The 142,692-nt window shown below is 45.9% G+C and overlaps 1 protein-coding gene, 1 long non-coding RNA gene, 2 other non-coding genes and 1 pseudogene across 6 annotated transcripts; 4 read left to right on the top strand and 1 right to left on the bottom strand.

Moving 5' to 3' along the window:
• Positions 1–36,426: 36,426 nt before the first annotated feature.
• LOC136406194 (uncharacterized) lies at positions 36,427–41,996 on the bottom strand. Its single transcript, XR_010751637.1, has 3 exons — positions 41,550–41,996; positions 40,359–40,493; positions 36,427–36,552 (listed from the first exon to the last, which is right to left on the bottom strand). It is a non-coding gene; the product is annotated as an uncharacterized lncRNA (long non-coding RNA).
• A 6,255-nt stretch (positions 41,997–48,251) lies between these two features.
• TRNAI-GAU (transfer RNA isoleucine (anticodon GAU)) lies at positions 48,252–48,327 on the top strand. Its single transcript has one exon. It is a non-coding gene; the product is annotated as a tRNA-Ile (tRNA).
• Positions 48,328–50,811: 2,484 nt separating this feature from the next.
• TRNAG-GCC (transfer RNA glycine (anticodon GCC)) lies at positions 50,812–50,887 on the top strand. Its single transcript has one exon. It is a non-coding gene; the product is annotated as a tRNA-Gly (tRNA).
• An 8,092-nt stretch (positions 50,888–58,979) lies between these two features.
• On the top strand, positions 58,980–142,393 carry TOP1 (DNA topoisomerase I). 3 transcript variants are annotated; one of them, XM_066387810.1, is made up of 23 exons: positions 58,980–59,012; positions 59,202–59,501; positions 59,796–59,820; positions 67,200–67,265; positions 89,940–90,042; positions 101,206–101,329; positions 102,405–102,460; positions 104,815–104,910; positions 105,888–105,963; positions 109,884–109,990; positions 116,252–116,367; positions 120,567–120,688; positions 121,573–121,695; positions 123,293–123,480; positions 123,726–123,870; positions 132,001–132,144; positions 133,478–133,663; positions 134,651–134,719; positions 135,232–135,346; positions 136,685–136,812; positions 139,827–139,921; positions 140,142–140,291; positions 141,111–142,393. In XM_066387810.1, exons 2-23 carry the CDS (start codon positions 59,469–59,471, stop codon positions 141,211–141,213), a joined length of 2,370 nt encoding a protein of 789 aa, XP_066243907.1. In that variant the 5' UTR covers positions 58,980–59,012; positions 59,202–59,468; the 3' UTR covers positions 141,214–142,393. The 3 variants fall into 3 exon arrangements, with proteins under 3 accessions (XP_066243907.1, XP_066243908.1, XP_066243909.1); XM_066387811.1 differs by lacking the exons at positions 58,980–59,012; positions 67,200–67,265 and having other exon boundaries at positions 59,071–59,501; XM_066387812.1 differs by lacking the exons at positions 58,980–59,012; positions 59,202–59,501; positions 59,796–59,820; positions 67,200–67,265; positions 89,940–90,042 and adding an exon at positions 95,983–96,109.
• Positions 79,676–80,218, top strand: LOC136405664 (large ribosomal subunit protein eL6-like; annotated as a pseudogene).
• Positions 142,394–142,692: the final 299 nt, after the last annotated feature.

Raw genomic sequence — 142,692 nt, 5'->3', positions numbered from 1 at the left:
AACAGCCTCTACCTTGTAGGAGGTCTGCTAACCTCAACTGCAGGAAAGTCTCAGACTCGGCTACAGTTGCTCACTGCCCTCTGTGGTCCCAGTGACTTCTACTCTCGATGGCAAAGAATCGGAGAGAACCTTCTCTTCCTACAGATGATGAGCAGGACCTGCCTCCAATTCCTTCCACCCAAGAAAGAGTCTCACTCCCTCTTTCCCTCTGATCTGTCCCGTGCATCTGTTGGCTTAGCGGTGACCAGAGGAAGGGACTTGGTGCATCAGTCTTTGGGGGAAGGGGGAAGATTAACCTCCAAACTGTATCCAACTTGGAATGGCTTCCCTAATGTGCAGAGGGCGTGGCCCTTTAGCGCTTCGATGGTATCTCTCACTATAGACACGCCTCTGACCTCAGCCTCCAGCCAGAACCCTTCACCCAGACTACACACAGTCCCCTTCCTACTGCCACCAGGTCTCTCTGGACTCACTGTCCTGGTCCTGGCCTTGTCATGCTCCTCAGAGCTAACGTTTTTGCCTTTCTTTCCAACTCCCTCACCAAGCCAGCTTTTTGATGTCTCTAAAGAAATGTCCTACTTGACCCAGCCACCCAGAAACCCTGCTACTCAGAGCAGACCCTCATGGCCAGTATCTCCAGGACATCCACCAAACCTTGCAAGCCAGACCCAGACCTACCGGGGCATCAGGCATCATGAGCCTCTTCCCCCTCCACAGCCTCGACCAGCTCAGCAGCGCCCCCTGCTGCACACTCTCTGCCTGCCTCCGTCCTGGTGCCTTTCCCCCACAGCTGCCAGAGTGCTTTGAAAAAGAACATCATGTCCTTCCTCCACCTAAAGCCCTTAAGTGGAATTTTCCTTCATTCTGTTTTCGTTTTGTTTTTAACAGCTTTATTGAGATATAATTCACATACCATATAATCACCCATTTAATGGCTTCAGGGAGATTCGCAGACTTGTGGAACCATCACCACAATCAATTTTAGAAAATTTTCTTCACCCCGCAAAGAAACCCCTGACCCCCCTCGCTGTCACTCCCCACTCCGCTCCCAGCCCCAGTAACCACCCATCTGCTCTCTGTCTCGATGGACTTGCCTATCTGGACATTTCATACAGATGGCATAGTGATAGACCGACTATATGATCTTCTGTGACTGGCTTCTTTCACTTGGCACGTTTCTGTGTCATGACATGTATCGGTACTTCATTCTTTTTTATTGTTGAAAAATATTTTATGGTATAAATATGCTACATTTTATTTGTTTATCAGCTGATGGGCTTTTGGGCAATTTCCATTTGGGACTATTAGGAATAATGCTGATGCAACTATTTGTATACAAGTTTTTGTAAAGATATGTTTCCATTTCTCTTGGGCATACACCTAGGAACAGAACTGCCGGATCATATGGTAACTCTGTGTTTAACCATTTCAGGCATGCCAGACTTTTTTCCAAAGCGGATGACCATTTTACACGCCCACCAGCCGTGTCTGAGACGCTTCACTCTGTGAGGAAGATGCCCTTCCCCTGACGTCACAGCCCCATGTCTTCTGGCTTCTGCTGCCAACCCAGCAATCCCACCTCCCCTCAGTCTGCTCCTTGCTCTTTCTCCAGCCACAACGGCCACTCTCTTGCTCTCAATTCCCACGTTCCCTCCACCCTTCAGGCCTTTACTAAGGCTGTTGTCCCTACAGCCTGTTCCCTCCCTGATCCCACTACTAGCAAAACCCCTTGACCCTGAGCTTGGTATCACACACCACAGTTTCATTCCAAGACGTAATGATGCTAAAACATGAAGAACTGACAACACTAAGTGTGGGCAAGGACGTGAAGAGCTGGGACCCTCACATGTGACTGGCGAGGATGTAAGTGGACCATACATTCTCCTATAATAATCCTAGTTATTTAACCACAAGAAATGAGTGCCTATATCCATTTAAAAAAAAAAAAAAGATGTTCATAATGGCTTTATTCCAAATAGCCAGACCCTGGAAACAACTCAAACACCATCGTAAGAGAATGGAAGAGCACAGTGTGGTATGTCTATGCAGTGAAACACAACACAGCAATAAAGGAAAGGAAAAATTATTGATACAAACAACAAATGCAGCTGGATCTGAGAAACATAACGCTGAGTGAGGGAAATCGAACACAAGAGAGTAACACCCTGTATGGTTCAAGTTACCTGAAATTCCAGAACAGGGAGAACCAGTCTGTGGGGCTAGAAGTAAGAATGAATCGCTGGGGATGGGGATTGTCTAAAAAGTGGCAGGTGGGACGCCTGACCAGGTGGTGGCACAGTGGATAGAGCGTCGGACTGGGATGCAGAGGACCCAGGTTCGAGACCCCGAGGTAACCAGCTTGAGCACGGGCTCATCTGGTTTGAGCAAAAGCTCACCAGCTGGGACCCAAGGTCACTGGCTTGAGCAAGGGGTTACTCAGTCTGCTGAAGGCCCACGGTCAAGGCACATATGAGAAAGTAATCAATGAACAACTAAGGTATCGCAACGAAAAACTGATGATTGATGCTTCTCATTTCTCTCAGTTCCTGTCTGTCTGTCCCTGTCTATCCCTCTCTCTGACTCTCTCTCTGTCTCTGTAAAAAAAAAAAAATTGGATTATGAAAAGTGGCAGGTGGGAACTTTCTGAGATGATGGAGATTTTCTGTTATGTTTATCAGAGATATCCACACATAAAAATCCATCAAGCTGGATAGACATGGGATAAAGCAAATGGACAAATTGTAATTGCAGAATCTAGGCGCACTTGTCAAATGTTGTCCACTGTACATGTCTCTCTTCCACATTTTAGTGGTGTACTGATTTAACACAATAAAATGTTTATTTTCCACTCTTGTAATAGCCCACTGCCAGTTTCACTGGTCAACGGGCAGGGCTTGTCCTTAGGATGAACTTTGGACTCAAGTTCCTCTGTCTCGTGGCTCCACCATCCTCTAGTACAGCGGTTTTCAAGGGAAGAGACTCGGTTCACCCCACCCAACCCCCAAGAATATTTCCAGTGCCAGAGAGACTCTGGGTTGTCACAACTGGAGAAGATGGTACTATCAGCATCTAGTCGGTAGAGGACTGTGATGCTGCTTAACATCCTACAGTGCACAGGACAACTCCCAACAACAAATATACTGCTCACAGAAATTAGGGGATATTTCAAAATAAATATGAAGCAATAAAAAAAAGAAGCATTTGATTTTTTTTCTAAATTAAATAAGAACATCAGAAAAGCAAATGACAAGTCAAAGAAAGTTGTTTGATTATGCAAATGAGATGCAAACCCAACCTTTATTTCATTGGTGAAAATGCACTGTACAAAAGTCTGAAAGTACTGGAGTATCTGCACATTCCCTGATCCCTAATTTTTGTGAACAGTATATATTCAGTCCAAAATGTCAATACTGGTGCTGCACAGAAACCCTATTCCAGCAGATCTTAACCCAGGGTCCACAAACCCCAAGGAGTCTTTAGAGAGAACCCTATTTCGATATAACTGAAGAAATTCAATTAGAAAAAGTTATCACTGCATTCACTCTCTGTGGCCACCTCTACCTATAGCAGGAAGCCCCCGGACCATGGCTGTGAAAACATATCACCCCTCTTTCTGCAGCTTACATTCGGGGAATGAATGATGTACCCATGTGTGCAGAGACCCGAAGGCAGGTGGGAGTTTGGCTTCATCATCAAAAGCAAGAGCTGGCCTGACCTGTGGTGGCGCAGTGGATAAAGCGTCAACCTGGAAACACTGAGGTTGCCGGTTCAAAACCCTGGCTTGCCTGGTCAAGGCACATATGGGAGTTGATGCTTCCTGCTCCTCCCCCTTCTCTCTCTCTCTCTCTCTCTCTCTCTCTCTCTCTCGCTCTCCTCTCTCTCCCCGTTTCTGTCTCTCTCTCTCTCCCCCTTCCTCTCTAAAATGAATAAATAAATAAAAAATTAAAAAAAAGAAGAGTTTAAAAAAAAAAAAAAAAAAAAGCAAGAGCTGGTCCCCATTTCTGAGTTCTCTGGGCCAACGGTCAATGCAAATATCATCCCATTTTACAGATGGAGAAACTAAGGCTTGACTAAGCTAAGTCAAGAGCATGCAGTTAGGAAGCTGGGAGAGGTGGCTGAGAGGTGGGCTGGGAGTTCTCCAAGCCCTTTGCAGGGGTGTCATGGGCTTCTTACTCAGGAGTATTGGGTCCAGGTCCCACACACCAGCCCTGGGCCCAGAGCCCTGTCCAGCCCGAGCTGGGGAAGTGGGGGTCGTGGTCTGCAACCTGGAAGCAGCTGCACAGGCAGCAGATGGTAACAGCTGCCTCTCAGATGCTTTGTTTTGTTTTTTGTTTTTTCTTATCACATAGTTGTTATTTTTTTCTTTCACATTAAGATTGTTTTTTTTCTAAAATCCCCTAAAACCATGAGTTTTGCAGCAACGAAGGTGGCTGAGTATTCCTAAGAAATCCAGAGCCCAGGCTTTGGCCACTGGTGGGTGAAGAGGGCCATTCTCTGACATGGGAATTATTAAGGGAGATGGTTGGTAGGGAGCCGTGGGCAGGTGGGAGGGAAGGAGGCCAACAGCTCAGTGTTTGACTTGTGACAGTTGATGTCACCATGGAACTGTAGAGACAATGGTTGTAGGTTGGAGTCTGTAATTGAAAGAGAGGTCACAGGTGAAGGGGGAGAGGGCGCGCCACGAGGGGAGAACAGTGAGCCAAGCATGGAGGCTGGGGGCGAGAGGAAGAGAATCCCGGGACAAGAAGCCCTCCCTGCTGGGAGAGTGGGAGAGGAGGGGCTGAGGGGGGGACAGTGGCAGGAAGTGGGGGCCTTGCAGGCAGGTGCCGAAGTGAGCAGACAGGTGGGGTGGGAAAGCGAGGCGGAAGTCTCCTTAGCAGGGACTTCTGCAGGACAGGTAGGCGGGGGAGCTGAGGGAAGCACTCTGGTAGCTTCTCCGGAACCTGCTGGATTCAAAGCCAAGGCAGGGAAGACAACAAATATCTGCAGCCCTGGAAAGGGAACTGATTTGGGGTGTTAGGACAGGAGAGAACGAGGGAGTCGGCTCGGGAGCTGCTGCACCTGTGGAGGCATGGCACAGGAGCTGGCCCTCGGACCTGGGTGACCAAGGAGGGACCCGGCTCAAAAGGGATTTTCAGCTTCCTGGGGATTGAGTGCCTCTGCCCAGAGGGAGACTGTTAGGAAGAGGAGGAGAGAGAGAAGGTCTCGCAGACAACTCCCGGAGAGCAAGCGAGGATGGAGACAGGGTCAGGGTAAGAGAGAAGTGGGGTGAGAACCAGACCCACAAAGTCTCCCTCATGGGAGCATCTCAGCCTAAGGGTCCAGAGCAGGGAGTGTCCAGCGCTGGCCACCATGCCTGCAAATAGCAACATCCTTGGAAGGACAGAGCATGGAAGGGGATGTCCTGCCCCTCCAAGGGCTGGCACAGTCACCTCCACATGGAAAACTCACAACTGCCTCCTGAGATCAGCAGCGTTACCCCACGGGACAAACAAGAAAACCTAGGGTCAGAGGAGTCACATGTCTCCCAAGTTCCCGGAGTGCACTCTAACCCATGCCAGGGGCTCAAACACTCCTTTTGGGCGGAAGGACCAGGTTTGAACGGAACACCTACTCAGGCCCCCGGGGCAGGCGCTCATCTGAGGCAGTTAGCAAGGAGGAGGGAGCGCAGCTAATTGCCTGTTCAAATTAACTCTAATGTGGTCGGCATCGACGTACTTATCTTTCTTTAATTACATTAATCAATTAATGAAGAAGATGGCTTCCTCTTATGATCATTTCCAAGGCCCATATGGTCTCGGGAGTCCAGCTGGAGAGTGAGTTTCCCCTCCGGCCCTGACTTCAGCGCGCACACGCCCGACAGGGCAGGTATTCATAGAAGAAATTGCCCCTAAGCCTTTCTCTACCCTGAAGCTGAGCTCCCATAGGAGAGAGTTGAGAAAAGCAATGATCCCAGAAGAAGGAAGCAGGGGAAGAAGCCCAAACTCCGTACCCCAGAGTTCGATGTTCCCTGTTCCTTGCTCCCTTCACCCAAGTTCCTCAGTAGGGGCTTACAGATGCTCCAAGAGCTACTCTTGAATGCAGCAGCTTCCACACCCACATTACGTGCCACCTCCTCCACCAGGAAGGCCAGCTCCCATTCGTCAGGAGTCCAAGGCAAGCCAGATGGCCCTGGTCACCTCCTCTTCAGCACCCTACTGAAGGCGTGCCTACACTAAGCCTCCTTTATTTATTCATTTTTGATTCAACAAAAAATTATACCCCCTTTGGGATAGAGAGACATGAACGAGATCGACAATTACATAGAACAGTCGTTCTGGGTCCATCAGAGTTCCCCAGGGAAGCTTTACAAGGACAATGCCCAGGTCCCCTCCCAGGCACGTTAAGGCAGAATCTCTAAGGGTGAGGCCTGAGCATCTGTCATTTTTCTTAATTTCCCAGTGATATCAATGTGCACATGGGGCTGAGACCATACCTGCAATGCTACTACCTGGAGCTGCTTTCCTGGGAGGTTTTTGAGGGGATGGTCCTCCCAGGTGCTTTTTGTAATTCTTTGTTTAAATGAGGTGAATTTGTATTAGCTGCCCTGTTTTCTGTGTATAAAGAATATACACATGGTGAAGAGAGAGCTCTGGTCTTTCCATTCCTTTATAAGGGCACTGATCTCATTCAGAAGGGCCCCACCCTCATGACCTAATTACCTTCCAGAGGCCCCCACCTCCAAATACCATCATGTTGGGAATTTAGGCATCAATATGAATTTTGGGTTGGCAGGGAGAGACACAAGCATTCAGTCATAGCAGGAGACAGAAAGTAACTTAGCAGTGACCTTGTCCCCTCCCTCAGATAAACGCAAAAGAGATTTTGCTGGGATGTCTCTGCAGCAGGAATTCTACCCCAGGCCGAGGGACCAACCCTCTCTGAGTGTCGGTTTTCTCATCTACAACATGAGAAGAACAATCATGTCCACTGCAAAGAATTGTGGTAGGCAGTCAATGACACAGGGACACAGTGATGCTCAATAAAAGGTAATCCTTGTCATGACTCTCATTCTCCCGGTCACCCAGGCGCTGGGGAAGGGCTGTCGGGGGGAAGGGGAGGGGAGAACCCCGCATCCTCCCTCAGCCAAGAAGCAGGAGACCCGAGTTCCAAATCCTATCTGTTCCTCTTCAGAACGAGCACTGACTTCTCTGTTAGGCGCGGGAGCACGGTGCCTAAGGCCCACAATCTTTTAGGGATGCCCAGAAAGGTCTCCATTTCTTTTCACCATATCTGATTGTCGTAAGAACACGGAACCAGAGATCAACCCTCCTGCCGGACGTTTATTATACAATACAGGATTGCTGACTACAGGTCCGAGGTAGATCCACAGTAGGATCTCTAGTACTCACCTTACTTAACTGAAACTTTCTTATTGAAATCTATTTGATATACACCGTAGTGTAAACTTAAGGTGTATTGAAACTGAAATCTTGTGCTCAGTAACGCCTCACCTCCCCCTCCCCCAGCCTCTGCCAACGACCATTCCTCTCCTCACTTCCATGAATTTGACTGTTTGAGATCCCTCCTGGGAGTGGAGCCACGCAGTATTGGTCTTCCTGTGTCTGGCTGTGTCACTTGGCCGTGATGTCCACGGGGTGCACCCATCTTGTCACAGGTAGCAGAATTTCCTTCTCTTTCCAGGCTGAAGAGTATTCATAATAAATAGAGTAGACATAATAAATAGGTCTATGCCGTATTTTTTATTTCTTTCAAAAAAAATTTTTTTTTTAATTAACTTTTTAGAATATGGGCCAAATTTTTGAGTTTGTTTCTCTCATCAGAAACAAAATGAGATATTTCGGATTCACCACAGTCCATTATGATGGGAGGTCCCACAAAGGCAGAAGTGTCTCAGGCCTGCGGAAGTCATAAGGCAGTCCTGCTTGTAACTCAGCAGGGCTGGCCCTGTCCTGATTGGCCCATGTCCACCCTCTCAGAGACAGTGGGTGAGCCTCCCAGCAGGACTTCCCGCCTATTATCTCAAACCCTCATACATTCTCCACATGCATGCAGCCAGCACAATCTGTCAAAGACACCCGCCCGTGTCTCCCTGTTGAAAACCTTCAGCGGTTGCCCATGTCCTCAGCACGGGGCCCGCACTTCCCAGCACGGCCCCCGAGGCCTGGGCAGGCCGTCACGGGCACACCTGCTGCCGCTCCCCTCGTGCCCCAGCCTTTTTGTTTCCACACCCCCACGCCTTCGCACTTGCAGCGCCCTCTCCCCAGAACGCCCTTTCTCCTATGAGCTCCTGGACATCCTTCAAAGCCCAGCTCCTCTGAGAGACATTCCACACATCCATTATGTCACAACATTAGTGAAGATGCTGAGATCACTCCTTCTTGGTCACTGCCAGCCCCTGGGCCCTCTCTGGCCAGCCCTACCCCGAACCCCCTGCAGCCCTGTGGTTCCCAGGTGCCGAAGAGGCCCTGCGGTCCTGCCCATCCCTCCCTCCTCCAGCAGGCCGGGAATACAGCCCCTCTGGGTACACAGGTGGCAGAGCAGCCCTAGGCGGATAGAGTGGTGGCCCTCGCCACTGACACACCCCCTCCAGGAGAGGCCACCAGCCAGCCAGGAGTGCAGGGAAGGCTTCCCACCCCAGGAAAATTCCAGGGATCACGTGCAGAGACCTGGCCAGGGACTAAGAGACCTGGCGCAGCCTTTGTCTCTGGGTGCACGACTGTTTACCCTTCTGTGCCTCAGTTTCCCCCATCTGTTAAGAGTGGATTGGGCTAACGCCTCTAAAGAGAGGATTCTTCCAACTCTGGCTGAGAAAGCTTTTTTCGGAGCCTCCCATCAGCTCAGGTCCTGTTCCCAACACAGAGGGAAGACTGCCACCTACTGAGTCCAGGCTCCCTCCGGGCCACCAGACCACCGGACCACCGACGAAATCGGCAAAAAGTGCAACCCGTCCTGTGAGCAAGCATCTGTCTGCACTCTCCCTTTGCAGAGCCACCGCCCCAAACCCTTGCACGGGGCCGAGGATACACCCTTTCCAGCCTGGCCCAGAGGGTCTTGGCTGCACTCCGCCACACGGTCTGCAGTCCCCACACGCCAGGAAAGTGGGGGGGTCCTCGTGCCATCCTGCCGCCGTGTCAGACCCAGCGCCAGGGCTGCCCCCAGCTGCCAGCCCCTCTCACACGGGCCATGGCCCGAGGTGGAGAACAATGATCCCTATTGTGACTAACTCTCCCCCTGAAGATCTCATTCAAGATGTTAGAGCGAGCGATCATAAAAGGAATTAATAGTTGATTCACTGTATAATTTCCTAGTTCAATATACTTTAGTGCAGCGACTAAATGAGCCGTCCCGGCCGTTCGGTGGGGCCGAATAGCGACTTTATCACTGGGATCTCAAGCTGAGGAATAAAAGCAATTCTTCTGAAGTAATTGCGTCTAATTAAAAGAAACATTTAAAAAGTGTAACCAAAAGGAATTCATTTCAAATGGAAAATTAATGCTGAAAAATAGCCCTGAGCTCTCTTGTCGCAGCTAATAGCCAAGCAGCCGCAGAATAATTAAACTGTTTTGGAAATGTCGATACCATCCTCCCCGGGAGATGGGCACGGCCGAGCATGTCATGGGCATCGGTGAAGGGGACAGCTTCCAACATGGTGGCCGGCGCTGGGACTCGGGGTGAGAGCCGGGCCACCTGGGACCCGGCTGGCAGAGGTTGGGACCGTGGCACTTAACGAGAGGAGTACCGCTTATTCGCGCATCTTCGGTGCCTGAGTGTCCCACCGCATCTTCAGAATAACCCTGAATAAATCTAGTCTGATTATTAATTATTACCAATAGTGTCATCATCAGTTCAAAAAGGAATTCCAAAGACAAGATAACCTTGTCTAAAAAATCTTATCCAGCCTGACCGGTGGTGGCTCAGTGGATGGAGCATCGGGCTAGAGGATGCTAAGGTCCCAAGTTCAAAACCCCAAGGTGGTAGGCTTGAGTGTGGGCTCATCCGGCTTGAACACAGGCTCACCAGCTTGAGCGCAGGGTTGCTGGCTTGAGTGTGAGATCATCGACATGACCGACCCCGCGGTCACTATCTTGAGCCCAAAGGTTGCTGGCTTGAGCAAGGGTTCACTGACTCAGCTGGAGCCCTCTGATCCAGGCACATATGAGAAGTAATCAATGAACAATGGAGGTGCCACAACTATGAGTTGATGCTTCTCATCTCTCTCCCTTCCTGTCTCTGTCTCTCTCTCTCTCTCTCTCTCACTAAATAAATAAATAAATAACTTTAAAAATAAATAATAGTTGGCCCTGGCCAGTTGGCTCAGCGGTAGAGCATCGGCCTGGCGTGCGGGGGACCCGGATTCGATTCCCGGCCAGGGCACATAGGAGAAGCGCCCATTTGCTTCTCCACCCCGCCCCCCTCCTTCCTCTCTGTCTCTCTCTTCCCCTCCCGCACGGCAGCCAAGGCTCCATTGGAGCAAAGATGGCCCGGGCGCTGGGGATGGCTCCTTGGCCTCTGCCCCAGGCACTAGAGTGGCTCTGGTCGCAGCAGAGCGACGCCCCAGAGGGGCAGAGCATCGCCCCCTGGTGGGCAGAGCGTCGCCCCTGGTGGGCGTGCCGGGTCGATCCCAGTCAGGCACATGCGGGAGTCTATCTGACTGTCTCTCCCCGTTTCCAGCTTCAGAAAAATACAAATAAATAAATAAATAAATAATAGTCTTGTCCAGTTGCTCATATGTAACAAAGTGAAGACTCAAACCCAGGTCCCCCGGGCTCTGGCGTCCACATCGATCCCACTACCGCGTCTGTTAGGCCAGGACTCTGTCTCAGGGAAAGAGGCCCTGTTCTCGCTCAGGCTGTGGTGCTCCGCTGCCTCCCCACCAGGAAGCTTTGAAAAACTCTCCCCAGGCTCCACCCCCAGGCACGCTGTCTTCACGGGTCTGGAGGCAGCTTGGACATCAGTATTTTTTTTAAAAGCTTCCCAGGTCCCTCTACTGGACATCCAGGGTTGAGAACCTCTGGTCTAACCCCCAGTCATTGGCATATCTTACCCCGTACACATGCCCTGAAATCTTCCTGCCTGTTTCCCCGGGGGTTGGGGAAGGTAACAAAAAAATTGCATGGCAGGTAACCTCCTTTGCAAGGTTGCAGCCAGGATGATATGGGCTAATGGATTAAATTGGGGCTGGGCACGTAATAGATGCTAAATAAATGTTAGTTTCCAAATAGAGGTTATCAAGAAGTGAGGAGGACCCAAGGCGAAAGGTCCAGTGAGCTTTAACTATAGACTCTGACTCCATTAAAATCTGGGAAGGAAACCAAATCTGAACAATGTAGCCGTAAAGACAACCTGGTCAAAAGGTCGGTCTATGTTCCAACTTGAATTCAGAAGCAGAGGCTGTGCCGGCTTCAGAACCAACCCTGCGTTATTCAGTACACACCACAAAACCTACCTTTTTCTTTCCAAGTACTTTCTGGTTGACTCAGACTAAGCTAAGGGTTGCCTGTCATCAGTGATTAGGAGACATGCTTTAATGAAATAGAAGAATAATTTGTAATCCATGAGTTGTTTACATGCTGACAAGCATTTCTGAAAGACCTTGGGAACACTAGTAAAGTAGCTTTATAAATGCATAAATGCATCGAAACTTGACTTACACTGTTAAGATTCTTAGAAAACACCCTCTTTAGACATATGCAAAGATCCCCCAGCCCCGCTTTCTGAATTGCAAATAGATTCTAATTTTCAAAGATCATCAGCAAAGCACCCATCTGCTTTGGCTCTGTTAATGGCTAGACCCCTTAAGAGGTGACCAGGGGTCTCTAAGGGTGATGGAGAACGTCAAATCAAGACAAGGAAAGCACCAGCTCACCTTCTGATGAAATGCAGGGGGCTACTGTGAACCCAGGATCTTTGCAAATGTGAGGGACTTTCACAATGTTTTGCTTTTGCTGCCAACCACCACTTCTTGGCCTAAGGACTTTCTCTGGCCCTTGAGTCTACTTTGTTGACCTACATAGCCAACCAAAAGTGCCAGGCACACCCTCAGAACAGCTCTCAACCAAGGAGCCGTGAGTGCTGGTGGATAGATATCCCAGCTCCCTCACTCCTTGGGGGGAACTCTGTGATGTCCAGTGCAGACTCTCATGGTCTCCTGGCAGAATTAAGCCTCCGTCACCCCAGGAGAACTAGCATGATTGGGCACACCCTTTATTAACTGCCTTCCCCTCCTTATCTCAGGTCCTGGCCCCTCGCACTGTCTTCACCTCCCACCTGAACTACTTGCACTTGCATCCACGTCTACTAAGACAAGGCGTAAGAACTGCATCTTCGGGGCGATCAGGTCAGCAGCTGTAACAGAGACCCACCCCAAACCGGCCCTGCTGCACAGGAAAAAGTGTGGGCTTTTGGAACGAAGCTACCTGGGCTTCAAATCTGGCCCAGATGTTCACCAGCTGTGCGACTCGGGAGGAGTCGGTTAGCTTTGCTGAGCCTCTCTTTCCTTTGCTGTAAAATGGGAATAATAATGCACCGCTGCAGAGCGCTGTTTGGGGATAAGGAAGGATGAACGGGAGAAACACAGAGGACTTTTACCGCAGGGAAACTACTCCCCATGGTGCTAAAATGATGGATACATGTCATTATATGTTTGTCCAAACCCGCAGAATGTACAACACGTGCGTGAACCCTAATGTCAACTCTAGACTTTGGGTGATAGGATGTGTCCACGTTGATTCATGAATCATAACAAATGTACCAGCTCTGCTGAGCTCACGGGAGACGCTCGTAATGCAAGAGGCTCTTTTTGACGGGAAATAAAGAGAACTCTGTTCTTTCTGCTCGATTTTGCCGTGAACCCAAAACTGCCCTTTAAAAGATAAAGTCTGTTTAAGGATAGAACAGCCTTGCCGTGCCTTGGTCCACCGCCAATGCCAATAGCAACAACCAGTTTAGAGGCAGAGACGTCAGATGGGGGGTAGAGGGGACGCAAATGAGAGATGCCTTCCAAGGTTCAATCAAAGAAAAACAAGGACCCAACGGAAAGCCTCCAGCCAGAGTGTGCAGTGAGCCGCACTTTGCCGACATCCACAGCCCGGCCTGCCCTGGGGAGTGTCCGTCCGTCCGTCCGTTTGTAGCCACAGCCAGCCCTGGTCCAGCAGAGTCTAGCCTTTTGAGATGGAACGTTGCTAATCTCTAACCATCCCGGCCCCTGCCCGACACCTTCATTTCTTACTTATTCGCTCTGCCTTTTCTCTCCACCATAATACGCTCAAATCATCCAAAACTTTCCAGTTATCACTGAGCCTCCCTCATTAAGCTAACATTATTAGAAGGTTGAAAGAAAAAAAAAAAAAGAGAGGGAGAGAGAGAGAAGAAAAAGCTTCCCCCATTCCCTTTGCATCTCAGTAGCTCTTTAATATGCGAGGCAAGGAGGGATGAGCCGCTCCTAATTGCCGGTCCCTGGAGTAGCCAGTCAGAAAATGAATTGATGCGGGTTTGTTTTTTTTTCTTTCTGTCCTTATGAACAATGCATGTAGCACAAATTGCGGTGGCCGTCACCAGAGATTTAATTACAAAATATCATTACTTTCACACATCATTTCAGATTTGGCCCGATCAAATCAAAGTGAGGGCAAGAGGGAAGGAAAACTGCAACTCTGAGCAGGGTCATTCATCCGGGGTGGCTGGAAACGGGCACAGTGGAGACGTCCTCAGGGCCCCTGCAGGGCAAAGAGCCACCGAGGAGACACGCATGGCAAGGGAGTTCCCGGGGTTCCGCGCTTCTGCAAAACGGAGGTTGTGGGCTGTGGGAGGGCCCCCGGGACATGAGGGATCAGGTGTCAGAGACTGCAGGACCCTGCCACTCTCTCCATCCGTGGCTTTAAGCAACTGACGTCTCCAGGTCATTCATTCTACAAATATTTGTTGAGCACCTCATCTGTGCCAGACACTGTGCTCTCCCCAAGGTGGCAGAATAGTGAACAAAACCACTGTGGTCCCCGCCTTCAGTGGGTTCACACTGCGGTTGGAGAAACAGATTTGAATCAAAGAGTCCCACAGCAGAGTGAGAGAGGCAGGAGGGGGAGGGGAACCAGACCTCCTGAGTTGGAGTCTCTGCTCCATCCCTTAGTAAGTTGGGTGACCTTGGCCAGGTCACCGACCTCTTCTTCGTGCCTGTGGGCTTCCTCAAATGTAAAACAGGGGTGACACTAATACTTACCTCACAGTTGTGATGAGGATGAGTTGATTTAATATTTACAACACACTTGGAACAGGGCCTGGCATGCAGTAATTTCTAAATACAAATACAAAATTGCAACTGGGCCTGGCCGGTGGTGGTGCAGTAGATAAAGCATTGGCCTGGAATGCTGAGGTCGCCAGTTCAAAACGCCGGGCTTGCCGGATCAAGGAACATTCAATGTGAAGCAACTGCCAGGAGTTGATACATCCCATTCCTCCCCACTCCATTTCTCTCCTCTCTCTAAAATCAATAAATAAAATCTTTAAAAATAATAAGTAATAGGCCCTAGCCGGTTGGTTCAGTGGTAGAGCATCAGCCTGGCGTGCAGGAGTCCCGGGTTCGATTCCCAGCCAGGGTACACAAGAGAAGCGCCCATCTGCTTCTCCACCCCTCCCCCTCTCCTTCCTCTCTGTCTCTCTCTTCCCCTCCCGCAGCCAAGGCTCCACTGGAGCAAAGTTTGCCCAGGTGCTGAGGATGGCTCTGTGGCCTCTGCCTCAGGCGCTAGAATGGCCCTGATTGCGGCAGAGCAACGCCCCAAGATGGGCAGAGCATCGCCCCCTGGTGGGCATGCCGGGTGGATCCCGGTCGGGCACATGCGGGAGTCTGTCTTACTGCCTCCCCATTTCCAGCTTCAGAAAAATACAAAAATAATAATAATAATAATAATAATAATTAATAAATAAATAAAATTGCCGCTGTAATAAGCAGAGTGTGTAGTATTCTGAGAGCCTAGAATAGGAAGATTCAATAGAATCAAGGAAGTCAGAAAGGGCCTGAGCTGAAAAGCAAAGGCAAGGGAGACATCAGTGAAGGGGAACACTAAATCTGAGTGGTTTTAGCAGCGATAGCAGCATGTGCAAAGGCTCTGTGGCAAGAGGAAACATTTTAAGGGCAAGGCATTGAACAAAAGCGATGTGGTTAAGGCATAGTGCAAGCTAAGGATCAGGAAGTTGGCAGACCCAGCTCAAATAGGGCCTTGTAGGTCCTGATCAAGAATTTGGACTATAAAAATTACTCCTGTGCCCAGGAGTCTTAGTAACATTCATCTCTCCAATAGCCTCAGTTGTGATAGATTTATTGCAAATGTGGCCACCATTTTTCTCCTCTCTGTATCCATATTTCTTACAATGTGGCTTTGCAGCTCCTCCCACCAAGAGATAAAGTGTATTTCACCATCCCTTGAATCCAGGCTGGCCTTGTGACTTGTTTTGGCCAACGAAACGTGCTGGAAGTGACATTGTGCCTGTTCTGAGCCCAGGCCTCAAGCAGCCCTGCATGTTTCTTCTTGTTCTCTTGAAACTCTGCTCAGCCACCATTAAAACAAGTTTGGCCTAGCCTGCTGGAGGCTGAGAGACTACAGAGTGCAGAACTGAGTCATCCCAGCCGAGGCCATTCTAGACCTGCCAACAAGCAGCTGGCATGGAGGGAACCCCAGCCAAAAGAACTGTAACTGGTCAGCCAAGCCTAAGCCACCCTCAGCAGAACCCTCAGCCAACCCATGGAATTATGAGTGACATAAATAGTGGTTGCTTTAAGCTACTAAATTTTGGGATAGTGTGTTACACAGCAGTAGCTAACTGATACACAGACTAGGTTGGAAGGAGCATGATGAGAAAGGAGGGAAAAGCACCATGTGATACTGACACATCTAAGATGTGCACAGTGAAAAGAGCAGGTGTGGGCTTCAAGAGGAGAAGGCTGCCTCTCCAAGACCCAACATGATATAAGCCAAGGACAGGACTACCACCATGCACCCAATCCCTTCTCTACACAGTCATCATCAGTGGTTCTCAAAGTGTGGCCTGGGGAACCCTAGGGGGTTCCTGGGATCCTTTTAGGGAGTCGAGTGTCAAAATTATTTTCATAATAATACTAAGAAGTTATTTGCCTTTTAGAGGTGTGCAGTAGGATTTTTCCAGAGGCTCCATGACAGAGCCACCATCAGTCTGGTAGGCCAGACTCCCTACCTACATCTGACCCAAAACAAGTCACCACACTAGATCAACTGCAGAAGCAGCGAGGAAACTCCGGTAGTCTCCCATGAAACCCAGAAATGTAAAAGACTTGGATAAAAGATACCACAATGCCACTCTTCTCATATTTTTCTTGTTTCGGAAAATATAGGTATTTTCTTTGTTAAAAAAAAAAATGCTTTGCATTGACCTGTGATAGGTTTGCTATTGCTATTTTAAGTGAATTAATAAATAATTTTTTTTCTTTTACTTTCTGTTTTAATTCCTCATGCGGTAAATTTTGGTAGCTAGAGCCCATATAAAGAAAAGCTCTTTGGGAAGTCCTCAGTAATTTTTAAGCGTGGAAAGGGGTCCTGAGACTGCTTTATCCGACGATGCTCAGCGCAGCTCTCTAGGGAAGGTACTGCTGTCCATCTGCTGTGAGGAAGGGAGATGCTGAGGCTCAGAGACAGGGCGACAGCTCCCAGGCCCACACAGTGGTGGGCTCAGAGCACAGCCGGGATTCGACGGGGGCGGTCTGCTACCAGGCACCCCCACTGTCTCCCCCTATCGCCTGTGCTGTGAGAAGCCGGGGCGGGGGGGGGGGGGGGGACAGCGAACGATGGAACAGCACCTGGCTTCTGCCACCTCCTCCACGGAAGGAAAAATGACAAGGATTGATTGATCTCAATGATCAGCTACAAACGGTCCCTCCATGTGGCCATGTTAATCAGCTTCTACCGGCCAGGATCTGACCGGTTTGAAAGGTTTATAGCAACAATGTGGTGCTGATTTATTTCTCCTTAATAAAAAAGTGATCAAGTGAAACCCGCATCTATCATTCTATTTATCACTCCGGGTGATTTATTAACTAATTATACTTGCAGCGGCCACTGGCTCCACGTAAGGGGAGGTAGGGCCGATGTGGTCATCGGCGTTACCCTGGACACGCCCCCTGCCCTCCCCTTCCAGCCTTAACCGCTCCCACACAAGGAACCCCAAGCCCTCAGAGAAGGGGAGAGGGGGAGAAGAGGGGAGCTTCCCAGTCATCTACACCTTCCCCCACCTGTCCTGGAGCAAACAGACAGTGCGGGGAGCAGCTCTGGCTGGGAAAGGGGGCCCTAGGCAAGCATGAGGGTATGGATGGTCTGGTGAGCAAAAAGATGAGAAGTACCCACGAAGGAGAGCCGGGCTAGTGGGGACCTGCCAGAGGGCTCCCTTTTCTCCCTTGCTGCCCACGGCACGGTTGCATGAAATAGGAAACACTCAGAGAAGTTTGCATCTCAGATCAATAATGAATACATTTTCAGTGTGACAATGTTCCACATATCGCATGGGTGTCCTATAAAATCTGGCAACCTCAGCCCCAGGACAGTGAGGAATCAGGAAGGATATTCAGCAGAGGGGAACCAACCAGGAGAACCCCCAGGGTCCATAACCACAGCCAACCACCCTCCACCCATCCGTTCTCCACCTGCTGCCCCTCTCTGCGTCCTGTGCCCATCCGGCCAGGGGCTCCAGGAGGACCTGGCTTCCCAGAGCTGGTGGGCAAGCTGCTCAACCTCGCCGAGCCTTCTCTGTAAAATGGGGGCTTCCACCCAACCCTGTCCTTTCCCTCCATGCCACACAGGACCAGAAGGCGTGAACAAGGCTGCCCCTCGCCAGCTATGCAATGGTGGGGGGCGTCCATGACCAAGATAGTGAGGCTGTCATGGCTGGGGCCCCACCCACCTGTGAAGGTCGGCTTCCCTTTAGGGTTCTGGGGAACCAGACACTCATAACTCCAAACTTTTTATTCCAGAAACCTTGGGCTTGTGGTTGGAAGGGCACCATGCAGCATCTACTGCAATTGAGAGTAACTGTACCGGGTGCTTGAAACGCTGCCCCGCCCACAGAAGCGCCGGTAAAGCAATGGACTGCCAACCACCCCTTGCGCACAGTGATCCCCCTCCCAAGGGTCGGGGGAGGGAACCGTGGAACTCACCCACCTGCTGTGGGGAAAGGGCGCTCACTGCAGTGCCATTTCCATCAATGCAAATATTCGGAAGCAACCCGGAATCCGTCAAGAGAGAATTAGGTCACTGGATTGGGATGCAAACAATACTGAAGCAAAAGGAATGAGGGAAATATATTTACTACTCTGCCAAGATTTCCAAGACACATTTAAAAAAAAAAGGCAAGCTGAGGAACATTCTAGATCGGGGTATGTCAACCTCAGCACCACTGACAATTTGGGCCCGATGATTCTCCGTGGTGGGGGGTCCTGGGCCCGGAGGGGTGTTTAGCAGCATCCCCGGCCTCTGCCCACTGGCTGCCAGGTGCAGCCTCCCCATAAGTCATGATGCTCAAATATGTCACCAGAATCGCCAGATGAATCCTGAGGGGAGGTGACCCCCAAGTGAGAACCACTGGTCTGGACCGCGTCGGGGGTGTTTATGTGGACAAAGGCAAGCAGCGAAAGGAGGATTTCTACGGGACCTTGGGTGAGTTTGTGAGCACACAGAGAAACGTCTGGGAGGTGGGACTGGGGAGCTGGGGTTACCCCTGGGGAGGGGGCGAGAGTCCGGGAGACGGGGAAAGGGGGGACCAGGGAGACTGTGGCCTCGAGTGTGTCACCTGCTTGTTGGCAGTGAGAATGTCTGTGTCCGTCCATTACTTGTGTAATGAGAAAGGAAAGAGAGGAAGAGGAAAGAAATGGGAGATGGGAGGGGAAGGGGAAGCGGAAGAGGAGAGATGGGAAGAGTGGGAGGGGAGAGAGGAGAAGGGAGGACGGGAACCCACTACCCAGGTCTGGGCTGAGAGGCTGTGAGACCTTCCCCTCTCTGGTCCTCAGTGTCCTCACAGCGAAAGAAGAGGGCTGCACAAACCGCTCCTGCCCTGTCCTCAGCCCCAAGGTGACCTGGCCCCTCCCTCCGCGGCCCCTCCCACACAGCCCCGCTGTTACACAAAGAGAAGCACCCCCTCTCCCAGCTCCAAGTGATTACCCTTCCTGGGGAGGAGGGAGGCCCGGGCTGGTCAGCTGCCGCCCCGCTCCGTGCGGAGGCTGTGGTCGGGGCTTGATTAAATAATTACACAGCACCTACTGAGTAATCACGCAGTCTCAAGCAGCCAGGAGCACCTTCGGAGGGGGGCCCCATCAGTGATTTGGGGGCGTGTGGCTGAGCGTGTCTGTCTCCTGCCCGTGATAAAACGATCATCCGGCGGCCTCATTAGCAAAGCGCCTGCCTCTGCCCCCACTTCATCCGCTGGGCCCCCAAACCTGGGGGCGGAGACCATAATCCTCATTTGACAGTGGGGGAAACTGAGGCTCAGAGAGGTTTTTTTGGGGGGGGGGCTGGTTCAGCGACCCAGGGGTGGGGTGGCAGCATGTCCTGCTCTGGTGCCACAGGTGACCGTGTGCCAGGAAGTTGACACAAATAAGACTCAAGACGGAAAGACCCTCAGAGAGATTTTCGTTTGGCTTCTGCTTGCTGGGTTTTGTTTTGTTTGTTTCCCCACTAGGATTATTTCTTTCCTTTCTTTTTGGAAAAGAAATCAAACACTGGCCACCTGAGCCTTCCTCACCGGGTGTGGGGTCAGAGGTGGGGCCCGCGCCCTGTCCCACCCTCCCAGGCCCAGGGGCTGAAGACCTGGATGGCTCCCAGCTAAGTGTCTGGTTCAACCTGGAAGAGAAATAAACGCTTAACAAGCTCTCTGTGGCCCGGAGGGAGGGGCCCACTACCTGCTCCTGTCCCCCAGCTAGCTGCCCACCGGAGGACCCCATCGGCTCATTTATGCTGGGAGAGCCCAAATTCATTAACAATGATTAGCCTCTCCTTGAGAAGAGGTGCGCAATCAAAGGGTCGTTAAAATTAAGCGTTAGGGGAGTGGGGGAGGGGCAGGAGGGGGTGCAGGATGGGCAGGCAGAGCTGGGGGAGTAACCCCCAGGGGCTCAGACACTTCCTTGCCTCAGGACCTTAGGTCGGTCACATGTGGTCCTGTTACCTGCCGAGGCTCAGTGTGCCTGTCTCTGAAATGGGCAGGCAGTGGTGACTAGTGTGTCAGCGACAAGGTGTGTGGAAGCACCCAGGCGGGAGGGGTAAGTGTTGGGTGGGTGCTGTACGTGGCTCCCAGCACCATGACCCCGGCGGGGAGTTAGTGAAGGGGGAAGGAGGGGTAATGCCTCCTGCTAGGCCACCTCTCAGTGCTCAGCTGCCCTCCCCTGGGTCCCTGGACGCCACACACTGCCCACCAACCCCCATCTCAGCCGCCCTAGGACAGGGCCACAGCTCTGTCCCCTATTCTGGTCTCTGGGCAGGCGAGGGAGAAGGACACCTTCGAGGGAGCTGCCCAGCCATTCGCAGCCACTCAGCCCTCAGCTGCCACCTGCCATCTGGTGTCTCAGGTGGCCTTGTGTGCAAAGAACAGACCCCAGGACCACCACCCACCAACTGACCCGCCAACTGCCCTAGGAGACCAGAGACCAAGACCTAGCCCCCAGGACATACAGGACGGTGCCCGGTGCTCGGGAAACTGTGAAACGCACCCCCCTCGCTTTCTCAAAGAACAAGATTCACACAGCAACAAAGAGAGGAAGCAGCAGAAAAAGCTAGACCCCCCACAGCCCGTCGGGTCCACGCCTTCCCCAGAGAAGGAGAGATGCCAGATGTGCTGATCTGTGGGTTGTCGTGGCCGGCTGATCCTCCTGAGGACAGGAAATGAAACTCTACAAAGGCCTCATCATGTGCCAGATTCTCAACCTTGTCACTTTGTCCACCAACCACAAGGACACCACAAGGTTGCTATGAGTCATTCCTATTTTCCAGAGGAAAAACTCAGACAGGCCAAGTAGCTGGTCCAAAATCCCATGTCTGGGACAGTCACAGTACCAGGGCCAGAGGTGTCGGACTCTGACTTGCCTCTTCTTCCTCGGTTTCACCCGGTGGCCAGGCAGCTGGCTCCCAGAGGTCACAGGGCAGGGCTGGGTGGGTTGGAAGGAGTTGCTCACGCGCTGGGCTGCAGCTCTCCGCAGGTTAGAGTCCTCCAGCCACCCCGCACCTCGAGGAGCCCAGGGCTACCCAACATACCCAGTTCAGAATGAAGACACTGAGGCGCGGTGAGGTTAAACGACTTGCCCAGCCTGACCAGACGGTGGCCCAGTGGATAGAGCGTTGGACTGGGATGCGGAACACCCAGGTTCGAGACCCCGAGGTCACCAGCTTGAACCCAAGGTCGCTGGCTCCAGCAAGGGGTTACTCGGTCTGCTGAAGGTCTGCGGTCAAGGCACATATGAGAAAGCAATCAATGAACAACTAAGGTGTTGCAACGTGCAATGAAAAACTAACGATTGATGCTTCTCATCTCTCTCCGTTCCTGTCTGTCTGTCCCTGTCTATCCCTCTCTCTGACTCACTCTCTGTCTCTGTAAAAAAAAAAAAAATTTAAAAAATTTAAAAAAAATTAAAAAAAACGATTTGCTCAAGGTCACAGGACAAGGAAATGGCAGAGCCACAACCTCACCGGAGGGACTGTAAACTCCATAAGGACCGGGCACAGTGCCTGGACCAGAGCAACCGGAGTAACTGAATGTTGGACGGAAGGGAGGAATTGGTAGCAGGAGGAAGGACGGGTTAGCACAGCAGCAGCAGAGAATAATGGTCAAAGGTGGTGCCCAGAGCCAGACTGGCAGGGTCCGGGCCCCAGCTTTGCCATGCTTTACGTGCAAGCTTCTTAATGGGTCTCTGTGTCAATTTTCTTATCTGAGAACTGACTGTGATACTAGTTCCTGCCCGCCGGGGTTCCTCGGAGGAGCCAATCAGCTGGTACTGTACAGCCTGGTGCGCGGTGGGCTCTCTGTACGTGAGGAGAGTGGGAGGCAGGCAGCCCCGAAGCTTTGGACAGGCCCACAGCCCCAGTCCAGCCCCAAGGTGTCACTCTGAGACTCCACACTGAGAGGTAACAACACCTCCTTCACTTTTGCATCACTCTGAGCCCTGACTCTCCTCTACCCACTGCTTTCCATCTGGGCTCCCCTGTGGTCCGGCCGCCCCCACCCAGAGGACGGGGGCTCTCAGACTAGCCCTGCAAGGACCTCCGTCCTGGGAAGAGTGAGCTCCCTATCACTAAGAGTTCAAAGTAGAGGCCAAATGGCCACTTGGAGACCTACACACAGGGTAAGTGCCGGGAGGGAGGCTGGAAATCACCTTGCAGGGATTGCAGCAAGCTACTAGGCTAAGCGTCCCCTCCTTGTGAATGGTCACAGCGCCCCCTGGTGACAATGTGGGAGATGGCCCAGTTGGCCCCAGAAGCTAGGGTGCTTCTCACAGAAGTCTTTGTTTGTTTGTTTGTTTGTTTGTTTTTAAGTATACTTGCTATACAATATTAGTTTCAAGTGTACAATATAGTGACTCGGCATTTATATACCTTTAGACTTTCAGTAAATATTCATCGAGGCCCTAATACCAAGCACTTTGCTGGGTTGTTTTCATACTTTACCTCGTTGGATTCCGACAATACTCTAAGGAAGGTATTGTTATCCTTTCTACAGATGAGGACATCGAGGCTCAACATTACATGTCCAAGGCCACACAGCTAGTAAGTGGCAGAGACAGAAGTTGAGCTCTGATGCCACAGCCTTCCTTCCTAACTGCAAAGCCTCGGCAGACTCGGTGGGAAAGAAAATAGACGCTTGCCCTGATCTCGTACAGCCTCGTTGGGGAACAGGAATCACAGTCCTTTATCAGGTGCCTGTTGTGCCTCAGTTGCTAGGCTAGGTGCTAGAGATGTCATGGTGAACAGGGTGGCCAGGGTCCCTGCCCACATGGAGTTTTTTGGGGGGGAAATGAATATTAATCAAATAATCACACAAAAAGCACACAGCTGTGACAAGAGACATGAAAGGTAGTAAGTTCTGAGACAGGATATCAGGGTGTCTACCTGGCCTGGGGGTCAGGGACACCTTCCTTGAAAAGGGGACCCATTGAACTGAGATCTGAAAAATGACCAGGTCTTACCCAGGCAAAGAGGCATATTTTTTGTTTGTTTGTTTGTTTGTTTTTGGGTTTTTTTGTATTTTTCAAAAGTGAGAAGCAGGGGGGCGGCAGACAGACAGACTCCCACATGCGCCCAACCGGGATCCACCCGGCATGCCCACTAGGGGGCGATGCTCTGCCCATCTGGGGCATCACTCTGCCGCAATCAGATCCATTCTAGCGCCTGAGGTGGAGGCCATGGAGCCGTCCTCAGCGCCTGAGGCCAACTTTGCTCCCATGGAGCCTTGGCTGCAGGAGGGGAAGAGAGAGATAGAGAAGAAGGAGAGCGGGAAGGGTGGAAGCAAATGGGCACTTCTCCCGTGTGCCCTGGCCAGGAATCAAACCCGGGACTTCCACATGCCAGGCCAATGCTTTACCACTGAGCCAACCGGCCAGGGCAAAGAGGCACTTGTTAGCAAATGAAAACTGTGTCTGACATCCCAGTGTTTACTTCCTGTTACAGATAGATACATCCGTAAGTAATATACTGGATATATGCTTTTGCAGCTCGCTTTCTAACTTCACATCGTTCCTCAGATTAACATCGAGAACCGTTCGTTTTAATTAGGAGGACCGTCATACTGTTGACATCTCCCATATGCGTTGCGATTTATTTATTTGTGCCCCTGCTGATGGCACTTGAGTTGTTTCCAGATTTTCACTCTTGCAAACAGGGTTCCAGCCCACATCCCCCAAGCAGGTGCATCTCAAAGTGTCCGTCTTTTCCAGTTCCCCTGGGGTGTGTGCCCATAGCCTTTTAAATCTTTTCAGCACCATTTTGGTAAGGGTGGGAAGAAAAGAAGTTTCTGTGTTAAACCGGATACAGAAACAAACCCATTCACTGGTTCGTGTTCCCCGGGCTGAAGGCAAGTTCGGGTTCTGGAATACACTGGCCAGATGGTTTCCCTCGTTTCTCTTCACCTTGTTTCTTCCTCCCTTTTCTTTTATCATGTGCTCCTGACAGGCAACTTCTTCGGACACATACATAAAAGGTTTTAAATGATGGGTTTTGTTTCTTTCTTCTTTTTAAAATCACTTGTTTCATTCAGAAGCAGGGCTACCCTTTTGCAAGCCTGATTTCAGGAGTTCGGCTGAGGGCTCTGTGGCCTTCAGGTGGCAGGTCTCAGCCAGGGGGGCTGTAGATCGCTTTTGCAATGGACAAGACCGCTTCACAAAGGGATCTCATGTCACTCTTCCGCCAACTTACAGTGTAGGTGCTATTGTTACCCTATCACACGCACTGTGTTCATTTCCGATCACTGCAGTAGCAGATCACCACAAACTCAGGGACTAAGTCAATGCAGCTCCCTTCTGTGACAGTTCTGGAGGTCAGAAGTCCAACACAGGCTTTCTGCATTCCTTCCAGAGGTGCTTGAGGAGGAGCCATTTCCTTGCCCTCCCCAGCTTCTACGGGCTGCCCACAGTCCTTGGCTCATGACCCCTTCCAGGCCAGCAATGGCCCAATGCTCTGACTGAAGCCAGGAAGGGTTCTCTGCTTCCAAGGACTTAGTTGATTAGATTAGGCCCGCCGGGATAATCCAGAATAATCTCCCCATCTGGAGGTTTGTAACCTAAATCACATCTTCCAACATATTCACGGGTTACAGGGATCAGGACATGGGCACCCTTGGGGGTGGGGGCACCCATAGCACATTATGGTATTTAGCAAATTCAGCTTCAAAAACAGAGGTGATTTCGCTTGCCCACCCAGCTTGTGACTGGCAAAAGGGGTTCAGCTCAAACCCGTGCCTTCCGGGATGCAGAAACTGAACTCCTTCACCCTTGCTGCCCTTATATATAAAAACCCCAGGGCCTCTGGACCCCTTACAGGGACCAAAAGGGCAGGACATGCCAGCCCAGTCACCTCAGAGAAATTTTTTTTTTAAGTTGTGTTTTATCGTCATTGTGTTAACATAAATACATCTTCAACTAGAGGAGTGGACAGGACTCTCCACCACTAAACTTAATGTGGCTCCCCTCTGCAATTAAGCAAATAGCCAGCAGATGGCGTGGCAGCCTCACAGCCGGCTTCTCAGCCGCCTGGACCACCTCCTTTAGGAGGGGTCTGGGAGTAAGGGGTGGGCGGTTGACAGGTGTCGAAGTCTTTCTCTTCTCTTCTCCAAAATCCACTCTGGGAGGAAATGCCCAGAGGGGGCCAGGTGGAAAAGACAAGGGCATAAAGTCCAGAGGGTCACCCAGCCTCAAGGCAGCCAACTGGGGGACCTATACCACTGCATGCCTCATCAGCGGAGCCAGGCACAAGGACCGGAGGTCAACCTGCATGAGTTGAATGAGAAAGTCAGGCTTGGTTGCCGGGCATCAGAAGAGGATGCTTAAAATGGCCAGGCATTGCCCTGGCCGGCTGGCTCAGTGGTAGAGCATTGGCCTGGCGTGTAGGAGTCCCAGGTTCGATTCCTGGCCAAGGCACACAGGAGAAGCACCCATCTGCTTCTCCGCCCCTCCCCCTCTCCTTCCTCTCTGTCTCTCTCTTCCCCTCCTGCAGCCAAGGCTTCTTTGGAGCAAAGTTGGCCCTGCCACTGAGGATGGCTCCATGGCCTCTGCCTCAGGCACAAGAATGCCTCTGGTTGCAACAGAGCAATGCCACAGATGGGCAGAGCATTGCCCCCTGGTGGGCATGCCGGGTGGATCGCGGTTGGGGGCATGCAGGAGTCTGACTGCCTCCCCGTTTCCAACTTCAGAAAAATACAAAAAAAAAAAATGGCCAGGCACCATACACACATGTACACACATTCAGTATTTCGTCTCATCTTCCCCGTGGTCCAGAATGGGACTTAGCATCAGAAATAGTGAACTGGCTAGGCAGATAGTAGCATGCCATCATTTTTTTAATCTCTCCCACTTCCCACATTAAAATGAACAGATGAAATTAGCAAAAGATCCTGACCAGGTGGTGGCGCAGTGGATAGAGCATTGGACTGGGAGGCCGAGGACCCAGATTCAAGACCCCGAGGTCGCCAGCTTGAGCATGGGCTTATCTGGTTTGAGAGAAAAAAAAGCTCACCAGCTTGGACCCAAGGTCCCTGGCTCAAGCGAGAAGGTCCCTGGCTCAAGCGAGGAGTTACTCGGTCTGCTGAATGCCGAGGCACATATGAGAAAGCAATCAATGAACAACTAAGGTGTCGCGATGCGCAACGAAAAACTAATGATTGATGCTTCTCATCTCTCCATTCCTGTCTGTCTGTCCCTGTCTATCCCTCTCTCTGACTCTCTCTGTCTCTGTAAAAAATATATTAATTAATTAATTAATTAATTAAATTAGCAAAAGACAACATTTGCTTCAAAATTAAGCAACACAGGGGTCCCCCAAATGAGAACACCACCCCCAGTAGTCACCTGCCTGTTATTGGATGCCCTGGAATCCCTCCCATCTGCCAGGAGGCTGGTCTTTGAAACCCCACGCACTGACCAGCAGAGGGAAGCAAGGGCATGTCTGATGGACCTGAGACCAGAACCTCAAAATAGCCAGGAGGTATTCACTGGAGAATGCGGAGGGACACTTTGATAAGAGCTACTGGAATGGGGAGGGGTCTTGCCCAGTCCCATAGCTGCTGAGGTCAAGTGTCCTCAGGAAGGACCGAGGGGCTGGAGCCCTCCAGCCTGACAGACTCTCAATACTGACCCGCCTGGGCTCCCTTCCAGAACAGGGTTCCCTACTGAGGAGGAACTGCTTGTAGCGAGATCAAAATGGAGGAGGGAAAAAAAAAAATGGAGGAGGGTCGGTCAAGACACTCAAGCGGAAGAAGGAAGTTCCAGATCAAAGTGGCAAGAGGAGATTGAGCCAGAAACTACAGAACTCAGGGGACCACATTCACATAAACCACATGAAGACCAGAAGAGAGGGAGCTCGTGCTGTTGGAAATGCCTCCTTGAACATCACCTTCAGGTTCAGCAACACTGACTTCACATAAAGTCAAGCAACGGAGGAGTCTTCAGGTCAAACCCCATAGAGATTCTTTTTTAAGTAAAAGGAGAATTGGGAGCAAAATAGCATCCCTATGAAGAGTAGTATGCCAGCAAGACATTTCTTCAAAACAGATCAAAACCAAAGCCTTCTGTTTCGAAATGACCCCCAAGATGTTTTTTGAATTATGCAAGATGTGAAAGGACAGCCTAAAGCAGAATTAGAAAAACTTATAAGTAAGGTGACAGAACTCAAAAAAGAATTCGAAATACAAAGAAAGAAATGCTTTTTAGAAATGAAGGCTAAAATGGAAAAGATATAAGTAAATTAACTGGACCTGACGGGTTGTGTGATAAAATATATTTCTTTATAACCAAAAAGTAGCACTGGACGTCGCTAGCGCTGAGATGATGGTCAGGAAATACCATTTCCTACAAGAAAGAAAGCAAAAGAAGGAATGAAAGAAAGAAAAGAAAGGGAGGGAGAGAGGGAGGGAGGGAGGGAGGGAGGGGAGAAAGAAGGAGGGAGGGAGGGAAGGAGGGAGGGAAAGAAGGAAGGGAGGAAGGAAGGAAGGGAGGGAGGAAGGAAGGAAGGAAGGAAGGAAGGAAGGAAGGAAGGAAGGAAGGAAGGAAGGAAGGAAGGAAGGAAGGAAGGAAAAAAAGGTTTTCTTGAGGAAAAGTTTGGTTCCAGGTCTAGAGCAGAAAATATGCAAGATGAATCTGCTACATCTGCCTAAAGAGAGAAAGGGAGCCCTGGCTGGGTAGCTCATTTGCTTAGAGCAGGGGTAGTCCACCTTTTTATACCTACCGCCCACTTCTGTATCTCTGTTAGTAGTAAAATTTTCTAACCACCCACCGGTTCCACAGTAATGGTGATTTATAAAGTAGGGAAGTAACTTTACTTTATAAAATTTATAAAGTAGAGTTACAACAAGTTAAAGCATATCATAATAATTACTTACCAAGTACTTTATGTCAGATTTTCGCTAAGTTTAGCAGAATAAATCTTTATAAAACAACTTACTGTAGTTAAATCTATCTTTTATTTATACTTTGGTTGCACCGCTACCGCCCACCATGAAAGCTGGAACGCCCACTAGTGGGCGGTAGGGACCAGGTTGACCACCACTGGCTTAGAGCATTGTCCTGAGACACCAAGGTTGCAGGTTCACTCTCCAGTCAGGGCACATATAAGAATCAACCAATGAATGCAGAAGTGGAACATCAAATCAATGTTTCTCTCTCTCTTAATCAATCATCTCCACCCCTCCCCCTCTCCTTCCTCTCGGTCTCTGTCTTCCCCTCCTGCAGCCAAGGCTCCATTGGAGCAAAAGATGGCCCTTGCGTTGGGGATGGCCCCATGGCCTCTGCCCCAGGTGCTAGAATGGCCCTGGTTGCAACAGAGCAACACCCCAGATGGGCAGAGCATCGCCCCCTGGTGGGCGTGCCGGGTGGATCCTGGTTGGGCGCAGGCGGGAGTCTGTCTGACTGCCTCCCCGTTTCCAGCTTCAGAAAAATACAAAAAAAAATAAAATAAAATACAAAAAAAAATTTTATATAAATTAAGTACAGAGAGCAAAGCAGCTCTCAAAGACCACTAAGGTTATAGCCAAAGGACTCAGCCAACTTGAAGAGGTTCTCATTGGCTTGGCACAATGAAATGTTTGGGCTTCAAACAGGACAATACTTGTAATTGATGGTAGCCCATCACATATATTTATATTTAAGTCTCAGAGCTCATGATAATGTCGAAAAGAAGTTTATCAGTCTCCTTCAGAGGGTGGTAAAGAACCAATTCATTCTCTTGACAACTAGTAAATAGAGCAAAAGACTCAGGCATGTGTCCTGCTTTTGCTATATGAACCGTACCGCTGCGGAACAAAGTCACTGAGAGGAAGCACCTCTTTCTAAAATCTCTTTCCAATCAGTAGAATTGGAAAAAGAAAGGATAAGATTTAGAATGTTTCCACTTGCCACCCCCAAAGAGTTAATTGAATAACTGATAATGACCATCAACTAAGACAGAAGGAGAGACCACTTCACATAAAGTGTCACTCAACACAAGCCCACTGTGGACATAGCCAAAGGGGCTGACCCTCCGTCTGATCAAGCCACTGGATCCAGCCGCCAACTTGCAGGAAGCGCAGAGGACAGAGGAACACACTGAACTGCACCATGAGGATGAAGTCAGCAAAATTCAGACTGTGGGAAACTCTCCAGGCCAAACAGCTGGATCCTTCAACAAATAGCTTGCCAAGAAAGAAAGAGCAGAGGGGGACTTACTGATTCAAAGTGATTTAAAGAGGTATCTTCTTTTTTTTTTAATGGGCAGGTCTAACCCATAGTAGCTAGAGACACACACTTAGGTGATAAAACAAAACATTGTGAGAAAATGATTTCAAAGGCTACGAGTCCATTGTAGGGGAATGAGAAAGTTCAGATTAGAAAGGGGCACTTGGAGGGAGTTGGGGAGATGCGTGCTTGCGAAGTTCTATGGTACTAACTTTGGTAGTGGTTTCGAAGGTGTTTGCCTTAAGATAACCCATTCGAACACCCATTTGTTTTGTGTAGTTTTCTGTATCTGTTTACTTTATGATAAAGGTTTTAAAAAAAATCAAAGACTGGGCCCTGGCTGGTTGGCTCAGTGGTAGAGCAACAGCCCAGCATGTGGAAGTCCCAGGTTCAATTCCCAGTCAGGGCACACAGAAGAAGCACCCATCTGCTTCTCCGCCCCTCCCCCTCTCCTTCCTCTCTGTCTCTCTTTTCCCCTCCTGCAGCCAAGGCTCCATTGGAGCAAAGTTGGCCCGGGTGCTGAGGATGGCTCCATGGCCTCCGCCTCAGGTGCTAGAATGGCTCCAGCTGCAATGGAGCAATGCCCCAGGTGGGCAGAGCATCGCCCCCTGGTGGGTAGGCCGGGTGGATTCCAGTCAGGTGCATGCAGAGTCTGTCTGACTGCCTCCTCGCTTCTCACTTTGGAAAAATACAAAAAAATATAAAAATAAATCAAAGACTGAAATTACTGAATGAATGGACAGCCTCAGTAGGTCCCTCTTGTCCCTTTTGATGGATGATATAGGGAAAACTCAGAAAGAAAAGTGGTTAGCCCGAGGCCACACAGCGGCTGAGCTGCCCAGCTGGGCTCAAAACCCAAGTGACAGTCACAGTCGTGGACACATGCTGAGTTGATCGCAAACAGCTGAGTTAGAACAGCCTGACTTCCCGTCCACCTGACTTGCAGGGCGTGGGGCTGGGAGCACGTGTAAGGGGTATTTCCTGGCCCTGCCTGGTAGCTCAGTTAGTTAGAGCATCATCCCAATACACCAAGGCTGTGGGCTCCATCCCTGGTCAGGGTGCATACAGGAATCAACCAATGACGGCATGAGTAAGTGGAACAAGGAATTGATGGTTCTCTCCCTCACCCCTCTCTAAAAAATAATAATAATTCAAAAAGAAAAAAAAAAAGAGGTATTTCTTGGTGTTGGTACCCAGCTGCGTATACCCACAGCACGCCCGCAGGCCATGGCTCCCGGCCCTTCCCCATCTCTAAGCCAACAATGGTATCCCACGCCTCTGCCTCCTCTCCTCCTACCGCTTTCTCCGACTTTGACTCTGCTTCCGTCTGATCAGGACGTTGGGCCCACATTGATAATCCAGAATACTCTTCCCTCTCAAGATCCTTAACTTAATCACACCTGGAAAGTCCCTTTTGTGTGTCAGGTGACATCTCCACAGTCCCCGGGACTAAGATGCAGACATCTTCGGGTGACCATATTCGGCCTCGCCCAGGGGCCTGGCCTTCTAGACTCTGAGGGTGCTGAGAATGCTTGCTCCCTGTTCGGCCTCACCCAGGGGCCTGGCCTTCTAGACTCTGAGGGTGCTGAGAATGCTTGCTCCCTGTTCGGCCTCGCCCAGGGGTCTGGCCTTCTAGACTCTGAGGGTGCTGAGAATGCTTGCTCCCTGTTCGGCCTCGCCCAGGGGTCTGGCCTTCTAGACTCTGAGGGTGCTGAGAATGCTTGCTCCCTGTTCGGCCTCGCCCAGGGGTCTGGCCTTCTAGACTCTGAGGGTGCTGAGAATGCTTGCTCCCTGTTCCACCGACAGAGGGACTTTCACACCAGGAAGACAGCCCTGCTGCTCAGCCCACGGAGACGTTCACAAACTGCCCCGTGGGAAGATGAAGAACTAAAGCATCCTCTTCACCCCTTCCGGAGTTTGCACAGGACATTCTGCCCACTGTCCTGTGGCCCCGAGGGTGGGAACCAGTGTGAAGCTTTGCCTGCTGGGGAAAACCCAGGCCATGAAAGACTTCACCAGACTTCCTCACTCGCTGATGATTTAAAAGACTGTTTCTTTTATCAACTGAGATGGCCCAAACATGCCATGGCCATTTTATTTATTTATTTATTTATTTTGTATTTTCATTTATTGATTTCAGCAAAAGAGGAAGAGGAAGAGAGAGAAGGAGAGAGAGAGAGAAACATCCATTCATTCCTGTATGTGCCCCGACCCGGGAATTGAACCGGCAACCTCTGCACTGCAGGTGATGCTCTAACCCAGTGGTCCCCAACCTTTTTTGGGCCACAGACCGGTTTAATGTCAGAAAATATTTTCACGGACCGGCCTTTAGGGTGGGACAGATAAATGTATCACGTGACCGAGACAAGCGTCAAGAGTGAGTCTTAGCCTGACCAGGTGGTGGCGCAGTGGATAGAGCATCTGACTGGAATGTGGAGGACCCAAGTTCGAGACCCCGAGGTCACCAGCTTGAGAGCGGGCTCATCTGGCTTGAGCAAAAAAAAAAAAAAGCTCACCAGCTTGGACGCAAGGTCGCTGGCTCGAGCAAGGGGTTACTCAGTCTGCTGAAGGCCTGCGATCAAGGCACATATGAGAAAGCAATCAATGAACAACTAAGGTGTCGCAATGAAAAACTGATGATTGATGCTTCTCATCTCTCTCCATTCCTGTCTGTCTGTCCCTATCTATCCCTCTCTCTGACTCTCTCTGTCCCTGTAGAAAAAAAAAAAGAGTGAGTCTTAGACGGATGTAACAGAGGGAATCTGGTCATTTTTTAAAAATAAAACATCGTTCAGACTTAAATATAAATAAAACGGAAATAATGTAAGTTATTTATTCTTTCTCTGCAGACTGGTACCAAATGGCCCACGGACTGGTACCGATCCACGGCCCGGGGTTTGGGGACCCCTGCTCTAACCCCCCGAGCTATCTGACCAGGGTTGCAATGGCCATTTTAAAAAATTTCCTTCCAGCTCTGCAAAGTATTAAACAGACCCAAATGAAAAAAAACACTGGTGTCCCCAGGGTCCCAGATCTGTGCACACCCCCCCCTGCCCCATCTCCTGCTTTATCTGATTCTCTGGCTCTGCTCTGGACTCCCAGCCACCGAGACAGCGCAGGAAGGACAGGGCAGAGGTGCTCAGGAAACCTTCTAGCTCCTGGTCCATGGAAGTCACCACAGCTGGGAACCACTGAAGTATCCTTCTTGTAACAACAGTTCTTTTAGCTGAAAGTCATAAATCTCCTTCTGTTTCGCTGACAGGTTGATTGTTGCCTTTGCTTGCAGGAGACACATACATCGGGGGCGGTCAACCTTTGCAGTCTGAAGGGGAAAGTCGGTCAAATACCGAGATCAGAACCTGATCTGTTAATCATTGGGCAGGAGTACAGAGAGGAGGCCATGGTGAGGGACGGAGACCCCACTAGGGGCCACACCAACCCAGGTCGTGCCTGGAAACTGTCCTGTCTTCTCCAAGGCAACCCTGTTTCTTATGTTCATGTTCCTGCCTCCTTCAAAAACTGGCAGGTCAAGTGTAAGAGGTTAAAAAAAAAAAAGGAAGGTGAAGAAATAGTGACAAAATTAAAATGAGAAAAGGGATGCTAAGAGCAACCAGGAGTGAGGTTATTGCAGGCAGTTCAGCTTTGCAGAATTCTAGACACATGGAGAGCCTGGGCCACAAGTCCAACTCTGAGTTCCTAGTAACCATTGTGAAAAGGGAAACAGTATCCATCGCATGGTTCATAAGGCCTGTCAGCTAAAAGCAGAACCATCCCCCCCCCCACACACACACACACACACACAGGAAGGAAAATGCCTCTGGTTATTAAGATGGGGAAGACATTTATTCTGGAGATCTCATGGACAGATCACTGTGGACCGAATGAATGAACACTTTTCTCAGCAAGATGCTAAAAGTAAATCAGCAACTGGTTTTCAAGGGCTGTTTCCCACAGTATGGTGCTGAAGCCCAGTTTAGTAAAAACAATTCCTTCCTGGTGAATCCTGCGCAGGTAAGTGCTACAAAATACGCATTCAAGTAAGAGTTCACTAAGAATAAGAAGTTCAGTGATCAAAGTGGTCCTTTGTGAGTTTATGAGTTTGGGAGATGTATAAGTTTCTGCCTCTGTGCTTCCTGCAAGTTGGCAGCTGGACCCAGAGCTTGGTCAGAGTTGAGTTCGATTCCTTTGGCTGAATTCTCGGTGAGCTTATGGAAACACTAGACACCAGTGAGGATGAACTGTCAATAACTACACATGGAAAGACAGATAAAGCTCACCAACACACTGTTGAGCAAAAAGAAACCAGACACCAGAAAGTATACACTGTATGACTGAAAATATTTTATATATAGAAATGGACAAAACAAATATATGCTGCGAGGAGTCAGGATAGCGGTGAACCTAGTGCGGCGGTGGCGGGGGTGGGGGGGTTATAGCTACAAAAAAGTGTGAGAGGGCTTCCGGGATGCTGCAGGTGAGTGGTGAAGATGTGGGTGTGTTCAGTTTGCAAAAATTCTTGTGAAATTGGCACTTCACTTAGTGAACGTTACACCTCAAGAAAAAGTTTTAAAAACTGGTATCGGGTCATTATAATACAAATTTTAAATGAAGGGTGCGGTTTCGGGAGACAAGACCTCAGTGTGTGACCAGAGTTGGAGCTTATTCTTGGGCTGGAGCCTGGGCTCAACTGGGATAAGGGTCGGTGTGGACACAAGGTCAAGACCTATCTATCTGGGGCTGGATCCCGGCTTGCCCTGGCGTAAGGGCTCAGGTGCAGCTTGACCGCTGCCATTTCAGGGTCTGACCACTTGGTGTCTCTACTTGACAAATTGCTAAGCAATGGACTGGCTGTCTAAAGGTGCCTGGATCATTAAATGGCTCTGCGCTGGGAGAGAGTGGAGCTCACAGTTCAGGGGAACACTGGGAAACTCCAGAGAGTAAATCCTCATGGGTCTTATTCATTCATTCATTCATTCATTCATTCATTCATTCATTCATTCATTCTTCACTGTTTAATGAGCTAGGCACTGAGAATTCCAAGGAGAGCAAACAGGCCAGTGTCCCTGTCTCCACGGAGCTCATGTCACATGCACACTTTCTTTCGTCTCTCCAAGCCCGTCTCCTAACCTAGCATCCACAGCACCTTTCAAGCCCAAAAGACCCTCCAACATTAGAATCAGCCCCCCAACTTCAGCCAGGACCCCTCCCCTTTTCTTGCCTGTTATCTATCTGTCTTCCCCTCTTGGATGGATGTCCAAAGGGCCAGGGTCTCATCTGTCTTCTAGACCCTGGTATCCTCAGCGTCTGGCCCAATAACGATCTGTTGAGGTGACGTGGGACAGTAATGACGTAGTCACGTCATCCCTGCAGATCCACGGGAAACAAAGCGGGCGGGCTGCCTCTGGGTGCGGGGCACGAGGCTCCCCGGACCTCGTGATTCTGCGGGAAGCTCTGACAGGCTGTTGCTGAGGTCGGCAGGGGTGCGCACCCGAGCAGGACCGAGAGCTGCAGGTTTCGGGGCTCCGGGGCTGCCGCAGAAGTCACGGACCCTGGCAAAAGATCCACTTCCCCTTTTTCAAAAGTAAACGGTGGAGGGAAGGACAGGGCCAGCTTCCGTCCCACAATGACAGGCCCAGGGACCTGGCTGCAGGAACAGGAAATGCGAGGCAGCCAGCGGAGATGAGGCAGGAGCCAGCGAGGGGTGCGCTGCCTGCCTCCCCCGTTAGGCAGCCTGCCAGCCACCCCCATCCAGACTTGGCAGACAACGAAGGGCAAATGGACCCGCTGGGCTGGGGCATGCTAGGATCCTGGGAAAGAGACCTGCGCATGACTTCAGGGGGAACAGGCTGGAGAGGAGGGGGTGGAGCGTGGGTACCCTCTGAAAGAGGGAGGGTGGAGTAAGAGCCTGAGACACAGACTCCGATGGCCACGTGGACGCGGGCAGGAAAGGGTTACTTATGTTCAGGAAGTTACCAGAGCTGGAGAGGGGATCCTGCTCCTTTACAAACAGGGGGTTCCCCTCTGTGCCCGGATAAACCAGCACAGGAGAGGACTTGCCAGCATGTTTCCTGACGTCAAGTCTGTCAAAGCCGCTTTATGCGTACCCAAGTGTCCTGATAGGAACCTGCCCGCAAGATCTGTTCACTTCGAAGGTGACATCAAGGCTCAATTTACTGGACCTCTAGTGTTTGGGGGCATGAACCTGACGATGCATGAGTTGGCGTGGAAATTGTCTGAGTCTGGGGCAATCCAGCCAGACCTGGAGGAAAACCCTAAGGTACCAGCTGAAGAGACCGTGCCGTCCTCGGTGTGGTGCTCCGTCCCCACGAGAGGGGACGGCCATTCCGAGGGTGACGGGGCTGTGCTGTGGCAACGTGTTGGACTTCCTTGATGTGACAAACCGTATGGATGTGGTTTTTTAAAAATAGGGAAAAGTAGGAATAAATACTTTGGTTTTTAGTCTTTTTTATAATTATGCTTCAAATCTCATAAATCTCAAAAATAATCATTGCTGAGAATCTCATTGAAGCCCTTAGAATGTTTTTTAAATTAATAACATTTTCTTAAAAAAAATAAAAACCAGCTGCTGCTGGTAAAAAATATAAATATATCCGTGTAAACTTAAGACCTCATAAATATTGATATTCCGATCTCTATCTATTGAAAAGGTTTAGAAGCAATCACTGATGCAGCCTAACCTGGTGGTGGTGCAGTGGATAAAGCATTGACCTGGAATGCAAGGTCATCGGTTCAAAACCTTGGATTTTTTCAGTGAAAACACGTGCGAAAAGCAACTACTATGAGTTGATACTTCCTGCTTCTCCCTACCCCCCCTCCTTTCTTTTAAAAAAATAAATCAATAAACAATTACTAATACTAGTAATGCAATAGCTCTGAGCACCCCTAGAGAAAAGATGGTGAAAGAGCTTAATACCATTCCCATGACAGAACCAGTTCTCCTCGGAGAAATGACTGGTTCAAGGTCTGGAGCATGAGAACCTACTCGATGAACCTGGAACATCTCGCCATTCCTGAAAGCAAGGAAGGTAGAGAGTTGTTCTGTCCTCCTTGGAGAAATAGCTGATTCAGGGTCTGGAGCATGAGAACCTACTCGATGAACCTGGAACATCTCGCCATTCCTGAAAGCAAGGAAGGGAGAGAGTTGTTCTGTCCTCCTTGGAGAAATAGCTGATTCAGGGTCTGGAGCATGAGAACCTACTCGATGAACCTGGAACATCTCGCGCCATTCCTGAAAGCAAGGAAGGGAGAGAGTTGGGTCAAAAGGGCTCAGAAACCAATTAGAAGAAACTCTAGCTGACCCAGGATGAGACAATCTGAGCATCAATAAAGCTTCAAATCCATAAGTTTATGATACTAAAAAAAAAAGGAAGAAAGGAAAGGAAGGAAGGAAGGAAGGAAGGAAGGAAGGAAGGAAGGGAGGGAGGGAGGGAGGGAGGGAGGGAGGGAGGGAGGGAGGGAGGGAGGGAAAGGAAGGAAGGAAGGAAGGAAGGAAGGAGGGAGGGAGGGAGGGAGGGAGGGAGGGAGGGAGGGAGGGAGGGAGGGAGGAAAGGAAAGAAGGAAGGAAGGAAGGAAGGAAGGAAGGAAGGAAGAGAGAGAGAAAGAGAGAAAGAAGGAAAGAAAGAAGATCTCACTGGATTTCCTTTGAGCATGTTAGGGAAGTGACTCATCATTCCAAAAATTGCTAAATAAAGGGAAATAATACACCTTTTTTTTTTTTTACTCTTCCTATATAAACTGGATCTTATAACCAGATAATTGCTTAAAGGAAGTTTCACTTGATAGAGGTATCTCTGCTTATAAATAAAAAAAAAATTGAATAATTAAGATTTGGCATTTTGTATATTGAAGCCTTTTAAATAACCATAAATTTAAGCTATGGCCCTGGCCGGTTGGCTCAGCGGTAGAGCGTCGGCCTAGCGTGCGGAGGACCCGGGTTCAATTCCCGGCCAGGGCACACAGGAGAAGCGCCCATTTGCTTCTCCACCCCTCTGCCGTGCCTTCCTCTCTGTCTCTCTCTTCCCCTCCCGCAGCCAAGGCTCCATTGGAGCAAAGATGGCCCGGGCGCTGGGGATGGCTCTGTGGCCTCTGCCCCAGGCGCTAGAGTGGCTCTGGTCGCAACATGGCGACGCCCAGGATGGGTAGAGCATCGCCCCCTGGTGGGCAGAGCTTTGCCCCACGGTGGGCGTGCCGGGTGGATCCCGGTCGGGCGCATGAGGGAGTCTGTCTGACTATCTCTCCCTGTTTCCAGCTTCAGAAAAAATGCAAAATAAATAAATAAATAAATAAAAATTTAAGCTGTGATCATCAATGTCTAGGAATTTCACAGACAGAGAGACAAAGATAACTGGTGTGCCTCCTGGTAGAGAGGCACAAAATCACCTGTGAAATAGTCTTGCCAAAAATAAATGTAGGCCCTGGCCAGTTGCCTCAGTGGTAGAGTGTCAGCCTGGCATGTGGAAGTTCTGGGTTCGATTCCCGGCCAGGGCACATAGGAGAAGCGCCCATCTGCTCTCCACCCTTCCCTCTCTTCTTTCTCTCTATCTCTCTCTTCTCTTCCCACAACCAGGGCTCCATTGGCATAAAGTTGGCCCGGGTGCTGAGGATGGCTCCATGGCCTCCGCCTCAGGCACTAGAATGGCTTCTGTTGCAACAGAGCAATGCCCCAGATGGGCAGAGCATTGCCCCCAAGTGGGCGTGCTGGGTGGATCCCGGTCAGGCGCATGTGGGAGTCTGTCTCTCTACCTCCCTGCTTCTCAGTTCAGAAAAATACTAAATAAATAAATAAATAAATAGATGTAACCTATTAAGATACTAGTCACATGAAAAAAAGGGGTTGGGAAATACACTAAATGACATCACAGGGATACAGTCAGCAAAATCTAGGAGACAAGAAACCCTACAAGATAAATACTTCGTTTCTTCAAGAAATACAGTGGAGACAGAAAGGGAGAATCACTCCAAGTCCTGGCTATTCCACCTCCGATGCTTAGAGAAAGAGAGACAGAAGAAAACCTACAGATGACAAGAGGCTTAAGAGACATGTCAGTCAGTGCACTATATGGACCTTGTTTGGATCTTGACTCAAACAAACACAATACATGGTTTAAAGTTCTGAAAAAATTGGGTCTATTTGAACACTGGATGTTTGATAATTTGTTTTGATTTTTTACACATAATAGGGGTAGTGTGGTTACATATTTAAAGTTCTTATCTTTTAGAGAGGCATAAGGAAATGTTTGCAGATGAAATGATATGATGTCTGATGCATGGTATAATGACACACATCAAAATAACCCAAGAGCCCTGGCCGGTTGGCTCAGTGGTAGAGCGTCGGCCTGGCGTGTGGGGGACCCGGGTTCGATTCCCGGCCAGGGCACATAGGAGAAGCTCCCATTTGCTTCTCCACCCCCCCCCTCCTTCCTCTCTGTCTCTCTCTTCCCCTCCTGCAGCCAAGGCTCCATTGGAGCAAAGATGGCCCGGGCGCTGGGGATGGCTCCTTGGCCTCTGCCCCAGGCGCTAGAGTGGCTCTGGTCGCGGCAGAGTGATGCCCTGGAGGGGCAGAGCATCGCCCCCTGGTGGGCAGAGCGTCGCCCCTGGTGGGCGTGCCAGGTGGATCCCGGTCGGGTGCATGCGGGAGTCTGTCTGACTGTCTCTCCCCGTTTCCAGCTTCAGGAAAAAAATAAAAATAAAAATAACCCAAGAGAACCCTGGCCAGGGAACTCGGTGGGAGCGTTATGCCAACACTCCGGGCTTGTAGGTGTAATCCCCGGTCGGGTCATATGCAAGGTCCAACCAATGAGTATATTGATGGGTTGAATAATAAACTGATTTCTCTCTTTCTCTCTCTCTCTCTCTCTCTCTCTCTCTCTCCCCCCTTCTTTCCTCTCTCTCTAAAAATCAATTTTTAAAAAACCAATAGAGGAAGGAGATAAATGGGCACACAGCTAAGTGATGGGTACAAGCAGGTTTATTATATTATTCTCTCTACTTTTGTATATAGTTAAAATTTTCTATAATAAAAAGTTTTAAGGAAAAAAAGCTAACATTATTTATTCTTTCTACATTTCCGTTGTAAAAAAACCACCTCTGAGGCCAAAGGTACTAGTCTGAACCTAAGAAAGGTGACGAGATAAAAGTCTTTGAACAAAAAAGAAAGGAAGGAAGGAAGGAAGGAAGGAAGGAAGGAAGGAAGGAAGGAAGGAAGGAAGGAAGGAAGGAAGGAAGGAAGGAAGGATAAAGCAATACTTTATACCCTTTTTAATTGAAGTGATATTCACATAATTGAATATGAACCATTTTAAAGTATATAGTTCAGTGGCATTTAGTACATTCACAATTTTGCACAATCCTCACCTTTGTCAAGTTTCAAGACATTTTCATTCCCCCGAAAGGAAACTGCACACCCGTTTATAGTCACTCCTCATTTCCCCTTCTCCCCTGCCCTTGGCAACTACCTATCTGCTGTCTGTCTCTATGCATTTACCTATTCTGGATATTTCCTATAATAAAATCATGCCTTATGTGATCTTTTATTTCAAACGATGTCCAAGCACAGATATGCTGAGTTCTCTGATGTACCAGGCACTAGCTAAATGCTTGAGATAAGATGGTGAAGAAGACAGATGTGGTCACAGCCTTGATGGGGCTTTGGAGACAGCCATTATGGAAATACATATGCACAATTAACTATCTAATTAGAGATGTGCAAATGCTGCAGAGTTGAAGAAAGGGAAGAATGGGGAAGGTGAAACAAGAAGGGCCTCATTTAGTTTGGGGAATGATGGAAAGCTTCTCTAAAGAGGTGGTGTTTAAGCTGAGCCTTAAAGGATGACCCAGGGGTTGCCCTGGCCGAATAGCTCAGTTGGTTGGAGCATCATCACGATACACAAAGGTTGCCAGTTCGATCCCCAGTCGGGGCACATACAGGAACTCTCCTGGGCTGGGCTGGGCTCCAGGCTCTAGGTGGCATGCAGGCTGCCTCCAGGGTCTTCCACTCTGAATCCAGGCTGAAGGAGCCCCACTGTTGGGGACTTGAGATTCTCAAGGCCAAGGACAGTTGCTGAAGACAAAGGAATGGAAAGACTCAGTGTTTTGGAGCTGGCTCCTGTCACTTCCACACATATTCTTGTGGCCAAAGCAAGTCACGTGGTTAAGTTCAATGTCAACAGAGTGGGGAAGTATATTCCTCCCACAATGAGAAGGGCTGGGGGAAGTAAATATTTGCTGAACAATCCACCACAAGATCCAACTCTTTTTTTCCTAGATGGCTACGTTTATTGAGTAATCCTCATACACTCTTAGAAGATACCATGAATGAATGAATGAATGAATGAATGAATGAATGAATGAATGGATGAATGAATGGATGAATGGGAAAATGTGACTTTCAAGGCAGGAAAAGTCTCCTCACTCTTCAAATGAGGAACCTGAGACTCTGAGGAAGGGAAGTGACTTGCCCAAGGTCACAGAAACCACCTGTGACGAGCCCAGCCAGCCCGGTTCCTTCGGCTCAGTTCCCTACACACAGCGATTGAGATAGGAACATGGAGTCTGGGACAGCGGGTCTCTATCACCCATTCTTCCCTCTCTCTGAGGCTTGGTTGGCAAGCGCATAATCAGGGAACAAGAACACAAGAGCAGCTCTTCGCTGAGTCAATCTCAGATCTCCCTCCAAAGCCACACGGGACCTTGACCTCTCATTTCCGGGTCCCAGAGCCCCAAATGTTAAGTTCATGCTGAGCAAATGAGTCATTGGTACAATAGTGACTTCGATTGCTGATTAAGTGTTCCCTGAAATTCCACGTCCCACCCCAATCGTGCCCGCCCATAAGGTACAGTCATTTCTACTTCTGCAGAGGCTCTGCCGGGTCTAATACAGAGTGGGGCACACAGCGGAGCTCGAACACTAGGATCAGTACAGGGAAAGTCTGCAAGGACATGCCTCGGATAGATAACATAACTTCTTTCGAAACCGAAGGCTTACTTAGGACTTTAACTCTCCTTATGACATTTGTACAGTTCACAAGGAGCATAAGTTTCTTCTGTAATCAGAGAGGAAAGAGCAGTCTGGAAATAGTTTAAAGTTCATACTAGCGTGCAAAAAGCAGTCACTCACTGGTTGGTTGGGAAACTCCTGAAAATGGTCTTCCTTCAGAATCCTACTCCCACACGTGGTCAGAAGCCTGTTTTCAGGAACTGAATCAATTCCCAGCCATTCCTTCCTTCGGTCAGCAAGCCGGTAAGCACTTATTACCATGCGTCAAGGGCTGAGTGATCCACCACGGCGCCGAGTGACATGCTGGGAGACAGGTGGTGCTCAGAGTCAGCGAGGTCTGCGGTCATACCCGAGCTGACATGAACAGGGCTGGCCCATGGGCCAGACACTGTGCTAAGTGTTCCACATGGATTAACACGTTTAATCCGCACAGCAAGTCGATGTGGTAGGAGCTATAATTATCCTGTTTTACAGCTGTGGAAACTGAAGTGCACAGAGGCGAAGAACTTGCCCAAGGTCACAGACGCACAGACGGTGGAACTGACGTGTGACCTCAGAGCCTGTGCTCCTGACCACCGCCCCGTGCTGCCTCCCACTAGGATCCTGTCCGAATTCCACAGGCAGGAAGTGGCAGGACCCAAATCCAAACCAAGCCAGGGGGTCTTCAGCCTCCGAAGGATACACTCTTCACGGATAAGACGTCCTTTTCATCTCTGCCCCTCCCTGTTTCCGGATCCAACACCAACACACCGGGTGACTGGGGTCACCTCCCCGAGACTCAGTTTCCACGGCTGAAAATGGGAAGCGCATTATTTATCTCAGGAAGCTGAAGAGGCTTGTGTGAATGGACCATTCCTGCCATGGAACATGGTTCACTTAAGATACATCTGAGTCATTCCTGCTTCCCAGGAGCTTGGCGCCGTTGGCCAAGCGGACACAGGGGCAGGCCCGTCCCGTGAGCAGCAGAACGAGGGGTGCATGAGGTGCCGCAGGGCCAGGGGCTGGGCAAGGGGGACAGTCGAGGGTTACTGTGCAGCCAGAAAACCCAGCTGAGGGAACACTGGAATAAACAACCCCTAGAAGCGGGTGGGGGGGGGATGGGGTTCGTCATCTTTCCTGTTTTCCCAGCCTGGCCCGGTCCCAAAGCCTCTTCTCAATCTTCTCAGGATTTTGGCCCTCCGCCCCAGGAAGGAGCCGCCAGGAGGCCCTCAGTGAGCCAAGTCTTCAAGGAAGTGATGTCTTCTAGGGGTCAAGAGGAGGGAAAAGGCTTTCTGGGAGAGAGGAGAAGGCAGGGACAGAACCAGGGCAGGGCCCAGCTGGCAGGCCCCTCCTTGAGCCTCAGTGGCAAAACTGAGGCTTAGAACAGGCAGGGTTTATTAATTTGCTGGTGGCAGGGGTGGGGCAAGCAGCAGACAGCAGGTCCTCGAATAACATCGTTTCCTTCGATGTCTCTTGTTATAAAGTGGATGAGATGCTGTAGGAACTTATCTCTTGCTTATATCAACCAGCATATGGTAACATTGGTTTCATTATACGTCATTTTGCCGCAGTTCCAAGAACCTATCGAAGATGTTAAGTGAGGACTTACTGTAGCCTGTGGCCTCCCAGACCCGAGCCTCCTCCACTGAGCGGTCTCAAGCGCTCACTCCCTTCCCACCCTAGGGCTGCCCAGGCGGGGGAAACTGCCGTCGTCCCGTTTTCCCGCAAATTTTCCCCGCAACATCTCTCCATCACGGCATGGGGTGCTTAGAAATCACAGGTGTGGGTCCTGCGGGGACCGCAAAGCTGTTGGGTTTGGCCACGTGGGAAATGGGAAGGACAGACCCTCTGAAACAAAGAACCAATAGTTTTCGAGCACCTACAGAGAGCCTCCACTGTGCCAGGCACATTCAGCATGCTGCACCGTCTAATCCTCACACTAACTGTGGAGAGTAGACCACGCCCCCATTCCGCCTGCGAGGAACCCGGGGCTGAAAGGAGATGTTTTCTGCCAACTCTACTTCCACCCCATAACTCTCTTCTGAGCTCCAGACCCGGCTACCTACTTTGTCTTGGACATCCCCACTTGTATAGCCTACGGGCTTCTCAAACTCAACTTGAACAAGCCTAAGCTCTAGCTACAGACCTCTGCTTTCCCCTCACAGCCTCACTACTCAGCAACCAGGGTATCAACCTCAACTCCACCCTCTCCCCTGGTCCCATCTCCAAGTAGCAGCCTGGACCAGTGGTCCCACCTCCGACTCTATTTCCCAGACGCTGGAGTTCCGTCATCGCAGGGCTCGGAGCACAGTCCAGACTTCCACGGTCACTCCAAGAGCATGCCGCAGCTTCTGAATGGGCCATGCTGCCTCCAGGTTAGCCCTATGCCCATCTCTGCCCCACCCAAATGTCAGAGTAATTTTTCTAAAATGCAAATCTTCCTATCCTACCCAACTGAAAATGCCTCAACCCCCCCCCCCCCACCACCACCACCACCACCAAATCTTGGCCCTCGCTGCTCACCCTGGTCTCAGGTTGGGTCACGTCCTACCTCCTCCATTTCCCTCCATCCCCGGTCCACCCACCCCCAGCCTCGATGTCCTGGAATACTCCCAGTTCCCCTTTCCGCTTCAGGGCCTTGGTAACAATATTACCTTCCCTGGCTCACCCCTTCTCATCTTTCAGGTCTCAGCTTAGTCACCACTTCCTGACTGTACCCTCCGTTAAGTTGCATGAGCTGTCACTCCAGTGATTTCCCACAATTCCCTGGCACTTCCTCCCCTGGACTACCCACCCCCTTCCCCTCATATGCCCCCTTATCAGCCAACCAATTCGCCACCAGCGCAGAATGTTGGAGCCACACCCGTCCATGGAAATGCAGTGTGTGCCCCATGGGTACCTACACATTGTCTAGTAGCCACATGTCAAAAGTAAAAAAGAAAAGAAAGAGAAAAAAATAAAAATTAAAATAAATAAAAAGTAAAAAGAAAGAGAGGAAATTAATTTTAACATGTTTTAACCCAATCTTTAAAAAAAAAAAATAGTATTTCTGGCCTGACCAGGTGGTGGCGCAGTGGATAGAGCATCGTACTGGGATGCAGAAGACCCAGGTTCGAGACTCTGAGGTCGCCAGCTTGAGTGCGGGCTCATCTGGTTTGAGCAAAAGCCCACCAGCTTGAACCCAAGGTCGCTGGCTCCAGCAAGGGGTTACTCGGTCTGCTGAAGGCCCACGGTCAGGTCAAGGCACATATGAGAAAGCAATCAATGAACAACTAGGTGTTGCAACGCGCAATGAAAAACTAATGATTGATGCTTCTCATCTCTCTCCATTCCTGTCTGTCTGTCCCTGTCTATCCCTCTCTCTGATTCACTCTCTGTCTCTGTAATAAATAAATAAAAATTTTAAAAAATAATAATATTTCTTTAACAGATGCTCAGTATAAAAATTATTTATATTTTCTTTTCTTCTTGTACTAAGACTTCAAAATCCGGTATAGATCTAACAGTCCCAGCACATCTCCGTTTGGATCAGCCACATTGTAAGAGCTTAGTGTCACCACGTGCTAGTAACTGCAGAGTTGGGCAGTGTAGTTTTAGAGGATGCTTAAAGCTAACTGATCTGCATCCTGTTCTGGGAGACACTAATTCTAAGAAATATTCATAGGCATTCTGTAGAAATAAAAAGGAGGGGAGGATTTGAAGTTAAATAGGTCTTGAAAACACTGACAAAGTGGAACAGGGTTTTTATGATTCAGCCCCTCCCCCCACCCGCCACCCTGAGTCTTACCTTGCCTGATGTACGATGTGACACTACAGAAACTGACCACAGAGCGTGTAGCATTTATACAACTCATCTGCGTTCAGAGCTCCTTTTTCATGAAGCATGGCTAGGGATCAGTGTCCGGTGGAATGTTCCTTGCTAAATGCTGGTTTAGCTACATCCCTCACCCAGTCAATTCTGGGATCCCCACAGAAAGGACTTGGGGGTCAGGGTGCCCACCTCATGCACCTCTGAGCCTGGCACAGAGGAGGCACCCAAAACCTGATTGAACCAACCAGTTCTGGGAAGCTGCAAAGGGGAGAACTGGAGTCAGTAGGCAAAAATTACAACATATTTGAGCTCAAATAAGAAAGATTTTTTTTTCTGGGTTTTATGTGTGTGTGAGTGGTTCTTTTATTTTACTTTTATAATTTTTCCATTGTTTTGAAAGAGATAGAAGAAGGGAAAGAGAGAAAGAGCCTCAACTCATTGTTTCACTTCGCTGTTCCATTTTCGTGTGTACCCATCATTTGCTTCTCCGTGCCTTGAACGGGGGTTGAATCCGCAACCTCTGGCATGCTGGGTGGACGCTTTACCCACTGAGCCACCTGGCCAGGGCCTGTGTGTTTTTAACAGTTTAAAGCGAACTTGCCCGCTCTGTCTGGAAAACGCCTTACAACAGGGGTCCCCAAACTACAGCCCGCGGGCCACATGCGGCCCCCTGAGGCCATTTATCCGGCCCCCGCCGCACTTCTGGAAGGGCACCTCTTTCATTGGTGGTCAGTGAGAGGAGCATAGTTCCCATTGAAATATTGGTCAGTTTGTTGATTTAAATTTATTTGTTCTTTATTTTAAATATTGTATTTGTTCCCGTTTTGTTTTTTTACTTTAAAATAAGATATATGCAGTGTGCATAGGAATTTGTTCATAGTTTTTTTTATAGTCCGGCCCTCCAACGGTCTGAGGGACAGTGAACTTGGCCCCCTGTGTAAAAAGTTTGGGGACCCCTGCCTTACAAGATGATGATTTCTCCATCACTAGGCGTGGTGAAGGCTGGAGTTCTGGGGGAAGGAGTCTCTAATTTCCCTCCTTCAGAATGAAAAGAAAGAAAGGAGGAAAGAAAGAAACAAAGCATCGGTGGCATGAGAACTTGAACTTTAGAGGAAGTGATCAGATATGTACGCAGACACGGTCTGGGCCCTTTATTAAGAACACACTTTGGGATTCTGGAGGCCCAGTAGAGGGTCAGTTTACAGCCAAAGCCCCTTTCAGGCTCCAGGCCCTTGGTTCAGAGTTCAGAAGATTTTTGATCTATTTTATAAGCAGCCAACATCTGGTCAATGACTAATTGAATCCATCAATCACCAACCAATCAAAATTTGTGTATGTCTAGGGGGGGTGAACGAGAGGAGGGTCTATTTCAAAATGGTTTTTGTGGGACAAAAGCAGGCAAGACCAATCTGTGCTGTTACAAGTCATCAGGATAGCGGTTAAGTTGGGGGTAATGACAGGAAGGAAACATGGGGGGGGCTTGGGGGGCTGGCATATTCTGTTTCTTGATTAAGTGCAGGTTACACAGATGTGTTCGGTTGGTGAAAATTCACAATCTGCCAATGTGCGTTCTTTTGATGTGTGCACATTGCTGTGTGTATATTCCAGTTCGGCAAACAGTTCTAGAAGTTGCTTTTGTGATGATGGATGACTTTTCTCACAACAAGAACAGACGTGTGATTGTGATTAACCCAACTCAAACGACCAGGCTAGTCTGAGATTTGAGCTAAGGAGGAAGAGGTTAACCGACAGCCAGGTGTTTCTCGTGCAGGGTCCAAGCAGCAGTTTCGCTGGCTCGGAGGGCTGCTGAAGATTAGCCGCGCTGCGGAGAGGCCCCTAACCATCCACAGACAGGCGGCAGATGAATTTGGATCAACTGTCTTAGAGCCACCAGGTGTCCATCAGTTGGTAACTTGGACGTATCTGAAAACCGAAGCCTTTATATGTCAGGTTCTGTGTCCCCATGCCATGCATGGGACCTGGCACAAAGTAGGTGCTCAGCTAAGTGGCCCCTCTCTTCCTCTTAGCTGGATTTCAGGTATGGCAGTCCCAGAAGTCCCAAGGCCTTCTGTCAGAAAAGGCTGGAGCCTGACCTGTGGTGGCACAGTGGATGAAGCTTTGACCTGGAACACCGAGGTTGCCGGTTTGAAACCCAGGGCTTGCCCGGTCAAGGCACAATAAGTTGATGTTTCCTATGCTTCTCCCTCCACCCCTCCTCTCTCTAAAAATCAATAAATAAAAATCTTCAAAAATCAAGAAAAGAAAAGGCCCCATTTAGAGCCAGCAACGATCTCAGAGATGGGCACAGCTGGGCTGCCAGTGGAAGAGGAAATGAAACTGTGCATGGCTCACATGTGCTCAAGTAACTGCAAAGAAGCCACCTGCGGTCAGTTGAAAACATGGATGGGGGAGAAAGAGGGAGCTTCAGAGAAGTGGGGGAGGTGATGGAGGAGGCGCATTTCAGGAGGGAAGAGTTTTTAAAAAAAAAAAACAGCAGTTAAGAATAACATAGGTTTGGAGGTAGGTTTCAGGTGGGAAACATCAAAGTCAGCAGCGGTTTATGATAGGCCGCACACCGTGGTGCTGAGGAAAGAGACCCCGGACTTAGAGCTGGGCAGGGTTAGCAAAACACCTAACTGAGCAGCTGTTCTCTCTGTAGAAATGGGGTAATAATAGTCCCATCCACTGAGCGCTGTTGAGAGGATGAAATCAGTTGAAGCGTGAGAAAAATGGCACAAATCTCCCAGCTACTTTCACAGCGATGGTATTTGGCGACAACACGGCCAGGAGAGGCTTCTGCTTCTGAAAGAAGACCAGGTGGGCCGACCTGGGAACCGACCACAGCCAGAAATAGAGGGGAGGGGAGAGAGAGAAGAGAGACCACTTAGAGGAGGAGTTCTTAATTCAGGTGCCCGTGAGTTCCAAAGCAGAGTGCTGTATTTACGAGTATACGTATTTTTTGGAGGGAAAAGGGCCCATAGTCCCTATCAGTTCCCCCTACCCTTGCAGTTCTTTAAGAATTACTGATACGGGCCCTGGCCAGTTGGCTCAGTGGTAGAGCGTCAGCCTGATGTGCAGGAGTCCCGGGTTCGATTCCCAGCCAGGGCACACAGGAGAAGCGCCCATCTGCTTCTCCACCCCTCCTCCTCTCCTTCCTCTCTGTCTCTCTCTTCCCCTCCCGCAGCCAAGGCTCCATTGGAGCAAAGTTGGCCCCGGGCACTGAGGATGGCTCTATGGCCTCTGCCTTGGGCGCTAGAATGGCTCTGGTTGCAACAGAGCGACGCCCCAGATGGGCAGAGCATTGCCCCCTGGTGGGCGTGCCAGGTGGATCCCGGTCGGTGCATGTGGGAGTCTGTCTGACTGTCTCTCCCCGTTTCCAGCTTCAGAAAAATACAAAAAACAAAAAACAAACAAACAAAAAAAGAATTACTGATACGTATAGGGAAAGGAAGGACCAAGAGAGGAGAAAGGATGAGACAAGAGACAAGAGTCCTGCAATCAGCCGTGGGTGGAGTGAGCCACCTCCATGGACCTAAGACACGGGTTTGGGGGGTGGAGAAGAGTCTAGAAAGAAGAGGCAAAGCAGAGAATTGGAATGAAGACTCAGAGAACCAAGCCAACTCACAGTGGGGTGGGGGTTCAGCTCAGTGGTCACTGTGGCCCCGAGAAGGCTGGGTGTATGGATGGATGGGCAGGCAGCCCAACCCCAGCAGCTGAAGACTGGGGCACCAGTGGGGTCAACTGCAGATGGGGATGGGTGGGGGGAAGTAAGAGACCCTGACTGGGTGTCTGGGGAACTGTGTCAGAGGTGTCCCATTGAATGGGATATTCCTTCTGTTTGCCTGGTGTGATGGGAAAAAAACGTCAGCCTGTGTGCGACGTTCTCCACCTAAATACTTCCGGCTCTGTGGGTGAGGATGTGCAAGAAGGCACTCGGCCAGGGGGAAGAACTCCTAACTGTTGTCCCTTGGCTGTCCAGGGACACCCCAGGGTGGAGTGGGCAGAGGCAGAGACTCTACTATGGAAGGATAGTGCAGTCGTATCCTGATTTGGCTGTTGTCCCTTGGCTGTCTCAGGGACACCCCAGGGTGGAGTGGGCAGAGGCAGAGACTCTACTATGGAAGGATGGTGCAGTCGTATCCTGATTTGGCCACTTCACTCATTTATTCATGCAGCAAGTATTTCTTAAACACCAGCCATGTGCCCAGCTTTCTATTGGTTGATAGAGACGCCACAGTGAGTGAGAAGAGATGCTCCTTGAGCTCACAAGTCTTGCATCCAGTGAGGAAATGTACAATGATAGTGCGGAATGCTAGGGACTGCGCTGGTTGCTATGGGAACAGAGAGGCAGGGTACTCAAGCTTCTCCAATCTTCAGTCTCATCTGCAAAAATGTACCACTCACTCCAAGGAGTTTCCTGGCCCATTCCAGGCCCCCGCTAACACAAGTTAGGAGGAGCTCACTGCAGCCCATTATTGCATTCAGAAAGTACTCACTGAGCACCCCATGTGCGCGCGGCACTGCTATAAATGCTAGAAATTCAGCATTAGACTAAACAGATTTTTAAAAAATCCCTGCCTTCATGAAGCTTATATTCAAGCAGGAGGGAAGTAAACAATAAACAGGTACACTATTCAGTACTTTGGGACTAAATACGGAAACACGCCTCAGAGACACACAAAGCAGGGTCGAAAGGTAGGAAGTGAGGGAGGGGATTGTGATTTTAAATAGAGCAGTCAGAAAAAGACTCACCGAAAAGGAGGTATTTTAGGAAGGAGCTGAAAGAGGTAAGAAAGTAAGCCATGGAGATGCTGAGGGAGAACGTTCTGGGTGGAAAGGTCCTCAAACACAAAGGTGCTGAGGCTGGAGGGGGAGAGGTACGTGCTGGCTGCACTTGGTGATGGAGGTGGAGAACAGGAGCCAGTGAAGCCCAGGAGCCAGGGGTGGGGGGAGGCCAGTAGGGCCTGGGGGTCATTGTAAGGACTTTAATATTTACCCTGAGTGAGATGGGAAACCACTGAAGAGGTTTGGGCAGAGGACTGACAAGATCTCACATTTGCAAAGGATCACGGCTTTAAGGAATCACTTATTCTGAGGATGTCCCACGGGAAGACCAGCACGGAAACAAGGGATGCTGACTGGGAGGCTCCTGCATTCAACCCGGTGGAGGTGATGGAGGCCTGGGCTAAAGGAGAAGCGGAAGGCGTGGTGAGAAATGTTTAGCGTCTGGATATTTAAAGGTGGTGTCCGCTGTATTTGCTGACAGTTAGACAGAGGGGTAGTCACGTGAGGGAAGAGTCAAGGATGAGTCTGAGGCTTAGGCGGAGCTATGGATTGTGATAAGGAAGACCAAGGGTTAGAGGCGCAATTTGGGATGAAAGACAGAAGCTTGGTGTAGGGTGGTGTGTTTCAGAAGCCCATTGGAAATTCAAACGGTGATGTTGGGTAGGCAGCTGGATAGGCACGTCTGAGGCCTGGGGGCAAGGTCCTGCTTTCCAGCTGTGAATGTAGGACTCCTCAGTATGTAATGGGTATTTGAAGCCACAAGAATGGATGAGATAGTGAATAAAGAGAACAAAGAGAAGAGATTTGGCCCTGGCCGGTTGGCTCAGTGGTAGAGCATCGGCCTGCCGTGCGGAAGTCCCGGGTTCGATTCCCGGCCAGGGCACACAGGAGAGGCGCCCATCTGCTTCTCCACCACTCCCCCTCTCCTTCCTCTCTGTCTCTCTCTTCCCCTCCCGCAACCAAAGCTCCATTGGAGCAAAAGATGGCCCGGGCACTGGGGATGGCTCTATGGTCTCTGCCTCAGGCACTAGAATGGCTCTGGTTACAACAGAGCGACGCTCCGGATGGGCAGAGCATTGCCCCCTGGTAGGCGTGCCGGGTGGATCCCGGTCGGGCGCATGCGGGAGTCTGTCTGACTGCCTCCCTGTTTCCAGCTTCAGAAAAATACAAAAAAAAAAAAAAAGAGAGAGAGAGAGAGAAGAGATTTGAGCACTGAGCCCAGCGGCTCTCTGACGTCCAGCAATGGTGGCCTCACCTGCTTTCAATCTGGGGATCCCAAGGCTAGACTTGCAAGTATTGTCTGCATGCTCTGTCTCCCAGTCCTGAATCCACACGCTCACCAGGAAGGAAAAGAAGTCTGCAGAAGGGGAAAAAAAATTCAATTTGAAATGGATTGTGCTCCTATTTTCCCAAAATAACAGGATGGCCAAGCTCTGCGTCTTGAGGAGAATTGAAAGCCTTCAGCTTTCCGCCATCAAACCCTTAAGGCTGATCTCAGAGGGAAGAGTCTGCCCGGTTTGGCAGGCCGTGTAATTGATGGTTTACTTGTCTACCTCCTCTCCTGGACTGCAGGTTCCTCCAGGTTGAGGCCCCTTCCGTTTCATCACAGAGCTACTTCCAGAGCCTGGCACCAAGCAGACATCAGAAAATGTTAGTGGAACTGAACCACATTGCAGAATCTGAGAAGGGACATCCATCCCCGGGGCTCTGGGTGTCCTCTGGCTCACCACGGGGCTGGCGTCTGTCCTGCTGCCTGCCTGCCTGCCTTGGCACCTGCAGCTGCATCCTGTGAAGGCAGAGACAGATTCTGTAGGGCTGGACTCTGCCCTATGGGAGGAGAACATCCCCCGGGGGCCTGGATAAGCCATCCAGAAAAACAAGTTCTCTGAGTCAATCATCAGCCCGGAGGTGAGGTCTCAAGCAGCCTGTGGCCTCTCAGAGGCAAGGAGGAGTGTCTCCTCCAGAGGGACCTCTCTTCTTATCTAGAATTCCTGACACATCAGCCCATTGTTCTAGCACTTCGTCAGAGGGGTTGGGATGATTCAAAAGGCACTGAGCTAGAAATTAACAAGCCTCTTACTAGCCTGTCTTGTCCATCATAGAACCAACAAATAAACAAGCAAACAAACACCCTCTTAACCGCAGGGTACTCTAATTCCCTTGTTTATAGCTAAACCTTTGAACAACTTGTCTAAACTTGTTATCCTCCACTTACTCACCTTCTATTTACTTTCTAACTTAGGCCCTTGCCTAAAACAAGGCTTCCTGCCCTGGCCAGATAGCTTGGTTTGTTAGAGCATCATACTGAAGTGCAGAAGTTACATGGTTTGATCCCTGATCAGGGCACATGCAGAAACGGATCAATGTTCCTCTCTCTCTCCCCCCCACCCTTCCTCTCTTGCTAAAATTAAAAAATTAAAAAAATAAATAGTTGGCTTGAACAAGGAGTCACTCGGTCTGCTGTAGCCCCCCACCCCCACCCCACCCCCGGTCAAGGCACATATGAGAAAGCAATCAATGAACAACTAAGGAGCCACAATAAAGAATTGATGCTTCTTATCTCTCTCCCTTCCTGTTGGTCTGTCCTGATCTGTCCCTCTCTCTGTCTCTGCCACAAAAATAGATAGATAGATAGATAGATAGATAGATAGATAGATAGATAGATAGGGCTTCTCTTCTAGGCCCTCCGAAATGACCTCATCTAGTCTCACTACTGCAGGTACTACCTGGACGTTGTTGGTGTCCAGGCTTCAGACCCATGTATACAACTGCCAATTAGGTATCTTGACCTGGCCTACCCACAGACACTTCTATCCAAAAACACAGAGCTGAACTCATTATGTTTCCCCAGACGCAGGTCAGGTTGTCCCCAAGTGTTCCCCCTCCCCTTTGTGAATGACATGTCCATCCATATCCTTGATTCCTCCCCTCTCCCTTTCTCTGACATATACAATCAATCACTAATGCAACAACCTGATGTCATGACTATCCCTCACATGCATATACTATACTGTTCTCCATCCTTGTGACTTCTTTGCTGATCAGGGCCACCATCACTATAATTTTTTTGCCTAAATGACATCAACTTTCTTTCTTTCTTTATTTTTTTCTGAAGTTGGAAACGAGGAAGCAGTCAGACAGACTCCCGCATGCACCTGACCGGGATCCACCCGGCATGCCCACCAGGGGGCGATGCTCTGCCCATCTGGGGCGTTGCTCCATTGCAACCAGAGCCATTCTAGCACCTGAGGCAGAGGCCATAGAGCCATCCTCAGCGCTCAGGCCAACTTTGCTCCAATGGAGCCTCGGCTGCGGCTGCGGGAGGGGAAGAGAGAGACAGAGAGGAAGGAGAGGGGGAGGGGTGGAGAAGCAGATGGGTGCTTCTCCTGTGTGCCCTGGCTGGGAATCGAACCCGGAACTCCTGCATGCCAGGCCAACGCTCTACCACTGAGCCAACCGGCCAGGGCACATCAACTTTCTTAATTGCGCTCTACCAAGCCTCCAGTCTTAACCATTTCAGATCCATTTATTACATTGTAGGTAACTGCTACTGAAATGCATATTATTTTCCTCCATTGCTCAAAATTCATCAGTAGCTCCCCATTGGTCTCAGGATAAATTCCAAACTCCTTAACCAAAGGACAGTGAATGAGTTGGGCCTTGCTTACCCTTCCAGCCTCATCTCGCATCAACCCTTCTCACACTCTAACCCGCAGCCATGGAGAATTACTGGTAGTTCCCCAATGAGTCATACTCTATCCAATTTCCAAGTCTTTGATCTCTGTTTTTGTCACTCATCTCATCACTTGCCTTCTCTATCTTCCCTAGCCTTCACCTGGTTAAGTTCTTTTCCCACTCCCAGGCCTCAGTTTAAATGTTATTTCCACTTGGAAGCTTTGTTGGACTCCTCAATTTGGGGACAGCAGCTCCTCTAAAGGGCCCCTATAGCAAACACACTGTACTTTATCCCCAAAGCACTTATCAGAGTAAGTGGCAATTACTTGTTCTTGTGTGTCTGTCCCACCTACTAGGACCTTGAGGTCATACACCTTGTCTGTCAAGTTCATGGTTAAATCCTTAGCACCAGGCATGGCACCTGGCTTACAATTGGTGCAATGAGAACCCTGGGAAGGAAGGAGAGATAATTATAGAAATAAGTCAGAGGTAGTAGCCACAATGGAACATGGAGGATAAGGTCAACTTAAGAGGCTCCTAGGCTTTGAACCTGCATGACTGGGAATAAGTAGAGCTATTCACCAAGCAAGAACCATAGAAGAGGAGGGAAAATGTTCAACTCAGGAGCAGAGGACTCTGGGGCCATCAAGTGGACACGTGCGATAGGCAGATGGGTAGATATTTCTATAGCTCCCAAAAGAATGTCTCTAGCTCAGGGCTAGAGACATCCATTTGAGAAGCTATCTACAGAAGTCAATATATGGCCCTGACTGGTTGGCTGAGTGGTAGAGTGTCAGCCTAGCGTGAAGATGTCCCGGGTTCGATTACCAGTCAGGGTACACAGGAGAAGCGCCCATCTGCTTCTCCATCCTTCCCCTCTCCTTTCTCTTTATTTCTCTCGTCCCCTCCCAATGGAGCCAAGGCTCCATTGGAGCAAAGTTGGCCCGGGCACTAAGGGTGGCTCCATGGCCTCTGCCTCAGGTGCTAGAATGGTTCTGGTTGCAACGGCAATGCCCCAAATGGGCAGAGCACCGCCCCCTAGTGGACATGCCGGGTGTCCCGATCGGGCACATGCAGGAGTCTGTCTCTCTGCCTCCCTGCTTCTCACTTCAAAAAAAATAAAAAACAAACAAAAAAAGAAGTCAATATAGAATCCATAAAGCTTCCATGAAGAAAGGTGTAGAGAAAAAGGTGATGACAGAAACTTTCAGAATAATTACATTCTGCTGGGAGAAGAAGAGAAGGCAGAAAGATGGAATTTGTGGATGTAGGAGGAAAATGAAGAGAATTCAAGGTCATCTGAGCCCAATGGAAAGGACCCACATCCTTGAGTGCTGCAAAAAGGTTGGGGAGAATAAGGCTACTCTATTTGGAAACTGGGAAGTTTCTGATTAGAATGGAAGTCACATCAACAGTGTTTAGGAGATGAGAAATAAGGCAGAAAAGGCAGCCAGTGTGGATAGTCCTTTCCGAATATTTCAAAGAAGGTGAGGGAAGCTGACCCAAGGACGATTGGGAGGCAGTACACGAACTCAGAAACTGGGCTCCATAGTCTGACTACTTAGGTTCAAATCAGAGCCTGACCACTCAATCGTTCTGTGACTTTGGGCAATTTAACTTAATCTTCTGAAGCCTCAGTTTTCTGGTATGTAAAATGGTAGCACACGTAGTACATATATCATATGGTTATTGAGAAATAATGTAGGTGAAGCTCTTAGTATAGGGCGGTGGTCCCCAACCTTTTTTGGGCCACGGACCGGTTTAATGTCAGAAAATATTTTCATGGACCGGCCTTTAGGGTGGGATGGATAAATGCACAAAATAAAATTATGTGACTGGAGTAAAAACTGTGGTATTTTTAAATATAATTGTCGAACTTACGAGACAAGCGTCAAGAGTGAGTCTTAGATGGATGTAACAGAGGGAATCTGGTCATTTTTAAAAAATAAAACATCGTTCAGACTTAAATATAAATAAATGTAAGTTATTTATTCTTTCTCTGCGGACTGGTACCGGTCCGCGGCCTGGGGTTTGGAGACCACTGGTATAGGGCACAGCACATGGTAAGTCATCAATTAATATGGGATGTTATTTTTAGCAAGGTCAAGGGGGAAAATTGGGAGAGGAAGCAAGTGGAGATGTAGCTATACAGGAAGAAGAGAAGACACTAAAATGAGCCAGGCTCTAGGAAGGTGGAGGGGACAGGACAGAGGAGTTGGGGGCTTGTTGAGGGCATGAGCAGGTAGATCTTTTCAAAACCTGATCTTAGCTAAGCTGTCACCTGCTGTTTATTCAGTGAGGCTGCCACTTCTGCTCTATTTTCTTGGAGAGTCATGGTGAGTCAGCCTGGGGATTCCTTCACTCCCACAATTTTCCAGTATTTCCTGGAGCCCCGGTTCCTGCCTGTTCGCTTCCCCTGCCCACTGGTTCTCAAGTTGGAGGCAGCTGGATCTGCACAGCAGCACAACGTCCCAGGAGCATAGCCTAGAAGAGGGAATTCAGAGATAGCTGCTGTCATAACATCTCCTTGGGCGCAGGCCAGTAGCCTCTGTCCCCTTCACAGCCTGCATTCTCACAGTCATTCCATGGTTAATGACACTTCTGAAACTCTTTCAATGGTCTCCAAGGGCCTCCTGGGTAATCCTCCCGTCTCTGCTGTCAGCTCTGCCAAACTGTCCCCAAACCGTAGTTGTTCTCAAGTCTGCTCAAACCCCTGCCCTAACTCACCTTGCAGTAGCTTTGCTGTCCCTGGGGAGGCCTCTCCGCCTTCCCAGACTCCTTATCTAGTATATCTTTTCATTTCCCTCTATTCAATCCTGGCCAATGCCCACGACTCTGCCTTTGCATAGGATGCTCTTCTTCCAGCAATGCCTTTTTTCTCTTCCATGGGCCAGCCCTCCTCATCTTTCAAGAATGGCATCAATCTGAAAGCCTCCCTAGTTCTGCCTCCTGCCACGGCCACTGGTGAGTTGGATGTGCCTCCCCCACCCCAATGTTCCCATAGCAACTTGTGGCCGGCCACCTCTTGCTTGTTATTCTTTGTATCTTATGTTAATGGTTGGGGAATGTCTATCTTGTTATCAGACTAGGAGCTCCTCCAAAATGATGATTAGGTCTTATTAATATCTGTATCCCAAGAGCTCAGCACAGTACCTATCTACAACAGTTCCCACTCCCTCATTCCTCAGGGAATATTGGTTGAATGAATAAATGTTTTCATCAAAGAAAGGGTGTCTTTTGGCAGAAAGCCAATGTGAAAGTGGACTGAATTTTTGCTCTGAGCTATAAGCCAGGCTCCTACATCCATGTTGCCTCTCTTCTCATTCCACGACTCAAAGGTTGCCAGCTTTCCTGTTGGTTCTCTTGTTTTCATGCTGTAAATCTCAGTTTTTGTTGAGCTGTTTAATTACCAGCAGGCAAAGGGTGTTTCTGGGATTGCCAGTCTGAATCTTCTTTCTGGGACATCAAGCAGGTTCTTTTCTGAGGGTGTCCAAATCTTGAAAGAGTGGCAGGTCCTTAAGCAAGGCACCACAGGCCAGGAGAACTGCTGGAAGACGCTGCTGCCTAAGAACTGGCAAAGTCGAGACTGTGCCAGCGTCCAAGATCAAAATGCCAACAGGTGTCCAGGTGCCATCACATGGAGGGGCCCAGGGCTGGGGCCAAAGGGAAAATAGAGACCTTGAGAGTGCCTAAGAATCAAGTGTAGATTAAGATTGCATCAGTTAAAGTTCTTGGTCTTAAGTGACCCATCAGAGCTCCATCAAACAAAAGATGGAAGGTATTTAAAGGTACAGGAATCGGTGTGAAATAAGGCCTCAGGGGACAGTAGATACCAGGGTCCTGAACTCCATCAAGGTCTTCTCTTTTCTTTTTGCATTCACTTGTTGATTACACATCTCTTCTGTAGGCTCTGTTGCTAGGTACTCAGGATGGAGCGCTAAGCATGATAAATGAGGTCCCCACCCTTCATCAGGGGAGATGGAGGTGCCTTAAAGCTTTAATTCACAAGAATTAATCCCAGAGTTTTTACCAGTAGATGTGATCAAGATAGTTTCAATGGTCCATGGATGAACATTTTCTGTATTTATTTGTAAATTATTTCATAGACACTATTATATCATAAATATTATTTAGGATGAAGGTAAATAAAGAAGGGTATCAATTTAAATATTAAGCAATAATAGTGGAAGTGGTAAAAGTCCATGACAAAATTCACAAACATCACAGTTGAATTAAGCAGGTTATGCAGGGCCTTGGCAGCTACTCTAAGAGTTTTGAATTTTATACTAAGAGTGATGGGAAGTACTGTGGGAAAGGGATGATGGTTAGATCTCTGTGTTGAAAAGATCACTTCGGCTCCTGCGGTGAGAAGTTTGTGTGAAGACCAGAATGGAAGCAGGCACCCCTGTTAGGAGTGTATTTTAATAATACAAGCAAGAGATAATGCCTACTTGGATAGGTGTGTGGGCAGGGGAGAGAATCGATGGATTACTGAAATGCAGTCAGCTGAACTAATAAGAAATGACAGCAAGGAAGATGTCCAGGGTGGAGCTCTTCTAGCTGGGTGGAGGAGGAAGACGGTGAGTTCAGCCCTGGTGAAGCTTGCGAGGTATCCAGGTGTAGATGTCAGGTAGGTGATTGTAGGTCACTTATCTCTGACATATATAGTTTAACTTCAGTAAAATAGGCGACTTCACAGAACTAGTGGGTAGATTCAGAGCTGAGTACATACTAGATGTTTCATAAATGGCAGTTTGCTGCTCTCTGCCTCTCATTAGCGTGCTAATGATCCAGCGGTGATCAGAGCCCCGTGTTTACCCTGAGATCTTGTCCCCCCTCCTCTAACCCTTAGTGCCACCCCCTTTGTCGGCACAGTCCTGGCTCACAGTGATACGCAAGGAACGAATGAAACTAGGTCTCTTGTGACCCAGGGCTACATGTATCTGGCTGAGAACTGGAGCTGAACCAGATGTTCGGTTGGTTGTAAAATCAAATTTCAAGAAGTGGGCATGAAATAATACAGAGGTTGGAAAGCCTGGACAAAGGCTGGGGCGGGGGCTTCTCCCACCAAGCAGCCTCGGGGTCTGGTTAGTGAGCGAGGAAGCGCTGGTGGAGATCCGGGGCTCCTGCCACCAATATATCCGCAGTTAAGGGAAGATGCAGAAGCTGTATACCAGCTCCGCCGGGGCCTGGCGCGGTCCCGCCGCCGCCTTTAAAGGCCCACCACGTGGCCACGCTGCTATCCCGGGTCCGGAGGCGGTGTCCGGGCTGCGCCTGCGCACAGCCTAGCAGAGGGGACCAGGGTTCCGAGAAAAGGCGCTGAGAGAGGAAGGGTAGGTTGCTCTGGGTGGGCGGCCGTGGGAGGAGTCGGCTCCTTATGCAAATCAGAGCCTCGCGCGTGGGCTAGGGGCGGGGCTTGCGATGCCAAACCAGGTCCTCCTTTGGAGGCGCGAGGGGGCGGTCCCCGCAACCCTCGGCCTCTTTCCGCGAGTCTCTGACGTCGCCGACGTTCCGTTTAAAAGCGGCCGCGCACGCGCAGTGAGTCGAAATGCGAACTTAGGCTGTTACACAACTGCTGGGGTCTGCTCTCGACGCCTGCCCGGCAGTCTGTAAGCGTCGCCGCCGCTGTCGCCGCCTCCGCGGTTCCGGGAGTGTCAGACCCGCCGCTGCCCGCGCCGCCGCCGACCAGCGCCTCCGGGAGCCTCCGAGAGCCCCCGTCCGCCCTCGCAGGCCGGTGCCGACCGTCTGCGTCTGCTCGGCGCCCCTTGCCACCCGCCGCTCCGGCCGAGATGAGTGGGGACCACCTGCACAACGATTCCCAGGTACAGCCCGACGTCCCGGCCCCGCCTTGGCCCCCGCGACCCCGACCCCGACCTTGCCGCTTTGACAGGCCGGAGCCCCCGGCCAGGGACGGCCGGCCAGAGGAAATCGGGTCGCCAGGCCCCGGGCGAAAAGCCCCGAAGTTATAGTTTGGGGGGATGGCTGCTTCCTCGGGCTGTCCCCGGGGCCTCCATCCCCGGGGGCGCTGGGTGGGCTAGGCCCCCGGCCACACGCGCTCGCCGCCCGCGGGGTGCATGTGCCTGTTGTTTCATATTCTCTCTTTTTTTTCTCCCCAGATCGAAGCGGATTTCCGATTGAATGGTGAGTGTGCCCCCCGCCCCGACCCCGGGCCCCCCGGTCGCCGGCCGCCTTCCCGGCGCCCGGCCGGAGCCGGGCAGAGGACAGACATGGCGTCCCAGAGACTAAGTCCCGGTTCCTCGCTCACCGGCCCCATTGTTCCCATCGGGCCGCCTCTAGACCCCCTTTCCGGGGATCCCAGCCCCCCCAGCTCGCGGCCTTCCCGAGAGGGGGCAACGGAGACCCCGTGTCGCCTGCCGCCGGGTCTCGGGCAGCCTCTCCGGGCCCGGATTTCTCCCGGGAAAGTCGCCTTGTCGACAGTCGGGACTTAGTCTCTGCGCCATTTTCTTTTTCTCCTCTCCTCTCCTTTCTCTGCTTGTGTCTTTCTCTCCCTCCCTCGGCTCCTTCCTTGAGCTGCCCAGAAGGAGCTTTCTGCAGAGCGAAGCCCTATAAATCACAGCCCTCACCGGAGAGGGAAGGGTGGGACACAGAACTGGTCACTATTTTTTCCAAAGGGAACTTTATTTTGGGAGGTTATTCCCTTTCTGCCTCTTGTTTCCCTTTCTGCTTTCAGAATGAAAGCTACCTTTTGGCAACTGTTGATTTAAAAAACAAACAAAAAAAAGTCTTTTTTTCCAATAAGATGTTTAGGATAGGAATTATGGCTCTAAAACTAAAGCCATCCTTTGTGGAGTTGTTTATATTTTTAGATTGTTTTTCCCAAGTTGTTGTTTGCAAAGGTGGTAGTAGTACCTCCCTTCAGAAAGTTTGTGAGTTCTCTGTGGGCCATCCAATGTAAATGTTGGACTTGGGCATATTGATTTTTTTTTTTTAATTAAAGTGTTATTAACAAGAACTTTTCAATGTGGCGGAGGTCCCCAAGGCAGTGCTGTTTTGGAAATGCGGTTTTGTGTACTTGTCAGAGGGAAAGGTGTTGAGCATCTCATCATGGTCCTGCTGTACTGGCTTTTTCTTTTAGACTATGGAGAAGAGCAAAAGGATTTTATTGAAACAAAGAGTAGCCAGCACCCACCCCTGCTTCCTGTTCATTCTTTTTCCAAAGCCACTGTTTTTCAGGAATCAAGAGCTAGTTGCTTTTCCCAGATCTTTATGTGTTTGAGCCGGGTTCAGCCAAATCAAGTCATTTGTTCTTTGAATATTTCCGCTTTGGTTACCCAGTGAGGATCCCCCCTTCCCCCCAATAAAAGGCTCACTCTTTGGGCTTTTCAACAATCCCGGTGAAGGAGAAGGTTCCCTCTGTGGTTGCTGGGAAATCCCACTGATTCTGTTGGTACATAATCCTGCTCAGTTGAGTTTGGGTTCCGGGAACCTCTCCAGTGAGAGAAGCTGATGAGTAGGTTTTCTGATGTTGTAATCAGCAGTCCATCATGTTAGCCTGCTCTACGGAGAGCAGCCTTATGTTCAGATGTTTGAAGTGGGGCATCCAGCAAGAGAGATGGTACTCTGCCAGGAGATAATCTGGTTAAGTTAAAGTGTAGCATTTCTTGAGCACCTAATATGTGCCAGGCACTGTGGTTAGTGCTAGAGCTGACCCTTGGCCACAATGCTGCTCTTGCCCTCAATCCACTCTGTTGGGGGATACATAATTCGTTAATTATAAGGCAGGTGCTGGGGCTTAGGTATACCCAAAATGCTTTAGGGGACTTAACTTTTGTGGGAGGGGGGAGTTTCTCAGGAGGTGACTTTTGAGCAGGGTGCTGTGCAGGAGTAGATAGGTGCTGTGTGTCAGAGGCTGGAGAATTGGCTTTGCTGTGTTCAGCCAACCTGTCAGGGTTTTAAAAGGGTGATGAGGCCCCTGCAGTTTAGAACACTGCAAAGAGTATACATGTATAAATATGTTTTTTGGGGATGTGGGAGCTAAGAAAGGATATGACAGGTGAAGATGTAAGAAGTCCTTTTAACCCCTCTTGAAGGAAGCTAGATCTTAATACAGAAAAAGGGTTCTTTTGAATTTCATACCTGCTGAGTAGGTAATATATTTTGTGATGAAACAGAGTTTAGTCCCATCTCAGAAAGTTAACCTCCATGGTTCTCACTGAAATTATATGAAGGAAATATTGAATATGTGAATGATTGTGGGCTGGGTAGGTTATTGATCTTGAATGCTGTTTTTTGTAGAGGTTGAAGTGAACTGGGGTTATATTGACTTTTCAAATGTGTTTGTTCACATGTAATAACAATGATTGCTAATATTTATTGAGTACATTATGTCTGACAAGAACGAATTGCAGCTCTTTCCATGGAATATCTAATTTAATCCTCAGAAAGACCCTTATGAGTTAGGCAATGTCATCTTCATTTTACAAATGAGGAAATCGAGACTTAGGTTTATTTACTAGCTTGCCCAAGGGCAGAGAGTTGGGGGCACTCCGAAGTTTACAGGCTTAGCTACTGTGCTGTATATGGGATTCTGGTATGATTCTATTAGAAGCTGCACATCTCTTCTACAGAGCTGAAAAAGGCAAGAGAGAAGAATTTAATAGTTTGTTTCCAGAGAAAAAGCACTTTTAACTGCCTCCTCAGCATCCTAAGGGTCTGACACTGGAGTGATTTTATTTGTACACAATGTGTATAAGAAAGATGTCAGTTAGTAACTGTGCTTGCTCTGTTAAGTAACACACTGGTAATTAGTGATTGATTTATGTCACTATAAAAGACAGTTCTTAAAAAAAAAAAAATCAGTGTTTAATTTTGCTCAGACATGTTATTGAACTTTGTATGAAGGGTTTACTTATGCTTGAAGTAGACTTAACCCACCTAACAGATTAACTGTGCAAGTTCATGTATTAAAACAAACAGCACTCATTTTGCCTATCCTCATCCCCTAAGATCTAAAATATATTTGCCCTTTGGAGCTTATTCTTTACAATAGTTAAAACTGTTGGCTGTTCTTAGAGAGTTTAGGATATTCTGGCCCATACTCAACTGCTGGGATAATCTGTTATCTGTGAAGTATATTTATATTTAAAATATTGACCATGAGCTGGGCTTTCAGAAGCAGAAACTGTTATCTCTTACCTCAGTGAAAAGACTTCCTTTCTAAGTGTTTGGTAGTACTAACTGTGATGGGGCTGAGTCATTGTTACAGTACTAAGCAAACTGCCAAGCTATCTGTAGAGTTGATAATGGTAACATCAGGTTGGGGGGTAGTGATCCTTTGCTGTTTCAACTTGAAGTATGTATTTGTCTATTTTGGAGTTGTGGCGTCCCCAGAATGAGCAAAGGCTAATGCTTAACTCTATCAGTGATTATTCTGAGAAATGTTATACGGGCTTGTAGTTTGACATCATCTTTTGTTGACTCTGGTTAGCTTAATGGATTCAAATTGGATTGGAGGGGCGTAAAATATAAATTGTTTCTGATGCTAACAGATAGTTGTACTTTTGTGCTGTTGGGTATGGGTTTGGGGTGGGCAGTGGGAACGCTTTCTGAAAAGTCCCATCACATTTTAAAAACTGCGAACTGAGAGCACCTTTAAATGAAATCTGGGACATCTTCCTGTTCAATCCAAACACTTAAGCATTGGGCTCCAGTGTTGTCTTTCCTAGCACTGTAGCCAGCCAGATTCCTTGGGGCGCCTTTTCAGAATTAGCAAGCTGCTGTAGAATCTTTATATCACACTTAGGTATAAAACAAAATTGCCTGTTAGCATGTGCTTTTTATATTACTAGCATATCAAAACTCACAAATTTTAGCCTGACCAGGCGGTGGCGCAGTGGATGGAGCGTCGGACTGGGATATTGAGGACTCAGGTTCGGGACCCCGAGGTCGCTGGCTTGAGTGGGGGCTCATCTAGCTTGAGCAAAAAGCTCACCAGCTTGGACCCAGGGTCACTGGCTTGAGCAAGGGGTTACTCGGTCTGCTGAAGGCCCGCGGTCAAGGCAAATGTGAGGGCAATCGGTGAGCAACTAGGTGTCGCAACAAAAAACTGATGATTGATGCTTCTCATCTCTCTCTGTTCCTCTCTGTCTGTCCCTATCTATCCCTCTCTCTGACTCTTTCCCTGTCCCTGTAAAAAAACAAAAAACAAAAAGACACAAATTTTAGATTCCGATGTTCCTGCTAAAACAAGAAAATCCAAGAGTAACTAAAGGAATCTGAAACACCTCTTGGTTTGAAAGGTGGGCACTAGATAAACAGTGTCACCAACTCATACTTTTCTTTGGTAAGTAAAATAAATTCTCATTTTAACCAATAATATAGCAAGAAAAGTATTGAGTCTGACTTTTTTTTTTAACGTCAGCATAAAAATGAGGAATTGTTGAGAGTTTGAAAAAAGGGATTTGTTCATTTGTTCTGGGTCTTAGTGAATTAGCATTCATTTATACATTATACCATGCCAGGGATTCTTAACATGTCTTCAAACTTAGATTCCAAAATTAAGCTGTTGGCTTTTATTGTTTGTTTTTGGTATGGGGGAGGGGTATGTGTGTGTGTGCAAAAAATGTCTGCCTTTTGAGTCTGTAAATGTTAGAGAAAGTTTTGTGCTGTTTATTAATTATGCTAATACTTATCCTCTACTGCTAGGGGTGTGGGAAGTGATTCTGTTGTGCTTTCTAGGTGTTATTTCATGTTAGGAGCCTTCAGATTATACTGAAACTGTTATTTCAAGTTAGTTGGCTGTGAAATGGGTGCGTAAGTTACAGGTCTGTAACAACTTCTGCCTGACTTTCAGTGCAAAATAAAACTGGTATTCCTCAACCCACAGTTGTGTTTTGTGAGGAATTTCATCCTTTCCATATGAAACTGCTGAGCACCACTAAAACTTTAGGTTCACTGGGAAAGTGGATGCAGTTGTAATTATTTACATTTGAGTGAGGCTCTGGAAAAGATTGAAATGAGTATTTGCGGGACCCTGAGTTAAAAACCCTCTTCAAAGTTAAATGTAATCAATTCATTGCATTTGGAAGTAGAAGAGAGTGAGTTGAGTAACTTTTCTGTGTCCTGTGGTTTAGATTATCTGACTGCCCCTTAATTATTTTGAAACCATTAACTTTTTATAATAAACGCATTGGGCAGACAGTTCAGTATTCAGCTTCTTAAGGTAAAAAGTTTAGAATGAGAGAAGTTCTAACAGGCCCTTAAGAAGTGAATGAGGTATTGTGTTTAGAGGAAGCTTTTAATTGTGTTTAAACTTTGAGCAGTAATAGTTGGAACAGTCTTTTCTCTCTTATTTCTGTGCCTAGTAAATCTGAAGTTTGAAAAGCCGCTTTCTGTCCCCATGGCTTCAGGCCAGTGGCTGAAATAGGAAATCTAAAATAGAGGCAAATGACATGGAATAATTAGCATTTTGTCAACCCCTGCCCTTCCCCCACAGCCTGCCTGTGTAGGTGTGTGCAGCGTGCCCTGTGTTGATAGCACAGGGCCTGGGAACTGTGGAGGGGGATAAGCTTGGGGATGGAGGGAGTGTCACCCTCAAATATGTTAGAGGGGGAAAGCTTTATAGTTTATAGTGGAATAGCTGTTAGATATTAATGGTATTTTTGGTAGTGTTATATAGGAGATGACTAATAGTTTGCTGAAATCATTTAATAGTAAATAAATATTGTTTAATATGATTTTTATTCTGTATGTTCAGGAAAGAGTCTAAATTGTTTTGAAACTTGGAGAGAAGTGAATTTGCTTATTATCTCTAGTTTATCTCTATGATTTATAGGTTGTAATGTCATCAAGCTAGACTACCCATTATCAAAATCTGTACTGTCTTTTTTTCCCATTGATTTGAGAAAGAAGCATCAATTCACTGTTCTACTTAGTTGTTCCATCTAGTTGTGTATTCACTGATTATTTCTTGTATGTGCCCTGACTGGGGATTGAACCTGTGACCTCGGTGCACCAGGACAACGCTTTATCCATTGAGCCACTGTCCACGGTTGTATTAAGTGACTTTATCTGTCATTTATGTCTCTATGTTTTAGTAGAGAAAGAAACTCCAAAGGAACTAGGCAATTTAAGTTTTAAATTTCTTTTTGGTAGGTATTTATTTTTAATCTGTTGTCTTAAGTTTTTAGATCCGTTCAGTTATGTCCATGCCACCTTTACTTTATGTACTATTTTTTTTTATGTACTATTCTTGAAAAATTTTATGAAAGGTATAACATTTTTATTTACATCTCCCTTCTGCCCTCCTCATTAGATTGGGGTAAGGTGCATCTACCAGGAGGTTCATTTCTCTCTGAGCTTTTGAGATTAACTAACCTTGTGTCTCTAGATTTTAGGAACCAAAGAACTCAGTTCATTAGCATTTCTGAGAAACCTAGATAAGCCCCAACAAAGGGTGTTAAAGCATCAGTGATATTGGGGACTTACCTCTTGTCTTTGTTGTTGAGAACAAGTGTAATAGATTCCTGAATATTCTGACGTTTTCCTGTATGTATTTTAAGGACAAAAACAAAGCATACAATCCTTGGACCCAATATCCCTTGTATTTTTTTTAGCACAGCCTACCAGAGATAGAGGCTTGGGAGATTTTTTTTTTTTTTTTTTGTATTTTTCTGAAGCTGGAAACGTGGAGAGACAGTCAGACAGACTCCCGCATGCTCCCGACCGGGATCCACCTGGCACGCCCACCAGGGGCAACGCTCTGCCCACCAGGGGGCGATGCTCTGCCCCTCCGAGGGCGTTGCTCTGCCGCTACCAGAGCCACTCTAGTGCCTGGGGCAGAAGCCAAGGAGCCATCCCCAGCGCTGGGGCCATGTTTGCTCCAATGGAGCCTTGGCTGCGGGAGGGGAAGAGAGAGACAGAGAGGAAGGAGGGGGAGTGGAGAAGCAAATGGGCGCTTCTCCTATGTGCCCTGGCCGGGAATCGAATCGAACCCGGGTCCCCTACACGCCAGGCCGACACTCTACCGCTGAGCCAACCGGCCAGGGCCAAGGCTTGGGAGATTTCTTGAGGGGGGTGTCCATGGCCATTTGGAGTTTACATACATACATACGTAAATAAATAAATATTTCTTTAAGTTGACGATTAGTCTTCACCCACCAGAATACACTAGAAATGTACCCTTTTGCTGTTTAAAAGAGTCTAAAATTTAATCTTCCTACTATATATGAATGCCCAGGTATATCAAACTTTATAGGCAAAATACTGGTTCAGCAGAAGATTTAGTTTGTAGGTTTCAGGATCTGTGGATTAGGGGATTTTATTGGCTAAGACCCCTTACCTTACCCAATTCCTATAACCCCTTTATTTCTTTGCAGTTAGCTGTCTGAGCTCTTGCACAGGGACAGATGGAGAAGTGAGAGGAAGGGAACTAATTTTAAGAGCTTAGTAAGCACCATGTTTTTGTATTTATTAAAGCTGAATTTAATGCAAATAGTACAGATTGCATAGGTTTGTAGGAGAACCAGAGACCAAGGAAAGATTTCTTGTTTTCTTTTTAGGCCTTCTCGTCTCCTTTTTGGTGGTGTACTGCCTCACAGATTGCAGAATCCCGCTCAGGCTGTACTGTAAGCTTCTGGCAGAGATGTCCCAGCCTGCCCTTCATTACCTGCTGGCAGAGGACACTTAGACCCCCGCACCTGGAGTGTTAGGTCTTCAAAAGATGCTTTGGGGTTAAGGCTGGAACCAATTGATATTGAAGGGTATACGTGATGAAGAGGGAGGTGATGAGGAGATACTATACTCCTGAGCAGCTGTGGTAAAATAGAAAATTGGAGTGGAAATCGGAAAGATCTAGATAAGTCCCTTTTCTTACGATGAAACTTGCCCTAGCCACTGTACCTTGTTTTGTCATGTATGAACAAGTATGATATTTCTGTTTTTCACAAACTTAAAAATTAAATGAGTATATGAACATGCTCCTCTGCTCACATTTTAAAACTTAAACTGTGCTCAGACAGCTTCTACTCTGAAATGATCTTTATTTTGAATGTTAGGTTTAAAGTAGGGGTGTTGGTGGCCCCTTCCTTCACTCATATCCCTGTTAATGTTTTCAGTCATTCTGACATTTACATGGTGAACAGTAGCATATAAAGAGAGTAGGCTGAGTCTTAACCTAACTGAACTCCATAGCCTACCCTGATCTCTTCCGACTATCAAGCAATCACTGCAGAGTAAGGGGTGAGTATATCTAGGTTTGGGCTAAGTAGGAGCCAAATGTGTATCTAGTTCCTACTTTTCTAAGAACAGGTCTAAGGAAGGGTGGTCATTGCTAGAAGAAGTTTGTCCAGCCATAGAGAAGATGAGCTTTGAAATGACAGAAGTATGTTGTTGTGGCTCATTTCTCAGTCTTTGAATAGAAACTGTGGATTTGCTATAAAAGACATCTAGAGCTTTACCTTTTTTATTTAATACATGAAATGCCAAGTTCATTATTGTGATATTTTTTGTTTTAAGCCACAAAACTTGGTATGTCTTGTATCAGCATGTGTTTTCAAAGGCCACTGTATTCTCCCCAAAACATTTTTAAAAATTGATGATTTTAGAGAGACAGAGAGAGGAAGAGAGGGAGGGAGAGGGAGAGAGAAGCATTCCTTTGCTGTTCTACTTAGTTGTGCACTCATTGGTAGCTTTCCATACGTGCTCTGTCAGGGATTGAACCCACAACTTTGGACACACTGACTGAGTTAACCGGCCAGGGCCTCCCCAAAACATTTTTAAACAGAAGACTCAAAGCACTTGAGCTACGTTAATTTTTTATTTATTTAGATGGTTGCTTAAAGTAACCAACTTAATTTCCTGTGAAATACTAATTCTTGGGAAAAAGAACCCCTTAAATACTATAATAAAGCTTAGGTAGGTAATAGAATTTAAGTAGTAAACTCCATGTTAACAGTTGTGCATGAGTGTCAGTATTTGGGAGATTCCATGAAAAAATTTGGTCAGCAGAAATTTCAGTGATGGCTAATGTTGATTATTGAATTGCCTTAAAGTTATTATTTTGGAAGTGCTACTTAAAGTAGACTCAAGTCAGTTAGGGCTATGTTCGCTGATGTCCGTTAGATTAAGACAAGTGGATCATAGCAGAGATCTTAATATCGGTCATCAAAGGGATTATCAGAGAAGCATCGAAATGGGAGCAGACTTCAAAATTAGTACTCAATTAAAGTAGACCAGCGAAATTAAGTTTGTAGGATAGAAACTACAGAATAGGGTTTAATTTTAAAGGCTTCAAAGATGATGCCTTCAAAATACATTAAGATAAACATCTTAATATCACTTTTCTCTAATTCAGAATGTGAATAGTTTTGGGTGGAGTTGGGTGGGATGTCTGTCTCTCCCCCCCGCTGCAAATAGCCAACCACAATATAGTGGAAAGGACAGACTCTGAGTCAAGGGGAAGCTAACCTCCGGACCTTAGTTCTTCGCCCTGCCGTGAACTGGGTCTGATACTTAACTTCACACGATTGCCGTGAACTGGGTCTGATACTTAACCTCACACGATTGAGGATTAAGGAGCATGTGAGGACCATTTTAGGAAAGGTAACGCTTAGAACAAAATTTTTAGTTCCTTTCACATCCTTACTAAAAACCCAGACACCTTGATTGGCGATTGTTTCAGTAGTCTTTTGTACAAAGAGAACTTTAATTTCTTGAAATCTGGGTATTGTGAGATTTTCCTTAAGGGGTAGGGTCACCAGAGAGCCTTGAATATGATACTGTTGCTATGGGTCTGAGACAGGCTGGCTCAGGAGGGTACAGAGTCGCCTTGAGTTTGTTGCCCTGTACAAACAGACCACTTTCTACTCACAAGTTAAATACAGTGTAAGAATCATTGGCAGTGAATAACTTTCCCTCGTTTGCGTTTGGGATGGTGCAATATTTATAGCTTAGGAAGCTAAGACTTTCACTTCATTGCAAACGGAAAATTTAAGTTGCCATGTTCATTAATTCAAACATTCAGAAAGTAAACACCAGCAATGACTAGACATGGATAAACAAGCGGAACCCATCTGGCTCTCAGAACAAACACTGGGAACCTGGTATGTTGTAGGGCTGAACAGTCACCTTCTCCGTTGAGATTTCCGTCTTTTTCATTGGGCCTCAGTACAAAGGCTCCTGTCAGACCAGGGTGACTGGGGATGGAAGGTACTTTCTGGTAGTTAATGCTTCACTGTTAGTGGAAGGGAGTGATGTTCCCATTTATTCCCAGTACTGGGAGGTATTTGATTTTTTTCTTAAAAAAATTGGAAACCAAGGTTCTTACATTTCCAAAGATGTTCTGGGAGGAGGGAGTTGGGGGAAGGGCAAAAGGGGTGTAATGGGGGGTAGGGTGTTATATTGAGTGGGACACTTGAATCCATGTTAACACAGTAAATTAAAAGTAATAAAAATTTAAAAAGGGTGAAAACAAATATTTTTGATAGGATATCTGTAAGCTCATTAAATCTTTTCCTTGTAATAGAAGAATAGTTTAAAATTCTGTAAATGTATTTCTCAGTATCTTTTTTTGTATTAAACACCTATATTGCATGAATTTTGGCATAGTAATTTTCAGGCTACCCTAGACAGATAGGTTTGTCAGAGTGACTAGAAGTGTAATGAAGACTGAAACACTGTACCACCTTTGTAAAGAACTGAAATCTTAGGGATTAGATTTAGTACTTAAACTTCTGGAAAACTAATTTTATGAAACTGTTTGAATATTGACTGCTCCTTCTTAATCTTGCATTGTCTTGATATGGGCACTACCCTACAGATGTTAAACTCAGAGGAAGGGTCATACTGCACAGTGGTAGTATGACAGTGATTTCAATACTAGAAAAGTGATTGAGACTAAATGTTAGATTTCCTGTGCCTTATTCTTACACTCAGTGTGTTTCCCAATGTCAGTAGTTCTTGCTACTTTAACATCAGAAATAAAGAAAGGAGCCTCTCCAGCACTTGATCATAGCTCAGGATGTGTTTCTTAATTTTTCATGGTTCCGGTTAACCTGAAAGGAAACAAAGGGAGAGGATGAGCACTAATTGACTAGTCTTTGTAACTGCTGGCTTGTTTCACTTCCAAACGAAAAGCTCTCCAAGGCCAGAGAATGCCCCGACTCTGAGAAGCCTCCCAGTTAGCTCCGTTCACAGAACACAAGTCCTGGCAGATGGAGTGGGGCTCGGTGGAGGTTCTGCTGGTGATACTGTAGTTTGATGATAGTTATTACCCCCCCCCCCCTTAAAAATCAAATCACCTTCTTCCTCCCCTGAAGGCAGTGTGATATAAAAATAGGCATGTCAGCAGAGTTTTATAATCCTTTGTAGATGTTAGCACCATCCGATTCACAGAATGTTGGGAAACGTTTCTGTTAGCAGATGTATGCTTGTTTTTCTCTGAGGAAACAGGATTCTAGTTGGGCAAACAAGTTAAAATGTTTCTCCTTATTAAAGACCTGACAATGCTATAAAACTCCTTTAGGACTGGGCTAACCTCTAGAATTTAGATGTCTGATGGTGTGTGTTGAACTTACATGTTTAGGGAAATAGTTTTAAAGTTATAATACAGTATGATGAAATTAACCACAATTGACTGAAAACGTAGTAAAAGTGTTTGCATAAGTAAGCATAGAAGAGTATCGAGCAGAATCCATGCTGATGGCGCATATGTGAATGTGCATGCCAGTACGTGCTATTGTACAAAAGTGAAAATATTTTGCTAAGTACTTTTCTTGAAAACGTGATTTTTTAAAAAGGCCTTCCCTAGCAACCCTAGTTCCTGAAAATAAAATGCAGTGTGCCTTCTCCCACATCTGTACGATCCTGTTCTGTTCAAGTATTTTGTTTTACCCTGGAATGCCTCTTGGGTTTAAAGAAGTATACCCAGTGCTTCTCCATTTTACTACCTATTTTTAGGAAGACAGTTAAGTATTGTGAGTTCCTTGGAGGTTAGAAACATCTCAGAGCCTGTTTTAGTATTGAAGGCATATTCATAGATACTGTTTCCTTTCATTGAAGTCTGTCTGCTGTCACCACTTAACCTCAAACCAGAAGTGACCACTTTTCTCTGGCTTTCACTGAGCCTTTGTCCTGTTGCAATTTTTTATTCTAGTCTGGAGAAAGTTACATGTTTGCTTACTTTACTAGGAAGTGGGCAAAAGCACTATCTCGTCTTATATGGTCAGTACAGATGCGTTCAACAGATGTGAAATGAGAACCCCTCTCTTAGCTCACCAGCTGATTGAAGAGCAAGTGAGAAACACTGAGCGCTTTCCACTAAATTTTCATTGTTCTCTGTGTAAGAATTTGGGAGTGTTGGGTAAAAATACATATTCTTAGACCTGTGGCTGCAAGTTGATTCTGTAGTAAAGTGTACTTAGAATTCTGTGTTTTAAATATATCTTTAAGCCTGACCTATGGTGGCGCAGTGGGATAAAGTGTCGACCTGGAAATGCTGAGGTTGCCGGTTCTAAACCCTGGGCTTGCCTGGTCAAGGCACATATGGGAGTTGATGCTTCCAGCTCCTCCTCCCTTCTCTCTCTCTCTCTCCTCTCTCTCTCTCTCTCTCTGTCTCTCCCTCTCCTCTCTAAAAATGGATAAATAAATAAATAAAATTAAATATATCTTTAACAACCCCAAATGATTCTGATTAATACAGGTGACCCATAAATTATCTTTGGAGAAACTGATTTATCTGGACGTTAGTATTGTAAAGGACTAAGATCTGTGTTTTGCCTCATTTGATTAGGGTACTCCATTGGTTGAGCTATTTAAGTTTATAGGATTAAAAAGAAAAGGATCAGGACACTGTTTTTCAAAATGTGTTTATTAAAGCTTGATGCTAATCTCACTCTTAATTTAAATAAATATCTTCTACCTTTCAGTGAGCATTTACCTAAATAGCTGAGAAAGTTAACGGCCTCTGCAGCTGTTTGACTATGGGTCTTGTCAGAACCCTAATCCTTTCTCCTACTTCCACGTTTAACAAGCCAATACTTGATTCTGATGTCATCTCTTAGGATTGGTGACTAACAGGAACACAAAGTGAAAGGTTGTTTTCATGCTAATATCCCCTAGAATGGTTAAGGCAGGGCTTTGGAAAGTTAGAGGAAGGCACCAGCATAGTTTAGTGGAATGCTGAGGATCTAATCTTTGGAGGTTACTAACTTTAGATTATATGAGGAGACTTTAAACTGCTGATGGCAGTGATAGGATCCCACCTGACCTGTGGTGGTGCAGTGGATAAAGCTTCGACCTGGGAATGCTGAGGTCTCCAGTTCAAAACCTGGGACTTGCCTGGTCAAGGCACATATGGGAGTTGATGCTTCCTGCTCCTGCCCCCTCCACTCTCTCTCCTCTCTCTATAAAAATAAATAAATTTTTTAAAAATCTTAAAACACACAAAAGAAACAACAATAAAAGAAACGAGAGGATCCAAATGGAGCAGTGGTTTTTTAAAGTGTGGCTTCCTGATCAGCATGAGCATTGTTTGAGAACTTGCTGGGAATGCAGACTCTAGAACCTCACCCAGATCTACTGGCTCAAACTCTGGGACGAGGGCTTAGCCACCTGGATTTTAACGAGTTAAGCAGGTGATCTGATGCACACTCAAGTTTCAGAACCAACGTAATAGAGTAAGGTTTGACGTTCACTTTCTCCTGTTGAGCCTTACAATTTTAGGAGGAATGAAGGACAGTTGACAAAGTCCACATGCTCCAGTGAAACGGAGACTTTGGAGTTAAACTGGTTCAGCTCTTGTTAGCTGGGTGGCCTTGAGCAGATCATGCTCTGATGCTGGCTTTCTCATCTGTAACAGTAGGGATGATAGCTGCTTCAGAGTGTTATAAAAGAGCACCTTGTACCTGTTAGTGCTGTTTCCCAAAAGTCAAATAATTGACAAGAATAAATAAGGTAAGTTGACTGATCAAAATAAGCTTCTGGTCAAATTCTTATGTCATGACGTTTATATGATGCTTAGAATTAGTTTTATAGCAATTCAACCTTTTCAGTAGTGTTCTTGTTTTTTCACAAGGCCGATAGGCACGCTTCAGTAGTTCAGTACTTGTACGTCCTTATAATTGTGAAGGTGGAGTAATTCATAATGGGAAGCAGGTCTTCTAGAGCATAAAAAGGAGCCCGTTACATGATTAGCAGCAGAAAGGCTAGTAAAGAATATACATGTGTTCAGGCTTACTCTTTCTGTAGTGATACTCTAGACCAGTGGTAGTCAACCTGGTCCCTACTGCCCACTAGGGAGTGTTCCAGCTTTCATGGTGGGCGGTAGCGGAGCAACCAAAGTATAAATAAAAGATAGATTTAACTATTGTAAGTTGTTTTATAAAGATTTATTCTGCCACGCTTAGCGAAATCCAACATAAAGTACTTGGTAAGTAATTATTATTATATGCTTTAACTTGCTGTAACTCTGCTTTATAAATTTTATAAAGTAAAGTTACTTCCCTACTTTATAAATCAGCATTACTGTGGAACTGGTGGGTGGCTAGAAAATTTTACTACTAACAGAGATACAAAAGTGGGTGGTAGGTATAAAAAGTTGACTACCCCTGCTCCTAGACTATGAAGGCCCTGTGGTTGAATTAGTAGTAATAGGATGTATAAAACAACACATTAACACACTTGACACCTTTATGGCCAGGCAAGTTGTAGACCTGGGGCATTGTGAGGACTGGCTCATAGGAAACAAAAAACAGCCCAGGCTGAGCTCTGGAGTGTAGGCAGAGGTTGTACGGCTTCCCAGGCATTAGGGCCTCACTTCATAGAAGCAGAGGAGCGCAAGCCAGCAGGAATGGACTTGTCCTTATTTGAGCTGGCCTGAGAAGGTACGTTCAGGTTAGACAAGTCCTTTTTCCCTGGTAAGTCCTGCCCCCTGGGAACGGAGATGCATTTTTTTTTTTTTTTTTTTTTTTTTTTTTTTTTAATTTTTTTATCAGGAAATTACACATCTTTTTTAATTATTTATTTATTTATTCATTTTTTTTTTTAGAAAGGAGAGAGAGAGAGAGGGAGGAGAGAGACAGAGAGAGAAGGGGGGAGGAGCAGGAAGCATCAACTCCCATATGTGCCTTGACCAGGCAAGCCCAGGGTTTCGAACCGGTGACCTCAGCATTTCCAGGTCGACGCTTTATCCACTGTGCCACCACAGGTCAGGCCGGAGATGCATTTTGAGTGCAGAGATGTCCTTATGAGAACCAACTCACTACAGAAGAGTATGACATTCAAGTGCCCTCTTAGCGATCTTGTCCTGGTGAATTACTTTCGGAGGCAAGAATCAAAAAGTCCATCTTTGCCTTCTATTTAGAGAACAAAGATGGGTTAGTTTAATGTGACTTGTTTGCTGTACCTGTGAAGCTTGAAACAGTTGCTCGAGCTAGGTTTGACCTCTGCCTCAGTGGACTAATACCTTAGTTGAAATGTTCTCTGGGCAGCACTCCCTGATGCGCTGGTTCTCCAGGGGCTCCGTGCAGCCGTGGCCTGCCTTTGCAATGGCTACTTGAGCCAGGCAGAGTGCTGGCTGGCATCGATGAAGTGCGCAGCATGTCGTGCCTTGCCATGTGGGCAAAAGGCCTCTGACCGGGGTTCAGTGGGGGACTTGGTGCTGGAGTGGAGAAGGCTAGGCCAGGGTTCAGGACAAAGGAGGTCTCGATCTATCAGCCGTGGCCAGAGCAAGTCACACGGCATGGTACCTCATTCTCCCTGCCAGTAAAGGAAGGTGTTGACCCGGACCCAGTATGCTTTTCAGCCAACCTTGAGAGAAACAGAACTTTCACTGGCAGTAGAGCTTTCTGTCATGAAGGGAAAGTGCTCTATCCATGGGGTCCCATACATAGACTCCTTGAAATGTGGCTAGTGTGGCCGAAGAGCTTAAGTTTTAAATTTTATTTTACTTAGGATGAAAATAACTACAAGTGGCTAGTAGCTATCATGTTGGACAGCATAACTAGATAGAATTTAGGTAGGAGCTAAGAGATTCAGGTTTAGATTGTGCTTGGAATATGGGTGGCTAGGACTCTTAGAACTTAAAAATCAAAACAGGTGTAAATGTGGTGTGTTATGAGTTAAAATAACAGTCTTCCTCTGTATGCTTACATTGCCTTAGCGTGGGTGACATTCTAAGAGGACTTAAAATGCTCAGGAACTGACTGGTGAGTCAAGTTGTTTACCAAAGCAGGTGGGAGCTCAGCCCGTTTGCTGTTTCACTTGACCCCTTTAGTACTCCACAAAGATGAACATTTAAGGCCCTGTGGATTGAATGAATTCTCATTTTAGCTCAGCATCTCTGAGGCAGGTCATGTCTGTTTTGTAGGTGACAAAACAAATGAACTTACATTTCTATGCACCTTTATCCTTTGAAATGGTTGGTATTGGCCCACAGCTTCATTTGAAATGACAAGTTTTTAGAATGTTGCTATAACAAGAAGTTAAATATGTATTTGTTAAATTGTATTCTGTAATAAGTGATAATCTAAGACCGTAAGGCCAGAGACAGCACTCAGGAGGTTAAGTCACCAAAGGTGCTGCTGACAGTTCATTGGCTCAGAGCTCAGCTCTTACACCCCTTTGAGTCTTCCTCATTTACATGTTCAAAGTAGGCTGCGTCATACTTACAAGCAGTCTGGCCCACAGTTAGCTAGGTGGTAGTCTGAGGACCCTTGAGATAGTGGGCACAGGAGGTCTCAGACGACACCTTGAGTAGACTGCTCAACCACCAGGAACGGATCCGGTGTCCTTCAGCGTTAGCTTCAAATTCCCATCAGTTATCTCGGGGTTGGGGAGAAGAAATGGAATAGGGATGAAATAGCCAATAATTTGAACATTTCCTGTCTCTACCTTACCTTTGAAGAAACTGAGGCTCAGAGGTTTATTAGGTTTAACTTTAAAAAAAAAATTTTGTTTTTATTTTTTTACAGAGACAGAGAGTCAGAGTGAGGGATAGACAGGGACAGACAGACAGGAACAGAGAGATGAGAAGCATCAATCATTAGTTTTTCGTTGCGCATTGCGACACCTTAGTTGCTCATTGATTGCTTTCTCATATGTGCCTTGACCGTGGGCCTTCAGCAGACCGAATAACCCCTTGCTCGAGCCAGCGACCTTGGATCCAAGCTGGCGAGCTTTTTGCTCAAGCCAGATGAGCCTGCGCTCAAACTGGCAATCTCAGGGTCTCGAAACTGAGTCTTCCGCATCCCAGTCTGACGCTCTATCCACTGCGCCACCGCCTGGTCAGGCAGGTTTAACTTTTAAAGACCCTGAGGCTCAAGGATGTGTAGTTTGTCAGTAACCCACAGAGCTGTGAAGGCTAATCTAGGCCTATCTGGTGTCACTACTGGAGTTCTTAAATGTGACAGAAAACAAGGTTAAGTGGAGCCTAGGTGACTCACTTGCCTCCTGGGAATTCTGGGTTGTGGAGCTACTACTCATGTAGTGTCAGACCGGAGGCTCAATTCCTGGAGCACTCGCCTCTGTTTATAGTGGGTCCTTCCCAAGCTGTTCTCAGTGCCTCGGAGGCCCTGCTGCACTTGAACGTGGAACCCTTTCCCTCTTAGGGAACACTTGCCTGCCTGTGCGGCAAAGACCCCTGGGTGATTTCTTTATTAGCAGTTCAGCTTGTGCTTTGGAGCCATTTGTTCCAGAAATCAGTAAACCTCTCTTTATCTGAGTACTCAAGAAAAAAAATCTTTTTGTTAACCAAGAATTAACTAGAGCCAATTCCTCCACCCCACATTTTAAAAGGATCTCTGAAGTTTGCATATTTACTAAGGAATTTCTTGGGAGGTGGTTAACAGTATGTGAACAAATATGACGTTGTTTCCACTTCAGGGGGGATAAAAAACAAAGTTAACTATCTTGCTGCTAAGAAGCAGAATTAGCAGTGGCTCAGCCTTGGCCTTTAAAAACCTTCTGAATCCTCATTCATGTGACTTCCTCCAGTTTTGCAGAGCAGAAGTAGATTTTTCACCGCTTTCAAGTCAAATTGGTGGATGGCCGTTCACGAACTGTTTGAAGGAAGAAGAGGGTTGGGAGAGGCTTGTCCTGGGTATTGGTTAGGAGGCAGATGGGTTCAGAAAGGCCTTGTAGACAAAGCAGAAAGGATGCTTCCCACTCCCGCTGAGCCGAGAAAGGCACCTCACTGCGGGGTCACAGGGGAGAGTTTCCAGGCACTATTAATCAGTGCAGCCTTCTGCAAACCATGCCTTGTTTTGTATAGCCCATGAACTAGTAGTGGCTTTTATATTTTTTACTGATTGGGGGAAATTTTTTTAAAAGAATGCTATTAAATATACCTAAACGAATACAATGTTATATATCAATTTACCTCAGTTTTTTTTTTTAACTTTTTTTTTTAAGATTTTATTTATTGATTTTACAGAGAGAGGAGAGAGAGGGATGGAAGGTGAGAAGTATCAACTCATGGTTGCTTCATTTCAGTTGTTCATTGATTGTCGTATGTGCCTTGACCAGGTAGCCCGGGGTTTTGAACCTGTGGCCTCAGCAATTCCATGTCGAAGCTCTATCCACTGTGCCACCGCAGGCCAGCCTACCTTAGTTTTTAAAAAGAATATTCTTTCATGATACAGGAATATTATGTGAAATTCAAATTTCAGTGTCAGTAAAGTCTGTGGGATGCCGCCTTGCTTGTTCATGTCCACACTGGCAGGGTTCAGTACCTGCGGCAGAGGTCAGGTGGGCCGCAAGGCCTAGACTCGGCTGCCTGTCCCCGTACAGAAGAATTTACTGACCCTTGGATTGGTGAGCAGTGCTGGTTGCTCTCTTGGCTGAGTGGTGCCTATGTGTGTCACAGGACGTTCACAGGACCCTTATTACCTAGTAACCTCTGGCTTTCGAAGGAAACTGTAAGCCCCGTGTCAGAAGGTAACTGTGAGCTTGCAGCTTCCTTAAACCTCATTTCATCTTTCTTCTGGTCTTTTCCCAGCCGAGGTCCACTAGCTGGACTGCAGTTCCGTGTTTCTCTCTAAGCAGGGCTCTGCCCTCTGACGCTCAACCAACAACAGGTTCTGTTCTAAAGAGCCTGACTACCCTGCTCCTGTCTAAGTTGGGATAGCTGTGTCCCCTTATGTAGCTCTTGCTTCTCCTACATAGGGGCTGGGAGAGTAGCAGATGAGAACAGCCTCTTTCTTCCTCAATTGTAGAGACTCAGTATTCTCAGCTGTAAATTAAAAATAAAATGCTCAGGAACTGACTGACTCAGCACCTTGTGCCTGCCGTCTTAAAGAACAGAGAGACACTGCTTACAGACCGGAAACCTGGACCTTAGTTCTTGTTCCCATCTTGCAAGATGGCAGGGGAAAACAGATCCTGGATACTAAGGAGAAGAAACCTGAAGCCAGGAAGGCCGTTGCTGGTGGCAAGGTTAAGAAGGGTAACCTCAAGGCCCAGACGCCCGAGAGGGGAAGCCTGCCGCAGCTGAAACCCTGTGCTGGTTAGGGGAGTCGGCAGGTATTTCTAGTCAGCTCTGGATTCCCGAAAGGCCATGTACGAGAGGAAGCATTCAACAGCTAAATCCAGGATTGAGCCTGACCAGGCGGTGGCGCTGTGGATAGAGCATCGGACTGGGATGCGAGGACCCAGGTTCGAGACCCCGAGGTCGCCAGCTTGAGCGCGGGCTCATCTGGCTTGAACAAAAGCTCACCAGCTTGGACCCAAGGTCACTGGCTCAAGCAAGGGGTTACTCCGTCTGCTGAAGGCCCGCGGTCAAGGCACGTATGAGAAAGCAATCAATGAACAACTAAGGTGTCGCAGTGCGCAACGAAAAACTAATGATTGATGCTTCTCATCTCTCTGTTCCTGTCTGTCTGTCCCTGTCTATCCCTCTCTCTGACTCTCTTTCTGTCTCTGTAAAAAAACAAACAAAACAAAAAAATCCAGGATTGAAAAGAAAAAGGAGAAAATTCTTAGCTACTGTCACAAACCAGGTAGTGGCAACAAGAATGGTACACAAGGGGTTAAACATAGCAAAATGCCTAGCTACTCTCCTACTGAGGATGTGCCTTCACAGATGTCAGGCCAGGACTGGGAACCCTTCTGTCAGTGTGCCTGCGAGAAAACTGCAGCCAGCATCACTCCCGGGACCGTTCTGAGCATCCTCAACGGCTGCCACAGAGGCCCCAGGGTGGTTTTCCTGATGCAGCTGAGCAGTGGCCTGCTACTTTGTGTTTGGACCTCTGTCCCTGAGTTCCCATGCAGAGAACACACCAGAAATTTGTATTGACACCTCCATCGAAATTGGTATCATGGTGTGAAAATCCCATCACCTCGCTGACACTTAATTCCAGAACTGAGCAAGCCCAGACACCAGAGGGTGAGCCCTTCCACAGAGGAGGAGAAATACGAGATTACAGAGCTGTGCAAGGCTGATCAGAAAACGGGGGGTTTGCAAATTCTGCCAAAAATCAAAGCTGTTCCTCAGCCCCAGGGCTGCCTCCACACTTTGTTTGCTCTCGCAAATGGGATTTAGCCTCACAAACTGGCGGTCTGCACTTCTTATGAAGAACCTAATTAAAAACTAATGTGTTAAAAAAATAATAATAAAAGAACAGACATAAGTGAAATAGAAGCATGAAAATCAGTAGCATGTTTATTATTGCAGGTGGCTAGTATAGTTCATATTACTTATTGCTCAGAGGACCAAGAAATAACAAGGCAAGGTTTTTCAAAATATGATTCTGGACAGTGTAGATTATAGTCACCTGGGGAGCTTGTGGTAAAATACACCTTTCTGTTAAGTCCCAGATCTCATACACAGGAAAGAACTGCTTAATACTCTTAAGAATTTAGAATTTTTCTTTTTACCTTAATCCATTTGAATTAAAACAATTGAAATTTTTTTATGGATTTGATTGATTTTTAGAGAACTAAAACAATTTTTAAAGGCCATAGACTTCTTGTGACTGTAAGTGTAAGGGGCCAGTAGAGGTCATGTTTCAGATTAGAAAGAGGATCCGAGCAGAGAAATGATTAGGCTAGGTCCACACCAGGACATGTTTACATAAAAGACCTGGAGTTGCTCTAAGGATGTCTTCTTACTGTTAGAAAGTGGAATTGACACTTAAAATAATGTCATTTAGTTCTTGGCAAAATTATATAACAGTGAGAAGCTTGTTCTGGCCCCTAATTTGGTCTAGAAACTTCAGCTCAGAAAACCTTATAGTTAATTAGGTAACACATTTTTTGAAGACAGTTTGGTAGTACCGTCACTTAAATCTGAATTTTTAAAAAATATAATTTACTGGCCCCTGGGAATGAGAACCAGAGGAAGAAAAGAAAATGAACTTGAATTTTAGGAGAATAATGGGAGGAGTGGGTTGGGAGAGAAGGCTATAAATTAAAGTAGGGTGCATAGCCCAGAGCGGCTGAAAGACCAAGGTAATTGTAGTGTTGTAAAAGCACTAAAAGTAGCCCTGGCCGGTTGGCTCAGTGGTAGAGCGTCGGCCTGGCGTGTAGAAGTCCCGGGTTCGATTCCCAGCCAGGGCACACAGGATAAGCGCCCATCTGCTTCTCCACCCCTCCCCCTCTCCTTCCTCTCGGTCTCTCTCTTCCCCTCCTGCAGCCAAGGCTTCATTGGAGCAAAGATGGCCCGGGCGCTGGGGATGGCTCTGTGGCCTCTGCCTCAGGCGCTAGAATGGCTCTGGTCGAGACAGAGCGATGCCCCTGATGGGCAGAGCGTCGCCCCCTGGTGGGCGTGCCAGGTGGATCCCGGTTGGGTGCATGCGGGAGTCTGTCTGACTGTCTCTCCCCGTTTCCAGCTTCAGAAAAATGCAAAAATAATAATAATAATAATAATAATAATAATAAATAAAAGCACTAAAAGAGCCAAAGAAATTTAAATGTGGAAGTGGCCTGGGAGAGCAAAGGTCTTCTGACCATTTAACCCTTTCTTTGAGAGGTATTGAGGCCGAAAGCAATCCTTTTGCAAGACTGGGCCCTTAGTAGGACAACATCTGGCCACAGCTCATAGAGTTGCTGATGTTTAAGAAACAGGATAGGTTCTCAAGTCTTTTTAAGTCAGTTTGTGGCATTTCTACTGAATATGTAGACACTTTGGAAAATGTGACAGGTTTTAGAAATGTGAAGTTGTGCTGCAGAGCTGATAGAAACAAAATTGAAAATGCTGGGCATCTATCTTTGAGCAACTAGGAGTCTTTTTATGCAGGTACTTGAAGTTTCTGATGTTGATGTTCTACCTTGCATTGAATATTGAGGAGAAAGACTTAAGTAAACGGCAACTTTTATGTGATTAAATGTGACCCTTTCTTTGTCTTAGCCTCCATAAGTCCTTATGAAGGTCGTTATGACTGTGACATTGAAGTCTGATTGTGGAACTTCACAGAGCCACCTCTGTCCAAGGAAACTTGGGCAGTTCTGGGAGATCTCCTTCAGCCTCTTTTCCAAGTTCCTCCCTGAACAACAGTGGCTGTTGGGTCGGCATTAATGCTCGGGGCGCCATGAGGCAGAGGCTGGCCCAGGTTTCTGCTGTGTGCCTACCCTTACAGCAATGTCTGCTCCTTCAGCCTCTTTTCCGAGTTCCTCCCTGAACAACAGTGGCTGTTGAGTCGGCATTAATGCTCGGGGCGCTATGAGGCAGAGGCTGGCCCAGGTTTCTGCTGTGTGCCTACCCTTACAGCAATGTCTGCTCCTTCGGCCTCTTTTCCGAGTTCCTCCCTGAACAACAGTGGCTGTTGGGTCGGCATTAATGCTCGGGGCGCCATGAGGCAGAGGCTGGCCCAGGTTTCTGCTGTGTGCCTACCCTTACAGCAATGTCTGGCGCACAGTTGGCACCCAACAGATATTTGCATGACAGTGGTGAACCCCATCTTCCTTAAAGGGAGAAAAATAAATATTTCTAGTTCCAGATGCCATCTTCTCAGCAGGAGGTTTTTGTTTGTTTTGTTTTTCTTAGCTTGAGAGTACTAGGTCCCTAGTGAGTGAACCCCGTTAGTTTCAATAATGAACAAATCTGTCCGTGACAAAAGGTCTTGTTTATTATATACAATGCACATTTGGGAAGAACACATGGTAATCTGGACTTTAAAAATTGGAAATGTTACTAGTTCCTTCTCTCATTTTTGAGTTTTAAGGGTATATTTTTGTTTGTTTGCTTGCTTGTTTGTTTTTAAAGATGAATCCTCCCAGCAATTTTCTTTTAAATTCTGGAGTTTCCTGATCTTTTAGCCACAACAACCTCTGTCCAGTTTACCTTGAAAGACTGTCAACCATGCCCTGGAATTTTGGAAATGAATTTCTGTAAAATATTGTATTGATAAGGACTCTTCTATGGACTACAAATGAAGTCAGTCACTATGAAGATGGACCACAGACTGGGTGTCCTGGATTGAAAGTAGACCAGCATTGATAGAGTCTGAATTCGAACAGCTGTGTAGGGGAGAGGGAAGCAGGAAGAGTAGAATTGTTTCACCCCTCAACCCTCCCCCCTTCCAGTTAAGGGCTTTCAGTTTTCTTGACTGCTTTTAGTTTGGCATTAAGTTCCTGGGGAGATTTGCTCATCCCTGATACTGACCACACTCCCGGATGCCAATCTTTATCACAGAGACCAGCTTGCTATCTGTCTTCGACAAAAACAGTCTTCTTTTAAAGTGTAGAGTGTTAAGTAGAAATGTTGATTTTGTTTAAACTCCAGCTTGGATGTGACATCCATGGGGTTGAATGAAGGTCAGGGAGGGAGGAGAAGAGGCAAGCATTCATCCCAGTAGAAGTGATTTAGTAATGGGCAGGTGATACCTTCTTTAGAAAATTCATTTCTTCACCCAAATGGTTCCAGTGTTGTATTTGTGTGCCAGAGATTAGCAAGAGTTATCATTGACAAAGTTGTGTTAAGAGTACCTCTTTGGGAAAGACAGCTTCCCAAAGTGTGTGGGCTCCTCCTCCACACGACTTGATGAGCCTGTCATGTTACACAGCTGCTTTAAGTCTCAGACCTGTTGTCAAAAGTCAGTGTAAGAGGTCTGGCTCAAAACATGGCAAAGAGCCCCTCTTTTATACAGAAAAGTCTCTGTTTATAAGAAAGCAAAGTACTCTTTGCTTTTGCTTACTCCGTTCTGATTATCCTAACCATTTAAAAGAATGGTAGAGTGGCAGGATGCCTATCATAGAAAAGTTGATAAAATGATCAGTAATCTTTGTCATTCTTAGCCTTTCCCACTTAAAAAGTAAATGTTTACTACGCATGCATTGAATTGTGATTGCATTAGAGACCCTGGGTGGAATAGGTCTGGCAACATTGTTAGCTCCCTGATTGCAGCTACACTAATGCAAGTGTTTTTATACCTGGGGGGCATAAACTGGTTGGTTATCAGTGTGACCCTTAAAACCTGAAGGTTTTTTAGGCTTCTGGGTATGGGATTATTAGAGCAGGCCAAAGTTTTACTTCTTTCCTCACTAGTGCTTTTCTTTTCTGGGTCCATGTGCAGAAAAGAAAACCAGGAAGCCTTTTCTCTGTCACTGGCTGGCCGGACAAGGTGAATGGGCATGGTTGCTGTCTTAAGTACATGGATAGTGCCTGACCTCTGAGTTATTTGGAATGATTGAGTAGGCTCAGTTCAGTTCTATGAAGAGGATTCAGTAATTGTATTTTATTGACAGTTGTCAACATTTTTGTCATTTTATGGAGATTAGCCAGGAATTGTACAACCATATACATAATTTGAAATAAAATTCTTTAAGGTCACTTAAATATTCTGAGCTCATTTTTTCATCTACTGTAGAGGGCACAGTTATCAAATCAGTGGTGAATAGCGATTTGAAGATTTATATTATTATTATCATTGATATTAGAGAGACAGAGAAAGGAAGGGGGGAAGAGAAGGAAGCAAGCATTCATTTGTTGTTCCACTTAGTTATGCATTCATTGGTTTCTTTCTATATGTGCCCAGACTCAGTAATTGATCCTACAACCTTGTTACCTTGGTGTTTCAGGATAATGCTCTAATCAACTGACCTATACTGCCTACTTATAGACCCAGTAGTTAAGTGACTTTTACCTAAGGTCATATAGTAGGTGTTAGAACAAGGATTTGAATCAGATCTTTTCACTCATTTGAACCAGTTGGCTTTCTTTAGAGGTCCCTTCTGCCATCCGCTGCTGCTCTCTGCTATCTCTAATCAACGCAATGGGTTAGCCATGGTCTTTTGTGCTAACCCCATCACTCTTGAACATATTTAACAAAGTGTTTTATGGACTTGACTTTCTTTACTTTTGTGTATGTATCTGATTCCCCTGTGGCGGTGAACTCTTCATCTTATACTGATTTGACACTGATTTGGTGGCTACCTGGGGCTGACTCCTTACCTGTTTTCCAAACCTGCAGTTTCATTGTCATACGGGGCTTATGCCAGCTTTCAGGGACTTTATAACAGTTGGATCAAGTTTTGCTGGACTTATTTGATACTGAAGTTTCTTATTCCTAGGTATTATATTTCTCTTATATCTAGAGGATTAGGACTCCAAAGCTACAAGAAGCATTAGTTTATCTGTATTTTTTTTTTTTCTTCCAGAAATTGCTTTTGGGAAATATGCCTTTAGATAGCCAAATAGAATATAACTCTGGAATTCCCTTTTTTAATATGCCCCCGACAAAAATCAGCTCTGCTATCTCCTCACTGGCAGGAAGCAGATCTCACTTCATTTTGCTCAATCATGACAAGATCAGTATTTCAGCAACAACAATAATAATAGATAGTTGCTTTTTGTGGCTTATGTGCCAATAATGCCTTTCTTCTTGCTCTACTTCACTGACTTCCTCTTAGCCTCTGGTAGGATTTAGCTCAAATACTGCCTCTTCCGGGGAGCCTGTGCTGACTACACACTGCCTTTTTTTACTTTTGAGACTTTTCAAATTGCCTCACTACCCTTATTGAAAAATAGCAGGTCAGGAGTAGAAAATTCTGCCATCATGTAAGAGATGGAGGCAATGCCACCCACATGTTTCATGTGTAGACATTTGGGAAAAGGTCTGTAACCTCCATAAGAAGTTTTTCATAGTTTCTAAATATAGGAGCATCATGATGCAATAAAAACATGTTACTTTAATGTCAATCACTTGACATTTGAGAATTCGGGAGGAGGAAAGGAATTTTAATCCATTCCAGCAAGAATATAATTAAAAAGTTTCCTTTGCTGACTTAATTTTCTCTGCCTTCATGTATACGTAAACCAGCTTAAATCTTCTGCCTTGGAAGTGTATCTACAAGTTAAATTGCTGGATCAAAAGAAAGTGTATAAATTAGTTTTAGATATTGTTAAATTCCCCTTCCATGGGGATTATACGAACTACATGCACCTTTTCAGAGATGTTAAGAGGCAAAAAGTGTCAGGTTTGATGAATTGTTACCACTCAAGAGTTGTGAAAACTGGAAGTGCTGTGGAAAGCAGAGGGAAAGGGTGCCTTTCGCAGAGTACACACTGGGAAAGGGCTTGCTATTACTGTTACCTTCTACGAAATGAGGATGGTGTTTCCTTGTTGTGCAAGTGCGAAGAAAATTGAATGGGACAGTGATTGTTAAGCACTCTGGTATGGTTTTGGCAATTATATTTGTGCCCTTTTCCTTGAGTGCCTTGGGCCCTAGCTGTTGGATCCATATCTTAATTATGACCTTGGGTTGTAAATTCCTTGAGGGCAGAGTCCAGGTCTGATAAATCTTCAACAGGATGTTTTGGATTTAGGAATACATTTTATTTTTTTTCTTTGTGCCCCTCCCCCTCCCCCTCCCCCCCCCCCCCCCCCCAACCACCACACTCTTATCAATGTCTCTTAGTTTCACTTTTATGTCCCACCTACGTATGGAATAATGCAGTTCCTGGTTTTTTCTGATTTACTTATTTCACTCCGTATAATGTTATCAAGATCCCACCATTTTGCTGTAAATGATCTGATGTCATCATTTCTTATGGCTGAGTAGTATTCCATAGTGTATATGTGCCACATCTTCTTTATCCAGTCATGTATTGACGGGCTTTTTGGTTGTTTCCATGTCCTGGCCACTGTGAACAATGCTGCAATGAAAATGGGGCTGCATGTGTCTTTACGTATCAATGTTTCTGAGTTTTGGGGGTATATACCCAGTAGAGGGATTGCTGGGTCATAAGGTAGTTCTAGTTTCAGTTTTTTGAGGAACCACCATACTTTCTTCCATAATGGTTGTACTACTTTACATTAGGAATATATTTTAAATGGTTGTAGACTGCATTAGACCTTAGAATGTAATTCTGAATCCAGTAGTAAAAGGTTTCCTTTTCTTTTGTTATCTTAAAATCTTTGTTAGCCTCAAAAAACACTTAAAATAACAATAACAAAAGATGTTGATTCCTGTTCTCTCTATTCATTTACTTACCTATCCTTATGGAGTTAACTCCAGCTAAGTTAAAGTGAAAGGAATTAGTTGTTAAAGTCCCCTGTCTTCTCAAGGCTGCCTAATTTCAGGAGTCTTCTTCCCAGGTCTTCATCTCGAATGTTTGAATCCTAGGATTTGGAACAGTTGTTATCGGGTAGTTATTAGGTGACCTGAATTCACAGTGAATGAGGTATTCTGGTGATTTAATATGCAGTGGTTTGCATCTTTCATTTCTAAATCTGTCCGCCAAGTTCAACACAGTTCCTTCTGCATTTAACCCATAACTTGAAGTGGCAAGATCCTTTCTCCAAAGCATTTTAACAGTATCTGTTCTTAGATGAATTCCAGTTAAGGGGAAAGGGTAGGTACTAAAATTAATCTTCAAGGCCATTAGTCAGGTATCTGCAAGCATTGTCACCATGAGGGACACAGATCAGTGTGCTCTTTGGCTTCACTTGTTCCCTTACTGGCTTCTCTTCTGACCATTTAGTCAGATGTCCCACTGCTACCTTAAATACAGTGTGACTCAGTGAGTTTCATTCTTTTTCCAGTCTTTTCCCTTCTCCCCCTTTTCTGCACAACTTTCTGTCTTCAAAGCCAGCTTGTCTCCTAGTCACAGGGACACCAGTCTTTGACCCTTCTCCTGCATTCATTTCTTACACATAGCCCGTGAGTCTCTGGACTGCATTCTAATTCCACTTTTAGATTTCCTCCTTCCTGCACAGCCCTGCTATCTCTTTTTTTCTGGACTGCCTAAAAAAGCACTCGTAGTTGCTCTGCTTTTACCTTCTTACCCACACTGTCCGTCAATTAATCTTCCTTAAGGATGGCTTTTATAATATTTTGTTCCTTTTCTGCTTGAAGTGGCTTCTTGTTATCCTAAGGATAGGACACCCTGACTCTTGGGTTAATTTTTATCTATTACTTTATCTCTTACTGTTCCTTTGACACAAATCCTCTCTTGGACTAGGCTAGTCTTCTCCTTAATGCTCCCTTATATACTAAGAAAAAATAACAGATTAGAAGGAAAGAAGCTTAAACTTCTATTGTGAATAGTTTCAAGCATATATAGCAGTAGAGAGAGTAGTATACTGAATTATGTGTCACATCCGTCCATCTCAGTAACTCTCAACGTTTTGCCATTCTTGTTTATCCATCTCCAGATCTCTCCCCCTCTCTTTTTTTCACTTGAGGGTATTTTAAAAGAAATTCCAGCGATCATTTATGCTGAAACGCTTCCATATTCCATATGCCGCTTTGGCGGGTATTTGTCCATCAGTTTACTAGTGCAGATCATCTCTGCAGTGTCCCTGTCAGTTGGTAATTTCATTGTTTACATGGTTTGGGCGTTCAGGAGGGATCCCTTTAAAGTCTTGGGACCAGGCTTTAAAATCAATTTTGAAGGTTTGTGCATTTAAGAAGATAGTGTTGTTGGCAGACTGATTATCTGAAACCTACCTGGAATTACGTTTAATTTATCTTTTATTTTAGTTAACTCATTCTTTAAATTTAGTGCATTTTACTTTTTTAAAAGTTTTTTAAAATTTACTCATTTTAAAGAGGGGAGAGAGGGAGAGAGAGAGAGAGAGAGAGAGAGAGAGAGAGAAGGAGGGATGGGCAGGAAGCATCAACTCCCATATGTGCCTTGACCAGGCAAGCCCAAGGTTTTGAACCAGCAGCCTCAGCATTACAGGTTGACACTTTATCCACTGCGCCACCACAGGTCAGGCAAATTTAGTGCATTTTAATGAATTAAACTGTGTTTTCCTTATGGACACTAGTACTTGTCAAAGTAAATTATTAAAGTCTTGGTAATTAAAAAAAAAAAACTTCATGTTTTATTATAAGAATGATTCTCATGGGGAAAGATTGTAAAAGACAAAGTATCTATACCAAAAAATCAAGTTCATAAATTTACCACCCAAAGATAACTACGGTAGCATTTTCTACTATACTAAAAAGAGTCTGTTCTTCCTAGTCTTTTTCATACATATTTGCTTTTGTGTTATCTCCCTGTTATACCCTTGGGCCATAATAGCAGATCGTAATGTTCTGTTTCTTGTTTGTTAAATCTAGCCTATAAACAAAAGCAAACAGCACAGACTTCATTCTGGCTAGTGCTGCTGGTGGCATGTTTTGTCATTATTATGAGTTTAACCAATAGTGCTTAGTTTGGAGTAAAAGCCATTGGGGGCTTTTATTGCTCTCACATAATCAAGGACCACCAACTTTGTATATTGGATTGACTCAGCATTTTAAAGTTAGATTTGAGACTTGTAGAAGTTGTAGCCTTCTGTGTATGGAAGATTGAGTTTCAGCCCTACTGCTGATACCTTATATACATATTATTATGTTTTTCCTATCTCTGTGAGATGAGAAATTCATATAGCTAGGGGTGTGGTCATGTAATATTGAAACTTGTATATTTTACTGCTTAGAAATTATACTTCAATAAAGTTGATTTAAAAATACATCTCTTGAGGTTTGGTTTTTCCAACACATTATATAGATAACTGATCTTGAAAGTCAGCGTTCAAGATTTATTCGTTTGTTTCATTTATAGCTTAGTCTTCATAGTACCAGATGTAGGAGAAGAACGACAAATTGTTGATTCCTTTCATAGTAGAATTGTTTCCTCTTCCCACCTGCACATTCGTAACACACCTTGGTTTTAAGGTCAAGGTAATGGGCTGCCTTGTGTTCGAACTCTTTCCTTCCAGTGGACCCTTCCAAGATTACCCTGCCTCTAAAACCAAGACGTGGGTTACAAATGCCATTTGAATCCTGTCATTGTGCTTTTTGACCAGCTTGTCAAGGTAGGCAGGCAGGAGGTAGCTCATGACTCCTTTTAATTGACTCATCTCTTATGGTTGCAGATTCTCATAAACACAAAGATAAACACAAAGATCGGGAACACCGGCACAAAGAGCACAAGAAGGACAAGGAGAAGGACCGAGAAAAGTCCAAGCATAGCAACAGGTAAGGGTTGAACCAGCAAGTCGTTCATTCAGCGGTGGGTTGGCCGTGGCTGGGCTCACCTAGACTAGGCCTTAACTTGAGCCACGGGTAAACAGCCTGGGTATTCAAGTAAGCCGAGACTGTATTTGATTTGAGTTGCTAAGAGGAGGGCCTTGATAATTCGGGCCTCACGATGATGCCATTGTTCAGATCAGGTGGTAAATTTTCTTTCAGTATATACCTCATTAAAAGTATAAATTTTAAGTCAGTGAGCTATGAATTTATTCTAATATAATGGCATTTAATCAAGTGCCCAGAGAGCTTGCCTTGATAAAAGGTGACTGGATTGGAGACATGATACATCTTTTTTTCCTGTAGTTTAAAGGACATAATTAAAAATTCTTACCTTGCGCTTCCATGGTCTGTGAGCTGCTGAAATCCTGTGCAAAAGATTGGGCAATTGAAAGTCAGTAGTGGACCCTCTGGGGCCCAAGCCTCAGAAAGATGTCTTCTTGTTCATTTTCCTCATTTTTGGTGTAGGAGGCACGTGGTTAGGTCCAAGATGTGTAGGATGTATTTGGGTATAGTTCTACTTGTTGAAAATGAGGACTTGGGCTTCTATTTTGAGTTAAAGGCAGTGGGTGAGAAAGCTGTATGGTATTCCCATAAGTTCTGTGCGAAGGGAATGTGAAGATCATTTATTTATTAGAACAAGTGCCTTCAGCCTTGAGTTTCTAAGGACTACCGTTGACTCTCAAACAACATGGCTTTGAACTGCGTTGGTCCCATTATAGGCAATAAATACTGTAAATGTATTTTCTTTATAACATTTTCTTTTCTCTGGCTTACTTTAGTTTAAGAATGCAGTATGTAATAACATATAACACATAGAATACCTGTTAATTGTTTATGTCAGTAGGCTTCTAGGAGCAGCAGGATATTAGTAGTTAAGTTTCTGTGGAGTCAAAAGTTATACATGGGATCCTGGGGGGTTGTTTAGTGGCTAGAGCATTGTCCCGGTGTGCCGAGGTCACAGGTTTGATCCTGGGTCAGGTCACATATCAGAAGTGAGCAGTGTGCGCCCAACTAAATGGAACAACTAAGTGGAACAAGTTGACGCTCCCCCCCCCCCCCCCCCCGTCTCTGAGACTAATGGGGATAAAAAGTTACACATGGATTTTTGACTGTGTGGAGTGGGGGGGGTTTCATCCTAAACCCCCTCCTTGTTCAAGGGTCAATTATACTTCATTAGCTGCTTTATTGTATGTAGAAAAGTTAAGTAAGAATTGCTTTCTAAATCTGTTCTTTTTATGAATCATTAAAACTTTTAAAATATTTGTAAATGAATTATTTTATATATTCACAGTATTCTATAAGTTGGTGCTCCTGGCCATCTTATTTTTCAAACAAGATTTTTGTGTATTTGTGGTGAAATATACATGACATAAATTGCCATTTGAGTGGCATTAAGTACATTCATAACATTATACAACCATCACCAGTATCTATCTTCAGAACTTTTTCAGCATCTCAAATAATCTCAGACCCCATTAAACAATACCACCACCCCCACCCCCCCGTTCTCTCACCCTCATCCATGGCAACTTCTATTCTGTTTTATGAATTTGCCTATTCTAGTACCTCATATACGTGGAATTACAAATTTTTATTTATATTTTTTTGCATCTGGCTTATTTCACTTAGCATAATGCTTTCAGGGTTCACCCATGCTGTTGCATATCGGAATTCTATCTCTTTTTATGGCTGAATAATATTCCATTGTATCTCTATACCTCATTAAAAGAAAATTCGTTCATTGGGAGCATGTGAGACCTTGCTTCCCAGCAACTGTATTCAGTTTGTTTCAGATAAACTCACATTCTTATAAAATTTTTTTAAAAAATCCATTCATCCGTTAATGAACCAGTTGGTTTGTTTTTAACCTTTGACTACTGTGATTAGCGCTGTTACGAATGTGTGTGTGCAAGTATCTGAGCCCCTGCTTCCGGTTCTTCTGAGTGTGTACTTAGGAGAATTGCTGGGTCGTGGCAAACAAGTACCGTGATCTTCATGCCATGTTTTTGCTTTGCTAGTTGATGTGGAGTGCCAAGAAAATGAGATAATCTTGACCATGAAGAACTTTGTCATTTGAGTAAAATGCTTATAGATCAGATGAAGAAATGCTAATTTTCATGTTACCAGACATTTGTCCAAAAAGACTAAAAAGATAGAGATTCATATTATAAATGTAAGCTTTTAAAAAGTGATTTCTTTTTCTCTGGTACATGTACTTGACCAACCTGATTTACAGGGTTGGTGGGAGAAATGATGGGGAATGAGTGGCATCAAAGGCTGTGGGGGCATAAGTTTGGTCCTGCCCCATTTTACCAGAATCTCCTTTTTAAAAATAAAAGATGCGATTTTGGTGTTAACATTTCTTGAATTATTCACAGTAGCCCAATGGCCTCTATTTAGGAGAAGTCCCTTGGTGTCCTGGTCCCTCTGCCTTGGTCTTATGTAATCTTGGCTAGGCTAAATCATCTTTTTAAATTCAGTTTTCTCATCTGCCGGTTTCCTCATATTAAATATATGCTTCAGAAGGGACACATGGGAGTCAATAAGCGTAAAATTAAGTGTGAACTGCTCTACAAATGTGGGAAATACTTTGTATACCCATTGAAGCATACTTTTCCAAGATTATAGCATAGGCAAATTCAGGAATTTGTTCTTTGCAATTTTGTGCCTTTTAATATTCGTTTCTAATCAAAATGCTTAAGAAAATAATAGCCTGTTTGCCAGGAGGGCACTGGAAAAACCTGGCCCGAGTTTCTGTTTGCACATGACTAAATCTAGCCCTAATCTCTAATTCACATGTGAATAACTTTAGAACAGTTTAAGCAGATGATGTGTTGTAAGCAGACTATTAAATACTTCCTGTTTGACCTCTACTGACATACTACTTCTTTGCAACAAAGGAAGTGTCTTGGTTATAGCCCATTAAAATCCTGTACACTGTATTCCTTTTTTAAGTGACTTCTAATCTTTCAAGTAGTTTTTGGTGTCTTCCTTTTTTCTTTTGTAGCAGATTAAGGAAACCTTGAGGCTTGTTTAGTCACATCTTAAGCCCAGAATAATTAATATTTAGCATGTTCTGTTTGAAAAGGCGTCACTTTATTCCAACACTTTGCTTACAGTAATATGTTTCTATGTTCCTTCCTTCTCTGCAAGATATGGACTAAGGACCCAAATCCAGGAAGCATCTTTCTTCTGCTTGGTAACATGTTCTGCATACTTAGAGTGTCAGAGAATTGGAAATTAGGCTTTCTGCTCAGAGAATAGGATGTGGACCCTCCCTCTGGGATCCCATCTTTCTCCTGCGATTTCTCCTTTATTCTCACTCAAGGTGCAGAGTAAGTGAGAGGGTGGTAAAGATTATAGGCATCTGAGGTGACATGCTCCAAGTCCCAGGGCAGTGGGGTAGCAGAGTAAGGGTGAGATCAGAGCTCTAAGACCTCTTGTATTTTTCTTCCACTGCGTTATTCCTTCTAGTTAAAAAAACAAAACACCAACCAACCAAGCAACAACAAAAAACTGCCTGAGGAAGGTGAATTGTGTAGCTAAACCATCTGTATTTAAACACAAGCACCTCTTTCTCGTATGCGTACCACAGGCAGCTCAGGGTATAAAATGCCGGAACATTCGAGGCACTGCCTCTTTCACTTGGCACTAATTGTGTTAATCTCATTAAATTCTGACCCTATGCAAACCCTATCTCTAACTATCTTCTTCTTTTAGGTCCATAACATCATAGGAAGAGTTTATACCAAAGTCAAATAAAAAGAATTCCTTCTCTTTATCTCTGACACTGCTTTTTTCTGTTAGCATTAACATGAAGCACTTTAGGTTCTTATAAAAAATATATGTATATCCTCTGGAAACAGAAGGAACACTCTTAGTAGCTGCTAAGGAATCACTGGGCTTGTAGGAGCTCACCAGATATTTCTCTTGAAAGTTTGCATTCTTAGCCACGTTATCCTTACTGCTAGACCTCTTCTGCAAACAACATGACAAGCAGCTGGGTGGGGGTGAGTCCCTTTAGAAAATCAAGATTCCCCATTAGTGTTTGGCTGTGTGCATCTCTTGCCAGTTGTAAAGCCTGTCCCTTGGGCCGGAGTGACAAGTTTGTGGACAGTGGGGAGGGCGGCGAGCGCTGCTGTGAGGCAGTGGACAGTGCTTTAACTGGTGCGCTGGCAGCACTTGTCCGTGCGGGCAGTGTGGGAGCAGACGAGGACAGGGTGCTGGGGTTCCACTCTCCCTTCCGCTCCAGAGCCTGCCTGGATCAGAATTGGGAGACTGCAGGATCTTAGGGAAATGGACTGGAATTGAACAGTTGGGTCTCGGATTAGGAAACATTTTTATGAAAGTAATCAAGGTTAAAAGCTGTGTTTACTCCCTTCTTGTGAGCTGTCTGCTGCAGCCCTTTATTTCTCTGCACATCCCTGTGTGGACCTGTCTGGGGAAAGGGACAGTTAACCGAGGCGGAGAAGAAGACTGCACAGTTGACAAACAAGGAAGCTGAGCAGCACCGCCATTCCCGTGGGAGCCTCTGTGAGGTCGAGAAGAGCACTCTGAAACAGTGCGAGTGGCCACTCTGTCCTGTGCTGACCTGTGGGCCCTACGGATATTAGTCATGGGTCCTGATCTAAGCCATATGACTTCTGGGCTTCGTTTTCCATTTTGGTCAAGTATTGAGAGCAGACTGGCCTGGTCAAGTTTTCAAGTTTGTTGGGGGAGAATTCAACTGGAAATTATAACATATTAAACAATTGAGTATGATGATGGTGGTGGTGATGATTATGGTGGTGGTAATAATGTTGTTGATGGTGGTGGCGGCGGTGATGATGATGATGATGGTTACCACAAAGCCTGGTTAATATCATTCAGGTAAATTGAAGCTGTTGATCTTGGTAGTTGGGCCTAATTTAATATTGATAATATCCCCATTTGAAGCCTTACATTTCAATTCTATCTAGCCCTATTATAATGAACTGGAACTGAACCATTTTTTTAAGAGATTTCGTGGAGGAAACGGCACTTGAGCTAGCCGTTGGAAGACGGTTCAAATCATGACAGGAAGGTGATGGCTAGAAATGGGCATTTCGGATGAGGAGAGCAGCGTAAACAGAACCTGGCAGCATGGGGAAAGTGCTGTGCTCTGGGGGGGCTCCGGCGGGGTGGGTGCCTGGACTCACAGGAGGGGTAGTAGAAAAGGAGGTCGAAAAGTAACTTGGGGCAAATGATTAAAAGCTATTTCAAGAAGTTGGGATGGAAAAGGAAAAGTTGGGACTTCATTCTGAAGGGAGCAAGAGGGCTAGGGCTACTGAACACAGAAAGGGAGATACGGAATTTAGCCACAAATGGCATGATGGCATGAGGGGTCTAAGAAGAAGGGCTCCTAGTTTAGATAAGTGGGTGGCTGCTTACCCTATTAATAGAGATAAGGGTCGTAGAGATAGGGGAGGAATGGGAGTTCAGAATATGCATTGGCTTTGGGCACATCCTTTTTCCTCTCTGGCCTGCAAACAAAGGACTAAATAATTTCTGAGATTCCATTCAACTCAGAGGAATAATTCTTGTAATTTTGAGCATTAAGTGATAAGCATTAAGAAATCTTTATTTCTTAGTTTTTCAGAAACTGCTGCTGTGTTCTTTTCCCAAAGGCACCTTTTGAGTTTACCTAGACTTTTTATTTAGCAAACATTTAAGCTTTACTTGTCTGCTTTCCTTGAGGGGCTGTGGGTTTCCTCCTTCCACTGCTTAGAAGCTGTCTAGGCTCTCCCATAGGAATCCCCTGGAACCTGCGGGGCGGGTCTGCTACCTTGAGGAGTGGCCAGGTTGCTGGGATGCATTCCTGCCCTTAGCCATTAGTGACTCAGTCCTGTTCTCAGAAGGTAAAGAGGCTCCTCCTGCCCCCAGCAGTTCTCCTTTTTTGCTTTGTTTGGGAAGTATGGTACCAAAGGGACCCACTCTGGAGCCCAACTGCCCTAGTCTAAGTCCTACTTATCTCTCATCAGATGTGTCTCCTGGGGTGAGTTACTTAACCTTACCTACCATGTCTTGATTTCCACAGCTGTAAAATGGAGATGCTAGAACTTATCTCATTTTTGTTATGGGGATTAAATTGCTTAGAAGAGTGCCAGGCACTTAGTGGTATTCAGGTATCCGTTAAATACTTTTATTGGTAATAGAGGACAGATTGTTTTTTTGTTTGTTTCTTTAACAGATTTAAGTGGTTTCCCATAGCCAATATCCTAGCTTCCCAGAATATCAGACACGGACTTTGTTTTGTTTTCTAAAGAGGCAGCAAATGCCATCCTGGAACGGAAGGGAAATGTTTTTCCCTCCTGGCGTCTTCCTTCGTCCACCTTTCTGCCCGAGTGCCTTAGAGGAACCCTGGTCAAACTTGTCTGTTTAGCTCCAGAAAGGGTCACAGACCACCGGTTTCACCATCATCACTTTAAAAATAGTGTAGTTTACTTTTGTACTTTTTTCCTTAGTGGAATTTAGCTAATTGAAGCATAAAACAGTCATGAACACTCTGGAGAGGTGGCTCTGACTCTTTCCATTTGTTCTCTTCGGCACTGACTTCTGCTTGTCCAGACTCTGCTGGGATGGTGGGTCTTACCCCCAGACAGATGTGAGCCCTGAGTCCAAGGAATCAGCATGTGTGCATAGCCACTAACTGGGTGTTTTCTCTCTCAGAGTGGCTGATGGTGAAATCCCTATTTCATCCCAAAGTGTGACCATTACGGAGGTTATGGAATGCTAGCTGCTGTCTGTGTTCTGGCCTTCTGTGTGTCCCAGACTAAACTCATTCTTAAAATGCATTTGTTCTTCAGATCTTTTTGTTTCATACTGGGATCAGTTTTAAGCCTTTCTTCCAGTTTATTTTTCTTACTTAACCCCACTGAAGTTTCTTCAGTATCTCAATCATCTGTTCTGTAGCCTCTGAACTGGCCAGTATTTGTAGTCTTCAGTGGTATTTAAAGACCTTTTTGTGACTTTGACATTGTGTATGAAAAAAGTATCAGTATAAAGAGAAGGGCAGCATGCAGTCAACACATGAATTCCTCTTCTGCACTGGTCAGAATCCATCATCTTATCAGTGGTAAAGGTGCTACTTTTTAAGCCACTATAAAAGCCAAACGAGTTTTTAAACATTTTGGAGAAAGAAGTAAACTATAGGAAATCCTGAATGATGGTGAGTCAGCCTAACTGATCCCAGGTTGCTCCATGTTCTACCACTGGCTGAATCCTGCTTCTGACTTCCATGGCCCAGCCTTCTGTAGGCTTCTGGGTCACTGGACTCGGGCACCAGAGCTTGCCCTTTGCCGGCACTCCTGCCCGTGTAGGGGTTATGGATAAGGGGTGGGACTCAAGGCCTCTCTGTTCTCCATTTCTGGAGGCAGGGACAGAACAGCACCTTACAAGTAGCTGTAACGTTAGCATTGTGTTCAGAGGCCTAACAGGGTTCCACAAACTCGAATTTCTTTTTTTTTTTTTTTTTTTTCTGAAGCTGGAAACAGGGAGAGACAGTCAGACAGACTCCCGCATGCGCCCGACCGGGATCCACCCGGCACGCCCACCAGGGGCGACGCTCTGCCCACCAGGGGGCGATGCTCTGCCCCTCCGGGGCGTCGCCATGTCGCGACCAGAGCCACTCTAGCGCCTGGGGCAGAGGCCACAGAGCCATCCCCAGCGCCCGGGCCATCCTTGCTCCAATGGAGCCTTGGCTGCGGGAGGGGAAGAGAGAGACAGAGAGGAAAGCGCGGCGGAGGGGTGGAGAAGCAAATGGGCGCTTCTCCTGTGTGCCCTGGCCGGGAATCGAACCCGGGTCCTCCGCACGCTAGGCCGACGCTCTACCGCTGAGCCAACCGGCCAGGGCCCAAACTCGAATTTCTAACAGTCTTCAGTGGAATGCCTGTGTGCCACAAAGATGTCCTTAACCCTGAATCATCTGAGCTCACTTAATATAAAAATCCAAACCTGCTCTTCTACATTGAAAAGTTGGGAGAGTGAGTTGCCTCTGGAAAGTCAAGTTGATAGTTTCATCTCATTCTGGTGAAACACAGGGGTTACTTCTCTAGCAGGAACTTTGGATGTCCTGAATAGCGTTCCCTTTGGTTAGCAGGCGGAGGAAGTATCTCTGACTTTTTTCCTACTTGCCTGGAGTGGCCTAGGTACTGTCTCATTGCCTTGTTATTTGTTGACTCCTTTTTCCTTATCTCTGTTCAGTGTGATAGTGAACAGCAAAGCTGAAAACTGGAGGGCGGTGTGTGCGCTCACAGATTGCTGGTGCCATGACTGCCAGAGGCCAGAGAGCCAGTTTTGTGTGAAGTAGACTAATGTTCTAAGAATTGCTTTCATTGAGAAAGAGATTGGGGGGGGGGGGGGTCAACCATGAAGGAGGGTAGTGTTTCGAAACTTAGATTCCTGAACCAGCCATTTACAGTTTTGTGGGAAGACAAAACAAGAAGCAGCTATCCCAAAGGTTTAATCGTTTCAGTTATCCAAGATCTCTATTCTACAAAGTTTCTACTTGATGGTAAAATAAAGTTTTGATCTTAAGATCAAATCTCAGATTGGTCCATGCATTCAACTCTAACTTTAGTCTACCTTAAGTGGTAGGTAATCAATTTCATGGAAATGTAATGGTACTGATTTAGTGGGAAATGCTCTGAACTTGGAGACAGAAATGCAGTCTCTTACCTTTGCTTCTCTGTGACACATAACTTTGAATAAGACTGGTTCCTCTGTTTCTAAATCAGTCTAAAGCAGGGGTCTCAAACTCGCGGCCCGCTGAACAATTTTGTGCGGCCCGCAGACTAATCCCCTAGGCTTACTTAATTTTATCCAAAATATTTTGAACTTCGTGGATTAGTCTGCAGGCCGCACAAAATTGTTCGGCGGGCCGCGAATTTGAGACCCCTGGTCTAAGGGGATATAACATGACCTCCCTGGAGTGTTGTAAGGATCGAGTAAAACAATATATGTGAAAACACCTAGCACACTGCTTGCTTAGAATTTTCAGAATTACTTTGGAGGGGGAGGTACATTTATCCATCAACATTATGGATATAATAGTTCCATATTTTTTGCTTTTAGGCAAAAACTTGTATAGATGACCAGTAATATTTTTTAAAAATTTTATTTACTGATGAAAGAAAGGGAGAGAATGAAAAAGAAATGTCAATTTGTTGTTATACTTACTTATGCATTCAGTTCATTGGTTGAGTCTTCTATGTGTCCTGACTGGGGATTGAACCTGTAAACGTGGCCTATAGGGATGCCACTCTTAACCAAGTGAGCTACCCAGCCAGGACAACCATTAATATTTCTTATATTTAATGTTAAAGGAAACAACTAGAACAACAAAGCTTGTATAATGGAATAGTGATATTACCCTACATTTTGCTGGTAATATCAAAACCATGTGTAAACTCCTGAAGGATCAGTTGCAATCTTGGAAACTTGGTTGTTTCATCCATAATTCTAAAGCTGCAGTGCTATGTAATTGAGTTATTTTTGTAAGGTAAAGAATTAATTTTTTGATTCAAACATTGCATTTTGGCAAAAAACTATTAGGAGAAAACATCGCATGGAGAATGACATCATAATGATGCTGAGAATAAGAAGTGTGGTGGGAAAACTTGGTCATTCTGTGCCTGCTAGCACGTGGGGCTATTCTTTGTCCTCAGGAATTCAAAAGAAAAGTGTGCTCATGTAGAGACTTGTTATTTCAGTGTGTGTGTGGTTCCTCTAAATACCCTAATGAGAGTGGAGAATGTAAACAAGGGAAGCAGACCTTGTTTTTTCCAGACAGTTCCTGGATCTTCCCTAACCTGCTTATTCCCCAAACCTCGGTACCACTGGGGCTCCTTTTGAGTACGGAGAGGTATGTGTCAGCAGTGCTGTCTTCATCCAAGTTCTGTGGCTCTCACCTAATCGGTTGCTCATATTTATCTGTTTGGGCCTTCGTTGTAGCCAAGTATGCTGGCCAAATCTCCTTAGAACACACTTCATGGGATGGACAAAGCCTAATGTGCTCATTGCTGGTAAAATCTTTTTTTTTTTTCCTGGGCTGAAGGTGTTAAATGTGACAGATGAGACATGCAGTGCATGGTGGGAAAGGTAAGAGCCGATGCTGCCCATAGGCCTGACTGTCCCTGTCACTGGAGCTCCTGTCAGCTGTTTTTGCATCTGGGATGGACTTTCCCCCAATTCATAACACTTGATATATCACGGTTTCTTCCTTTCCTTACTCACTAAGGTCATCTCTAGTTTTTGGTGGTTGGTTTGTTTTTGTTTGATTCTTGTTATGGGAACCTTTAAATTAAACATCTTTGTGTGTTGTTATTTCCCAAAGAGAAATTTCCAGGAGCCAGATCTCAGGTGTGAGCATTGTAAATTCTCTTGCTTTATAATGTCATACTTTGTTTCCAAAAGAGAAATGCCTTTCTACAGTGCTACCAGTGTGTCCACAAACCCTTTTAAAAGCTAAGCTTTAAAAATTTTAAACGTTTAGCATGGAACATGCCTTTGCTTTTTAGATAGGTCTTTTCTTGTTGTGAGGAAAGGACCAGGCAGGCTTTACAAACCCTGCCTTAGTTGTAGCTAACCCTTCTTAGTCAGGACTAGCAGGAAACAGGACTGTGTTGGGTTGCTCACTGCACAAAGCCCTGGCTTGGCTATGGGTAAGATGCTTCTCAGGTCCGGCCCAGAACTACCAAGTGTGTTTTCGGTGAATTGTTTTCACCCTGCACATCAGATGTGAACAGTAAGTTGAAGCTTCATTTTAGTTTTTTGCCAGTAGAATGTTGTAGAGGGACAATAGAGCTTGCTGTGTATTCTTATCCACTTAAAAAAAAAATTCCTGGTTTGTTAGGAATGACTGTGTTCTCTTTTTGGTTCCTTTACTCCCTTGAAAAAAATTAAAACATTAAACAAGGTGAAGTGTGGTGTAGACAGAAGCCTCTACTTGAACCTTCTGTCAGGATTGTTTATTTAAAGCATTGTAACTTTCCATGGTTCATGTGATCTTAGGTAATCTTATGAGTTGATCTTGTGAAATGAACCCTTGTGGTCCCTATTCTGGCCTAACCCTTTGTGTCTTACTTTTCACAGTGAACATAAAGATTCTGAAAAGAAACACAAAGAGAAAGAAAAAAACAAACACAAAGATGGAAGTTCAGAAAAACATAAAGATAAACATAAAGACAGAGACAAGGAAAAGCGCAAGGAGGAAAAGGTACCGAACTCTCCACAGGGAGGGGAGAGGCATGGGCCGCACCTTTCATTCTACTGACCTTTTAGCACAGGTGCCGGAAGGGTTGTCATTGCACAGGAGGACCTGTGTGGCCTTCGGGTGAAAAGGTCTGTCAGGACACTCGAGAGCCAACCGGAGTCTTAAACTGTGAAAAACAGAGCCCTTTGCCACCGCGTTTACAGTATCATATCTGTTCCTGTCATTAATTTATATGGCAAATGAGTAAACTGAAGATGTAGGCTATCTGGAAATGTCTGTTTCGTGGGGGAAATCAATCCTGTTTCGGGGGCTTCATGCTGTGTTGGTCCTCGGTTGGGTGAAGGTTCTTGAGTGGCGATTTGGTGATGCTGGTGCCTCTCCTGGTGTCCTTCCAGCATAACCAGTATGGCCTCCTCACAGTGGCTGGGTTCTTCTAGCTGCAAATGAAGTGCTGTGCACAGAGTTTTAAAAAGTCGTTTTAATCTAGGTTTTGAAAAAGTAACATTTGAACTTGGTGAATTCAGACAATATGGAATAGGGAGTACGGGAAAAATACATCTCCCTTTTGTCCGTGGCTCCCTGGCCTCCATCTTTCCCGTTCCGGAGGCCAGCCACTGCCACTGCGTCTTTTGTATTCTTCCAGAGACGCTCTGTGTACAGCGGGAGGGAGGGAGGGAGGGAGAGAGAGCATGTGTGTAGATGGTTGAAATACCTAGAGTGTCTGGGAAGTCCAGGGAGGGGAATGTGGCCGCACTTCCCAAATCAGAAAAGGCAGGAAAGAGGTGCTTTTGTTTTGTTTTGTTTTTATTTCTCCTCTGCACTGCCAAGGGCAGATCCTTGGGAGGTGGAGGATACTTCCTGAGGGAGGGGACCTGCCTTAATTTAATGGCAAAAGCTGCCGTTTGGAAGGGAAACTTTTCTCAGTGACTTGGACAGTTCATCCTAAAGTATGGGGAAAAGGCGGCAGGAAGAGTTGGCCTGTGACCCAGAGCCCAGGAGCTGGGGCTCAGATAAGAGAGGCTTCCTCAGGGGTAGTCCGTTCAAGGTGCTCATCAGTCGCTGCCGTTTGACCTTTCAGGTTAGAGCCTCTGGGGACGCAAAGATAAAGAAGGAGAAGGAAAATGGCTTCTCAAGGTAAGGTCCTCTGCTTCTCTCTGTGGTGCCAGCGGGCAGCTGCACCTGTGACCCAGCTGCCCCCCTTTGCCGGGAAGCTGGCCCGGGAAGGCTTGGTCTAGCAACCTGAGCATTTCTAGAGTGCCTCGTAGTGGGACGGACAGCACGTTTAACAGAGGTTAACTGAGTGGAGAAGGTCGACAGGAAAAAATTTTAAACATTGAGATATAATTTACACCATAAAATTCACCCCGTTAAAGTGTACAGTTGGGTTTCATGTAGTCACAAGGTGTGCATCCTCCCCACTGCTGCACTGTGTGATTCAGGACATTGTCACCACCCCAGAAAGAAACTCCGTCCTCAGTCAGCAGTAAGTGTTAGTAATATTCTTAGGCTCATATGAAGACTCCTGCTTGACCTACATTTTAGGGATGGGTGTAGATTGGAGTAGAAACATGTATCTGTTTTCTGAAAGGAAAAGACACACAGTCTAGCGGTCACTTCCCTGTGCTATTTTTGCTGTTAGAATTGTTTTCCTCATCAGCCTCAACTTTTAAACTCAGCCTGAGGGAGCCCTCTGGTTTCAAAAAACTAGAGGTTTATGGTCACATGTTCTCACTTGCCTCCACAGAGTGACAGAATGGATTTCCGAGTTGTTGTTGTATGTGTTGGCATTATTGACAAGGCAAAGTGTTTTGAGAGTTTTGCTGCCTTGAAACTTTGAACTTTCAGTTTCATTTGGGAACAGTTTTGAAACCTGTGCCATGTCCTCCAGGTCCCTAAGACCAGGAGAAGCAGGAGCCCTCTACTGGCACGTTTTGTAACTGTTGTAGGAATGCCGAATAATAAAACTCCCTGTAAGCTACCCTAGACGTTCTGATTTCGTAGATAAAGTGACTGAACACAGGGAGGCTCTTTTCTGCCAAGAGACCAACTGCCTGGGATTTTTATTAAACTAATAAATACTTTGAAATTGAGAGACTCTTTGGACTGGTGTAGTCCTGGGCTCGGTGTCAGACTGCTGGGTTAGAAGATCTGCAGCCCACCCTTTGAGGCAGTGGTCTCCATTCACTCGGCGGGACTGCTTGGTAGCTTACAAGTATGTCTCTGCAGAGAACCCAGATCTTTCACTGGATGGAACTCAATTTTCTGATCAATTGCTTTAGAACTTCTTCAGGCCTACTAAGTTTCCCCTGTGTTTTTAACTTCACCTGGGGCAATACTAGGACCCAGCATGCACTGGCTGGGTGGATGGCAGCATTTCTTCCTGGTGCAGAGCTTGGGAGATTTGGGGCCCTCGGGTCTAGGTGAGTCATTTTCATGGTGAGGGAAACAGCTTTAGACGCTGGCATTTGGGGAGTGTGTAGAAATAAGGAAGGAAAGCTAATGTCTTTAAAACATTCAAATTCTGTTGCAAGCAAGGGGATCCAGCATGCTTGAGAGGGTGGGGCGGGGGTGGCGTGTCCACTCATAAAACCCTGTGAATGTCCTGACTTCCTTTGCAGCTGAGACTGAGCTTCCTTACCCCTTGGGTCTCTTAGAGACGGAAGCTTCTCACCCGGCCCGTTCCCCGTGCTGAGTTAGCTCTGTCTGTGCTCTGGCTATAAGCAGTGAGGCTCTGATGAGGTGTGCCAGGCCAGGGACCCTCCCAAGGCTGCGTAATTCTGGTCCCATGGTTTTCTCACTTCTTCCTTCCCCTTTTGGTTCAAGGTGGTTGACTAACACAATTATCTTTCTATATGCAGAAGAGAATGTCTCAATAAAGATTACTGTGTAGCAAGTAAATGGGCCTACGGAGGACATTGAACAATGACCAGATTTGAAGGAATTGCATTTGTCCTGGGCTCTCATTTAGCACGGGCCTTTCTGTTGCAATGTCAGCGTAGTTAGTTTCCTGTGTAACTAAGGTTGTATCCTTAGACCTAAGGCACCAAGTTTGGGAAATAAATTTTCACTCTTTTCCTTGTAAAAACTGTATTTTCACTTTTGGAGCACTGGAATAATCAGTTTGGATCATTTCTGGAGTCAGATACATACAGTATATCCCTCACTGGAAGTAAGGAAACAGTTCAGTTGAAGTTTGTTCCTGTTGGGGTTTGGGTCAGGCTGGCAAAGGCAGCTAAGATCTAGTGGGAAAGAAGACTTAGAATAAGGACCCCAGACCTTGATTTCCCTGTTCCTCTGTAGAATGGATACAGTACTGTCTACCTCACAGGGTCGAAGTATGAATTAAGTGAGAGAAGGTGCTCATGGGAAACATTCATAATATGTGCAAATGAATGTCCTCGTCCTTAGCTGCCTCTCAGATCATTTATCCCAACTTTGGATTACTTAATGTAGATGTTCCAACTCATTAACAACGTTTTTCTGTTTAGTCCACCACGAATTAAAGATGAACCTGAAGATGATGGCTATTTCGCTCCTCCTAAAGAGGATATAAAGCCATTAAAGAGGCCTCGTGATGAGGATGAGTGAGTATTTCTTATTAGTACTTTGGTTTTTGGAAAGAGGAGTTGTTTAGAGAAACGTGATGCATGTTTCTGCATACTAGAAAACTGCATTAATTGACTTTTACTCGTCTGGATTTTGGGATTAATGGACAGGGTGACTGATTTCTCTTTGAATCGTGAGAAGTGGGGTTTGCTAAACAAATAAAGCAGTGTGCCTGAGGCTTAAACAGAGACTCTATATTTCCACTTATTGAAAAGGCAGTGCACAGTGTAGGAATTTCAAACGAAACAGAATTCATGACGAGTATTTGTTATTTAAGTTACTTTAAGTTGATCGTCCTTCATCACAGATCAGTTTTTACTGTTAAAGCAGTCTCTCATAGGATCTGTTCCTGTCAGTACATTCTGAGTGAAGTTTCAGTGTATAGAAGAAGTAATAAAATTGCTCTTAATTAAAACAGTTATTTGAGGCTTATATGCACCTCTTTCTCTTATTCAATCAGCAAGGTTAAATTCTGTTCATTATTTTCAATCCTGAATAGCTAACTATGTTCTAGGAATCTACCGAGGATTTATGGTAGAAAGTGGTGGGTGGGGAGGGAGGAGGAAATGGTCAGTGAACTCATTTGTGTCCACTCAGAATTCATGCAGAATCTCTTCCCACCCCTTGCGAGCCAGTCCTTACTTTGTGGCAGCCATTGTCTCCAGATTTTCATCTTCTAGGGGTGTCACTCATGTATAAAGCCCTCCGTTCCACTTCCCTCCCAGACCGGCGTCTAGTACAAAGTGGTTTGTTTTGTTCTATTTAGGGCTATAACATGGAGCTTGGTCTGGCCTTCTTTCTCTGTTCCCATTCTTGACTAGCGTGCTCAGCCTAGAATAATAGCAACCACGCCTACCTGGGAAAGCTCCAGGAGGAGTTAGGTGGTCCTGAGCCTATTGGTGGGAACTACGGAGTCACAGTTGTGTTAACGGCATCTTCATGTTCCCCTTTCTAGTGCTGATTATAAACCTAAGAAAATTAAAACAGAAGATATCAAGAAAGAGAAGAAACGAAAACTAGAGGAAGAAGAGGTTAGTAAAGAGACTTAGGCCCTTTGGGGCTTGAGTTTGGAGTAGGGAGTTGTCCATAAAACAACTTTTGAAGGCATATGGCTTTTAGGTATTTAATCGGTCTGCTGTCGAGGAAAAAGTGCTTCACATGTGCAGTACGGTGGCACTGTTAGTGTGAAGATCTCTCCTAGCCTTCTTGGGCGTCACCCTTAGCTGTGCTGCCAGCTGGTGCTCTTCAAAAACCTCCGCCCTCTTCATACATATCGAGGAGGTGTAAACAAGAAACCATATTGCCCTTGCAGTGTGGAAGGGTTTTCCCTAAGACTGTTTTTAGTGCCCTCTCGTATCTCACGAAGCTTGCTCATCCTCCCTTTGGGTCACTATTCTTGTTTTACGTCCTTTAATGGGTGCCACTTGGACACAGGATGAACTCCAAGCTCTTGACCACAGCGCCGCCCAGGCAGGCCCCTGCGTCTTGTCCTCTCTTCATCTTGTGCCTCTTCCCTATTTTGCTTTGTTCCAGCCACACTGACCTGTGGTTCTTTTGTGCACACTGTTCTGTTCCCTGTGCCAGGGACACATGTGCCCTTCCTCCCTCCTTCTCCTGGCCTATAGCCCTTCCTTAAAAATCTCAGCTCAGTACTTTCCTACGGTGCTGTTTGGTGTTTGTGGTATATTTAACATACAATAATATGGTTCCTCCTTTTGACATTTATTTCTTATACTAAAGGGCTGTTAGCAAGTGATTCAAGTAAAACATGGCAGAAATTCACAAGTGTCTTAGTCCTGCACTCTTCTATGAGAAGAAGGAGTTGAGTCAGTTTTAACTTTTATGCTGCATTTGAGTTTAGCCACTGTGGGAAAAATGGGTTCACATGCAGAAAGACAATAGCTTGAAATATTACCAGGACAGATAATGAGGGACAGTGCAGACTGGTGGTGGCGCAGTGGATAATGCATTGGCCTGGGACACCGAGGACCCAGGTTTGAAACCCCGAGGTTGCCCGCTTAAGTGTGGACTCATCCAGTTTACTCCGAGGTCGCTGGCTTGAGCAAGGGGTCACTGGCTCAGCTGGAGCCCTCTGGTCAAGGCACATATGAAAACAATCAATGAACAACTTAGGAGCCACACTATGAATTGATGCTTCTCATCTCCCTTTCATTCTCTCCCTCTCTTTAAAAAAAGATAGGGGCAGTGAGGTTTTGTTTTTTTTATTTATTTATTTATTTATTTATTTATTTTTATTTTTTTTTACAGAGACAGAGAGAGAGTCAGAAGGATAGACAGGGACAGACAGACAGGAATGGAGACAGATGAGAAGCATCAATCATTAGTTTTTCGTTGCGTGTTGCAACTTCTTAGTTGTTCATTAAGTGCTTTCTCATATGTGCCTTGACTGCGGGCCTTCAGCAGACCGAGTGACCCCTTGCTGGAGCCAGCGACCCTGGGCCCAAGCTGGTGAGCTTTTTTTTGCTCAAGCCAGATGAGCCCGCGCTCAAGCTGGCGACCTCAGGGTCTCGAACCTGGGCCCTTCCACATCCCAGTCCAACGCTCTATCCACTGCGCCACCGCCTGGTCAGGCGTTTTAAGAGTATAATCTATCATAGCAATAAGAATAATAGCAATAATTAAAATTAAATGTAACAGATGCTTACCATGTGCCAGGCACTATTCTTAACACTATCTCATTTCATTTACTCCTTAGAACAACCCTTAGAGACAGATGCTGCTACGGTCAACTCCACTTTTACAGATGCAGAAATAGCGTGCTGCAGAGTGATTGCTTGAGGTCAAACAGCTGTAAAGCCAGGGTTTGAGCCCACCATTGTGATTCCACAGCCAGCCCAGTAGTTGCATGTAGCCTCCCTTCTGGGGGGCTTGGCTGATCCTTCAACCCCGCAAGGAGGGAGAAGCATTAGTGATGCAATCATCTTAGACTATTAATGAGTAGGTGAGACACAGAGAAATGATTGGTTCCTAGTTTAGGGCATTGTAATTTTTCTATTAGTCTGTTCTTGGCAGAGTTCAAGTATATGAGAGCCAGCCAACTCAAGAAATGGAGAATGAAGTGTTGAGTAGTGATGGTAATCAGTTACTCTGTTTTTGTTGTTGTTGTTGTTGTTGTTAATTTAATGATTGAGAGAAGAGAGAAACATCGGTTTGTTGTTCCATTTAGTTGTGCAGTCATTGGTTGATTCTGCTGTGTACCCTGACTGGGGACCAAACCCACAACCTTGGTGTATCCAGATGATGCTATAACCAACTGAGCTACCTGGCCAGGGCAGTCACTCTTACTTTCATTAGACTAGTCAATATAGAAATGTAAAACATAGCTCTTCGTCCTTTCTGTATTGCCTCTGTGCTTATGTTGCATTTATTTACAGTACTTTTTCTGAAGCATCGTCGTCAAAGAGGTTAATCATAGCTGTTAGGACATTTGGGAAAAAGAACTCTTGACCCCACCCCCACCCCCTCCCTTTTATTGTTGTATTTAGCAACCCGTCTCTCTACAGAGGGAGAAAAAATTTCAGGCTGCAAGACCGAATTAATACAGTCACATTGTGGCAAGGACCTCAGATGGCAGGATTGGTCATTAAACCTCGCTTGCTGGTTGTGGCTGGTTTCATTTCTGGGAATTGTTCCGAAGTCTCTCAGTGACTGATTATCCCATTTTCAGGCTTGAAAACATACCGTGTAGCCAGTCGTTTCCTGATGGGACCATCTGCATGCCTGTTTAGAAGCTATTCAGAGAATGTCTTAACTGGAAAACATTTCCCTTTCCTGTGGTGTGTTCCAGCCTAAATAGTAAACACTCTCTGAATTAATGTGATCCTCTAGTCCTTTCTCCTTGCAAACATGCTTACACATGGATATGCCTACTGTTTTTAAATGTGTACTGTATTGTAGCTCCCCTCTTTCTTCTACCCCAGGGGTCACTTGCTTCAAGATCCTGAGTTTATCTTGATTGCCATCCTGTCATGTCGCCCTGGAATGTTTATCTATTCCAGTCATTCCCATGAGTCACATTCTTTTGTTTTTCTGGTAAACTTGGGCTTTCATCATGGTCAATATCAGCGCTGTGACTTTGAGGAAGTAACACAACCTCTGTTTCAGAGTTTCCTTGATTGTAACTGGAAAAGGTCAAACCAGACTGTCTGCAAAGCTCTTTCATGCTCTGACATTCTGTAATTGATTTTAAACTAGCTCAGACCTTCCATAGCCGTAGAAAACTTGGTGAATACAGACTTAAATTATCTTGTGTAGTTAGAACAAAGGAAAATACTCTTCAAGAGTTTTAGTTCTCTTGAGTTGAGACCCCACCTGTTGAATAGCACATTTTTACCTAGATGTCTGTGTTTTGAGATTTATCTACTGTATTAGTGAATTGCACTTGTTAATGTTTGGTGATCTTTTTTCTGTGCCACTGTGACAGCTCATCAAGGGTCAGCCTCATAAATAAACACCTCTCTAACAAGCAGTAGTCATTTCAGGACCTCTCAGATACTTGCCTGCTGTTCCGTGGCTTTGTGTATTAAGCATCTGACTGAAAGCCTCAAACACTTATTTGGTGGTGCTCGAAGAGGCTCAGAGATGAGTAGATTTAAACATAAGTGAGGCTAATACATGGGAGCTCACTCTGTGTGGCAGCCGTGCTTTCTCAGGCTCTCCTCTGCAGAATAAGTGTTTTTAACTTACTTTAATGAGTGCTTTAACTTACTTTCTTGAGTAATTATTTGTCAGGGAGTTGTGGGAACTACAACTCCAGAGAAGAATATTAGTACATTTTGACTCATCTGTCAAGTAGAGCAGATGGACCTAGGAATGTCTCTAGTTCGAATGTTCTGTGATTCTAGTTTTTCTTCTGTGCCCCCCCCCCAGACTACTTGTAGAAATGCAACCTATCCTTTCTTAAGTGCTTTCTCACCGTGTTTCTTTGTAGGACGGTAAATTGAAAAAACCCAAGAATAAAGATAAAGATAAAAAAGTTCCTGAGCCAGACGGCAAGAAAAAGAAGCCGAAGAAGGAAGAGGAGCAGAAGTGGAAATGGTAACACCTCAGCCCTGGGCTCAGCGGCAGCTCTCTAGCCTGCACCGTAACCAAGCAAGGGGGTTGTGGTTAAAATTAATACCCTGGTATTTGGGGGAGGAGGGAAGTACTGGAAAGAGTCTCCAGAATGACATTCTGAAATAAGCCTCCCAGGTCCTGGTGACATTAACCAGCTCTGAACCTATTGGATCTCAAAGCTAGATCCTAGCCTATTAGACAGAATGAGCTGCAGAAGAAGACCTATGCATGTGTGGGAATTGAGCCCATGAAGACCACTGCATTTAAAAATGAGAGGGGTTATTTTAAATATGATGGATTATTCCATAAATACTGCTGGGAGAACTCTTGTTTTAAAAAAATAATCTCCCCAAGAAAACCTGGGTGAATATTTTTATAATTGTAGAATAGAGAAGTCCCTTTGAAGCCCAGAGCCATAAGGAAAAGACCTGTGCATTTGATACTCAAAGTTCAGTCTTCTATATGGCAAACGAACTCATGCCTGAAAAAACAGGTTGCAAGGGAAAATACTTGCAATGCACAGGGCTTAGATGCCTCATATGGAAAAGGTCTGTAAAAACAGATACGAAGGAGTGACACACAGAAAGGGGAGGAACAGGCAATTCGTTCAAGAAAACAAATGATTAGTAAACATCTTAAAATGTGGGCAGCCTCACAAGTGAAAAATGCACAAAGAAAAATAAGTGATGCATCCTTTGTTTCAGCTCTCTCAGACTGGGAAACATTAGTGTCAGAACAGCTAGGGTCATGAACATGAGAAAACAGGCCTTCTTCCCTGGAGTGGAGGCTCAGGACAGGTTAGCAGTCACAGAGGTTCCTTTTAAAAAGTGTGTTTAGGTGGGAAATTTTGTTTTCTTCTTAATAAATTTTATGTTTAGTCAGATGTTTAGAATTTTGAAATAAACATGTATTTTTTAATACTGATTTTAATTAAAATTTTATATTGTTTAACTACTACAACAGTAATACACGTTTTTTATTTATGTGGAAAAATTCAAATGATCCGGAGGTATAGGAGTTAGAAAAAGTGACAGTTCTCTTTTCTTTTCTCCCATTCCCATTTTTCCTTGCCAGCTTTGAGGCAGCCACTATTTGTAGTTTGGTGTGCAGTGTTTCAGGCCCATTTGTGTGCATTTATTCTATGGCTTTTTTTTTTATATATAAAGTGAAAGGAGGGGGAGATAGACTTTTGGATGCGCCGTGATCGGGATCCACCCAGCAAACCCCATCTGGGGCTGATGCTCAAAACAACCTAGCTATCCTCAGTGCCTGGGGCCGACACTCAACCCAGTTGAGCCACTGGCTGCAGAAGGGAGAGAAGGGGGAGAGGGAGGGGAGGAGAAGCAGATTGGTCCCTTCTCACATGTGCCCTGACTGAGAATCAAGCCTGGATGGCCATATGATGGGCTGATGCTCTATCCACTGAGTCAACCGGCCAGGGCCACTATGACTTGTATAATTTATGAAAATAATCTCCCCAGCCTGAGAAAGGGGGATGATCTGTGACCAGGGAGATGCTGAGCGGAGCAGAGCTGTGGTGGCAGAAGTGCTCAGCACCACGTGTCACTGGCGCTGTTAGTGTGAACATGATGGGGTTAAAAGACAAGTGCAGGAAAATACCCCAGAGCCAGGGAGCCCTGGGCCTTCCCAGAGGTCCCAAGTCAGAAAACAGAAGATGTATTTTCACTTGTTTCATTTTATTTCATTTTTTCTTTTAAAGTTTTCAGTGATAGAATATTGGAAGGTTTTTATGACCTTTAATAAAATGACTTTTTTTTTTTACAATAAAATAAAGTGATCGAAAATAAATAAATAAATAAAGTGATTATATAAATCAGGTTATTGGGAGTTGGGAGAGTGATTAGTAATTCATCAGCCTGTTGTCTCTCTGGTCCTGTGGTAGGAGCTTGTGTTTGTTGCATGAACATGTTCGTTTCTTAGTCATCAGTCGCTCCTTGCTGCCTCCCTCTTCCTGGGGGCCTTGGCTCGTGTTGGGCCCTGATGTACTCTTTTCCTGGCCAAGTCTTGTGTGTGTGTAGGCAGGTGCCCTGGAAGGGGCCAAGGCCTCATTTTGTTTCTGTGGTTCAAATCCTTACTGGTGTGGCCACACATTAATTTTGAGAGACTGATCTTTTTTTGTCATTGTGTTTTTATTTTGGTTAGGTTGGACTAGTTAGTCAGTCTTTAACTGAAGATTGTTGGCTTGGGGGTCAGTAATCTTTGCTATAGCCACCTTGCATGCTTTTCTCAAATCTGATTGTTAAATTTTGAATAGTCTTTTTAAAAATGTTTTATTTTATTTATTGATATTAATGAGAAAGAGAGAACCTTTGATTTGTTGTTCCACTTATTTCTGCACTCACTGGTTGATTCTTTCTTGTATGTGCCCTGACCCGGGATTGAGTGCAACCTTGGTGCATCAGGATGATGCTCTAACCAAGTGAGCTACCGGCCAGGGCAAATAGTGTGCATTTTTAAGTACAGTGCTTCATGGTACATTGTAAGTTTCAGAAGTAGAGAACAGTAATGATCAGCCTCTTAACTGAGAGCTCGCCCTTCCGTCACTGTCGACTGCCTGCTCCTGTCCTCCCTCTGAAGTCAGTGGGCCGTCCTCTGTGATGGCTTTGATGGCATAGTCGGGGAACTTAAATAGCAGATTCTCTCGTACCATTCCTCTTGGCTGTCCTACTAAAAGAATTACACACTTCACCAGCTTGGCTAATGGGCACATCTTTTGCTCCCCTCAGAGTCTGCTGGCTTGTTCATCCTGCCACAAACTTTGGTCCTGTCTCCCTCTCTGGTCATTGTGGGGGTGGGGGAAGGGCGGATCCCTCTGCGTTTCTTCACTGCATCACGTTTTCTCCATAGAAACAGTGTTACAAGAGACGGCTGTATGCTCGGGCTTAGTTCCAGGAAAGCCTGTTTAACCCAGGTCCCCTGTTTTAACCCAGGACCCCGTTGTAGGGTCTCAGCTCATCCTCAGGTTCAAGACACTTTTGTGTCAAGGGCTGACCTGTTAGAACATAGGTCCTATGTTTATTCTACACAAGTGACTCTTCATCAAAAGACCTTGAAACCAGGGAGTTGTTGCTATTGTTAGGTGTGACTTTAAATGGAGTTTTGTGTCTTTTTTAGCAGAGAGACTCAAAGCATTATAACATAGGGAATTTGTGTTGAAAGACCAGGACTCACGAATACAATCAGTAATTGTGATAAAAAAAAATCACATGGAATATGGGTTGACATTTTTCTTAAACCAGAGAAACTAAACTTGATTCCATAGATCAGCTTCCAAAAAGCTGTAGCATGTGACTTTTATTTCTGAAATTTAAAAGTGCATTTTATAGTGCACTGTGCGGTATTGATGAACTGCAAGGAAACCTGGTTTCAGAGAGCGTGTGGGGGTTGAGTGCCCTGTCCTGCACACATTTCTAGGACTGTTCCACCTTCCTTTCTCAAGCACATTTTATTGTCCGATCTTTAACTAGCTTGAGTTGGTAAGTCAGGCCTGCCATAGAGAGGTCATTTTGATGTCTTCATGTTTTTTCTTAATTGTGTTGGTGAACCATTGGTGGGGGCCTAAAAGGGCAACAAGACTGTCAGAGACATTTGACCTCGGATGGTTGTTGATCCAGTGATACCAGCCTGTTGGAGACTATGTTCTATCTGTTTAACTGATTATCTGTTTACCTGATTTGGAGAGTAATAGACATGGAGGTTTGGATGGGTTTCTGCACCCAGCCCTTTTTGTGACAACGTGGGAGATCCTCCAGTGTCATATGTGTAAAGTGGTAGGTCATAGAGGATCTTTCATGTTCCTTCTTAGTCTTAAGATTGTATTATCTCTTGACCTTTTACATTGTTGTACAACCATCACCACCACCATCCATCTCCAGAACTGTCTTCATCCTACAAAACTGAAACTAGGCAACAGGGACTCCCTCATCTGAGCCTTTCCCTAGGTCACCACCATTCTGCTCTCCGTCTCCGTGAGTTTGCTTACTCGAGGCCCTCATGTAAGTGCAATCATGCAATATCTGTCCTTTAATGACTGGCTTATTTCACTTAGCATAATGTCTTCAAGCTTTATCCATGTTGGACATGTGTCAGAATTTTCTTTATAAGGCTAAATATTTCAATTCTCTGTATAGATCACATTTGTTCATCCATTCATCTACTGATGCGTACTTAGCATGAGTCTACCTATGGCAGTTGTGAATAGTACTGCTGTGAACACTCATATACAGGTATTTGTTTGAGTAACTGCTTTCCATTCTTTGGGGTATATTTCTCGTAGTGAAATTGCTATATCCTGTGGTAAATCTGGCTGACTTTTGAGGGCCTGCTGTGCTGTCTCCACAGCGGCTGCAACCATTTACAATCCCACCAACAGTGCACAGAATTTCAGTTTCTCCACATCCTCAACACTTACTATTTCTAGTTTGTTTTTGTTTTTAATAATAACCATCATAATAGTTATAAGTGGTATCTCATGACTCATAACTTAAATCTTCCTAATTATATGCGATGTTGAACATTTTTGCAGATATGTATTTTGGTGAAATGTCTACTCAAGTCCTTTGACTATTTTTTAATGAGCTTATTTATTTTTTTGTTGTTGAGTTTGTGGTTCTTTATATATTCTGGATATTTACCCCTTATTAAACATTTGCTTGCAAATACTTCTGTCATTCCATGGGTTGCTTTTTCTCTCCTGTTGGTTGCTGCAGTTTTTAATTTTGTAGTCCAATTTATCTCATTTTTCTTTTGTATTTCTGGTGTCATATCTAAGAAATAATTGTTAAATCCAATGTTAAAGCTTTTTACCTTATGTTTTCTTATAAGAGTTGTATAATTTTAGCTCTTACATTTGGGTCTTTGATACACTTTGAGTTATTTTTATATGTAGTGTAAGAAAGATAAAAGCCCAACTTCATTCTTTTTGTGTGAATATCCAGTTTACCTAAAATTGTTTGTTGAAAACGCTACCCTTTCTCCATTGAATGATCTTGACACCTTGCCAAAAATCATTTCACTATATATGTTGACTTTGGTTTTACAGCATATTGTTGTTACAGCACAATTTGATACATGTTATTTTTATTTGATGTTTTTAACTTTGTTTAAAATATTGGAGGTGAAAGATATCAAACAATAGAGTGTGGATAATTGGCCTTTGGAACGATTCTGTAGAACAGTATGGCTTTTTATTGGAAGGTAGAAATAGTGAAGATTAAAATCTGTGAAGTTTTAAGATATTCTCTGGAAGACAATTGACTGGCTCTTAAAAAAACAAAGCAGTGGTTGGGAGGTCTGATTGTAGAGAAAGAGACTTTGGGCCATACCCTGTTGCAGTGCATGGTCCTTAATTAGCTCCAAGTTCATAAAATATATTTTGGATATAATTGTGAGGTTTGTAATATGGTCTGGGTATTATTATAATGCTACTAGGGAATTATTATTACATGTGATAATTGTTTTATAGCTAAGTGAGAGGATATCCTTATTTTTATAGAAATGTTTGCTGAAATATTTAGCGGTGGTATTATATCTGCAGTTTACTTTGAAATGGTTCAGCAAAAAAGAAAAGGAAAATTAGCATAATATTAACAATTGTTGTATATAGGTGATGATATGTGGTCTATATGTTATTCTTTGTTTTTCTATTTAATCGTTTTTAAAATAAAAACGTTTTGAAAAGCTATTTCCACTGAGGTTTACATTCACTTATCATTGTCTATTAGATAGCTCTAGGTAACCCATAAATACCTTAAACTCAGTATGACCCAAGTGAACCTACTATTTCCCAGCCTTCTGTTCCATTTATGTACTTTCTCCTAGGGTTGTTTTTCCCTGGACCTTTACCTGGCAGCTCCACTCCCAGGAGGCCTTTTCTTATGTAGCAACAGCATAAATGCGGTTTACTGTTACACCATTGTGATAAAACTACTGTTTTCATTTTCATGTCCCCAGTTGCTGCTGAGCTCCTTGAGTGCTGACCTCTTGTATCCAATATCTTTGAAGTGACCTGTTGAAATGTGTTTTCCTTCATTTCATCTTATTTGTTGTGTTGTCTTTTTCACAGTGAAAGGCACTGGTTATTTTGATCCAGGCCCTGAATGTGGGGCTCTGAGTCATTGTACAACACCAGTCAACTAAGCAGATAATAATTTTGGCATTTAATATGTGACTCTATAATAGGTAAAGTGATCACTAAATGAGGTTGTACCTTGTCTTCTAAAGGTGGGAAGAAGAGCGTTATCCTGAGGGCATCAAGTGGAAATTCCTAGAACATAAAGGCCCTGTATTTGCTCCACCATATGAGCCTCTTCCAGAGAGTGTCAAGTTTTACTATGATGGTGAGTTGTTTCAAGGTTGTCCAATTCTTGGCCAAGAAAAGAGTCTGATTCTATTTAGGAATAGAAAGTAAGGAAGGATCTTGTGTTGTATAATCCTTTTCTGTTTATTTCATTTTATTTTATTGTCATCATAATGTTTGAGGGGAGGGTCTAAGGTATCTACTTAACTCTCAAAGGCCCATTTGGTGCTGAAAAGGTACCATGAGAAATGGGCTATTAATGTCTTATCTACGTGGTCCCAAAACAATTCCTCTACATAGCTCACAGCACTGGGTCCACAGGCTAAGTGCTTTTATCTAAACTTTATTTCTAAGGAGTTACTCTTTGCAAGCATTAATGAGAAAAGCCTTTCTTGAATATAATGTTTTATTTTAGCAGTATAATGGAAACTTGGCAAGCTGCTCATCATTAGAAATAGTACTAGTATTTGGTTGAGGATTAGTCTGCCATCAGCCTCTAGGTAGGGCTGGTAGGAGTCTCACTCACTCTACATAGCAGAACACTATGCCTTTGCTCTATGTACAGTCCAGTGTGGTGAGCTGCTTTGAAGAAATGCCCTGCCTACTTCTCGCAGAACCCTTAGGATTGTCTCTTAATTGTCCTGGCTATTTCTGTGCTTGGGCTGAAGGATTTGAGAGCAGTCTTTGATGCTCCTTCTGCTGGCAGTGTAGCAGAATACAGATAGTAGTGCTCCACTGACTTCTCTCCTTCCAAGATTTTGATCCAGAATCAAAACCTATGTGCTGAACCGTAGGTGGAGCTGGGCCCCTTTAATAGGTGTGGAGTGGTATTGGGTGCTTCTGAACCAACTGATCTGCTAACCACACTGAGAAACGCTCAGCCAGAGAACCGAAAGCATCTCTGTCTACCAGCAGTGGCATCAGGACCATGGACACTTATTGGTCAGGGTAGTAGTTTATACTGAAAGGCTGGGTCTTGGAAATCAGTGAATTTGCCAACTGGAATTTGTTTTTTAAAACTATGTTTATTCACTATGTCTGTGTTCAGATACCAAGACCCAGCAGTGGTTAGTATTGACTAGTCCTTGATCTTACGGTGTTTGCAGTCTAGAGGACCCATAGCCTCAATGACAAATGTTTGCATAAAATAAACCTTCTGACCTGTGTTCACCAGAGAGCACAGGACAGAGTTCTGTCAGCCCTTACAGTGGGTCATTCCTGGAGACTCTTATATGTGACTCAAAGCCTAGACACCAAAGAAAGGAAGGAGCCTAGGCTTGACCAGGCAGCAGCACAATGGATAGAGCGTTGGACTGGGATGTGGAGGGCCCAGGTTCGAGACCCCGAGGTTGCCAGCTTGAGCATGGGCTCATCTGGTTTGAGCAAAAAACTCACCAGCTTGAGCCCAAGGCTCACTGGCTCGAGCAGGGGGTCCCTCAGTCTACTGTAGCCCCCCAGTCAAGGCACATATGGGAAAGCAATCAATGAACAACTAAGGAGCTGCAATGAAGAATTGATGCTTCTCATCTCTCTCCCTTCCTGTCTGTACCTATCTGTCTCTGTCTCTCTCTGTCTCTCTCTGTCTCTCTCTCTCTCTCTCTCTCTCTCACACACACACACACACACACACAATAAAGGAAGAAAAGAAAAGGAGCCTAGGACCTTGAAGAAGACAATCATAAAAGTCTAGTTACTCGCCCTGGCCGGCTAGCTCAGTGGTAGAGCATCGGCCTGGCGTGCAGAAGTCCCGGTTCGATTCCCGGCCAGGGCACACAGGAGAAGCGCCCATCTGCTTCTCCACCCCTCCCCCTCTCCTTCCTCTCTGTCTCTCTCTTCCCCTCCCGCAGCGAGGCTCCATTGGAGCAAAGATGGCCTGGGCACTGGGGATGGCTCCTTGGCCTCTGCCCCAGGTGCTAGAGTGGCTCTGGTCGCAACAGAGTGACGCCCCGGAGGGGCACAGCCTGGTGGGCAGAGCGTCGCCCCCTGGTGGGCATACCGGGTAGATCCCGGTTGGGCGCATGCGGGAGTCTGTCTGACTGTCTCGCCCCATTTCCAGCTTCAGAAAAATACAAAAAAAAAAAAAAAAGTCCAGTTACTCTCTGGCCCTATTCTGGGTATACCAAGAGCTTCAGAAAGGTCAGCTGTTCAAAGGGATTTGGTGGGAAGCCTGAACAGTCGTCACTGGTCGCCATAGTCCCTCCCCCCATTCTTGCCCAGTCCTCCATCCCAGGGCCTCCAGCTCTAGCTCTAGTATTTCCTCTGTTGGTCTTTCCTCTGAAATATCTTTCCTGTGGTTAGGGAAGCCCACCTCTGCAGTAAGTTAGGAAGTCCCATTTGTCTTATCAGTCGTGATTGATTCTGTAAGTCTTGCCTACTCTCTAGGGAAGAGAATTCTCGGACTACTTCAGACCTGCCAGGGAGGTGGGGCATGGGCTGGCTGAAGCAGTGAATTGCCTCTAAGAACCTCCAGTTTTCAGTACTGACTCAAGTTTCTTGTTCCCGGAGCCCAGCCTTCCCCACAAAGCACTGCCCGTGCCAGGACCCTTCCCATCATCCTCCCACTGCTCTGCTCGGAGCTGTCATTCCTTCCTTTGACGGCTCATCAGAAACAGGTGTCACAATTGCTTCCTCTATTGGGACGCAGTTCAGTAAGCTTGCCCAAAGAGCCTCTATTTAAAAGAAAAGACTGTTGTTTATTTAGTTCATACTGAACAGACCTGAGAATTTTACTTCTTTCTTGCTGTTTAGTGACTTAATGTTTTCCTTTCTATTGAAAGCATTCTAGTAGCCTTCCTGCCCACTCTGGTTCAGACCTGAATGGGGAGTTGTGAAGAAGTGCAGAAAAAGAAACCCTTGATGGCCAGTTGATCCTCCTTCCCAGTGTCCTCTTGCAAAGCCTGGAGCTTGAGAGGTTGAGAGGGGGAAGCAGCGCCACCTGTTGGCCTTTTAAGTTATGGATTCCAAACAGGTTCTTTCTGTCTGCCATGGCAGGTTCAGTTTTGTGCTATGGTTCTCTGTATCCCTATAATTAGGGACAGTAACCTCCTAATAATCATCATGAGATGAGATGTCTTCTGAGTTTTGAAATGAGTGGATTTCCAGTTAAGTTTTAGTTTTCTATAATGTATAAATTTGAAACTCCTCGTTGAATGATTAGTACCTGTGTAAATAGTAAGATTGTGGTATAGTACAGTATTTAACCTAATTTTAAATATAGCCAAATTATGATGCCATGGATGGTATTATAAAGTTGGATTTCATGAAAAAAAAAATGGAAATGGGCCCTGAGAGTGCTCTGTTTGAAAAGCAGATTAAACTCCCAGGTACTGTTCCTTTACTGCTTTATTAACTGTTTCAGATACACAAAACCCCAAGGCCCATTGAGGTCTGCTTTACACTGGGTAACACCAGCATTGCTGTAGAAGGGCTTTGCTAAACCTAGTCATTCCTTGTGTTCTCGATGAGTCCCGTGCTCTGATGAGGCAGCCTCGTAATGCTTGTGATGCAGGACTGAGCGTCGCAAAATCTGGTGTGCACTTGGGTCTTATTAAAACACACTTCCTGATTTAGTAGGTCCGGGGTGGACCTGAGAGTCTGCGCTTCTAACAGACTTGCACTTGATACTGGTGCTGTTGGTCTGTGAGCCATGCTGAGTAGCAAGGTTCTAGAGAAAGTCTTACTTAGACTTTCATATGGGGTTTCTCAGCTTGCCTGCTGTGGATATATATTTATATATTCATTCATATTTCACCTACCTAACTTTGAAGAAGAAAGATGCCTATTTCTTTTCCCCACAATTCCTTTCTTCCACTCCCTGCCCTATCCTTTCCTCCCCTTCTGGAACAGAAGCTGCTTAGCTTAGCAGTGGCAGGAGCCCCTCTGAGGATTTGATTTTTAAAACCCATTGAAGAGGTATAAAGGACCCTGCTTGCTGAAAGGAAAAGGAAGAGTGACCGGGCCTCCCCAGGTCGTCCCTGTCCTGAGCAGGCACCTGGGGACAGTTTATTGACATAGTCTCCAGAGAGTGACCCAGGTAAATATCTGCCAAAGAGAAGGAACATTGATGCACGTGGATGTAAATCAGAATCTGTCTTTGTTGTTGTTGCCCTGTGTCACCAGACCTTTTTATACCCGGGGAAGGTCAGCTGTTCCTAAAGCCGCAGCTTTCTCCCAAGCTCAGTGTTGTATGTTGAGCATGAACATGACCCCTTACTTGTCGGGAACTACTTTCTTTCCTAGGTAAAGTCATGAAGCTGAGCCCCAAAGCAGAAGAGGTAGCCACGTTCTTTGCAAAAATGCTCGACCATGAATATACTACTAAGGAAATATTTAGGAAAAACTTCTTTAAAGACTGGAGAAAGGTATTGTAGCTCATGTATTAATATCCTAGCACCTGGCAAAAATATTGATCAACTACTAAGTAATAAACTAATTTTAACAAGTCCTAGTTATAAAAATTGAGTTTATGAATTAGATTACATTAAAGGTTATTTTTTTCCTGCTCATTGATGGTATTATATAGGGTTTCTATCCAACGAGAACGCCTACATTTCTTTCCTCTGGCTGTTACTTGGGAAGTTGATTAGACAAGGCCAAACAGAAAACTCGCCTCCAGTTGAGCAAGGGAGAGCTTATCTGCAGGTTGCCCCCTGTCTCCTGTTGCAGGGAGATGTTAATGTGATGTCCATCTCTTGATTTGCTTTATGTACTTTCTGCTCTTAAAACTACACATCCCACATCTGTCTAGGTGATTTTAAATAGTTTTGTTATTCTCAATTTGGGTAATGTAGACAAAGGCTGAGTTGACGTTTACATTCTGAATAGCTCTGGAAATAAGGTTTAATAAGTGAATAGAGCAAGGGTCATGTTTCTAAGAGAGACTGAGTGTGGGACTATTTGTCTTGTTACTAAAACAAATGACTTGTTCGTGTTTCTCCAACTGCGGTATTCATGCGCCCCGGAAACTGGCAATGCACCAAGGACTCCAAGATGCTACATCAGAGTTACCTCTTTCAGTGATAACTCATTTTAAACATGTTTATATCAAATACATATTTTATAATAAAAAGAAGTAATACAATTACATACATATTTTTTTTATTTTTCAGAATAGTAATTTAGATTGACTACCTTTCCAGACATCTTTGACTGAAAAAAATGGTGCTTTGCTATAAAGGCAAGGAAACCTGAGGGCTTAATAGTGTATTTACCTCCTTCTTCTGTTTCCCCCTTTTATTTTGACTAGGAAATGACTACCGAAGAGAAGACTATTATCACCAATTTAAGCAAATGTGATTTTACCCAGATGAGCCAGTACTTCAAAGCCCAGTCGGAAGCTCGGAAACAGATGAGCAAGGAAGAGAAACTGGTACTGTCTCCTTGCCCTCCAGGGGGAGTGGAGTAGTGATCGGTCCACCCAGCTCTCCTTGGTTCTTATAGGACAGCTTTGACTTGAGCAGTCTCACATGGCCCTGTGCCAGAGCTGGAGAATTCTCAGCCTGGGAGAATCTGAATTCCCTTCCAGGTTTCATGTAGCCTGGAAATGGTGGCTACGTCCTTTGTTTAATGGCTCGATATAACTCCAGTAATAGAGTTTTTAAGGAGGGACAGATCTGCCCAGAGCGGCCCCTGGATAGTAGAGTTCCCTCCCTCTCCTTTGATCTGTTCTGTGCTGGCACCCTGCCATGCTCGTTCATACCCATCTCGCAGGCTTCTTCCTGAAGGGTCTTTCCAGTACCCAGCTTGGATGTCACTTTCTTCTAGAGCGCCAGTAGGCAAACTGTAGGCTGCTTGTTTTTGTAAAAAAACTTGATTGGAACACAGCCCCATCTACTAATTTACATGTTGTCCACGGCAGCATTCACGGGGCAGAGTTGAGTAGTTGCAGCAGAGGCCTTATGGCCCTCAAGTCTAAAACATTTTCTATCCAGAAAAAGCAAGCCAGCCCTGCTCGAGAGGAGTGCCAGCTGGAGCTTTATTCTTCCAAATTGCAGGCCCAGAGGTTAAGGATTTTAAGAAATTCATTGGACTTCAAAGCCCTGTAGTTTCAGTATTTTTAAAAGACTTGCATATTTCTAAAATTTAGGCCATTCTGTTTTTAGAACTCGTTGTTTGATGGTGCCTGTTTGACCTTTGGCTTTAAAATGATGACTTCCTGTGAGAATGGTCACTGCATCGGCAGACTTGGCAGTGTCGGCTTGGTCTCCTCCCCAGCATCCCAGATTAGTGAAGTGTGTCTTAAACTTAAAAACCACTTGGGTGTTGTGTTCTTGGAACATTGATCCAAAGATAGGGAGGTGTCAGAAGTCTCGCCTGGTGAGAGCCCCCACCAGGGACACCTGCTGCCAGCAAGTTCTGAGTCTGGTTCCACCCACAGGGCAGCAGGACGAGGTTGAATTGAATTGCAAGTATAGCATGAATGAGGCGGCCGCAGCGGGGAAGGGGGCTCACAGCCTTTCCCTGGCCTTTCTGGAGCAAGGGTCACAGTGTATAAAACCATATATCTGCGAAAGAATCCGTAACAGGTTTGTTTGAGCTTGAAAACCCATATGAAATGCTGTTGAACTCAATGTCTCTGGAGCCGGTTAGAGAACATGGAGGTGTTGCTTTTGGGGCCCTATCAGATAGGCCCTTCTCCATCCCCCGTATCGACACTTTCTAACAAGACAGTTTTAATTTTTAAAGGTACATTAAAAATGCTGAGGTAGCACATTCATAACTATCCTTAAAGATGAGAGAATCAGTTCTGATTTTATGGTTGAAGTTAATCCTTATGGGTAGATCTTTAGAGGAATTTTATAGCATTTAAGGTGACTCATATTAGAGGTTTTCCCTCGCTTGAATTCATTTCTTAGTAATTTTTAGACTTTTCTCTACCTTGACCTGTTCTCACACAAGAGATAAGAAGGTATGAGTAGATAACAGCCGTTTGAGCCCGTTTTGAATACTTCCTTGCTGTCTTCCAGAAAATCAAAGAAGAGAATGAAAAGTTACTGAAAGAATATGGTTTCTGTATTATGGACAACCACAGAGAGAGGATTGCCAACTTCAAGATCGAGCCACCTGGGCTTTTCCGTGGCCGTGGCAACCACCCCAAGATGGGCATGCTGAAGAGGCGGATCATGCCCGAGGACATCATCATCAACTGTAGCAAGTGAGCCTGGTTCACCCTGCGGCCCGAAACACTTCTTAGGAGTGGGGCTTCCTTTGTTCTTAGTAGGTGGGGGTGTTTCCGCGTCTCAGAGAACTGATCGGGCCAGCACAGTATTGCCACGTGTCGGTCTCCAAGTGCTTGTCACGTACTGACTGGCGGGAGGAAACGTGGACACACGTGCTCCGCAGATCTGCCCACGTCAGGTCACGAAAGGGGAAACTGTTCCTCCTGTTTTGTTTCCGCAGAGATGCCAAGGTTCCTTCTCCTCCTCCAGGACATAAATGGAAAGAAGTCCGACATGATAACAAGGTCACCTGGCTGGTCTCCTGGACAGAGAACATCCAGGGTTCCATTAAATACATCATGTTGAACCCCAGTTCACGAATCAAGGTAAGGGGTGGCTCAGAGCTGCCCCAGTTAGTGCGGCTGATGGCCGCTTTTTGTTGAAATGTAATTAATGTTCTCAGCCTCAAGCGGCACTTGGACAAATTAAAAACTCTCCCCACAGAAAGGAGGCAAGCACTTTCATGATGAGCATTATCCGGCAGCCTCCTAAGAAGTATTCATTTTCTGTATCACATGATCATCTTATTTATGCACAAACGTTTGCTGAGGCCCCAGTATGCACCTGGCACGGGATGTGCGTGGTGTGCAGAATTGTGTTGGTTAACAAGACAGATGCAGTTTCAGCCTTCACACTGCTTACCCTCCAGTGGTCAGAAAGTGGTGAAATGTGCTAAATAAATGCCTGTTGGCTGCTGCAGCTCCCTTCTCATCCCTCACCTTTCCTGGCTCCGAGGAAGGGAATGTAATTGCTTAAATCCAGAAAGAAATTGTAAAATCATACATACTCTTGACTTCCCGAGGTTTCTGCTGAGTACGTTCCACCAGGACCAAATGGGATAATGCGTAGGAAAGCAGGTCACAAACTTCTGTAGACCCGTCTTTTGTTATCTATCAATACTGTTGTTATTTACCATACTGTTTTGGAAGGGCTGTTCTTATTAGCCACCTTGCTCGGGAGAGACCCAGAAACTTCCTGCCTCAGAGGAAGAAGTGTGAACAGCAGCCTAAAAGAGAGAAAGCGCCACAAAAAATAGTTATGGAATTCATTCTGTATAGATGGTGACTTTATTTTCATGGGACTGGGACTAAAGACCTTGATCTTGATTTGTAGGTCATTAAACATTTGTTAAAACAGGGAAGCCACAGCTCAAAAGGCTGTGTGTCTTAGTGTGACTAAACAGAACATTTTCTTGCTTTTAGTCCTGAGTTGTAATTAGAAATACCCATTTATATGTTTTCAATTCGAAAATGTCACATTTCTAGTTTATAGTAAGTATAGAATAAGAATGAGAACTCTCATGGTGAATAAAGTCAACTCATGTAAAGAAGCGCGTTGTTCCCGAGAAGTACCCATAGGTGGATCAACAATAGTTTTAGCCCTCAGCTTGTGGTGTGGTGGACAGATCAGTTCAGAATTCAGTTACGATAGAAGAAAGATAAATGTTAAATGCTTTAGATAAACAGAGCAGTTATTCCCAGCAGTTAAGAGATCAGGAACAGGTCCTGGCCAGTTGGCTCAGTGGTAGAATGTCGGCCTGCCATGCAGGAGTCCCGGGTTCGATTCCCGGCCAGGGCATACAGGAGAAGCGCCCATCTGCTTCTCCACCCCTCCCCCTCTCCTTCCTCTCTTGCTCTTCCCCTCCCGCAGCCAAGGCTCCATTGAAGCAAAAGTTGGCCCAGGCGCTGAGGATGGCTCTGTGGCCTCTGCCTCAGGGGCTAGAATGGCTCTGGATGCAACAGAGCTACGCCCCAGATGGGCAGAGCATCGCCCCCTGGTGGGCGTGCCGGGTGGATCCTGGTCGGGCACATGCGGGAGACTGCCTCCCCGTTTCCAGCTTCGGAAAAATACAAAAAAAAAAAAAAAAGATCAGAAACAACTTTATGAAGGAAATTCTAGGAAGCATAACGAGGGATATAGGCCAGATCTTCAGACATTTCCTTAAAACTTTTTACATTATCCTAAATCCAGTAGGGGGCCACTGGGTTTGAAGGAGGGTAATACCAGCTTTGTGTTTTAGAAACCTGACTTACAGTAATTGATCATTCTGACTTCTCCTCTAGGGAGACTGGATTAGACACAAATAAGAAGTAAGGAGACCAGTAAATAGGAGGCTAATATAGGAATCCAGGCAAGAAATGGTGGTGACCTACAAGAAGATGATGGTGGTGGGGATGGACAGGTGAACAGATCCCAACTGTGTGTATACTGTGTATTTTTATAGGCAGGAGTAGAGTTGATTGTGAGAGAGTCTCTGAGCCTTGTAATCCTGGTTAGAAAAGCCAGGTGGAGTACCACACGTGCGGAAAACAGACAACTTTTAGGCACCATAGGTATTTGTGCAGGTTTCTGGGTGATGGTTATGCTAGTGAAGCTAGAAGTCACCCAGATGTAGGCTCTACCTAGAACATATGCCCAGGACAGAGTGGCTGACTCTCGTCAGCTGGGCTGGGAATCCTAAGGGCCAAGAAGATGGTTAAAGGCTTCCCTATTGAGGGTGGGGGGGTAACGTAATGGGGTTTTTTTTTTTCAGTTTTCTACTAATCCTTGACTGTTTCCCACTCAGAACAGTGGGATCTTCAGAGCTCTGGTTTTGACGGTGCTTTGAGTAGTTCTTAACTGCACAGCCAGCAAGAGAAACACTCTCTTTTTAGATAAAATAGAACAGGGGTCAGGAACCTATGGCTCGTGAGCCAGATGTGGCTCTTTTGATGGCTGTATCTAGCTTGCAGACAAATCTTTAATAAAAAAATAATGATAAAAATATAAAACATTCTCATGTATTACAATCCATTCATTTGCGGGTGGCTGGAGTCAATCACAGCTGTCCTCCGGGACAACACCAAATTTTTATTGGATAATGTCTAACGTACACAGGTTGTTGTATGGCTGTCATGGAATTACATATTAAAATATGTGGCGTTCATGGCTCTCTCAGCCAAAAAGGTTCCCGACCCCTGAAATAGAAAATACGTGTTTTATTTTTAATAAGATATTTCAAATATACAAGAGTAGATGATACAATGAACATTCATGGCCACAACTGGAACATTCATGGCCACCACTGGATGTCAGACCTTCGTATCATGTCCTGTTCAACTTCTTCATGTCATAAAAGGTATTCTGACCAACAGCTGAAGCCTCTGTGGAACATTTATCTCCCTCCCTGGAGACTGCTTACATTGGATTTAATGTTTTCACTCTTGTGTATTTTTGTATTGTTGCAGTATATTTATGTATGCATAAATGATGTGCAGTAACATTTTATTAGGCTGAATTTTAAAATAGGTATGTTATTGAAGTTATTCTGTAACTTGTTTATTTCACCCAGTTTGGTTTTGAAATTTTATTATCTTGACATACATTCTAATTTATCCATTTTGTTTGCTACATGGTATTTTATTATATAAAAACTACCTATCAGACATGTAGAGTTGTTTACAATCTTTGCCATTATAAACAGTGCTGGAATAAACACATTTTCCTTGTGTAGACAGATGAAAATTTCCCTTAAAGATTCTTTACAGCCCTGGCCAGTTGGTTTAGTGGCAGAGCTTTGGCCCAGTGTGTGAATGTCCTGGGTTTAATTCCCAGTCAGTGCACACAAGAAATGGGACCATCTGCCTCTCCTCCCCTCCCCCTTCTTTTTTTCTCTCTCTTCCCCTCCCACAGCCATCGTGCGATTAGCTCAAGCAAGTTGGCCTTGGGAGCTGAGGATGGCTCCATGACTGCTGCCTCAGGCACTAAAAAGTGGCCCTATTGCTGAGCAATGGACCAATGGCCCTAGATGGGCAGAACATCGCTCCCTAGTAGACTTGCCAGGTGGATCCTTATCAGGGCACATACAGGAGTCTATCTCTCTACCTCCCCTCCTCTCACTTTAAAAAAAGAAAGATTCTTGCCTGACCAGGTGGTGGCGCAGTGGATAGAACATCGGACTGGGATGCAGAAGACCCAGGTTCGAGACCCCGAGGTCGCCAGCTTAAGCGCGGGCTCATCTGGTTTGAGCAGAAGCTCACTGGCTTCAGCCCAAGGTCACTGGCTCGAGCAAGGGGTTACTCGGTCTGCTGAAGGCCCGCGGTCAAGGCACGTATGAGAAAGCAATCAGTGAACAACTAAGGTTGCAACGCGCAACAAAAAACTAATGATTGATGCTTCTCATCTCTCCGTTCCTGTCTGTCCTTGTCTATCCCTCTCTCTGACACTCTCTCTCTCTGTCTCTTGAAAGAAAAAAAAAAGATTCTTTACATTTTTTAAAGTAGTTGGACCAATGTGTATCACTACCACCACCACTCCCACAATGGTGCATACAATTCCTTTTCCACAGCCTTGCCAACATATCTAAAGTTGTGCTTTTCCACTTTGATCTTTAATCCACTTGAATGTATGTATTTTCATTGTAGTATTAGGTTGAGATCTAATATTTTTTCCAGATGAATAACCACTTGTCCCAGAAGTATTTAATTGTATTCCTTGCTCCGTCATATATCAAATTTCTCCATATATGTCTGACTATTTCTGGACTCTGTCCTGCTTAATTTGTCATCTATTCCTTTGTCACTAGCATACGGTCTTAACTACTGTGGCTTTACAGGACTTGACAATTGAATAGAACAAGTGTCCTTCATCTCATTCTTCAGTGTTGTCCTGGCTGTCCTTAACTGTTTCATATTAACTTTGAGATAAATTTGTTGTTTTAATGAAAAATTGAGTTTTTATAAGAATTACGTTGAATGCAATAGATGTATATATTAATGGGGAGAAAGCATTAACGTTATTTTATTGTCTTTGCATCCATGAACATGTTTTATACCTCTCCACTAATTCATGTCTTTGAATATATCCTCCCAATTTATGTTATAATTTTCTCCACAGAGGTTTTACACATTTTTAAAAAACTTTATTTTTAGAGAACTTGAAGTTTTTAGTGCTTTTGAATGATAAATTTTTTTCTATTTCATTGCTGTTGGGTTTTACTGGAATGGTGATACTGTTGACTTTTGAATATTAGTCTTATATCAGCAATAAGACCAATATAAGATGTCAGGTACTCCACTTGACATCTTATTCTAAAAGTGTATCTTTTTGAGTTTCCATACAGGTAAATAAGTTACCTAGAAATAAAGACAGTCTTAACTCTTTATTTCTAATTCTTACCACTCGTATTTCTTTCTTTCCTTTTTCTTTCTCTTTCTCTCTGTCTTTCTTTCCTTTTTTTTTTTTTTTTTTTTTTTTTTTTGGTGACAGACACAGAATCAGAGAGAGGGACAGATAGGAATAGACAGACAGAAAGGGAGAAAAATGAGAAGCATCAACTCTTCGTTGTGGCATCTTAGTTGTTTGTTGATTGATTTTCCATATGTGCCTTGATGGGGTGGGGGTGCTACAGCAGAGCAAGTGACCCCTTGATCAAGCCAGTGTAGTGACCTTGGGCTCAAGCCAGCAACTTTGGGCTTTAAGCCAGCAACCTTGGGCTTCAAGCCAGCGACCATGGGGTCATGTCTATGATCCCACGCTCAATCTGGAGACCTCGGGGTTTCGAACCTGGGTCCTCTGCGTCCCAGTCTGACACTGTATCCACTGTACTACTGCCTGATCAGGCTTATCATCTGTATTTCTTTTGCTTAAGTTCTACTTTTGGACTTTGGGTGATGGGTGTACAACATAATGAACAGTTCAAATGCTATAGAAACGTTTACCCGAAACCTGTGTACTCTTATTGAATGCTACCCTGTTAAATTTAATTTTCTAAATAAAATTAAAACAAAAATCTACTTTTGATTTAAAAGAGAACCTGCAAGGATCCATAAAACTCCAACCTTCTCTTTAGTCAACACTCAAAATATTTGATTAATAATTTCTATACCCAGTACTCTCCTTCTGGGTGTACTTTTTTTTTTAATATACCTGCTACTGTTTCTTCAGTGAGGATCATAGGTAGCATGCTGTCCCTTTGTTTACCTGAAAGCTTATTTTCATCCTCCCGTCTTCTCAAACAAAGCCTGCATCTTTATTATTGGTGATCACACCTTCACTCTGCTGCATCTAAGCATAGATATATTTTTGTAGATACTTAGGTTAAACGTTCAATCTGAGGACTAATTTATATTTATTCTAGAAAATTCTTAACCACTCCTTCTTCCACCTACGCCCTTCCTTCCATTTGCTTCTTTCAGAATCCTACTAGATGAATGTCGAAGCTCAAGTTTATCCCTTCAGTAATTTATTCGTCATTTTTTGTTTTCAGGATTCCTGATTATTTTTACTTCCCATCTTCCTGATTTTATTTCATTTATGTTGTTTTATAATATATTGTCCCTTTTAGTGACTGTTATATATTTTTTTCTTCAAAAATACTAAATATATTAATTCAAAACTCTGTCAGGTTCTTTAAAATGTGTCTTCACCTCCCTTCACGTACTCATTGTTTCAGTGGTTTTCCTCTTCTGTTTGTGACCCTGTTAGACTGAGAGGCGGTGTCTGTCCGTGTCACTGCCTTGTCCTGTGCTGTGCTCTGCACTCAGTGCCCCTGCCCCAGCCCTAGAGGGGTCTTCAGCCCACCGCAGTCCCTGTGTCAGGCTCCCTTGCCTGGAGCACTGCCCTTGCTATGGATGGTCAGAGCATGAGTTTACTGACTTGTGTGTAACCAATCCAGTCAGATTCTTGTCCGTTACAGAGGGTTGACTGAGTAGGGGAAGGGGCCAAGAGGTTAAAGGCAGCCCCTCTATAGTGGACATCTTGTTTTACTGGGATGGTTTTGATAAAGACCAAAATAGGTATTTTATTTTCTCAAAGTGTTCTGAGAAAACTTGTTCCAGTGCATTTTACTCTGATTCTGTTCAGGGAAACTGAAGGCAGCAAGGATAAACTTACTTCCTGGAGGCCTGCCCTTCTCTGCCAGACCGAGACAAGGTGGCTCCTGCCCGCAGCCCGATCTCTGGGTCCTTACTTGAGAGAATCCTGGGTCAGGAGACCAGCACCATAGGAAGAAAAGCTGGGCTGTGGTGTCCTCCGTGAATGAATTTTTTGTTGGGTTTTCTAAGCCTTGTTTCAGAGGCATGACTAAGGGACTGAGGAAATAAATTCAGCAGCACTTTGAGGAGTCAGTCGGGCTTCAGAGTAGAGGGAGAGAGCCTGCTCCTGAGCTGGAGACCACTGTTGAAGATGAGCCTTCCATGTCTGATCTTATGTAAGTGGGAAGTCACGGACACGTACTACTGACTCGTACACAGGGACAGCTTGTATCACACCTTTTCTTATTCACTCTGAAATGTCAAAATGTACTTAGAAAAATCAGTGAGAAATTTTCAGCTTCCCATTGTCAGGAAATAGAACTTAGATGTTTCTTCTATATCATCAAACCACTAAATCACCCACCCACAACAACATGTCGTTACTGAACCTCATTTTATAACCAGACAAGTCTGTATGGCTAGCTAGTCTGCATACAGGTGTGGGAGGGTGCTGACAACTCCTTAGTATGCCCGGAGAAGCCACTATTTTGGAGCGTCTGTTAGGAGTAGAAGACATTTCTTGTCACACATACCCCATATGCCTGTATGCGCAGAAGGACAGTTACCTTAACCACAGTTCTTAGGCCTCAAGGACCTGGATCTGTGTTGTAGGCGGCAATCAGGTGTACATGGATAGAATCACGCCCTCTCTCTCGTTGTAGGGTTGGGGGGACTGAGAGCAGTGATCCTTCAGTTCTTTAAGTCTGTCACAGGGTCTGTGTCAGGCCTTGTAATACTCCCCAGCTCCTGATATTTCTCGGGTTTTTCCTTTCTTACCTTCCTCACTTGATACTGCTAGTCCCTGCTAGCAGAAACCTTCCATCATTGTGGCTTATGTTCTGTCTTTTCACGCCCTTTTAAAAACCTTTCGTTGGCTTTAGAATTCAATTTTAAACCTTTCATAAAAAGCTCTAATGTTTAAAAAGGAAAGACTTCCCTCAGTCTAATCAAGACTGCTTTTAAATGCAGAAGTTAGGAAAGGGTGAGCAATTACGGCTGTTCCTGGAAATCATTGTGTTCTTCTGTAATTTCACGTTGTAATTTTTGGTTCACTTCCTTGACAGTTCCTTCCATCAAACTGTAAATGGTGGTCTTGAATTGAATGAAACTCAGTTGTAGCAGAACACTGCTGTTGGGTCGCAGGTTCAGCAGGAAAGCTGTGATGGGGATGTTTATACCCATGTGCTGACAGAAGTCAGCTTTGATAGGTTGGCTTTTCCCGAGAACATGCACGTTGTACAGAATGGAGGCCAGAGGCTTCTTCAGTGATGGGACAGGAGCCAGTGGACCTGACAGCAGGGGTCTTGTGGGTTCAGCACTCCGTTTTCACGTGCTCAAGCTCAGGTTCCTTCTCCTTGGTTCAGAGCCGTGAACTTGGGTATTGAAGTCCCCCTTTACTCTGCCATCCCTCAGCAGTTCACCTTTGGGGTTGTGTCTCTGCAGGGTGAGAAGGACTGGCAGAAATATGAGACTGCTCGGCGGCTAAAGAAGTGTGTGGACAAGATCCGGAACCAGTATCGAGAGGACTGGAAGTCCAAAGAGATGAAGGTCCGGCAGAGAGCTGTAGCCCTGTACTTCATCGACAAAGTGAGCGTGTCTTCCTGTCACATCGTCGGTTGTGTCCAGCGTAACACAGATGTAGGGAGCAGGTGCACCTCTGGCCCCATGCTGAGTGCTGCAGCAGTGGGGACAGCCCGGACCGCATGCCCTGCTCACTCAGTCTCTGGTCCAGCAGGGACGGTAGAAGTGCGAGAGGGTTGGGTCATTCAGCGCCTGCTGCTGTCGGAACCCAGTCTGCCCCCAGGAGGGTTGGCATGGATCTGAACGTGCCGGAAATACTGGACCACTCTCAGACCCTTTCTGAGAGCCCCCCAAAATAATTTGACATCACAACCCAACACACAAATATGTTTGTGTGACAAACAAAAGTTGCATAAAACAATGTTTTAGCCTTCCTATGAGCAGTGAATTCTGATATTTTTCTGTTTCTTGTTAAAAAAAAGATTATAGCCTGACTGGGCAGTGGGCGGTGGTGCAGTGGACAGAGCATCCAACTGGGATGCAGAGGACCCAGGTTCGAGACCCCGAGGTCGCCAGCTTGAGTGCAGGCTCATCTGGTTTGAGCAAGGCTCACCAGCTTGGACCCAAGGTCGCTGCCTTGAGCAAGGGGTCACTCAGTCTGCTGTAGCCCCCCGGTCAAGGCACATATGAGAAAGTAATCAACGAACAACTAAGGTGCTGCAATGAAGAATTGATGCTTCTCATCTCTCTCCCTTCCTGTCTGTCCCTATCTCTGACTCTCTCTGTCTTTGTCACAAAATAAATAAATTAAATAAATAAGATTAAAATGCTTTAAAAAAAAAAGAATTAAAAAAGATAAAATTAAAAAAAAGATTATAACCTTTAAAATTGGTTGAACAGTCTGCTACTGTTTCACAGCTACAGTGTGACAGACAGTACTCTGGATGGAGATCAGTTCCTTGGGATACTTTAAAAGAAAAAGATTTCAGTATTTTCTACCAGTTTTGCACTTGCTTATATTTGAGCAGAAAATTGTCTCAAAAATGAAGAAAATTAAGAGACTAGCTCTTTGAGTCTGATTGCCAAGACTAGAAACACTTTCTCAGTTGCTGCCTAAAAAAAATATCCTCCTTGTCCTCCATTTCCATTTGAGACAACAAAGTAAAGAGGCTTGGATTTCTAGGGAAGTATAATGTCCCCACGACTCTTCATACTTTATTCTGTAGGGAAGAGGCAGCAGTGCAGAATCCGGAATAGCCAGGCTTTGCAGACTGAGGCTCTGTCCCCAAAGAGAATGGCAGGCTTCTGATTTTGGTTTCCTAGAGATCTGTGAGATTCTCATTTCTTCATTCATGCTCATCTTCCTTTCTTTTCTCTCTGTCCCCCTGTCCTGGGACAGCTTGCTCTGAGAGCAGGCAATGAGAAGGAGGAAGGAGAAACGGCGGACACCGTGGGCTGCTGCTCGCTGCGTGTGGAGCACATTAACCTGCACCCAGAGTTGGACGGCCAGGAATACGTGGTCGAGTTTGACTTCCTAGGGAAGGACTCCATCAGATACTATAACAAAGTCCCTGTTGAGAAACGAGTAAGTTAATGTGGCCTGCTTTTTTTTTTTATTTCATTCATTCATTCATTCACTCATTCAACAGGTGTTTATTGAGTGTGTTTTGTGTGCTCTGTGCCTTGCTGGGCACGTTTTAAAACAATGACTTGACAGAGGGGTGAGATATTGGTTGTCTGTGTACCTCCTGTTAGTCCCGGCCCTCACCCCAGTTCTGGTGCTGCCCTCTGGGGAGTGAGGCCATCTGCCGTAGCAGTATTCAGAGTGTGCTGGAGAGGGTAGCCCTCACAACAAACTCAATATAAGATTTAACCCACAATGTTGTTCTGATGATTTAACCACATTTTCATATCCCCTGGTCACGTTGCACGTTGTCATTTGTAGCTTTGCTCAACTGCTCCCCAGCTCCTGATTGAGTGAAAAGGTAGCCCTTTGGTCCTCAGATCTCTAAGCCGGTAGCTGAAGAGGGTATTGCAGCTCGATGGTCCCCCCAAATTATTGGGCTTGAACCAGAGAGCTACGGAGTGCAGGACCCCAGTAACCCAGCCCGTCAGTCTGATGTTGAATCAGTACATGCGCTTTGCTGGCTGTGGAAATGCTCCAGATGAACAAGCTAAAGAGACCTGACAGTTACATGTAATGCCTGAGCTTAGCTTGGACTCCACCCCAGGGGGTGAAGGACGTCATCAGGTCAGCTGGCCAAACTGGAATGTGGACAGTAGACGAGATAAAAGTAGGTAGCGATGTAAGTCTGTGTGCGCTAAAGGAACAGCTCTGTCCTGTGGAAGCACCCCCACGTGGTTCAGAACACAATCAGCACAGGCACACACGCAGCGAGTGAGCAGACAGAATGGGGTCCTGCACAAGTGGTGGCCGTAAAACGTTAACATGGGTGGTTTGGGTAAAGGACACTCTTCCTTGTGCTTTGTGGGGCTTTTAAAAAAATTGTGGTTGTTTCCAAACTAAAGTTTTTAAAAATAATAATAATTAGGTGTTGCTTGTTTCTTTTAGGTGTTTAAGAACTTACAACTATTTATGGAGAACAAACAGCCCGAGGACGATCTCTTTGATAGGCTCAATGTGAGTGGACAGAGCTTGGGGGGGGGGGGGGGAGGGCCCGGCAGAGCCCGGCCGGCCCCTGAAGGGGAGGTTGGCCTGGGAGGGACTGTCCTGTGGCTCCCGTGGGCTCTCCCTCCCACAGGGCACGCAGTGTCCAGGGCCAGAGCCCCAAGACGGGGGTGTGGGAGTGGACAAACCTGCCTTTCATCCTCCTGACTCCTGTGGAGACTTCCCTTGTCTGGGTGCCAGCTGCCTCTGCCAGACCCAAGGCCTGGCCTTGAGATCTTGTCAGGGAGGGGGTTAGAGGGAAGGACAAAATGGCTTTATGGGCCTGCTTAAGAGTGAAGACCTTCTGTGGGAGGTACCCTGCAGGCCGTGTTCTGGAACTCCCTTCCCTCGCTGCCCCTGGTGGAGCACTGCGTGTGGCAGGGTTATGACCGCACTGGCTCCGGGGTCCTGGGGCTCCAGAGGGCCAGGGGTGTGTGACTGTCACCTCCATCTTGACACCCTCTTTGTTGCTTTATCTCATCCAGACTGCTATTTTAAATAAGCATCTTCAGGACCTCATGGAGGGCTTGACAGCCAAGGTGTTCCGGACGTACAACGCCTCCATCACGCTACAGCAGCAGCTGAAGGAGCTCACAGCCCGTGAGTACCGCTGGCTGCGCAGGCCTCGCCCCTGCTCGTGAGGACCTCTGTCTTTGCTCCGCAGGGCCTGCATCTGCTCCACCCTCCTCAGCACTGTGCCCGAACGCCGCCCCACCCCTCTGAGAGAGCTAAGGCTTAGCGTGCCTGAGCATAAGACCAGTGCTGTCTCCCCGTTCCTCCCCCAGCTTCTACGTTCAGTTTATGGAATACTGGTAGGGGCTTTCTGTCTGCTTTGAAAATGCCTGCCTTTTCTGTTTTATATGTGTGTTATTTAAGCTCACACAGAGAAGACATAGCGCTGTAACGTTCTGTTAAATTGGAGTAAGGTTGTCATGGTTACTAAAAATACCAGAGCAAATCCTTTCCTTGAGGATTCTGTCATTTCCCCCCTGAAGAGGAGATAGTATTCTCCTAAAAACCAGCTGCAGAGAGGGTCCCAGCGAAGATCTGCCCGCTTTCTTCCTGGAGCCCAGTCACTGCTGTGTCCGCACTGTCCTCCAAATGTGGTCCCTGGCTTTAGAACACGGGCCAGGAAAGCCAAAGATGGGGGTGTAGGTCAATGTTCTAGAGTAGGATAGAATGACACAAGTAAGAACATTTCTTCAGTAACACTTGTTCTCTTTAAAAAAAGTCCCTTGGGGGCCCTGGCCGGTTGGCTCAGTGGTAGAGCGTCGGCCTGGCGTGCGGGGGACCTGGGTTCGATTCCCGGCCAGGGCACACAGGAGAAGCGCCCATTTGCTTCTCCACCCCCCCCCCCTTCCTCTCTGTCTCTCTCTTCCCCTCCCGCAGCCAAGGCTCCATTGGAGCAAAGATGGCCCGGGCGCTGGGGATGGCTCCTTGGCCTCTGCCCCAGGCGCTAGAGTGGCTCTGGTCGCGGCAGAGCGACACCCCAGAGGGGCAGAGCATCGCCTCCTGGTGGGCAGAGCGTCGCCCCTGGTGGGCGTGCCGGGTGGATCCCGGTCAGGCGCATGCGGGAGTCTGTCTGACTGTCTTTCCCCGTTTGCAGCTTCAGAAAAATACAAAAAAAAAAAAAAAAAAGTCCCTTGGGGTTTTGAAATGTAACACTTTGGTCCCTTTATCCTCTCTGTGGGCTTTCTCTGTCCCAGCTCCGTGTTTTCTTCCGGTTACACTGGGTGGTGGGGAGGTTGGGGAGGCGGGCCCTGCAGTAGCAGGTGCATGTGTTGACCCCCAGATTTGACCTTGTGGCTTGGGGGAAATGACTTGATCAGCTGAGTGACAGGAGGGCCATAACATCATGAGGATGGAGCTCTGGGGAAGGCACCCTGGGCGTTCTCGTGTGCAAACTCTTTCTGACTATCACGTTTCTTTTCTTGACAGCGGATGAGAACATCCCTGCAAAGATCCTATCTTATAACCGTGCCAACCGAGCAGTTGCGATTCTCTGCAACCATCAGAGGGCACCACCAAAAACGTTTGAAAAGTCCATGATGAACTTGCAATCAAAGGTATCTTGGGTCTGGATGGTGGGGTAGCAAAAAGAAGAGAGCTGTGTCTGCTGTGGGCTGATAATCTGGAAATGAGAGGCCTTTATAATCCAGCCTTCCAAGCTGGGACATCAGAAGGCAGTTCTGGGTCTGTTCTGAAAGAAAGGGCCAGGCTAAAGTAAACAGACGGAACTATGTAGTAGTTAGCACTGATCAAGCTACTGAGTATCAGGTACTCATTTTTCTGGTGTTCAGTCTGTGGATAGAAGTTCTGCATTGGCCACTTCCCATTTTTAACAGGTAGTGATGCAGTGGATAGAGCATCGACCTGGGGTGCTGAGGTCCCAGGTTCAAAACCCCTTGATCGCTGAGTTGAGCACAAGCTCACTAGCTTGAGTGTGGGGTCACTGGCTCAGCTGGAGCCCCCATCAAGGAACATAGGAGAAAGCAGTCATTGAATAACAGAAGTGACACAACTACGAGTTGAAGCTTCTGATCTCCCTCCCCCTCTCTCCCTTCCTGTCACTCTCTCTCGCAAAGAAAAAAGAAAAGCTAAGTCGCCTGTGCCCTCTTTGAAGCATTGCTAATTGTTGTTCTTACTATACACAAGGATAATGGTCATAATCTTCACAGTTCCTCCACAGCCCAGAAATACAGCTCTTTCCAAAATAGTTGTTTCAAATTGAGAAGATGAGACACTTCTATCTCATCACCCAGTTCCAGCACAGCTATTTTCATTTTTACACATTCCACATGAGTCATATTTTGTGTAGCTTTTCATCGAACATCTTTGAACACTAGGGAGAGACTGACATGCAAACACACAGATGCTGTTCCTCTTCCCTGTACCTGTCCTCCCTCCTACTCTGCCTGGTACTGAGCTTTTAAGCCACAAGACACTAAATGAGACTTTGACGGTGAGCATTTTTGTGTGAGTGATGCCTGCAGAACTAACCCATTCTAATGCACTAACCCACAGCGAGAATTCGCAGATACTTCATTGCAGAACAGACATGTAGGATTACAAAGGAAACCAGTTATCTGGGAAGGTAGTAATGAATATAAATGATACTTCTAAGGTTTCTGCAATAATTGATATGAAAATATCTGTACTCTCTACTCCTGGTATTGATGCTACAGTTAACACTTGTTTGTTGCCCACATAATTGAAGGAGAAATGATGAATTTCAGCTAGAGGTTATTATTATGGATGTTCTTTTTCATCCATGTTCACAGAATTCTGTACTTGGACAGCTGGGGTTTAAAAACTGCTATAAAGTGAGACCACACAGACATTTTCTGCTCCATGTTGAAACAGCTTCAAGATAAATACCCAGGACTAGTACATCTAGGTCAGAGATACAGCGTCCAGTGCCCTCTGGCTTTTCGCAGGGTGCACTCATCCACAGTGAGTGAATGTATGTCCATAGAACACTCACATCCTGGACATGAGGCAAAGAACCCTAGACCCTAGACCACCCTTTCTAGCAGCTCCCATTTGCTGCTTCCACTCTGTTAAATGGCGGTCACTTCGTACCATTCACTCTCCTCATTTGTTCTGAGCCAGAAATAAAAGCATGAATATTCAGGTGGTGTTTGGCTAATTCAGAGACCCCTTCCTAGAGCATGAGGAGGTCTTTTGTTGACCTCACTCTGGAGCCACTGTTTGGACAGCCCCAGCTGCCTGCCAGATGAGCCCTCCAAGCCCAGGAACCCTCTCCTGTGTGCCCACAAAGCAAACACACGCCCCTGTTTGCCAAGGGAATCAATAGCATCTTTGATGCTTTGAGACAACTTGACATAGCCTGCCAATTTAGCATTTGCAGAAATGGTTAAAAGATTGTGGTGTGTTGCATTTCTAGCCTAAGAAGAATCTTGCTAGTGGTGTCTGTGATGCTTTTGTGTATAGAATCAGTTCCTCCAGCTTGCCTTTGGACAACAAATGTTGGAAGTAAGCCATTCTAGTAAAATGCATTTAATATTGTCTCACAATAGCAGCCTCTGTCTCCAGTCAGGGGCTGTGTGTGTGTATCTAACAGACAATTCTAGGCTGAGAGCAACAGCCCAGTTGGACTCATGCATGTGAGTCAGGCACGTATGCACCCCGCAGAGGTTCCCTTGACCACACAGGCTAGCAAGGCGAGCAGGCCTGGGTTCCCATGCCCAGCGGCGTGGGCTCACAGGTGTGGCCCTAGGTCCGTGGTGTTGCCCGCTGCCATCCGCAGGTAGGCACCCAGAGAAGAACCGCGGTTCTCCAGCGGTGCTTGGAGGGCTCTGTCAAGCAAGAAAGGATGGCATTCCCCTGGTTTTTTTCCAGGCTGGGACTCCATGAGATTGATTTGGAAAAAGAGCTTCACAGCTAAAAATACTGTCCAATCTCGGTTTTTTGAGGAAAACTACTTGAATTTCCTTCCCATCTCAGCTCCCTCTCATTTTGAAAACAGAATGCCAAAGGCAGGCCATGCCACGTGTCCGCTTGGAACAGACTAGCTGACCTTTTAATCACCGTTTCTCCACGCACCCTCTTTTCTTGAGAAGCTGGTCTCCTTCCTGGACTGCTGGTAGAGGCTGAGCATGAGCCAGCCCAGGAGGCCGGGACCCTGTCTTGGCCTCAGAGAGAGTGTCTTCTGCAGTGTTCTTGGAATGAAGGCTGCAGCCTGGCACAGGTCCCATGCGATAAACGGCTCTCACCTGTTGCCCTCTTAGGCATCTAAGGCCAAAGTGATCTCTCCAAGATCAGCACCCCGTCCAGTCTTGGCAGGTTCTTTTCCCTGAGCCTCTGGGTCAGTGGGGCCTTGGATGGCTGCCTGCAGAGTGCTCTTTTCTCGGTGGGCCACATGGCAGTGAGTTTAGCAGTCACTGTGCACCCACTCTGCTCTCATGAGCCCCTGGTGTGTTTACCTGCCAAGCACCAGGAGAGCCAGCCTGCCTGCCTGGTGGAAACACGTCCAGGTTTCATCTCTGATGTAGCCGTTCTTTTCTTCTCTCTGGGCTTCTTTTATTCCTAAAACTGACTGATGTTCTTCCCTACCCAGATTGATGCCAAGAAGGATCAGCTTGCAGATGCCCGGAGAGACCTGAAAAGTGCTAAAGCTGATGCTAAGGTCATGAAGGACGCAAAGACCAAGAAGTATGTGCCTAGTGGTGTGCAGAGCTAGGGGCTGGTTGGGAGCAAAGCGTGTGTCATTCTAGCCAGGGGCACTGGGCTCCAGCTGCTGGTGGGTTGCTGCTGCTTTGAGAAATCTCTGTACTAGGACTTTTCTGCTCCACTGCCCCCTGAATGGTAGGGTGGGCTGCAGTGTGCATGTCCAGACGCCAGGCCTGGTTCTTGATGCCGTCCATTCTCCCAGGGTGGTCGAGTCAAAGAAGAAGGCTGTGCAGAGACTGGAGGAGCAGTTGATGAAGCTCGAGGTTCAGGCCACAGACCGAGAGGAGAATAAACAGATTGCTTTGGGCACCTCCAAACTGAATTACCTGGACCCGAGGATCTCAGTGGCTTGGTAAGCGCTGAGCCCTTCGCTGTGGGCTGGAGAAGGGGGCAGTGCACACGGGGACCCTCAGTCTGGTGAGCCTCGGCCAGAGTTCTCATGTGCAGGCTCTGGGACATTCTGGATGGTCCTCAGCAGTCAGTCCTATTACACTGCCTTTGATTGGGTTTGTGTCTGTTAAAAAGGCAGGTGCAGTCCCTCTCACTTATGGAACTTTAGGACAAGAATAGAAACTCTTCACCTGTAGTGAAGGAAAAATATAAAAGAGCCCTCACTTTAACAAAATGTTTCAGCAAAATTTTTTACAAGTGAAGGAAGAACAGGACAAGGGGAAATTTTCTATTGTCTGCTCCCTCCCTGCAGCACACACATAGTCATAACACCCAAAAGTAGCATTTTTGAATATGCTTATTAGTTTACCTTGAGTTGCTGAGCCCTGGGCCTAGGTGGAGGAACCATCCCGTGACACCTGGTCCTGTGGGCCCTAGGGTTCCACCCTGTTCTTTGGGCCCTGTCTGGTGCTGCGGGGTTAGTTAAGTGTAAAAGGCACTGTGCACTCGGCCAGACTACTTGGGCTTGGGTTTCAGCTTCGTGCTTTCTAGGTGCAAGAGAGTATAACCATTCTGCCCTAGTCTTTTCATATGGACCTTTTTCTTTGTGCATGTGCAGTAGCCCCACTGTAGAGGCCACTGTCAGGGTTAAACAAGGTGGGCACCTGGATTCTCGTTCTCACCAGGGGGATGTTAAGAAGGCAGCATGACCCAGTCCTGGCCCCAGGTCTGGGCATTGCTCCCCAAGGCACTAATACCCCCTTTTCTCCCTTATTTGCAGGTGTAAGAAGTGGGGGGTCCCCATTGAGAAAATTTACAACAAAACCCAGCGGGAGAAGTTTGCCTGGGCCATTGACATGGCGGATGAGGACTATGAGTTCTAGCCAGTCTGGAGGAGCAGCGTTCTGGGCAGAGGAACAGCGGGGTTTGGGGAAGATGGACGAACTGTGAGCCTCGCGCCCTCACCTGAGGGGGCGAGGCGGCGTCTTAACAAACCAACATCTTTGAGAAAAGATAAACCTGAAGATGATATAAGGGAGAGCTGAGCCAGTTGTCCTATGGACAACTTATTTAAAAATATTTCAGATATCAAAATTCTAGCTGTATGATTTGTTTTTTGTTTTTATTTTCAAGAGGGCAAGTGGCCGGGAATTTGTCAGAGTTCCGCCAGGCAAATCGCTGCCTCACTGACGCATTTGGATTCTCTTAGCTACTGTATACGAAGTCCGATTATATTGGTGCGTTTTTACAGTTAGGGTTTTGCAATAACTTCTATATTTTAATAGAAATGAATTCCTAAACTCCCTCCCCTTTCCCCCATTTCAGGAATTTAAAATTAAGTAGAACAAAAACCCAGCGCACCTGTTAGAGTTGTCAATATCTATTGTCATGGGAATCAATTTTCATTAAACTTGAAGCAGTTGTGACATTGGCAGTGTTTTGGTTCAGACACCTGTTCACAGAAAAGCATGATGGGAAAATATTTCCTGACTTGAGTGTTCCTTTTTAAATGTGAATTTTTATTTCTTTTTAATTATTTTAAAATATTTAAACCTTTTTCTTGATCTTAAAGATCGTGTAGATGGGGTTGGGGAGGGATGAGGGGTGAGTGAGTCTATGGATAATAAAATAATCAGTGACTGAAACCATTTTCCCATCATCCTTTGTTCTGAGCATTTTCTGTACCCTGTCAGGTAGCCATCTTTTTTCATTTTAAACCCCAGTCTTTCACTTGAAAGATGTTATTGTATAAAAAGTTCCACAGGTCAGTAAGCCTAAAGGAAAATGAGTATTTGGTCCAAAAAAAGAAAAATAATCAAGATTTTAGGGCTTTTATTTTTTTTCTTTTGTAATTGTGTAAAAAATGGAAAAAAACATAAAAAGCAGAATTTTAATGTGAAAACATTTTTTGCTATAATCGTTAGTTTTAGAGGCATTGTTAGTTTAGTGTGTGTGCAAAGTCCATTTCCCACATCTTTCCTCAAGTATCTTCTATTTTTATCATGAATTCCCTTTTAATCAACTGTAGGTTATTTAAAATAAATTCCTACAACCTAACGGAAACTTAGTGTCTGGCTCTTTGTTACCCAGGGCCCCAGGCCAAAGTGGGCTCTGGGGCTGGGACTTAGCTTGTTGTGGGATGTGGTCTGGTGCTCAGGTCAGCAAGGGCAGCTCCCTCCCCAGGACTCCTGCTGCCATGGGTGTGGGTCACAGAGGAGCCAAAGTCCACACCTTTTAGATAAAGGCAGGCCCAGGAAGTGAGGGCAAGTGCAGAAAATGTACAAGGACAGACGGGGTGCAGGGGCTGAATTAGAAGCCTGGAGCAGGCGATGTTCGTGGAGCAGGCGTATCTGGGAGGCAGA

The sequence above is a fragment of the Saccopteryx leptura genome, chromosome 5, assembly GCF_036850995.1.
Source record: "Saccopteryx leptura isolate mSacLep1 chromosome 5, mSacLep1_pri_phased_curated, whole genome shotgun sequence".
Lineage (NCBI taxonomy): Eukaryota > Metazoa > Chordata > Mammalia > Chiroptera > Emballonuridae > Saccopteryx > Saccopteryx leptura.
This window is presented reverse-complemented; position numbering and strand designations above follow the sequence as displayed.

Bases quoted from the DNA above. Each gene is read 5' to 3' on its own strand.
- TOP1 (XM_066387810.1), top strand. From the start codon at position 59,469: ATGAGTGGGGACCACCTGCACAACGATTCCCAG. The intron at 102,461-104,814 runs GTAAGGTCCTCT...TTTTCTGTTTAG, and splicing joins AAGGAAAATGGCTTCTCAAG to TCCACCACGAATTAAAGATG. The intron at 104,911-105,887 runs GTGAGTATTTCT...TCCCCTTTCTAG, and splicing joins AGGCCTCGTGATGAGGATGA to TGCTGATTATAAACCTAAGA.